The 144,179-nt window shown below is 38.9% G+C and overlaps 8 protein-coding genes and 2 long non-coding RNA genes across 17 annotated transcripts; 4 read left to right on the top strand and 6 right to left on the bottom strand.

The window, feature by feature from the left end:
• Nucleotides 1-55,227: 55,227 nt before the first annotated feature.
• On the bottom strand, nucleotides 55,228-56,005 carry LOC124186341 (peroxynitrite isomerase THAP4-like). The gene is made up of 3 exons (XM_046577972.1): nucleotides 55,782-56,005; nucleotides 55,536-55,701; nucleotides 55,228-55,435 (listed from the first exon to the last, which is right to left on the bottom strand). The coding sequence occupies exons 1-3, from the start codon at nucleotides 55,877-55,879 to the stop codon at nucleotides 55,310-55,312; spliced, it is 390 nt and encodes a 129-aa protein (XP_046433928.1). The 5' UTR covers nucleotides 55,880-56,005; the 3' UTR covers nucleotides 55,228-55,309.
• A 121-nt stretch (nucleotides 56,006-56,126) lies between these two features.
• LOC124186342 (28S ribosomal protein S36, mitochondrial) lies at nucleotides 56,127-57,570 on the bottom strand. 2 transcript variants are annotated; one of them, XM_046577973.1, is made up of 4 exons: nucleotides 57,419-57,570; nucleotides 57,241-57,295; nucleotides 56,908-57,156; nucleotides 56,127-56,317 (listed from the first exon to the last, which is right to left on the bottom strand). In XM_046577973.1, the coding sequence occupies exons 1-3, from the start codon at nucleotides 57,440-57,442 to the stop codon at nucleotides 56,909-56,911; spliced, it is 327 nt and encodes a 108-aa protein (XP_046433929.1). In that variant the 5' UTR covers nucleotides 57,443-57,570; the 3' UTR covers nucleotides 56,127-56,317; nucleotide 56,908. The 2 variants fall into 2 exon arrangements, with proteins under 2 accessions (XP_046433929.1, XP_046433931.1); XM_046577975.1 differs by having other exon boundaries at nucleotides 56,981-57,156; nucleotides 57,419-57,569.
• Nucleotides 57,571-59,629: 2,059 nt separating this feature from the next.
• Nucleotides 59,630-109,090, top strand: LOC124186318 (ABC transporter F family member 4-like). 5 transcript variants are annotated; one of them, XM_046577920.1, is made up of 9 exons: nucleotides 59,630-59,780; nucleotides 59,895-60,321; nucleotides 68,047-68,400; nucleotides 73,591-73,856; nucleotides 83,651-83,843; nucleotides 85,647-85,786; nucleotides 103,735-103,901; nucleotides 104,087-104,273; nucleotides 107,718-109,090. In XM_046577920.1, exons 2-9 carry the CDS (start codon nucleotides 60,174-60,176, stop codon nucleotides 108,135-108,137), a joined length of 1,875 nt encoding a protein of 624 aa, XP_046433876.1. In that variant the 5' UTR covers nucleotides 59,630-59,780; nucleotides 59,895-60,173; the 3' UTR covers nucleotides 108,138-109,090. The 5 variants fall into 5 exon arrangements, with proteins under 5 accessions (XP_046433876.1, XP_046433878.1, XP_046433877.1 ...); XM_046577922.1 differs by lacking the exon at nucleotides 85,647-85,786 and adding an exon at nucleotides 102,457-102,509 and having other exon boundaries at nucleotides 59,630-60,321; XM_046577921.1 differs by lacking the exon at nucleotides 85,647-85,786 and adding an exon at nucleotides 102,454-102,509 and having other exon boundaries at nucleotides 59,630-60,321.
• On the top strand, nucleotides 88,714-89,379 carry LOC124186346. The gene is made up of 3 exons (XR_006871636.1): nucleotides 88,714-89,193; nucleotides 89,231-89,256; nucleotides 89,294-89,379. It is a non-coding gene; the product is annotated as an uncharacterized LOC124186346 (long non-coding RNA).
• LOC124186332 lies at nucleotides 92,444-93,620 on the top strand. The gene is made up of 2 exons (XM_046577961.1): nucleotides 92,444-92,798; nucleotides 92,897-93,620. Exons 1-2 carry the CDS (start codon nucleotides 92,508-92,510, stop codon nucleotides 93,425-93,427), a joined length of 822 nt encoding a protein of 273 aa, XP_046433917.1. The 5' UTR covers nucleotides 92,444-92,507; the 3' UTR covers nucleotides 93,428-93,620.
• LOC124186345 lies at nucleotides 93,565-104,190 on the bottom strand. The gene is made up of 2 exons (XR_006871635.1): nucleotides 104,058-104,190; nucleotides 93,565-93,739 (listed from the first exon to the last, which is right to left on the bottom strand). It is a non-coding gene; the product is annotated as an uncharacterized LOC124186345 (long non-coding RNA).
• A 4,834-nt stretch (nucleotides 109,091-113,924) lies between the features above and the next one.
• Nucleotides 113,925-116,069, bottom strand: LOC124186173. Of its 2 annotated transcripts, none has more exons than XM_046577629.1 (3): nucleotides 115,900-116,069; nucleotides 115,045-115,256; nucleotides 113,925-114,361 (listed from the first exon to the last, which is right to left on the bottom strand). In XM_046577629.1, the coding sequence occupies exons 2-3, from the start codon at nucleotides 115,132-115,134 to the stop codon at nucleotides 114,071-114,073; spliced, it is 381 nt and encodes a 126-aa protein (XP_046433585.1). In that variant the 5' UTR covers nucleotides 115,135-115,256; nucleotides 115,900-116,069; the 3' UTR covers nucleotides 113,925-114,070. The 2 variants fall into 2 exon arrangements, with proteins under 2 accessions (XP_046433585.1, XP_046433584.1); XM_046577628.1 differs by lacking the exon at nucleotides 115,900-116,069 and adding an exon at nucleotides 115,523-115,556.
• Nucleotides 116,070-116,283: 214 nt separating this feature from the next.
• On the bottom strand, nucleotides 116,284-118,300 carry LOC124187047 (DNA ligase 1-like). The gene is made up of 3 exons (XM_046579293.1): nucleotides 117,790-118,300; nucleotides 116,975-117,400; nucleotides 116,284-116,349 (listed from the first exon to the last, which is right to left on the bottom strand). Exons 1-3 carry the CDS (start codon nucleotides 118,087-118,089, stop codon nucleotides 116,284-116,286), a joined length of 792 nt encoding a protein of 263 aa, XP_046435249.1. The 5' UTR covers nucleotides 118,090-118,300.
• A 6,431-nt stretch (nucleotides 118,301-124,731) lies between these two features.
• LOC124186172 (hemolymph lipopolysaccharide-binding protein-like) lies at nucleotides 124,732-133,289 on the top strand. 2 transcript variants are annotated; one of them, XM_046577627.1, is made up of 3 exons: nucleotides 124,732-124,914; nucleotides 125,021-125,090; nucleotides 132,666-133,289. In XM_046577627.1, the coding sequence occupies exons 1-3, from the start codon at nucleotides 124,803-124,805 to the stop codon at nucleotides 133,048-133,050; spliced, it is 567 nt and encodes a 188-aa protein (XP_046433583.1). In that variant the 5' UTR covers nucleotides 124,732-124,802; the 3' UTR covers nucleotides 133,051-133,289. The 2 variants fall into 2 exon arrangements, with proteins under 2 accessions (XP_046433583.1, XP_046433582.1); XM_046577626.1 differs by lacking the exons at nucleotides 124,732-124,914; nucleotides 125,021-125,090 and adding exons at nucleotides 132,171-132,412; nucleotides 132,525-132,594.
• Nucleotides 133,290-134,392: 1,103 nt separating this feature from the next.
• Nucleotides 134,393-144,047, bottom strand: LOC124186171 (retinol dehydrogenase 14). The gene is made up of 5 exons (XM_046577625.1): nucleotides 143,855-144,047; nucleotides 140,484-140,757; nucleotides 138,882-139,121; nucleotides 137,162-137,544; nucleotides 134,393-134,699 (listed from the first exon to the last, which is right to left on the bottom strand). The coding sequence occupies exons 2-5, from the start codon at nucleotides 140,752-140,754 to the stop codon at nucleotides 134,595-134,597; spliced, it is 999 nt and encodes a 332-aa protein (XP_046433581.1). The 5' UTR covers nucleotides 140,755-140,757; nucleotides 143,855-144,047; the 3' UTR covers nucleotides 134,393-134,594.
• Nucleotides 144,048-144,179: the final 132 nt, after the last annotated feature.

Genomic DNA, 144,179 nt, shown 5'->3' with positions numbered 1-144,179 from the left:
AAACTCTTGATGAACTCACACAAGAATTACGTAAAATGGGATTTGACATTAGTCGCAGTGGGACATATCTTCGTTTGATTCCCAGAAAATCTAATTCTGCAGAGGGACGAAGACATGTATCGACAGTCCCTGTTAAGCTCATTCGGGCTCAAACTGATCACCACAAGAGCCACTTAGATAGCAAGTTCGCTGAAACATCAATCCATTATTTAGAGAACATAGCATCCATACTAGGACCAGATCAAGTATTTTTCATATCTCAAGATGATAAAGCTCGAGTCCCTATTGGCGTAACTGCGGCAAATAAGCAAGCACCTCTTCTAATGCACATGGAATATAGAATCAAATTGCCTGATCACGATTGGGTAATCGCTGAGCGTCATAAATTAATACCATCTGTTTATGCTGGTATCAAAATCACTTCCAATATGCTAGGACAACCGCAAGCCGTTGGATATTCTGGACCAACATACATCGCTATTCGAAGTGGAAAGCATAGTTCATCTACTGTTAATACTCATGCTCAGGATTTCGAGACGCTTCTCGAACTTGAAGAGTTTCGACCATTAGCTAAAACTGACCATGGACTAGTAAAACCAGTGGTAATCATGACGGTTGATGGAGGGCCAGATGAAAATCCGCGTTATCAAAAAGTCATAGGGTTTGCTATACAACACTTTAAGCGACATGATCTCGATGCATTGTTTTTAGCTACCAATGCTCCCGGAAGAAGTGCGTATAACAGAGTAGAGCGCAGAATGGCTCCTCTTAGTCGGGAACTGGCTGGTTTAATATTGCCTCATGACCATTTTGGGTCTCATTTGGATGAACGTGGCGTTACAATTGATGAACATTTAGAAAGATCTAATTTCGAATTTGCAGGAAAAGTATTAGCTGAAGTATGGAGTTCAATGGAAATTGATGGCTATAATGTTAATGCAAAATATGTTGGGGCAGGTGAACAAGATCTTCCTGATTTTCCAGACATTAAATGGTATTCAGAACATGTGCGTGAAAGCCAATACTTGCTCCAAATTGTAAAATGTAGAAATACAGAATGCTGTCGTCCAAGAAGTGGACTATTTAGATTACTAGACAACAGGTTTCGTCCACCACCTGTAAAAGTAAAACAAACAGTTGATGACTTGGTTTTAGATGAAGGAGGGCAATTTCTTAATCTTCCAGTCAATTTAGCTCTACGCTTAAGTGCTTCACTCAAAGATTTCCTGCAAATGCCATACGATTATTTTGTCCGACGGTACAATTGAGGCTATCAAGTCGAACGTGCAAAACGTGTGGTCTTTATCATGCTTCCGTCAAGTCACTAAATCGTCACATCGAAAAGATCCATAAGAAAGTAAACACGCACACTGATAGGAAAGTTAGACCTGTAAGAGTCGCTGCTCGTCGTGCTAATGAACTGATGTGCATTATTCAAAATTTAGAGCACCATGATGTTGAATGGCTCGATGAGAATGACGTAGACATTCCAAAATCGGATGAAAGCGAGCAGACTCACAACACTGAGCAGCAATCGAAGCAATCCAATGTCATCGAAAACTTAGAATCATGGATTCGGGTTTCATGGACTGAAGACTGTTAATTTGAATTTAATATATGTACCAAAAATTTAAAATAAGTTTGTTATGTTAGTAAGATATAATATTTTTGTCCTTTACTCTATGTTGAATACCGTTTCAGTAAAATATAATCTCTATCCTAAATCTATTTTCTTATTTTTCAAATTATAATTATAACATTATAAAATTAAAAAAACAATACATTAATTGACAAATGTTTACGTAAGCATGGGGGGAGGGGGTAAGAGCTTTGCTTACTTTTGCTGACAAGGGGGATGGGGGGGTAAATAATTGCAATAAATCTGCTTACGTAATACTTGAACGGCCCCTAATCAGTTCGTGGTATAGCCAAGCGCAACGGCGTAGTTGGACAGCCAGCAACGTGAGCGTCTTCGCGCCCGCCAGATCCCGGGTGTAATCAACACCGGGATGAGGCGAGCGCGAAATCACGCGCTTCGAGGATGACCGTTGCGAGGCGAGCCTTTGTTCGAAATTGCAAAGTCAGCGAAAAGCTCGCTCGCCGCCCGACGTTCCAAGGGGTGTCGGACGAGCGAGCGAAGACAGTCCCGCTAGAGACAGCATCAAACCAACATCAATGGAATCAGGCTCCTTCAGAGCTGTCGAGTAAAGAGTTATAAGTCTTGGGTCTCCGACGATTAGAGAGAGAGCATCCCTTTAAATCTACACGCGGTCGTCCAAGCATCTCGCGTCGCGGCATCAGTCTGTGAAGTTAGAATTAAGCGCAATATGCAAAGCCACGTACTTAATCAAGCCGTGTAGCACGTAAGTGAGTGAGTGAAGGTGTAAACTTCGGCACCTTCGGGGCCGAAGCAGAATCCGCGAGAGAGAGTGCGAAAGAGCGAGAACGTGAGTAGCATAAGAACGTAGTGTAAGCTTCCTTGTCTATAACCTTGCTGCTTCTAGTTATTTCATTAAACATTTCTACTTACTTCCTTCAAAATATTGGTACAAAATAATTGAAATCCTTCAAACCATTTCCCACGGAACGCCCTGTAGAGGACGTTCGCCTCCTAACCCACGTAAAAATTAAATATAAACCTCGTTAATAACAAAGAGGGTGAAGTCGTCGCGTGCGAGACCGCTCCGCACGTGACACCGCCAACGGGGTGCACAGTGCATGAAATCGCACAGTTCCAGAACTATCTGGCACGCGAGGGATTGCTCATCACAGTGTACGAGTTGGGGAGGCTAGGTACCGGTGAAGCGGCATTTTACGACGGCACTGCCGTGGTGAGAGCAAACGGAACAGGCGATGTCAGGCACCGATTGAATCTGCTGTACTATCCGGAAGAACAGCATTATTGTCCAATTGTAATATTAACCGCGGCGACAGCAGGGGCCTTTTTCTGTCAACCCTGCAATAGGAAATTTAACAACGGGTACGAACACCGATGTTCCGTGAAGTGCCCACAGTGCCTCGCATCGCCACCGTGTAACAGCGAGTCTCGCGAAATTGAGTGTCCCGATTGCAGACGGGTGTTCCGCGGCAGCGGTTGTCTGGAGTACCACCGCAGGATCGGCTCCTTCAGTCTGCGTTCTCCGTTTGTGCAACGCTGCGTATATGCCAGAATTGCAAGCGATTCGTAAATCTTTGGCGGAGGGCACACATTTGTGAAACTCGTTTTTGCGTCACGTGCCGGTGCAACAGACCGTACAATCACTATTGCTTCATGACGCCACTGAAAGACGCGACAAGACCGAAACGTTATATCTTCATTTTTTATGATTTTGAAACGCAGCAATGCGACACGGTAGACGGTGACGCGACAAGAAACATACATGTGCCGAACTTGTGCGTAGCGCAACAAGTGTGTACGCAATGTATCCACGATCCCGATATATCAAACGGCTGTTTCGCTTGCGGGCTCGTACGTGAGTTCGTTTTTCAGGAGGGAACCGATGAAGGAGTTGGTAGACTTTGCTACTCGGCCCGTTCAGGACTTTGCCCACATCGTATGCATTGCGCACAATGCAAAAGGTTTTGACGCACAATTCATACTGTCGCATATGGTTGAGCGGGTTGGAAATCCGCCGCAGGTCATCCTAAGCGGCAGTCAGATCATTATGCTCGAAACGGGTCACACCCGATTTCTGGATTCCTTGGCATATATGCCTATGGCATTATCGGCGCGACCGAAGGCTTTCGAACTACCGACTACTTCCGTGAAAGGTATATTCTCCTACCTTTTCAATACCCCTGAAAACGTGGGTTACGTGGGAGCGCTCCCCGCAGCGAAGTTTTACTCTCCGGATAACATGAGTAGCGATGCGCGAGCAGAGTTTTACTCATGGTACATCGAGGTTGTAGCTAACGACCATCGGTTCGACTTTGACGCGGAATTGTTGTCGTACTGTCGGTCGGACGTGGATATTCTGCGACGTGCGTGCGTAGCGTTCAGGGACATATTTCTGGAGTGCGGCAGAGTGTGTCCCCTTACCTAGAGCACGACAATTGCCTCGGCTTGTTCGGTGCTGTTCCGTAAAAATTTTTTACAACCGGAGCGAATAGGTATCCTGCCACCGGGCGGCCATCGTCTTGCCGATGCCCAGTCTTGTAAGGCTCTGGAGTGGTTGGTCGTGAAAGAGCGCGAGCTGGGTATTGACATCAGGCATGCCGGAAACGGACGTGAGTTTCGGATTCCGGAGACGGGTCTAAAAGTGGACGGATACCATCTCGCGGGCGACGGTACGCGACACGTCTACGAGTTTCACGGTTGATTCTGGCACGGCTGTCGTAAATGTTTACGAATCAACCGCGATAGGCGTAGCGTCAACGGCGAGATGTTGGATAGGCGTTACGAGGAAACTCGTGCAAAGATCAGCCGTGTGCGCGAATTGGGTTACCGCCTGACGGAACAGTGGGAATGCGTGTTTGATCGGAGCTTGAGGGAGAACGAGGAGATGAGGGAGTACGTGGCAACACACCCGCTGACCGCTAGCACTGCCACGAGCGAAGCACTCAATCCACGTGATGCGTTCTACGGTGGTCGAACGGGGATCGCTTCCCGATACTAGAAGGTGAAAACAGATGCAACGGGCAACGCGTACGAGGAAATACGATACATCGATGTTTGCTCGTTGTATCCGTTCATCTGTAAGAATGGATGGTTTCCTGTTGGCCACCCGACGGTCTACGTTGGAGAGGAGTGTAAGCTCTTGACAGGGTCAAGTGGTTCCGACATCACGCGAGTTGAGGGGCTCATCAAGTGCCGAATTTTACTGCCTTGCAATCTTTATCACCCTGTTTTGCCGGTGCGCATGCATGACAAACTCATGTTTGCCTTGTGCCGCTCATGTTGTCAGAGTTTGAGCCAGGACGAGTGGAGACATGATGAGGTTACGCGAGAATTCAAGGGCCCGTGGGTATCGATCGAATTAAAAAAAGCCGTGGAAATGGGATACAAGATCAGGAGCATGCGCGAGATCTGGTCGTATACGGTGACATCGTTTGACCCGACTACTCGTCAAGGTGGGCATTTCGCCGGCTATATCGACACCTTCCTCAAGATTAAGGAAGAGGCAAGCGGCTGGCCTGCTGAATGCGAGGACGAGCCGGCTCGAATGCTCTACCTTGATGAGTACGAGCGGGCCGAGGGTATACGGGTAGATCGCGACCGTGTTGCTAAGAATCCCGGCATGCGATCAGTTCCCAAACTATGCTTAAATTGGTTTTGGGGCAAATTCGGGCAACGCGAGAATTTGGTAAAAACAAAGGTTATAAAGACGCGTCAGCAGCTGCTCGAGCTTTTGACCAACCCTGAAGTCGAGGTGTCCGGTTTGCTGCCCGTGAATGACGATGTGTTCTACGTGCGTTGGTCACACGCGCAACACAGCGTTGAACCGTCAGCGCTGGCAAACGTCGTGATTGCCTCGTACACCACTGCCCAGGCTCGGCTGAAGCTCTTCTCGTTCCTTGAGAAGCTCGATCGGCGCGTGCTCTATTACAACACCGATTCAGTATGTAGGAGTAAAGAATATTCTCTATGTTAAGTTTATATTTTAAAGTAAAGATAAGATTGTGTTTATTTTTAAGTGTCGTAAATTTAAGGATTATGTTGTGACAAAGGCTATCCAACATGCTGTTGCCAGATGAGAAAACGTGGCTAGTTGGTGAGTCTCGGTCACTAAAGTATTGTATAATTGAGATGGATACGAGTCGTGTGAGAGCGAGAGAGAGAGCCAGGTATGAAGTATGGAGTACAAAGTATAAGTAAGGGTATGAGGGTGGGGGTGAGAAAAGGCCAAGAGGCCCTGCATGTACCTAATAGCTAAGCAAAAGTCAGTCTAAGACCATCGGGACTTCTGTAAAGATGTACTTGTCACTTTGTCATAATAAAGAAATACTTTTATAAAATTCAAACCTGCCGCCACACTGCAAATCTTCTTTAGTAAAATTAATAGCATCAAACCTATTATTATCATTATACTACAAGTAATTTATACCTGAAACCTCCAGAGGCCAAATGAGTATGAACCTCCCACGGGCAACTTTCTTGGCGACCTGACGGACGAGTTGGCGTCTTACGGCCGTGGGAGTTTTATACGCGCTTTCGTCTCGGGAGGGCCAAAATTCTATGCTTTCATCATTAAACGTCCGAATGGTGAAGAGGTGGAAATTTGCAAGGTGAAAAGCATATCACTGAATCACACGACGAGCTCGAAAATCAACTTCGAGGCCATCAAGCGGATGGTGGTAGAAGCCGCTGCACCCATTCCCTTGGAGTATCGCGCCATCCGTCGAACGGAACTGCACGCAGTCGTGACGCGCTCCGAGCGCAAAACGTGTAAACCGGTGTACGTGAAAAGGCGTTGTTGCGTTACGAGTTTCGATACGGTGCCCTACGATTACCGTACTGGTGTCACATCCTCGATCTCCTCTGCCCCTACCCACTAGTTTTATCTTTTTTATTACCTCTTAATTTAATACATTTATATTTTATATTTTTATCTCTTACTTTTATTTTTTCGTCTCCGTATGCATTGCATGCATACGGCTCTCTTTATCACCTTTTTATAACTTCTGGAAATGAACACGTGCAACGGATAGATCCGTATGGGTCTATCTCAAGTGTCTGTTTGGGCAATATTGGCCCGAACATTAAAATAAGGATATCTTTATTATATACAAACATAAAACGGAAATTCCTACCCGCACGTGTGGTAAAGGCGGGATAGTTAATGATAAATTCTCATGCTACACCGTACCCGATGGGCGGGGGTAGTCTTGACGAATAGAAAAACTCAAAATTTTATCAGGCCCTCCTGATTGGTCCAGCATCCCTTAAGGATACAGGTAACCAATCAGGAAGTAGTTCAGACAAGACCACCCGAATCTTTTAAAATTCAGGTAGTCAATGAGTAGTCAATGAGTAGTCAATGAGTAGTCAATGAGTAGTCAATGGTTAGTCAAACAGTAGTCGATCAGTAGTCAGTCAGCTTTTAAGAAGAAGCCTTTCTCTCAGTTTTTTATTACAAATCCAATCACGTCAAGCGCTGAGCGAACTCCGCGTTATTTTACTCAAATACAAACTTCCTTTCTACCATAGTACATAACTAACCTCATTTTTATCGAATAAACGTATAATTGTAATTAAACCCATATCGAGTGTAAACCAGTCATTTAATACCGTATACCTCCTCGCCGAGCACGCAGAGCCGCCCCACAGAGCCCGAAAATCAACTGCTAACAACAAAGGTAAGTGACCATTTTTACATCAAAGCCAGTTTAATTAAGGGGGGAACGGTGTCAACAAATTCAAATAATATATCCGGAAAATTTAGTCTCAACTAAGCGTTATACGTATCGAGTGGTTTGGTCTTCAGCCAACCCAGCTCATAACACTGGATAATGACGAAGAACCTGGACTCCGAGCAGTTGCACACCACCGCCTCCATCTTTTCACCCTGCGGTAGTACAGACACCCGGACGGCAAGCCACGCGCGCGTTTGAGCGACAGACAGATAGACAGACAAATAAATAGACAGATAGACAGAGGACACCGTAGGGATTCTTACTCCAACCGTCTGTTATTCCAACCAGCGAGACGCCAGGCCAACCCATCAGATACTCTCTTGTCTGTGTCCCACCAAACTGTATAAAGGTTAGTACCACGCTTGAACCCTAGGCATGGAAAATTGTGAAAAAATCTCGCATTGCTCGTAAAAATTCATCTCGTAAACCGCGGCGGGGCGCGCTGTTTTCAAGCTGATATCACTGCGCGCACGCGTACGAATAAGCTCATGGCGTACGCGCCTCACGCACAATCAGCTCGACCGCGCCCGCGCCGATGAGCTCGTACCTGCGCGGTTACGCTTCCGCGTGCGTTTGAATAAGCTCATGGTCAGCGCACGAAGGGAGTGCCGCCGCCGCCGCTACCGCCGCGGCCGCGAGTAAGCTAACGTAGTAAAAGAACGTGTTTTCAATTGTTTCAATTTTTTATAGATCCCGCATCATCCCTGGATTATTCTTCTTCTTCTTCTTCTTCTTCGATGACGGACACACGTTGGAAACATCCGTTTTCGGTCATTGTAGCCGGGCCATCAGGATGCGGTGAATCAAATTTCGTCAAGAACTTGCTGCGTCATGGAACGTCAATGTGCGACACAAGATTTAGTCGTGTGATATGGTACTTTGACGAGTGGCAACCGTTGTACGGCGGGGACAAGAGTATAGAGTACCGCGAGGGGTTACCGCAACACGCCGATTACGAGGGTGACAAAAAACCGAAACTTTTGGTAATCGACGATCTGATGCGAGAGGCTTCAAACAATGTCGTCGTTGATCTTTTTACCGAGGTCTGTCATCATAAGAACCTCAGCGTTTCCAACATAACACAAAATCTCTTTTACAAGGACCACGGTCAACGAGATATTTCCCTCAACGCAAACTACATAGTCTTCTTCAAAAATCCACGGGATCGTGCCCAAATTCAACATCTTACCAGACAGGTGTATCCCGAAGATCCGAGGTTTCTTCAAGAGGCCTATCACTACGCTACCGCAGCGCCACACGGATATCTGCTTTTCGACCTGAAGCAATCCACTCCGGAGAATTGTCGTTTCCGATCAAACATCTTCCGTTCGGACGATAATCACTATGTCTACGTTCCGCGAAAGGATGTAAAGGTCACCAATGCGCACCGGGTTCCAGTCGTTCAACTGTGATGCCTCGAATACGCCGTACCGCGTCCGGTCGCAGAGCTCGTGCCGATTTCACCAAAGCAAACGCAGTAGCGCTGCACGCTCTGCAGAAATTGAACCCGTCGCAGAGATCGGCATTGCTACGCACGGCCGACAATTCGCTGGTAAAGACCATTCGTGAGTGTGCATTGAACACCTTGGAGGGTAACGTAGCACGGTCCAGAATTCGAAAAAATCGTCTGGCACGTCATAAACAGACATTACAGCGGTTGGCCAGCAACCTCTATGGTACGACAGCGAGGATGGAGTATCGGATGTATACGACGCCGACGCCGTCGGTGCTGACCGAGGTTTCATCGAACGCAAACGGATTATGAGCAATGCACGTACCGTTGATCTGATTGGAAATCTGCACTGTGACGTATTTAATCAAGACAAATTTTTACTCAACGGTGTGGAACTGCGTCTTCGACTTGTGAGATCAAGAGACAGTTTTTGCATCATAGAAGCCGAAAGTCGCCACAAGCTGCACATACTGGAAACTTCACTGCTCGTTCACCGAATGAAGATCAGCCCTGGAATCTTGCTGGCGCACGCACGGACGCTAGCCAAAGGTACGGCAAAATACCCCGTAACCAGAGTCGAGGTGAAATCTTTCACCATACACGCAGGAGTACAGGCAGAAACCCCCGATCTCTCGGCCAACTGTACATCGCACTGGTCTCTCATTAAACATGGAACTCTCTGGGTCGAAGAGCGGTTCGACGATGCCCTCAAAGAAACTGTGAATTGTCTAGTGTACGCTGAATTTGATAATCTTATTGAAGTTGATGCTGCACGTCAGGTCATTACAGATTTTTCGGGCTAAGAAAGAGAGAGAGATCACGCCCCTCCTATCACGGCCGCTTCCATGACATACCAGGTGGTGATTTCCGTTAGAGAGAGAGAGAGAGAACACTGTGACTACACCACGCCAACGTCTTCAAGGGGAGCAACAGACCGGCTGGAGACACCCGATAAACAAAAATTGAGACGGGGATTGTAACACAAGGCTGTATATAAACACCCGTAACTACGGTGCCGAGCCAGTCAGCATTCAAACTACGCCACTGCAGGTTCACTCTTCCGGCTCTCTATCCATTCAACTACATTCTTTCAAGTTCAAGTATGGATTACGTGATAGATATTCGAGGGTTTCGAAACATCTGTTACGCCCCGACGTACCGCCTTGGCGTAACTTTTTCAAAATTCCATTTCATTTCATTGCTTTAATTTCTTCAATGCACAGATATCATTTCATCAAAATCTCATATTCTAATAACGGCGAGTTCCACCCCTCCTGGCAAAAGTCACGTAGAGACCAACGATGATCCCTAGTATAAGGTTCAACTTTATTCTATTTATCTGGTACCAAGAACTGAGATAGGAGACTGCTGAATTAGCATCAGTAGCGCTCAGCCTGGAAATATCCCTCTTTTTAAATTAAAACTATAATCAATAACTAGGATAAACCACTACCTTTAGAACCACCAAATTAAAATAGATTACTTATTGGAATGTATGAATGAATGTGTGAACATTGCATGCAAATATCTTTTGTTCATATTTTCAATGTGTCACCGACGGGATTGAGAATCGTCGGAACACCGTCGAAGATTGAGAAGTAACGCTGACTATGTGGATTTGGGCACCAGGAGGTCGCCCTCGCACCTCATTGGCTAATTACCGTTGTAACCAATTACAACTGCAGCTCCTTGGACCCTCGGGCCCAAGAAGCCGCGTCTTTCGTCTGTCAAGTCGCGAATTGCGTGGACGTAAACCCGGATTAGCCCTCTCGAGCAAGAGTAGCGTTTGGAAAATCTTAATTGTACCGGCCTAAAGTCTCGCGCTAATTCGTCAAATTCGAGCATTCAGTTATTCTGTTAATTGCAAAAGACTCACTATCTTCTACATTTCCATCTTTTCTGTTCTTTACTAAATCTCATTATTTCGCGAATAGACATTTTTATGATATTCCATTTTCCTTAGTTAAAATTGAGTTCGGCCCTGATTCAAACGAATCAGGTAATCTTAAGTAAAAATAATAATAATTACACTATCGTTTTTAATAAATAATCGTTCCAATCAATTTTAACTCATCATCAAAATCAGAAAACAGACACGTTCAAACTTTCGATAACAAGATATCATTCTAAATTCACAAAGACTAAGTGACCAACGTTCAACATCATTCGATTCATCAACTCTTCCAAATTTGAGGTGAGGGCCCTGGTCCAGCATTCTACCGACGCAGACCGACACGATCCGACGGCTCTCAATCTCATCGACCGATTCACCAAAAAGCTAAGTCAATCCGAGTGTTAATCTTCGAAATTAGACGAATTCTTGTTTGACCTTGATAATCAAAAACTACATCAGTAAATTCACAACAACCAAGTCTAGAATTGGTGGCTAGCTTCACTACCCCCAATTAATTCGCACTTATTGTTTCCAAGATTCAACGAATAAGACTTAACAATTATATATATATAATCGATTTAAGATAATCTAAAAAGAGAGATACAATACAATAATCACGACCAGCTAGTTATAACCATCGTTCAGAGTAGATGTTCCTGGTACCAAATGGTACTATCCTCTAGAATAGTATAACACATGATTTTTATAAACTTGAAGACTTTATAAATTGTTATTTTCGGCTCATATATATATATTTATCACCATTGATTGTTACCAAGCATTTCAATAACCAAATCGAAATAGAATATACTTCATCTTTTACCAGTCAAATTATATTAATCATTTATTTTGAACGACCTTCTTCCTATTTTTATTATTGTAATTGCCTCAACAATTTAAACAAACCTCACAGACCTGTACAGGTCTATAGCAACACGATCCTACAAATTACCGGCTTATCGAAAGGTAGGTCTTCTCTTAGTTTTAATTATTATTCATTGTCGTTACGTGGGAGCTAGATTATTCAATTAATCATCAACTACCACCGCTCAGTACACCCTCACCCCCACGTAACACATCTATGGTAAATTTATACCAAAAGAGGTGGCAGTCGTCACCATCGATCACCGCTACTCGGCACATTGGTTAGTAGAACCGCCATATCCCTTCACGGATCTGCCGCTCAAAGAACGTGGCGTGAACAATTACGTAACGTGTTACCATCATGGCATCGAGTGGTTTGAAGGTGACATCTCGCTGCTTCAATTAGACGTTAACCTCCGAGAAATCGCACGTAACGCTCATCGAATCTTTGCCCGTGAACACGAGAAATCTAAATATATTGAAAATGGTACCGCGCATCAAGTATTCAACTTGGATGACATCGATTGCCCGGCGTTCGACAAACTGGAACGGTCTTCGGTATGGCGCTCCTTTGTCACGAGCGCCGCATATTTACTCAAAACTATAATATATTACCGATTATATCAATTATTAGTTTATATATTATTATTATCTTTAGAAACAAGGAAGCATAGTTTTAGTTAGTCTATACAAAATATTTTATTATAACCAGTTCGTGGAATAACCAAGCGCAACGGCGTAGTTGGACAGCCAGCAACGTCAGCGTCTTCGCGCCCGCCAGATCCCGGGTGTAATCAACACCGGGATGAGGCGAGCGCGAAATCACGCGCTTCGAGGATAACTGTTGCGAGGCGAGCCTTTGTTCGAAATTGTGGATTTGGCGAAAACGCCGAATTGTAAATTCAGCGGAAACTCGCTCGCCGCCCGACGTTCCAAGGGATGTCGGACGAGCGAGCGAAGTCAGTCCCCGTTAGAGACAGCTAAGAACGACATCAACGGAACCCAGGCTCCTTCAGAGCTGCTGTGTGAAGAGTATCAGACTTAGAATCACCGACGATTAGAGCGAGAACACCTCTGAATCTACAAGCGGTATTCCGGAGCATCTCGCGTCGTGGCGTCAGTCTTTGAAGCTAGCAATAAGCGCAATTGTATAAGCCACGAACTCTATAGAGCAGTGTAGCCAGTAAGTGAGTGTGTGAAGGTGTGATACTTCGGCATCATCGAGGCTGAAGCAGCAAGAGAGCGAGAGAGGGAGAACGTGAGTAGAATAAGACCAGAATACTGTAAGCTTCCTTGTTTAGAACCATTTCTGCTTTTAGTTTTGATCCATTAAACATTTCTTTACTTTGCTTCCTTCGAAATATTGGCACTTTCAATTGTAATCTTCCAAACCTTTTCCCAGGGAACGTCCTGTAGAGGACGTTCGCCTCCTAACCTGCCTAAAAATTGAATATAAACCTCTGAGAGATCTAAGAGGGTTGAACTCGTCGCGTGGGAGACCGCTCCGCACGTGACACCTTCCACGGCGTTAAGAAGGAGGAAAATTTCGCATGTGCGATGAACAACGCACTCGAACTGAAAAAATGGATCAACAATAACAATATTCTAACTAAATACGATTATACAGAAGCATTGTCAGCCAGTAAGCGCAACATCACCGGAGAGGGGAGTTCGACTAGTAATCTGCCACGCCAGGTACCAGAAAGAAATTCCTCGCTACAAGCAGTAATACCAGAGTCAGTCGCTTCACTGAAAATTTCTCCTGATCCCTCTGCGCCTACGTCAGACGGCGAAGTTACCGTTCCCTACGACATACTTACTACTGCGATTGACTCACATACCTCCTCACAATCTTCTATGAGTGGTATGATTATCTCCGATAACGAGGGCGAAGAAGAAGAAGAAGAAGACGAGGTACAAAATGGACAGGATAGAGATATGGAGCGCGATGCCGGCGATTCCGAACGGGAAGCCCGGGGTTTTTGCAGCGGATCAGATACCCCTCATCTGGACACGCCCGACAGCCTTTGTGTCAAACACGGATCATCACACACGCTCCGGTAGCCACTGGGTGGCGTTTTTCGTCAGTTCCTCGGGCCACGGTACATACTTCGACAGCTTCGGATTACCACGATTCGTCCCTTACCATAAGCGGACTTTACGAAGAAATTGCAGACGATACGACTGGAACGACAGACAGCTTCAAAGCCTCACTTCTGATGTATGTGGACAATTTTGTATTATGTTTATGCGCTTTATGGCTGCTGGTTTTTCTCTGCGGGAGTTTCTCAATATATTTACTCCTGTCCTCAAAAGAAACGATCGTATCGCAGAATTATTCCACAATCGAATAGCCCATGTCACAAAACGCAAAACTAACACCATCAATTCAAATCACATTTATCCTATAAGTTGTATTCAATGTTGTACCTCTAAGAATTGTAATGTTGCTGATTATAAGACTGGCAAATAAAAAAAAAAACCTTGCTAACATATCTTGTGTAATTATAAGAACATTGTAATCATCATTTATTCGTTATCTGTAATAACCATGTATGTATTTGCACCTGTGTTAACCGAATAAACCTGTGAGGATGAGATTTAATTTTTGTACGCAATTCATTATTGAGTTCTGTTTCCTCAGCCACCCGCCCGCATCCTCGTACATCTAAGTTTTCCTATAGTCTTACATTAAGAAAGAGAGAGAGAGAGTGATCAGGTCTATATTTCCTAAGCACACGTAAACCTTAGGATAAACACTAACGGCTGGGTAAGGTCAGTGAGGGGTGGAAGACCTGTAACCCCAAACGTCCAAGTCACAGAGTTCGCTTCATGAACGGAGGTAGCGGGGCAGGTAGGTAGGTGGCCCCAGAGTCTGCCGCACGGCCAGGGGCACCAGGGTAAGGGGAAGTAGATCGTCCCATGGTCAGAGTGCACAGGCCCAGAGGCCATCCCGTAGAGTCCGAAATCTGATTCGCGGTCAACGGTACCCGGGGTAAGGGGTCGCCACACGATATTCACCACTTGGCGAGGGGGTCGCGGGCGAAGGGCTGACGAGCTGCGGAGCTTCGAGGCGGAAAAACCGCTCCTTGGCAAGGGGTTGCGGGAAAGGGGTGGTCGCCCGGAGAAGCTTCTAGAATAAAATACCTCCTGGACGAGGGGCGGCGAGGGAAGGTGATGGCGTCTCAAAGTCACTCCTCGGCGAGGGGCGGCGGAGAAAGGGGAATGCGTCCCAAAGTCACTCCTTGGCGAGGGGTGGCGGGGGAAGGGGAAGGCGCCCCAAAGTCGCTCCCTGGCGAGGGGCTGGCGTCAGAGAGGGGTGCGAAAGGGGTTTATTGTGACGCCCCAAAGTGCCCCTATACTACTTCCCTATTATCATATCCATAAAAATTCTGGAAAAATTTTAGAATCGTAACAAAAAAAAAAAATGATTGAATGGAAAAGAGGACCGTCAGACTCCCCACCCAATTCACCGCCGCGATCGCCGACTTATAAGCGGGTGTGCAGAGAGGTGGGTTACGAAGAGGAGGAGGATGATGATGAAATGATCGATAGTGATGCCGATACGTTCATTATCGACACCAAGCCATGTATTGACAACAGTGCTGGTGATGATGATCGCGAGTTTGAGCGAAATTTGGCTGGCGAGCATCATCATTTAGAATCATCACCATCACCGACTGATGTGGAGGATGAGGAGGGGGAGGATGAGGAGGAGGAGGATGAGGGGGAAGCGGACGTGGAGGGTGTATGGAATGACGACGATATTGATGAGGGGCGGGTGGAGTTTGCTAATGATTTTGACGGTTGTGAAGATGTACACGTCAGATTCAGATTGCTTCTTGATGAGATTGATCAAATCCATCAAATGCTGGGAGACATCGATAGAGCTGACGATGATGGCTATTATTAATTAAAATTAAAAAACATTAAAATAAAATTTTAGTATCTTCCATACTTTCGTCGCATCACTCATTTTGAATGTGTGGAAACTTTTTTGAGTTGGAGATTTATCATGTATATAAATGGTGAGTGCAGCAGCATCAACTTTTCCATTTCGGTTTGCTCTTTTTACAGATTTATCATCACGAGTCAATTTCGAAAAAATGGCATCTAATTCCCATCACGAGTATGATTCAAGTGATGACGATGATGGTGACGAATGGGCAATCGTTGATTGGGGTGAGGATGAAGAGGCTGAGGAAGAGATAATTATAGGCTTTTCCGAAGCAACACGCTAGTTCTCGTTGGAGGAGCTTCGGGAACTCGTTGAAGACGCGCGAGCTGCTCGAGTGAGGCCAAACAGCCAACATTATATGTATAAATTACGGGGATATATGTATAGAAATAATTATTGAAAAACGGGCGAATGAAACTATTGTAATAATTATTCTATAAGTTCGGATGTTTTTGTAATCTGAGATTGTTCGATTCTATAAGATTGATTGATTTATTTTGTATATAAGTAAACTAAAGATTTGTATATTTCCGATTGTAGTATAAATTTCTGTGTTTTCGGTTTTGTCGTGGGTGGAGTCACTGTTTGTGGTGTAGGAAAAGGTTAATCTTTTGTTATTGGTCAGTTTCCGTCTGGGGGGTTGGTCGGATCTAGTCTATGAGCTTATATAAGGGTCGGTCCTGAGGAGTTTATCGTAAATTTGGATTTGAGTTTCGTCGAGAGAAATTTACTTATTCAAAAAAAAAGTTGAAACGTCGTAGGTGTCGATCGCGGTGGATGATCTGAAGGTGAGTTTTGGGTGTTTTAGTTTTTTGTTATTGTCGAGTTTTTCGATCTTGATTATTTGCTTGTTTTAGACCAATCTTAGATTTCGTGATTTGAACGTGAATTTGTGTTTATGTTCTAGGTTTAGTCTACGAATAATGTTTTTCGAGTACCGTGTGGTTTTAAGTTTGGTTTATCTTGATTGTTTTAGTTTATCAGCATCGAGAAAATGAAGATGCGGCGGCTGCGAAGGGCCGCGTTGCGGGCCGATCTCGCATATCTGGAGAGTTTGGCCGAAGTGCCGGGGATCGGAAATGATGACTATATTGATCATTACGGGATCAGATGGATGATGGAGGGCCGGTGGGGGCAACCCAGTCCTCACGCCGACTGGTTCCATCCAGCATGGCGTTCAGCCAGGGGACTGTGGTCGGTATACGACTGAGATTTATAAAAAAAAAATTTTCGAGAAGAAAAGGGTGTTTTTTTTTTAATAAATAAACAGTCCTTTGATTTCATCGTACTTGGTTCGTGTTCGTGTTGGAACTTACTTTTCCTCCTGGTAGTCTATAAGTTAGTTCGTAGGTTATTTTTAGGTCTTAGTTTTGAGAGAAAGCGAATTATTATGTGTAAGGTTGTTCGTCAGTTCTGTCCTGATAATTGAATTTGGTTCTAATATTCCTGATCGACTCCTGTCTTCATGGTCTTGTGGCAAGTACAAGGTAACGGTTTTATTATTTGTTTTAAATATAGTGACCTCCGTCTGAACCACTTGGTGTCGGTAGAGTTCGTTTCGAAGTTTTGTTCAGCTCTGATTTTGATGACTGTTTTGAGAGTGCATCAATATTATTTTGATTTTCTAAGATATTTGTATTACTCGTAATCTCGATTATTTGCATTTCTACGTCTGAATTTTGTTCTCGTGTTTGTCTAACTTCTCCCGATATTTTGCTCAAGTGTAGTAATAGATTTGTGAGAGAAACCCAAATTGCGCCGATGAGCCATATGCTACATCCGTAAACTGAATGTAACGCGACGAATGAATGTAAGTGAATTAACAGATAATCCGTGATCAGCTGAGATTTAACCTGTTGCTTCTCGGGCTATTGTATTTAACACGGCTGGTTTTTCTACTGGAAACATTATATTTTAGCGTAATTTTTCTAGATCTTCGTTCGAATAAATTCCGCCTGTTGCGAGGTTTTCTGGCGTAACGTATTTCCAAGATTTCTTTGTATTTGTAGACATTTCATCGGGAGCTATTGCAGGTACTAAATTAGGTGAGGTACTGTACCAAGCATTGTTGATGTTGAACATCGGTGATAAAAATATGTTACATTCGATTTGATTTCCTGATTTTACTAAGATGTGAGTTCTCGGTAGCATAAATAAACTTTCGTTGCCTCTATAAATTGGAAGTTCTTGATAGCATTCGTTAGTTTTCCTCGTTCTAACGTCCACTGGTACGCATTTCGCCACACGTACTACTTCTCCTGCGATGTAAGCGATATATCCTGGTTGTTTCATGAGATGGAATGCAAATTCTGCAGGTGCTAGTGGGGCTGTTGAGAGTGCGGTGTGTAGTACTTTATTTTATAATTCGCACTGTTGCAATATGGCGTCGTAATATAGAGCAATGATTTGATTTCTGACGTGTCTTTCAAGATACATTAGTTTAGAATTTACGTATGTAAAGATATCCATATTCCTTACTGTTATGCCGTTATTTTTCGTAAAAAAGTTTCCGGTCATTTTATCTAATATGAAAAGTTTAGGGTGTTCTGTTTTAATTAATCTATATCCGCATAAAGGATAGGTTCCGCGAACTGATAAGGCAAAAGGTATATCGTTTGTTGTTACTGAATAAATTTCTTGACCATATTTCCCAATCGTATTATCTTTAATTTTCTGAGCTGCACCTTGATATAGAACTGAATATTTTTCGAAACTACATCTGTCTGCTTGGATTATATCCCAATACGTTGTTACATCCTCGATCTCCTCTGCCCCTACCCACTAGTTTTATCTTTTTTATTACCTCTTAATTTAATACATTTATATTTTATATTTTTATCTTTTACTTTTATTTTTGCGTCTCCGTATGCATTGCATGCATACGGCTCTCTTTATCACCTTTTTATAACTTCTGGAAATGAACACGTGCAACGGATAGATCCGTATGGGTCTATCTCAAGTGTCTGTTTGGGCAATATTGGCCCGAACATTAAAATAAGGATATCTTTATTATATACAAACATAAAACGGAAATTCCTACCCGCACGTGTGGTAAAGGCGGGATAGTTAATGATAAATTCTCATGCTACACCGTACCCGATGGGCGGGGGTAGTCTTGACGAATAGAAAAACTCAAAATTTTATCAGGCCCTCCTGATTGGTCCAGCATCCCTTAAGGATACTGGTAACCAATCAGGAAGTAATTCAGACAAGACCACCCGAATCTTTTGAAAGAGAGTAGTCTAATCAGTAGTCAATGAGTAGTCAATGAGTAGTCAATGAGTAGTCAATGAGTAGTCAATGAGTAGTCAAACAGTAGTCGATCAGTAGTCAGTCAGCTTTTAAGAAGAAGTCTTTCTCTCAGTTTTTTATTACAAAATCCAATCACGTCAAGCGCTGAGCGAACCCCGCGTTATTTTACTCAAACACAAACTTCCTTTCTACCATAGTACATAACTAACCTCATTTTTATCGAATAAACGTATAATTGTAATTAAACCCATATCGAGTGTAAACCAGTCATTTAATACCGTATACCTCCTCGCCGAGCACGCAGAGCCGCCCCACAGAACCCGAAAATCAACTGCTAACAACAAAGGTAAGTGACCATTTTTACATCAAAGCCAGTTTAATTAAGGGGGGAACGGTGTCAACAAATTCAAATAATATATCCGGAAAATTTAGTCTCAACTAAGCGTTATACGTATCGAGTGGTTTGGTCTTCAGCCAACCCAGCTCATAACACTGCATCGGATGTGTTGAGCTTATATGTATACATATAGACCGATAGATCGCAAGAATTTGGGAACGGTGCGCACTGCGTTCTGCGCATATCGGAGGATAAAATGGCGTCAGAGGCAACTGGGCCCACCCTTTACCCATCCCGCCATCCCTAAATTTTTGGGTTTTATCACCCTCCCGACTCTGCAGAGAAGATGAAATTCATGTAAAAGATGACGTCAGAGGCGACGCGGTCCGCAGTCCCCCTCCCACCATCCCTAAATTTTTGGGTTTTATGAGTCGTTAAGCAGCGTGAGCCATGTGGTGGGAAAAATCGGTCAACGAAAAGCGAGTGGCGAACAGTGTTTGGTGTCAGAAAAATCTTATCTTGCCCGCTCTTCACCGGATGGTATGTGCACATGCAGTTTTGGGGTTTTACGACTCTTGATAGCGAGCAAGTCCGTGCCTGCACATCCCCAACCATATTAGCGTGGGGTATGCAACGGAAAGCTGGCGATGTGGTGGGAAAAATCGGTCAACGAAAAGCGAGTGGCGAACAGTGTTTGGTGTCAGAAAAATCTTATCTTGCCCGCTCTTCACCGGATGGTATGTGCACGTGCAGTTTTGGGGTTTTACGACTCTTGATAGCGAGCAAGTCCGTGCCTGCACATCCCCAACCATATTAGCGTGGGGTATGCAACGGAAAGCTGGCGATGTGGTGGGAAAAATCGGTCAACGAAAAGCGAGTGGCGAACAGTGTTTGGTGTCAGAAAAATCTTATCTTGCCCGCTCTTCACCGGATGGTATGTGCACATGCAGTTTTGGGGTTTTACGACTCTTGATAGCGAGCAAGTCCGAGCCTGCACATCCCCAACCATATTAGCGTGGGGTATGCAACGGAAAGCTGGCGAGCTCTTGAGAAAATTTTCTCCTAGCTTATACCGCCTCTCCCGCATCACTCTCTCGTCTCTATGTCACGTGATGCGTGCTCTACGAATGATTGGCCGGCTGGGTTTTGCTCAGTGGAGGGCGGGTGCGAATTTTGAAAAATCCTTCGTGTCAAAACAGACGTTTTTGATAAAGTGAGCTGTGAGAAAGAAAAAAAAATCGGTGTTCATTGGAAAAATCTCAAGACTTCAACGAGTTTATATTTTTTGTGAGTACTTTATAGAATACACATATATATGTATATGGTGCCACGCCAATCCTCTTACGATACTGTGATTGTTGATTTGAATTCCGTAATGATTATCGCATTTGATTAGTATGTTAACAAAAGTTTTTTTCGATTTGTTTCAACTTTTCTGTATTCCCTATCATCGTATCCATAAAAATTCTGGAAAAATTTTAGAATCATATCGAAAAAATATGAACGGACAGAAAAGGGGGCCATCAGAGTCCCCACCCCATTCACCACCACGATCGCCGACATATAAGCGGGTGTGCAGAGGGGCGGCTTATTATGAGGAGGATGATGAGGATGAATTGACTGATAGTGATGCTGATAGGCTAATTATCGACCCCGAGCGATGTATTGACGATAGTGTTGGTGATGATCATCGCGAGTTTGAACATAATTTGGCTCGCGAGCATCATCTCGAATCATCATCATCATCGAGTGATGTGGAGGATGAGGAGGAGGAGGAGGAGGAGGAGGAAGCAGAGGTGGAGGGTGTTTGGAATGGCGGTGATGATAATGACGCACGCTTTGAATTCGGTTTACTTCTGGATCAGATTGATGAAATCCGTGAAATCCTGGGAGACATAGATAGGGCTGACGATGATGGTTATTTTTCGGACGAGGATTGGTGAGTAGCACCACAATAAAATAAAATTCTAGTATCTTCCACACCTTCTCCGTATCACTCATTTTGAATAGGTGGAAACTTTTTTGAATTGGAGATTTATCATGCATATAAATGATGAGTGCAGCAGCATCAACTTTTCTATTTCGGCTTGCTCTTTTTACAGATTTTTCATCGCGAATCAATTTTGGAAAGAAAAAAAATGTCATCTCATTCGAGTGATGATAACGACGAGTGGTCGAGCATTGATTGGGGCGAGGATGAGGAGGCTGAGGAAGAGATAATTATAGGCTTTTCCGAAGCAACACGCGAGTTCTCGTTGGAGGAGCTTCGGGATCTCGTTGAGGATGCGCGAGCTGCTCGAGTGAGACCAAACAGCCAATATTATATAAATTACGGTGATACATGTATGCAAATAATTGTAGAAAAATGGGCGAATGAAACTATCGTAATAATTATAGATGTCGAAAATAGCGATGATGATGATAATGTTAACGAACAGGATAGCGATAATGATTTTATGGATTATTTCGAGGAATAAACCACGCTAAATTCATAATTATTGATTACATACATTTCACCAGTAAAAATTCATAACATTTACATTTTGTATGACGAGAATGGGTAAAAGTTATAAAGATATATATTTGTAATGTATCCTATTTCTAGATTATAATTTTATTGAATAGTAAATTTTTTTAATTCCATGTATAAGCTATGATATAATTGAGATTAATTCTATCGAATATTCTACATATAAACGCGAATATAATTGTATATAGCGTAATAAATTCTATTGTTATTTTGGTAAATATTGTCCATATTATCTATACACGCGATTGCAAGCTAAACAGTCTTTAATTAGAGGATTCGGTCCATCCACGATATCGCCATCGGGTCCTGGTGTGTAATGTATGCTACATCTGCGGAACCTTGCGACCGCGTGGTCCATTTTCATATTCTCTGGTAGTTTATCCCACGCATCATTGATGGAGTTTGATGCGAACGTGCAGATAAATTCTTTTGGTAAAAAAGCTATATCCTCGGACATCATTCCCCTTAAACCGTCCAATTCTTTGTACAGACGGAAGGATTTCTCGAGGGAGCTGGTACACTCCTTCGAATACCAACTCCTTAGTCGCTGCACATTTTCAAAGGCGCAGTTGTATGCCGGGATGTATTCAGAGTTGTCATCATACCAAATTGAGCCTGGTGCTGCTGCTTGCTGGAGGTTATTCGCTGGAGAGTATCCATGGTTCGCGTCGTGCCACGATGCCGCTTCCATATACCTCAATTTTTCCAGTGCAGGGGGTATGATATGCAAATCTTCCATATTAATAACCCTCGTTGTACCATCGACGATCTCCGTCAGCCATGCTTTCTTCTCCGCCCCTTTGACGTATACGTAACACGCATTTTCAACCATTTTTCTCACAATCTTCGTCACATCCTCGTGAGATTTGTTGCCCGCATTCCATGATATTCCGTGGTGATTGTGCGTCAACCATACATTGGTAGCTCTACATTTAAGTGGTGAGCTGCCAAATCATAGGGCGGCTTGAAAATGATGTAATCCAGACCCGACCCGTTTACATTCACGACTGCGACTTCCTTGGGTACAAACTTCATGTTATGACCGATAAAACATTGCACGTCTAGGATCATCGCCATGTTGGGGAGTGGGAATGTTGCGCTCGATTATATACTGACGGATTGTATGTGGAAGACTGACTATTTCATCTCCAGCACACCCGCTTTTACCCCCTCGTGGATGAATTTTGTGGAAGTAGACGGGGATCGCATAGTTCATTTAAGGCGCATAACTGCATGAAAATTCGAACTTGTTGAATTCTCCACCAAGGTATTTCATTTGCAGACGATTTTCTCCGGCCATGCTACACATTTCAGTCAGCTGACTGGAATCTTCTTGTAGAACTCTTGCGATTCTCGGTGGTAAGAAGACGTTGTATTCTCCATCGATTGTCGCCAGAACACGTACCCCGAATTTTGTTTTGACCAGTCCTAACCCGATGACGTCATACACTCCCCCAATTTCGAGTTCCAACATCTTCTTGGTTGGCAGATTCTCCAGGCGGCTGACGTGGTTAAGTTTTGCTAGATCCATCGCGTTTCGAGGTTATTTCACGAGCGAGAACAGTTCACAATGAGAATACGATGAGAACAGAGTGACGATCACGATAGACGTACGCTTTATATACCACCCACCCCCACTACAATTTTTCCATTGGACAAGTCTCGACACGCATATTGTGCGAGGAATTTTTATGGGGACCACTCCCCCACTATCCCAGATTGGTTTAAGTGCATTGTCGGCATCATCTGAATGAGCAATTTCCTGGAATTTTTCCAATAGATCTAGCGGATGTTTACCCTATCCGATTTATGTGCGGCTTTCCGGCGCCAAACAAGTCTCGACAGGAATTATTTTGTGTGTGTGTGTGTGTGTGTGTGCGCGCGTGTGTGTGTGTGTGTGTGTGTCAAATCTTATGGAAGTAGCCGCCGAAAATGACCGGGGGGGGGGGGGAGGGGGGTGTGAGAGCGGGTGCACCGTGAGTCGGGGGGGGGGCTAGGGGGGAGCTAGGGGGGAACTAGGGGGGAGCACCGCCATCTTTGGATTAGAACTCTCATATATACACTACTGAGCAGCCCACATTGCACCAGCTAAGCAAGCGCGTATGTTCCGCAAAATACGACCCTCACGGATTGTCACAAGACGAACTAATGAGTTACTGTGCGCAAGCGCCAACGGCTTAGAGTGGTTAGATTGTCACGAGCATGAATCGATTATGGCCAGACACTCTTGTTCCGTAGTTCCGTAGTTCTTTTCAGCGTTAGTGAAGATTCTAGAGTGGTACGCGACCGGTAGATCGTGGCCATCGTGAATTTGCGACAATACTGCACCGAGTGCAAATTCCGAGGTGTCGGTCATTAGAATAAATTGTTTAGATAGATCGGGGTATTGTAAGATCGGTTCTCGACAGAGGGCCTTGCGAAGCCTGCGAAAGCTGTGTTTCTGCTCTCGTTCCCATACGAATGATTCTCCCTTTTTGAGTAAGTCTGATAAGGGCTTGGATATGGCTGCGAAATCCGGAATAAACCGACGGTAATAACCGGCGAGTCCCAGAAATTGCCGCACGTTTTTCTGCGTCCTTGGGTGCGGGAATTTACGCACTGCCTCTAACTTCTTCGGGTCCATTTGCAACCCGTCGTGGCTAACGATATGCCCGAGATACGCGACTTCGCTACGCAAGAACTCGCATTTATCCGGTTCGAGGACGAGGGCAACCAAGGAGTGCGCGGTCTGCCGCGAAAGCCTAACGAGTTGCCCAACCTGGGTAACTTGCTATTTAAAATGGGCGGATCAGGGGAACGGGTCGGACCTCAACCCCTGTCCACTGTGTAAAACGGAGCTACCGGGAGAGGAACGGGTGGCTCACGCAGTCTCGTGCTTATCCAAGTGCGAGATAGCGATCCGGCCACCAGTACGAGTACCAGCGCCAGTACGAGAGCTACCACCAGCAAGATCAACAGCGCCCGAACCAGCACCGGCTGAGGCGGCGGTTTCGACCGTTTCGCCGAAGCTGGTGGTGACAGCACCACCTCCAACGGCGAAGGCGACAACGGCGGTGATGACCCAGGCGGTGGAGAGTCTGAGGAGCGGCACCTGTCCGACCTGCAGAAAGAGCGGAGGAAACCAGCATTGGGAGGAATGCTACTTGGAACGTTTCCTCTCGCGCCGGAGGTCGGCGAGCTCGACCTGTACACTCTGCGGCGAGAGTGTCGGAAACAGGCCGGGCCTACACGCGGGCCACTGCGTGGAAGCTTTCGGCCGTCTCCTCGTCGAGAAGAAAGCAGCTCCGAAGACAACCCGAGAAGAAAGACCTACGCCAAGGATCAACGCGCCGGTGCAGGCGACAACGTCACGGCGCCACACTCCCGCAACCAAAGACAAGTCAATACAAACCGGGCGGGACACCAAGGACAAGGGAATCCAAACGGACCACCTGGTCATCTTGGAGGGAGAAGAAGCTCCCTTCTTGATTGATTACAGGAGGTTGACCAGGGTGACGATTCCCGCCGTCCGTACGCGGATCCTGGGTCGCTGGATCACCCTGGAAAGGGAGATGATGCAACTCCTGGGACCCGTAGAAGAAGAAGAACCGGCAGAGGGGAACCTGATCCAGTGGGAGATGCCACCCACAACGCCAGGATCTCCGGCGAACCTCGCGGACGTCCTGGTGGACGAACCGGAGGTCGCCGAGGACCTGATCCAGTGGGAGACTCCACCCACAACGGCCGAGTCAACACAGACGGAAGGAGATGACAACACCAAGGCCGTCTGAGGAGACCTGAGGACCAAGCTCACGAGGGCAACACAGCTGGCGAGACGCAAGGACGACCGAGCGACGAGCCAGCAGTGTGGTGACAAGTGAGTGATAAAGCCAAACGAAAACAAAAAGAAAAGTGTTGTGTGTGTGTGTGTGCGGGTCATGAAAGAGCGTATGCGCAACACACAAACAATGTAAACACCGAATTTATGAAATGTGCGGTCAGCTGTGAGCCAACCCTCCAGTGTCCGTGTCACCGTTGGCCCGGCGCACCGAGTCGATGAGGGCATCGACACCTAAGGGGGGAGGGATGTCACGAGCGCCGCACATTTACCCAAAATTGTAACATAACAATTATCATTTTTTATTATTATTATCTTAGAGACAAGGAAGCATAGTTTTAGGTTGACCATATAAAATATCTTATTATAATCAGTTCGTGGTATAGCCAAGCGCAACGGCGTAGCTGGACAGCCAGCAACGTCAGCGTCTTCGCGCCCGCCGGATCCCGGGTGTAATCAACACCGGGATGAAGCGAGCGCGAAATCACGCGCTCCGAGGATGACCGTTGCGAGGCGAGCCTTTGTTTAAAATTGCAAACTCAGCAAAAAGCTCGCTCGCCGTCCGACGTTCCAAGGGGTGTCGGACGAGCGAGCGAAGGCAGTCCCGTTAGAGACAGCATCAAACCAACATCTACGGAATCAGGCTCCTTCAGAGCTGTCGAGTAAAGAGTTATTAGTCTTGGGTCTCCGACGATCACAGAGAGAATTCCCTGTAAATCTATCCGCGGTCATTCAAGCATCTCGCGTCGCGATATCAGTCTGTGAAGTTAGAATTAAGCGCAATAAGCAAAGCCACGAACTTAATCAAGCCGTGTAGTACGTAAGTGAGTGAGTGAAGGTGTAAGGTTCGGCACCTTCGAGGCCGAAGCCGAATCCACAAGTGAGATCGCGAAAGAGCGAGAACGTGAGTAGCGTAAGAACATACTGTAAGCTTCCTTGTCTAAATATCGCTGCTTCTAGTTATTCCATTAAATATTTCCGCTTGCTTCCATTCAAAATTGGTACATAATAATTGAAATCCTCCAAACCATTTTCCACGGAACGCCCTGTAGAGGACGTTCACCCCCGAATCCACCAAAAATTAAATAAATAAACCTCGTTAATAACAAAGAGGGTAAGTCGTCGCGTGCGAGACCGCTCCGCACGTGACAAGATCAGAACGAAGTAGAAGGAGCAGATGATTTTACTGAAAATCATATGGACATGTTGGTTCCAATAGTCTCTCTTGAGACCGCGCATGATTCTCCATGGACTGAATTAGAGTAGATATTCTTTTTTTAATCACAGTAGTTACGATTTAAGTATTCTATTGTTAAATTTTTATTACACTTATAATTAAACTCTCAGCAATATTGATTACTAGTCTTAACTAGTCGTAAATAAAAGCACGAAGCAAATTTTGTTTTCTTTTTACAATAACAATCTAACGTGTTTACGTAAGAAACCCACATTTTGAAAAATCTCACGTGAGATTGGGGGAAGGGGGAGGGGATTAAGTCAAATCTCACGACATCTCACCAAGGGGCGAGGGAGGGACAGAAAATTAAAAAAAACACCTCACGTAATTTATGGATGCCCCCTTACGGCCATAAACAACATTAAAATATCGTATTGCCTGAACCGGCAAATTCCACCCCTCCCGGCAAAAGTCACGTAGAGACCAACAATGATCCTTAGTATTAGGTTCAACTTTCTTCTATTCAACTGGTATCAAGAACGGAGATAAGGGACTGCTGAATTAGCATCAGTAGCGCTCAGCTTGGAAATATCCCTCTTTTTAAGTTAAAACTATAACCAATAAGTAGGATGAACCACTACCTTTGGAACCACCAAATTAAAATAGATTACTCATTAGGATGTATGAACGAATGTGTGAACATTGTATGTAAATATCTCTTGTTCATATTTTTAATATGTGACCGACGAGATTGAGAATCCTCGGAACACCGTCGAAGAGCGTGAACTAACGCTGACCATGTGGGCACCAGGAGGTCGCCCTCGCACCTCATTGGCTAATTACCGTTGTAACTTATTACAACTGCAGCTCCTTGGACCCTCAGGCCCAAGAAGCCGCGGTCTTTCGTCTGTCAAGTCGCGAGGTGTGTGGACGTCAACCCGTATTAGCCCTTCTTGAGCAATAGTAGCGTTCGGAAAATCTTATTTGTGACCGGCCTAAAGTCTCGCGCTAATTCGTCGGTGTTCCGACGATTCTCAATCTCGTCGGTGACATATTAAAAATATGAACAAGAGATATTTACATACAATGTTCACACATTCATTCATACATCCTAATAAGTAATTGTTGAAATATTGAGTTCGTCTACAAAAGTTTCTCTCTTTTTGAGATATTATATTTCTCATATTTAAGTTTTATTTTATTTATTTTAAAAGTTAAAATTTTCATTTTCTTGCAACATTTGGTAAACACATTGTCAACCCTGTAGCGATTGCTTTTATAAATTTTCTAGAAGTAAGGATAAGAGTACTCGAACAGAGTCATAAAAACTAGGTATAATTTTAAGCATAGTATAGACCCTTAAATATATTTTTAACAGTACAGCTACAGTAATATAGCTCCAAGGAGTTAGTTCACTCTGATCCTTCAGTTTGTCAAGACATACCTCCGATACTCTATTTTGAATAAAGTAACAATCTTCCTATAATAAATTTTTAATTATTTAATAAAATTAATCACACCAACATCCATAATCCCAACAGTAATCTATGTTAATTTGGTGGTTCCAAAGGTAGTGGTTTATCCTAGTTATTGGTTATAGTTTTAACTTAAAAAGAGGGATATTTCCAAGCTGAGCGCTACTGATGCTAATTCAGCAATCCCTTATCTCCGTTCTTGATACACGGAAAAAAAAATTCAGCTCGTGGAACTAAATATTAGATAGTTAATTGTAAACAGTTCGTCGAACTAAACGTTCTGTTATTGGAAGAGCACTGCATGGTTCGTATAACTGACTGTTAGTCAGCTGTCATAGCTGTACGTTGTTCAGCTCTCTCAGCTAAACAGCTTCGTTCGAAGAGCTAGACCAGAATTTTTCGGCTCCGCTCACAGCGCTTATTATTAAATAGTACAATTATATTGCTATTAGTATTATTTTTCATCATTATTATCATTATTTATTCAGTGTCATTTACATACTTGAATGGACTATTTAAACAATTATCTATCAACTGTATTTAAATCATACTCATGAAATTTGAAGGTTATGAAATATGTCAACGCACCAGAGCACAGCGCAACTTACAGCTCTTGGAGCAAAACCATTCAGCTGTGAGAGCTGAACAACTTGCAGCTATCAGAGCTGACTAATATATAGTTGCTGTAACTACAAGATAGACCGTAGAGTGCGTATAGTTACTGGAGCTGTAGAATACAGCTCGCCGAACAAAATTTTTTTTTCCGTGTACTAGTTGAATAGAAGAAAGTTGAACCTAATACTAAGGATCATTGTTGGTCTCTACGTGACTTTTGCCGGGAGGGGTGGAACTCGCCGGTTCAGGCAATACGATATTTTAATGTTGTTTATGGCCGTAACCGTTACAGTGTTGAAAGCTAATTGTGAGAATCACTTCCACATATTGAGGGTCATATAGATTTTGAAAAAGGTACGCCGAAGCAATGTACCGGACGTAACAACGGCAATATTAAACAAAAGTTTAAGCTTTTAGATCATAAACTGGATAATAAATTGCTTCCAAAAACTAGTGTTTTTTTGTCGGATCGCTTGTTTTTTACACAATGAATTTGGTACAAGACTTGATTTTGATCTCGATCTTTTTGAAGAAATCATTGCCAGCATGAATTCAAAAAAAATCAAGATAATACTCTAGCCTCGGAGGTAGAGACTAATCGTTGGGCAACAAGAAAAGTTCCCTTTGCAAGAATAACTTCAGATCGATTAACTGATTTTCCTGAATTAACGGAGCACGAACTCAAAATTCTATTCACAGGATCGTATCAAATGTCTCAAGCTGTATCGTATTTGGCCGAGATGATGGATGAAAACGGAACTATCACACTTCATTACGTAAAACTGACACCTAACATCATGAAACTTGAAGTAAGATCTCGACATATTAATTCCAAGACGTATCGCTGTTTTGTCGAATATCAGCCAGATAAGAACGACATCTCTGCAATAACTCGATATTGTTGTTATTGTGCAAATGGTAAGCGCACTGTCGGATGTTGCTCGCACGCTGCTGCTATCATATATTATTAATCTCATGCTCGATATTTGGCAAAAATAGTAAAACCTGCTGAGATACATAGTCGTCTTTTTGTTGATCAAAAAGTTAATGTCGTAGTAAATGAAGACAGTGATGAAGACTAATTTAGTTACTTTTTTAATTATAATTCTTTTTTTTTGTTGTATCAAAACTAAAAATAATTCTCAATAGCATAAAAAATGTATAAATATCATCTTTAAGTGTCTTTTGAATCATTTATAACCCTTGTAAATTACTTTAGGCGAGATATATTTTAATTTCCTATAATATTCTTCATGTTTATCTCTTGCAAAGAAATATTTTCGGTAAAACAAAATTTTTTACGTATTTTTTTACACAAAAAAAATATATAAATATATTTAATTGTAAGATTTCAGGGAAAAAATAAGTTTTTCATTTTTTTGATATTGTTGCACCACTTCAGAATATTCAAAAAAATTCCTGAGTATGGAGGAGTATAAAAGACATTTTCCGACAAAATTTAGTGAGTGACACCTTGCAAAAAAATTGGTTTTTCGATTAAGAATCACGATCACATTTTTTTTTCATGTCTTAGACTCCTAAGAATTAGGAAAAAAATCATCACTGATTAATTTTGAATTTTACCATAAAAATAAATATAAAATCTAAAAAACAGGTTTTTTTGAAAATCTCGAAAACCGTTTGGGTTAAAGAGCCAAAAATTTAGGTGAATTATTTTTATTCGACACTGTGGCGGACACCCGCCACCAGCAAGCTGGCGAAAAACCCTCAAAATATTTCCGTTTCTCCATGTATATCTTTTTCTATAGTTCTTTACAACTAACGTTCGAGTGTTCAGGCCTCGCCTCGCTAGCCGAGGGCTAAGGCTTTTACCGCACCGGAAATTTCCCTACATGTGGAATTTATGGCGCGAGGCGACCCTTGGCCTCGACTCGGGGGCCAGCCTGCACTTTTTCTCATCTGTAACCAGTCTTCGCCACGCTCTTGGCACATACGTACCTATCAACTCGTTTCGCTTTTTTCCCTGCCTTCCGCATTGTCTATTACGCCATCCGAACTGTGTAACCCGATTTTTCAAGCAATAAACAACTTGTAAACCATATTCTCTGGCGTCATACAGTAACTAACCTCCCGACAGCACCACAGACACCAAATCGATCCTCCAAGTGCGAGTCATAAAAGCCGCTGAGGCATATTTCCCATATTAACCCGACTATACCCTTTGATTTTGTTTAAGAACTAAGCCAGGGCCGGAACTTTTGTCTATTTTGCCACACTGTACGTCTTTGCGGACGATTCCGGTGAAACGAGGGCCGCGCAACGGAGGGGAGGCTACGAACGCCAGCTCTTGCCAGAGAGCATACCTGAGGCATCCGTTTTTCGGACCGCCAAAAAGGAGGCTTCTCGTGACCCAGGCATGATCACTAGCAGGGGGATGATGGCCAATTTTGGCCTTCGCTTTAGTGACCACGTCAGGCATCGCCTACGCCGTCGCAGGCTAAGGGTTTTCCCTCGCATCTGGAATTTTATGGCAGCATGCCACCCGGATGCGGTCCGGACGATACCTGCGTTTTTTGCAGATAGTCCTGAAATAGCAGTCAGGCACCATATTCCTTTTCTCACTCTGTACGCTGCATTGCCTTTCTAATAAATATATTTTCTTATTATTGTAAATTCGCGAGATATTAATTCACCTTCACCTTGTCCACCTCAGCTCAAATTGTAGTTTTTACTATTTTATTTTGATTGTACGATCTGCAGAGTTTTACAATCAATCAATGAATTTTTCTGAACACCGGGGATCGAGAATTCCATCTGTTGATTCTAAAAATTATAGCTCTTTCTTGTACTTTGGAATCGATCGTGTTTTCAACCTTTATTGTACCTTTGGGGCGCGATTCGCTCCGACTATTCTTCGGTAAAAGATTAATAACTTTCTTTCAATATTAGGAAAAGGAATCCATCGAATTAAAATAATAACGAAATATGCTAATTTCCTGTACGCACCTCAAAATAATTCAATACGATACACACCGCGTGGATTCCATCCCAGCATTAAAACTGTTCCTACGTTAATAGCTACACCATAAGATGTGGAAAATGTTTCTTGAACCCTTCAAAATGAGGAATCACAAAAAACCTTGTCGATTTTCTATGAAGCAGCACATGAAAAACTGTTAATGTACAAACAGTTTCAATGCTAGGGTGACGTCAACCCCGAATGTATCGTATTAAATTATTTTGAGGTCTGTACAGCAAAGCTTTATAATCTCGTCACTTTTTTTTTAACTATATACAAATACAAGGCTCTCGTTACCAATTATACATTAAATTCATCCATTCTCGATATTTGTTCAAAATTTTACCACCCAATTACCAACATCAATATCGCAAACTCGAGCTACAATAAGAATGATTATACAATAACTCGTCTTTATTGGAAGTCATATGATCCGCCTGATGAAAATATTATCAACGTATATAAATCGTCGTTAATTAAATTCATCCCAGATTAGTAAGGATTGAAATTACTTATAGTGACAACATTCAGGTAGAAAAACAAAAGTAACATTTAACAATGTGATTGACACTAACCTTTAATCCATGCGCAATAACTGCTAGTGTTGATTCATGGCACGATGAGCATCTATCCCTCTCGAAATTTTGTGCAAGCGAAAATGCTATTTACAGTCACTGTCCTTTTCCGAATCTGTGAAGACTGGGTCATTACACCAATTAACAGACGACTGTTAATCAAAATAATTTAGAATAATTGCAAATAATTGCTATGTGGTATTTTTTTTTTCACAAATATCTAAATTTTTCAGCGTCAAAAATCTAAGTCATCGATATTTTACTGTAGTATTGGCGTCACTTATTTGAAATGTAAGAAATAGAATTTGCACACTAATTCACACTCTGAGGACATTTGTACGTCCATCGAAAATATAATTATGAGCAATAATTATTGCGCTGTGTTAATTTATAAAATTGGTTTTAGCGTAAAGCATTCATGCTTGGTACGGAAAAAAATATAATATATGAGACCCTTGACTGAAATTCACTTTGTACAATGACATATTCAAATAATTATCGCTAAAGTCAAGTTAAATACAAGGAAACAACTCATTTAAACTTAAGATCGTCACTAAAACGCAATCAAACGAAAAGCGCATTTTGCTTGTCTTCGAAACCGTCCGCCTGCGACCACGTAGAGTTAACGACTGAATTTTCAAACCTCTTCAAAACTAACACCAGCTGCAGACCGAGATCGAGATTTGCAGGGTGGGAGCAACGCTGCAGTTTAAGTCAGGAAAGGAGGGGGGGAAAGCCCCAAGACACGGCACGTCATTGCTGAGGCCCAATGCCGGCTTAAGGAGGTATTGTCGAAACTTCAGAGTCAAAGTAGTGTTTGGATTTTCTGCTAAATTTTTATTTTTAAATAGTGACTAAAAAAATTATTATAATTTTTTATTACTAATTTACTTGTGTTTTGAACACTTTAATTGTTAGGAAAAAAAATTTTCACCAGAAAAGACGCATGATTTTAGCAGTTATATGGCGAAGAAGGTTAGGTGGCAACATCGCGTAGCGGAAGAATGCGTGTGTCGTGTGTCAGAGTTGTATGGGTGCGTGCGATATAAACATGGCAACAACGAACAGTCCCGATATAGGGACCGTGCACTAAATATAGAGGCAGCACTTTAGCCGAAAGTAGCGCGCCCTGGTGTTTAACAAAAGCAAAAACGGGCAAAAATGTCAATATAGTTAATGTATATATATGGACTAATGTTAATTAAAAATGGAAAAAATTATTAAATACGGTTTTCAACCAATTAATAATACTAATATTCGAGGTCAAAACGACTTCAATGGTAAAAAACTCTATGAATCAGGTCATGTATCTAATGTCGTGGAAAAAAGACTTCTAAATAACGTTGTGACAGTAACCGGTGAGGTTCTTTCTGCGGTGTATAAAACTAAAAATTATAATGTCAAAATAACGGTATGTATTTATATGTCTTAATTTTTTTTTTAACTTTGAAATGAAATTAATAAATGTTAATCAGTAAATTATTTTATTTTAGTTAGATAACGAGCGCAATATTAGTCGTGCTGTGTGTACCTGCAAAGCTGGATTGTCTGGTAAATGTAAGCACATGTGATGCTGTGATTTATTATGTCAATTCAGCTGATACAGCGGATTCTAAGACTAGTCATGGTCAAGAATGGGGTAAGCCCTCTCGTCGACAGCTTTTGGATTACGATAAAGGAATAAGAATGAGCAAATTGTTCCCTCCACCGCCTTACTGTGTCAAAAATCCAAACATAGTGCCATGTAAGTTGGAAACTCTAGTCTTTCCGAATGATTTGGCTGGGACACCTCTTGCAACAATGATAAATATTGACCGAAGAAATGAAAATGAAATTATAGCAGCTGAATCATTGGTAGCTTTAGTTAAAATAAATGAACAACGTAAGTGCGAAATAGAAATTGAAAAAACGCTGTCGGAAATACTTCAGCTGCAGTCTGTAAACCAACTTTATTCACAAGAGAATATTATAACAAGTGATATTTATGATTTTTATATAAGTGAAGTGTGTCGTGATAAAACAAAAATAATAAACATTTGCATGCAAACGATTTTACAGTCAAAGACGGATGAGTGGTACAAGCAACGTATACTACGAATAACAGCAAGTAATGGCCACAAATTAAAAGGGGACCGTTTTGATACTGATAAAGCTATTAGAGAGTTAATTACACCTAGTAAAATGGAGACAGCAACCATGGCTTATGGTAAAAAAATGGAAAAGACAGCTTTGAATGAATATAAAAAACTCCTAAGTCCAGATTGCAAAATTGTTCAAGTCGGCCTTGTGATTAATATTCATCAACCTTGGTTGAGCTGTTCTCCTGACGCTATTTTAGAATATGGTCCTGATATTTGGCAAAAGCGATTGATAGAAATAAAGTGTCCTTACACGTGCAAAAAGATACCAATTTACGACGTGACAGCAAGAAAGTGTAACGTGCATTATTTGAAGTTAGATGGAAATGGAATTCATTTGAGTGAAACTCATTCCATTTATACGCAAGTCCACCTGCAAATGTATGTAACAAATATCGCTTTCTGCGATTTATTTGTTTACTCACCTCTGGGCTGTGTTCTCATAACAATTGCTCGCAATAATTTGTTCTTGAGTAAATTAGTTCCTAAACTAGAGCAATTTTATTTTGTTAATTATCTTCCAAGATTATTTATTGATTATAAAAAGTAAACAATTACAGATATCTTTTAAAAGTTATTTAAGAATAACTGTCAACTTATAAATTTTTTAAGAATGTTCTGTTAGTTTTCCTTTTTTTAATAGCTAAATATAAAAAATAATTTATAATTTATAATACACTTCTCGCAAAAATTAAGGGAACAACAAAATTTTCGAAATTTTTAGGTGATTTTCAACAGGCTGTATTTCAGTGGAAAATGGTCGTACAAGAAATAAAAAAAAAAAGCTTTTGAAGCTTGAAGACTCTAGTTTTTGAATTTTTTGGTTAAAAATTTTTCGAAGCACTATTAGCCATGCAATCCTTGGATAAAGCACGAAGAAAAAATTTTCAAAATTTTTTACATTTTTTTTTTCGCTCTACGGGCATGGAAAAATTTTTCCGAGCTAAACCATGCATAGGTCGCATAGCTCGTTTATTCAGCTTCGAGATGCTTTTTTTTTAAACCTCGATACGACCATTTGTCTTCGAGATATCGAATCTTGAATGCCAAAGGATCCTTTTTCACTCAACTGCCGATATCTCTGGAACTACTGGTCGCACAGCGAGCCGCAGGGCAGTTTCTTTTTCTGCAGAAAATTTCCTACAAAAATCTGTCAAGGTTGATGTCAAAAAAAATTTTTTTCTACCTGTAGCGTTAACGTGAAAAAAGAGCAAAAAAATGCCATTTTGCCTTTTTTTGGATAATCGACTGTATCTTCGTCAATATTGGGGGGAAAGCTTAGGTTGGAAGAAAATTTTACAGCCTAATGTACCCCAAAGGTCCCCCTTAATCGGTAGATCGATCGGTTCAGCGGTTTTCCTGGACCGATTGATTGAAATTTTGAAAAAATTAAGAGAACAAGGTCCCTTAAGAAACAAAAACCTTGTTCCCTTAATTTTTTCAAAATTTCAATCAATCGGTCCAGGAAAACCGCTGAACCGATCGATCTACCGATTAAGGGGGACCTTTGGGGTACATTAGGCTGTAAAATTTTCTTCCAACCTAAGCTTTCCCCCCAATATTGACGAAGATACAGTCGATTATCCAAAAAAAGGCAAAATGGCATTTTTTTGCTCTTTTTTCACGTTAACGCTACAGGTAGAAAAAAATTTTTTTTGACATCAACCTTGACAGATTTTTGTAGGAAATTTTCTGCAGAAAAAGAAACTGCCCTGCGGCTCGCTGTGCGACCAGTAGTTCCAGAGATATCGGCAGTTGAGTGAAAAAGGATCCTTTGGCATTCAAGATTCGATATCTCGAAGACAAATGGTCGTATCGAGGTTTAAAAAAAAAGCATCTCGAAGCTGAATAAACGAGCTATGCGACCTATGCATGGTTTAGCTCGGAAAAATTTTTCCATGCCCGTAGAGCGAAAAAAAAAATGTAAAAAATTTTGAAAATTTTTTCTTTGTGCTTTATCCAAGGATTGCATGGCTAATAGTGCTTCGAAAAATTTTTAACCAAAAAATTCAAAAACTAGAGTCTTCAAGCTTCAAAAGCTTTTTTTTTTTATTTCTTGTACGACCATTTTCCACTGAAATACAGCCTGTTGAAAATCACCTAAAAATTTCGAAAATTTTGTTGTTCCCTTAATTTTTGCGAGAAGTGTATATGTCGGCGCACGATATTCTGGACGCGCTTTCTCGCGCTGTGATGTTTATTAATATTGAAGAACATTTGGTGTATATTTAGTCTAAGCGTATTTGTTAGTATTTAGATTACTCATAGACCCTTAGCCTGATGAGTGGCGTAAAGGGGGGTGCGGAGCAAAGATTCTGAGAGGCAGAGCCTTTTGTCGAACGTAGCCACAGCCCTAGAAGATGTTGGTTTTAAGTGGGAGTTGCATTGGAATAGAGCTAGAAATCGGTAAAGCAACGCAGATGCATATTGAGAGAATTCTAGAGGCAGGGTGAATTCGTTGTCGCCTTTCCTAGTACGCGATAGTTAATTGTTAGTGGAATAGAAACAGACTATATTGGAGATAGAGACATTGTTAGTGATTCAAGACTGCTATTTACGTTATTACTATTACTGATTAGATTGATTAAATTAAGTGTAAACAAGGCTCCAGCAAGAGTAACCAGGGACGCCTCTGAGCCACGTTCCCCGACCTATGTATATATACTGTAACCAATATCTTTGTGTGTGAGTGAGGGTTAATTGATAATGTGAGATTGGTTACCCTACAGCGCAGTTACTAACCTGAATAATTAGATATTGAAAGATAATAAAAGAGAAAGATATGATTGTTGGGCGCCAGACGGACATGCGTCAGAAAATAGATAATTAGAAAAAAAGATACAGATAAAGACAAGACCAGGTTCTACGACGGTTTTGCACAGCTTGCTCAGTATAGACAAGATAATGGTAGAGGGGAGGGGTTGAATCCAATAGATAAAATAAGAAACAGGTGAAGCAGAAATAGTATCGAATATATTGGTCAAGAAGCGATAAATCTTAATAAGAAGCAAACAACTGAAGAGATTAAGATACAATTAAGATAGGTGAGATAATTAATTTACAGCCCGAGAAAAGTTAAGCGAGAGATTTAACAAGTAACAGAACGTTTTCAGAATAAACGAGAGATATGCGTAGGCTCACGATACTATGATTCGAGATATTAATTAACACGGTTTTATAATGAACAGGCAGAACAGAGAAAGATATACGGTACTTAAATTAAGCATTGATCAAGCAAGCCATAAAATATGGGAGGCGATTATAAGAAACATGCGAAATACAGAAATTGTCATAGTTATCACATTACCAGAATTATCAGAGATATAACAGAGGTAGGGAATTATTAATTACGAGGTAAATTCAAAGAAACAGGTCAAGTAGAGAGTTATTATAAAATATAGAAACTAACAGATAATACGTAGTCTCTAGTTTGCGGTAAGTGCGAGAAGAAGGAGATATAATATTCGGTACGGTAAAATTAATACGCAACATACGTCAAACCAAAGAGACTACGGACAACTACGATCAGCGGTATTAGCGAAGAAAATAATGAACAAGATGTTATTCGATACGGCGGAATACTCCAAAGTCAAAAGAACGACGAGCGAGACCGCGCGGCGAGGTAAGATCGCTCACGCGGTACACTCACTAAGATAAATTAATCAAAGATAATAGGTAAAGAAACATGTATGAACTAATCAGAGAAAGTATAACGAAATAGTAATGCTCAATAGCTAAGGTAAGAATTGATAATTTAACAGAACACTCTGCTATACAGCGATATTAGATATTTAGGTATTCTAGCAGAGAGAGATAATAAAATAAAGCAATAGTCACTAACAATGCGTAAGTAAGAGTCAACCAGTCGCGAAGTTACTTGCAATAAGAAATAGAAAGTGATAAGATAAGAAATAGTAGAGAATAAGGTACGAGCCCAGGTGGCTCACGCAGACGAACTGCAAGAGAGAGAGAGAGAGAGAGAGAGATAAAGATACGATATATTGCAAGTAATTTCGTGGCTTCACAAAATATAAGGAACCTCACTTACGTGAAAAGAAGATATAACAGGTACTAGAGAATGCGATACGATAGCGGTACGAAGAACTTTGATAGCGATAGCAGGAACACGTCTGTTATTATTGAAAACTGAAGGTAGAGTGTCGAGACGAGCGATGATCCTGATTTTCGTCGTGCTGCTGTCACGTGATTCTTCCTCAAATTTGCGTTATTCTAATTGGGCCAGCAGGTTGCGTAGGTCTGGTCTACAGGTAGGCGGCGATAATCCCTCGCCGCTTGCTTTTCTTCTTCCTCGCTGACAGGTATTGAGGTATCGGGACGTCGGAAGGTGGTCGGAGATGTTTACCCTCAGCTGTGCTGTATCGTTGGTGAGAGGGGAGGTCGTACCGCTCATGTGTTGCGATATTGAGGTGTGCGATAATATTGCGTCACCGATCTCTTGGACTTGCGACCGATTGTACTTCACTCCTTGCTTTACTGGTACTCCCCGTTGTAGCTGTTTCGTTGGCGGGGCATCCCGGCCCTCGCTCATCGAAGCCCTCATGCCGGAACGATCTGGTGGGGATGGCCCTCGACCCGGATCCCCACACTATATCCACCAGATCCACGTGGTCAGCATAGTCTAACCTATTCCACGCCACAGCCCTTCGATAGGACGGTTCATTAAGAGAAAACCGTCCTCTATTTGATAGACAACGACTTAGTAGATGTCGTGGTCGGTTCAGCTCCAGGCTGATAAGTATCGTCGACGGGAGGCTTTGTTGTGTTTTTGACGCACAGCCCTGTACGCCGTCTGGCGATGCATCCGAGTGGTAGAAGCATTGATTCGTGGTTCGGCTCCTGGCCGATAAATCTTAAATAGTTGGAGGTACTATTTATGCATCACGCACGACCTTCTTCACAACTTAGATAGGCATCCATCGGGAGTGGTTTCAGCGGTATTCGTTCATCTGTAGTCGGTGGTGGTCGGTGTTGAGCTGGTACGTGACCCCTGTCAGGCAGTGTCCTGGTATCTTGAAGCGGAAGTCTCGTAGATGGTTCTCGTAGAGCGTTACAAAATTAGAAAATAGAACAGAATTAGCTTAATGAAGAGAATTTCACTTAAAGATAACTAGTCGTTCGTTTTGGAGTATTGGCCTCAGACGTGCTTTCGTTATTTTTAGCGATATTCCGTACGTAGGGAAGTGCGATAATTAAACCATGTGACGGGGTACGAAATACCACTTCACAATACATATCGAGATTCTAGAGTAAAAAAAATGAAGCCACCCAAATTAATTTTTTTTTTTACCGGAACCTCGACAGAATTTGTGTCGCTTCATTTTTTTTACCCTAGAACTTCGATCCGTGCCACTCTGGCGATTTTTTGGCGATATTTTCACACATATTGGAAGACTCTGTAATTTTTTCAGCAAAAAAAAGGGTCCTTTTTGAATAAAAAAAATAATTTCTTCCTTTTTTGGTAAAAAATCAGCGTTACCAGAATGTAAAAATTTTTTTCAAAAATTTCTCTCGAAAGCTAACAAGAAACTACAACTTTTATGCAGAGTCATTGTTTTCAGTTACTTCAAGTTTCCGAAATATATTCATTTGAAAAAAAAAACGGCAAATTCTCAAATAATGAATGAAAAAATCTGAAAAAATTCACATAGAGTAACTTTTAGTAGTACTTTGATATAACCAATTATGGGGCAGATCTGAGATGGTCGAAAAAAAGTGGCCGAGTTGACCGAGAATCCCTCATACATCATTTCTTGTGGATAACGAATAGTTTGATACCATAGTCGTTGATGTATGCATTCAATACTTTGTGAAATGGGTGAAGTGAGCCACCAGATGACTTGGACCACACCTATGTGAAGTTGGCACCCCATTTTGGAAAAAATGAATTTTTTTTTCAGAGATCTGGAATCTTTTCAAATAGTTCTAGAGTTCCTGAGAAATTTCAAAAATAGTTCCGGTCAATAAGGGTTCAAAAACTGAATTTCAAAAAATGGAATGCCAACTTCACGGGGAACCTCATTTTCGGAAAAACGATTTGTTTTTTCGAGTTCTGAATAGTACTCGAATAGTTCTACAGTCTGAGGAGTTGTAGGAACGATTAGTAGAATGAATGACGAAGGGTATTACGATCAACAGTAACAAAACATCAATAGGTGATTTATTAGAAATGGAATGTCAAACGGTAACAGAATTATTGGAAATGAAAAGTAAACTCATTCTTCCAATAACGCTCGTGCTGGACAGCGGTGTGTTTATAATCCGAACAGTGCTATTAGTGCGGTTCCAGTCAAGCTACGAGTATTGCACGTTCAACGAGAAATGAGGGAAATAGAAGTAAACAAACGGGACAACGAGCTTACGCTCGTCGCTCCAAACCTTGTATCCCATCGAGGAATTCTCTGACTACAGAGAATTAAATAATCCTACCACTCAAAACATGACGTCTCTACAAAACCGTACCTACGCCAAAGCAACTAAAACCGAATCTTTTCCGATCAAAAAACAAGCTGTCATTGTCGATGCTCTCGACGGAATACTGCTGAAAGAGTATATACTAGCAATTGCTGACAAAATTATTCCACAAAAAATAAGATTCGCATCTCGAATATCCAATAATCGAATATGTGTGTATGTATGGCGAGTAAAGCCATAGCTGATGATCTAGGAGATACACACAAGACAATAACAGTACAAAACAATGAGCTCGTTATCAGACCTCTCATCGCGCGAAATAAACGTATCGTACTATCCAACGTTCCCCCAATTATACTACACTGCGAAATAATAAGTAAATCAAAATCTTTCAACGTAGAAATCGCTTCCCCCATCACGTTTCTCCGAGCTGGACTGAACGAACAACAGTTTGCTCATATCATGAGTTTTCGACGTCAAGTCTACATTCATCCAGAAGACACAACAAAAATCCCAGACTCGTTTCAAATCAACTTCGACGAGACAAACTATTGGATATACGTCACAGCTAACAGTCCCGGATGCTACTATTGTAAAAACGAAAGAAACATCGCCAAAAACTGCCTCCGCCAGAAACGAAACAACTGAAGCCGAAGCGATACTGCCTCTAACAACACCTGAACCTGAACATATCCCAGCTGCCTCAACAGGAGGAGAAAGCATAGCAACGATCCTAGACACTAGTCACGAGACATCTAGTCAACAAAAGCGCCCTCGATCATCCGGATCAGACTCTCCTATGCATATGCAACCATCTCCAATCGCCACGGACCTTTTTAATCCCCTTCCCCCCTCCAACAGCCCCAAAAAAAAAACCGAAAAAATCCCAAAACGACTTCATCTCACCCATGAGACAAGAAACAAGCTACCCACTCCTCACCGTCGAGACAGAAATCAAGGAACACCCAGAGAAATACCCCCTCAGTTATCTTCAATTGAAAAACCTTCTGGAAAAAGCACACGGAAAACGAAGCCTAAAGGACGTCGTATCGGAAGTTAAAATTACAAACGGCGATCTAATTGAGATGATGAAAGCGCTTTATATGATTCTCCCTGACCGCGGCTCAAAAACGAGGTTCACAAAAACTATTAAAAAACTCCAAAGAGACGACTGGGCGCTCTCTCAAGGACCAGTCCAGCTAGCAGATCAGGAACAAAGTCTTCTCAAATATAGTGAATACTCAAATGAGAGCTCTATGGAACTCTCTGAAATAAATTAATCACCTCATGCACCTCCTGGAATGGAACCTAAACGGTTTTGACACACGAAGGGAAAGTCTTCAAGTGTCAATGAAAAAACAGGCCCCTGATCTTATGTATTTACAAGAAACAAACTTTAAATCTGACCACTGCGCAAAACTAAAAGGTTACAACTATTATTACAAAAACCACCTCGATGCAATTCATGCTAGTGGGGGTGTCGCAGTTTATTCTCGCGCAAATATTCCATCAGTCGAAACCCTAATTATCTCTTCCTTAGAGGTAGTGGCAATATCGGTGAGTTTACCAAAAAAAATAACAATATGCAATGTGTATCTACCAAATAGCTACTCTCTGAACTTGAACGACCTTGAAGATCTAGCCCGACAGCTACCTAAACCCTTCATAATAGTGGGGGACTTTAACGGCCACAATCCCCTATGGGACTCAACAAAAACCGACGGCAGAGGTATAACCTTGGAACGATGGCTAAACGAACTAGATCTCGTCCTTCTGAATAAAGACGCCCCAACACACTTTAACTATGCCTCAGGAACATTTAGTTCTATCGATCTCGGTATATCCAGCTCGAATCTCGCCCAGTCGCTAGAATGGTTTGTAGAAGACGAACTAAATGACAGTGACGACTTCCCAATACACGTCAACCTCCTACGCCCAGACAAAAACGAACCAATCAAAGTTCCACCAACAAAATGGAAATTCGGAAAGGCCAACTGGGATATGTACAAAACATCAATCGATCACGTGCTTACAGAAATTTCAATACAAGAGTTGTGGTCAAATACACAAAACATTGACATTATTCTCGAGACATTCACGAAGATAATCAGCAGAGCCGCGGATCTGCCCATCCCTGCAACACCGACCAAACGCAAAAATAATACCACAGTTCCGTGGTGGAATGACGATTGTAAAATCACCATCCAAACTGCTAAACGCGCATACAATATGTTCAAAAGACACAAAACAAATGAGGCAAAAATCGAATACAAAAAAACCAGAGCACAGGCTCGGCGCACTCTGAAGATAAGTGAGAAGGAAGCCTGGGTGAAGTATGTAAACTCTCTAAATACACACACCCCTACTGACCAGATATGGAAAGCGATCAAAAATATTAACATGTATACTAAGTTATGTGCAGGAGCAGCGGAATAAATACATTCTAGGTATGATAGAAAATAGTACAAGTATATTCTTTCGTGATAGGTACAGTGTCGTTACATAGATAGACGGGGGCGAGCGTGCCGGAGGAGAGACGCTCGAGAACTGGCACTCGGTGCGCAACACGAATGACAAAGCGAAGAGAGGAGAATCAGTGCTCCTCTCACATTCACACATACACACCTCACACACATTTACAAACAGTGAGTGCTACTGAACATATTTCAATAAAAAATACCCAAGGCCAGGAGCACGGTAAACCAACTCCCTTTCTCGCCGACGATGCCGGAAACACTCGCCAAAAAACTGTTGACATCGCAAACCTATTAGCAGACACCTTTGCGGCAAACTCTAGTAACAAGAACTATACTCCAGAATTTAAGAAGTATAAAAACATAAATGACCCAAGAATAAGCGAAAGGATACAAAACGTCACCACTACAAATATACATACAGAAGCCAACGATCCTATAAATTCTCTGAACAGCTGGAAGAATTCATGGTGGCGGTAAATTCGTGCAAAAGCTCGAGCCTTGGTCCCGACAGATTACCAAGTATTTTAATAAAGAATCTTCCAAAAAAAGGACAAACTGCCCTCCTTGAAATATACAACATATACAACATGGTTAAAAACATTCCCGGCTGCGTGGAGAATGGCAATCATTATACCGATTCCTAAATCTGGAAAGGATCGTACAAAAGCAGCCAATTACAGACCAATTGCACTGACATGCAATATCTGTAAAATTCTGGAGAAAATAATAAACAGACGCCTAAAATGGTCACTTGAGAACAAAAACTGGTTCTCCCCGCTGCAAAGTGGCTTTAGACAATTCAAATCTACCACAGACCACCCAGTTCAACTCGAATCATACATTTCTGACTCATCTGCAAAAAAACTACACACTACAGCAATCTCGATGGACATTGAACAAGCTTTTGAAATGGTCTGGCGGTTTAGAGCACTCGACATCCTCATGAACCTCGGATACACTGGACATACTATCGCGTACATAAGCAACTTCCTACTAGGAAGAAAGATTACGGTAAGATTTGACAACTAACTATCTAAGACAATAGAAATTGAAAACGGGGTCCCTCAAGGTTCTGTGATCAGCGTCACGCTTTTTCTCATAGCTATCAACGACATTGTTAACAATATAAAACCACCAACAAAATGTCTCATATTTGCCGATGATCTGACAGTGTATTGCTCTGGTCAAGATACCAAAACCACCCAAGGGCTGCTACAAGAGTCACTAGACAACCTCTCCACGTGGGAAAATAAATCGGGTTTCAAAGTTTCTGAAAAGAAAACCGTATTCACCTTATTTTCGAGATCTCCAACCGAACGCAACCTAACACCGATACTTACACTAAACAACTCTCGCTTACAACGATGCTCCTCAATAAAAATTCTCGGAATCATCTACAACGACACCCTAACCTGGGTAACACACATTAAGAACCTTAAAGCCCGGTGCCTAAAAAAAATTAAGGGAGACTTTGCCCTTGGAGTGCCATGTGTCAGGTGTTTACATTTTATTTTTTTTAAAGGAAACGAGTAAAGCTTTTTGAGTGCAGTTTTTTCTTGCTTTTATTCATGATATACAGAACGTAACAAAAATTTTTTTTTTGAAAAAAAAACCAAAATGGCGGCCGTGGCAGCTCCGCGAAAACTAGTCAACAAGTAAACGGCTGCCATCACTGCCCCCTCTTTGTTGATCTGAAACCCAAATTCCAAGCATATTATCAATGTGTGACCCTCTGGTCATATAATGACGGATGGGTTTTTAGTTTAGTACAAATTTCGGAAAATGGCGGCAATTAAAAGCAAAAAATCGAATTTTCGCGTTATTTTTCGCATAAAAAGATAAATAATAAATGCAAATATGTATCTATCGAAAAAACGATCCGTCATTCCGTGAAGAGATATTTTCTGAGTGTGCTCTCCAAATTTCAGGTCGATATGTTAATTACAGCGGTCAGGAGAATGGCAGCCAATTTTAAAAACGTGTTTCTGATAAATAATAAAAAAGTTCTGAACAAATGAACTGGTAAAAAAGATTATAACAACAATAGTATAAAAAAGATTATAATAACAATAGTATACGCATGAAGTTGGCGGTGGAGTGAGATTCCGAAAACAAAACAAAAAGCATCTAGCAAACAAAACTTCCTGTGACAGCTGTCATCGGCTGTTTATGACAGTCTTTGACAAATATTTTTATAGGTATCTGTTTCTGACACGCAAAAAATAAACGTGCAAACGAGAATTATCAAGATGATTCCCGACGGGAATTGTCTTTTTCGCGCGCTGGCGTATTGTGTATACGGCACTCGAGATCGACACGCAGAGGTGAGACTGAGTATCGTTTCAAATATATCATACTGGCAAACATGTCAGAGGAGGTAATGAAACAGAACTCGAGGAGAGTTATATCAGAGAAGAAATAGGTTTTTTTGGATCCTGTAAATCCTTGATCCGGTTAATCACTAAGTAAGGGCCTTCCCAGTTTCTTTGTAGTTTCGGACACCGTCCTTTCTGTCTTCGAGGTTGAAAGAGCCAGACAGAATCTCCGGGATTAAATTTTATATCCCTGGCTCGAATATCATAACGAGTTTTTAATTTGTCTGAAGCCATAGAAATTCTACTTATAGCAAAGCTATGAATTTTTTCTACTATGGGGAAAATAATAACTATAGCAAAATAAGTTGCCAAATGCAATTGGAGATGCATGGCATCGGGGGTTTTGTACATGTGAGTGGATTCGTTTACGAAAACAATCTGAGCAGACCTGCATAGGATGCCAATAGCAATTTCGGGTTGATCGGAAACAACCGATCAACAGTTGCAGACCTGTGATTAATTCAGCATAAATAAATTCACCTGTCTAACAGACACTGTATAAGGAAATAGTGAGGCGCGCAGGGGCGAAGCCCCAAGTAATTACTAAAATAATCAGTTCATTCGAATTTGTATCTTGATTTGAGTTGGAAAAATTGAGGCTAAAAAAATCTGCGACTGCATTATTTTTTCCTGGACAATGTTTGGTAGTAACTGAATATTATTGTAATAAGAGATTCCATCATAATAAACGAGAGTTATAATGTGAGATTGACATAAGAAAAGTTAAAGGTTCGTGATCAGTGTATACGAAAAAATGAGTTCCATAAATGTAGGTCCTGAATTTGATTATGGCATATACTAGCGCTAATAATTCAATTTCAGTTGTTGTATAGTTACTTTCACATTTGCTTAACCCTCGGCTAGCTGTGGATATTATCCATTGGCCATTATCTTTATCATACTGATACAAAATACCGCTAATTTCTAAATTACTGGCCTCAGTTTGAATATAAAAAGGTTGGTCAGTCATATAGTCATTTAGAAATACAGATTTTATAAAATTTCGATTAGCATCATCTAGAGCTTTTTGGCGAATGGATGTCCAATTCAAATAATTTTTTTCACTGAGTAATTCCCTAAGCGGATTTATTAATTGAGCATGATTGAAACTAAATTTTCTATAATAATTACAAATTCCTAAAAACTTCTGTAAATTTTTTCGATTTGTTGGTTTTTTTGAAATTCAGTATGCCATTCATCTTTTCAGGATCCGGACGGGTTCCTTCTTTATTAATTATGATTCCCAGAAATTTTACCTGTTCGTGGCAAAACATAGATTTTTCAAAGTTTAAGCGAAAATTATAATAAATTAACCTTTTGAAGACCAACGACAAATGGTTTAAATGATCATCAAACGTTTGTGATATTATCATTAAATCATCCACGTATGGAGTTGACAAACAATTCATATAATCACCTCACGCCATGTTTAAAACACGAATGAAACAGCTACTTGCTCTTTTTAATCCAAAAGGTATGTGACAAAAGTGACGAAGCGATGTTTTGTGTAAGAAAGAGATACATGGTCTAGATTTTTTTGTCGAAAGGAATTTGCTAATAACCATTTGTCAGGTCAGTAGTGCTCATGTATTTCACACCATCATACTTCTGCAAAATTTTGTCAATCCGTGGAGGTGACTCGTTATCGAATTCAATAAATTTATAACTGTCTTGCGTCTAAACAAACGCGAATTTTATTATTTATTTTTATTATTATTCTCAGCGGACTTACATATGGACTTTGAGATCTTTCTATAATACGTTTTTTCAACATATTTTGAATTTCTTTATCTACGTCACTTCGATATTTTAAAGGTGTCGGATATGATTTACGTATAAACGGCTTGTCCGTGTTCAATTTAATCTTATAAGTATATAAATTCGTACATCCTATTGATTTTGAGAAAACTTTACGATGTTCAAATAGTACATTGAGTAAAGCAGATTTTTGATTTTCATCTATGGTCGTAAGCTCACGCACAGATGATTGAGCTTCCATATTTATATCCAATCTTTGAATAATCTCCAATCTTATTTTACTCCGTTTCACTACAAGAAATATTATTTACACGACACGAGATATTATTAATATTTTTATCACAAGTAATAATTTCATATTCAGTGTTACAATTTGTCAATGAATTTTCAGTCATCATATTACAATCATTATTATCATTTGTCAATGAACTTTCATTTTCATCGTTACTTTCAATCATTTCAACATTTTCTTCTAACACGTTATTCAAATTATTCTCTACTTCAATCAATGCTACATCAATCTTTCGTAAACTTTCCATTATTTTCAGCTCTTCGCTTACACCAGACCCAAACTAACGACACATATGCTGAATCCAGCCATCTATCTCTGATACCAATCTTTTGTTTTCTATAACTGATATCCACGTCGTTTTTAATAAGCCAATCCGTACCTAAAATAATATCAACATTCATACGAGGCAAAGCTAAAAAAATTGTTTCTATATCTAAATCCAGTATACGTAGATTGAGAAATATTAGTTTTACTATATTAATTATTTTTTTTCAATAGTATTATTATATTATATTTTTAGATGGTAGTTCATACACATTGAATTTGTTTTTAAATTGCAAATATAAATCCTGTGTCTACAAATGCGAAAACCATTTTTTCGTATATTTTGCACCTAATTAACGGACTGTAAACTTGTTTATTACATTTAGTTTCTGAAGCACGTTTCTCTCCTTGCAAAATATTTATATCTAGATCCGGTACAAAATCCACGAAATCCGAGCCCGATGACAGATCATTAATCATCGAGTCGGTTAAATTTTGTATTTGCTGCGATGTTTGTTGATTACGATTATTGTCGCCTGTTTGCTGAGTTGAAAAACCAGGCGGTGGAACGTAAATACTGGACATTGTGAATTTGAACCCATTGTTTTGATTATTTCTATTATAATACTGTCGGCTGTTTTTGTCTTGTTTTCGATTATACCTAACGTCCATCTGCTGACCATTATAAGATTGTTGACAATTACCTGGTTAATATTTTATTTCCCTAATTCTTTTTCGTCATTAAGTAAATCTAAATCAGATAAAGCTTGCAATATAGAATCGGATTCTTTGACTACAGCTAATTTTGTTCCAACACCCATTGGCATTTGACTAATAATAAGCGAATTTATTTCTCATTCTCCAGCATGCTTCACAATAATTTTAGCTTCGGTAGATTTGTTCAGAAAATATGTTCGCAAGGAACCATCTTGATAACCGTATCTACTATTATATTATTCCACTTTCTACTAAGTTTTATTTGCTGATCGACCGAGTAAATTTACTGTTTAAATTGTTCTTCAAAGGCATTAAAATTTCGAAATGTACTTTGTGAATTTTCAAATCATGCTTTCGCACGTTCTTTAGCTGCTGTTCCAACAACTGATAATTTTAAGTCATCTGGTACAAATTTAAGTCTAAAATAATCTTTCAAGTTACGTAAAAAATCAAATGGGTTATCATCTTTTTCTTCTTGAAAAATCGGTATACCGACTTCCATCGAAAAAGTGTTACTCAATAGTTGTATCGGTCTGGTGTCACTCGTCACATTACTTGCGTGTTGTCCAGTTAAATTACTTTCCACGTGGAGCGGCAATACTCGTATTTTTTTTTTGCATCTCCTCCAATTGTTGTTTAAAAACTTGTGTGTCCTCCTGCTTTTCTGAACCCCGCATTTTTGATTTTGTATGAAAGACTTTCGGTGTACTGACTTTTCGTACCGATGTACTGGTTTTGTTTGTTACTTAAGATTTCGATCTGGTGAACATCAAATTACATTAATATCTCTGAAATTACCTAGGCATATTCTACTATTATTTAGATACAGTATATCTGTCAAGTTAAAAGTTATTATTGTTATTCTTTGTTTTCTATATAGAAAAATACAGAAACAAATATGCGTAACAATTTACTAGTTGGATTCTATTTTTTTCGGGCGCCAATTGTGACGGAATGCCCTTCTTCCATTACAATACAAATAAATAAATTAAAATAATAAATAATTTTGTATATCTCCTTCACCACATCTCCGTGTCGATGTTTATTAGAAGAACGCTAAAAAAGGAAACAGAACGTATAACCAGCTGATAAAATCGTTTGAACTCTTATTTCCTATCGTGTATTTGGTAAAGTCGTGATTGTTTGTATAATATGTGTAAAAGTAATATAAATGTATGTATAATGTAAACTTATTACTAGCGATCCGAGTATGATTGAGCCTCGTGTTTGTCCAGTTTCGTCCGTTAATTCACTCGATTGCCCTTATTGCCTTTTCGTAGTTTCCATTATTATTTATATATTTGCCTTTTTTGGTGTGTAATTTAGGTGATTGTTCAACTTTAATAATTCAGTGAATCTTCAATAAACAATTAGATTTTCGAAAAGCTCACTCCATTTTGAGATATATATATATATATTTTATGTTTTGACCGTGTTACCGGTTCAGTTGCCGTCGAGGGAGTGAGAGCGAGAAATGGTGAGGATGGAACTCATGAGCCTAGCACGGAGGTCAAGCCTTTACGTTGATGACATTCAAATTCTGTTGTGATTTAGGCGGGCTTATTCGACTGCTACAAACTTCACGTAGGTCAATATGAAGTCAAGATATAAATTCATAGGGATCCGAACGCATACATCGACGACCATGGTGCCAAACTATGCGTGAATTACAAAAATTCATACATGCATATAATCCAACATTATAAACTATAAAATTATAAGATATTTGAATACATAAGCAGTATTGATATATGTGTGAAAAAAGTGCTTGTTTTGGATTCGTACTATGTATTCATGATATTATCTTGGAAGGCTATCGCGGAGACCTATTTTCAGCGTTAAATTAAAATTATAAATAATGGAGATAGAGTTCCGGGAGCCGGAAGTTTTTTATTGGAAATTTCCTCCTCTTCAATAATCTGTTTTTGAAATTTCTGTAATATGAATATTCTATGAAATATTTGTGAAAAACTAAATGCCTTTTTTTTCATCTTTAATTGTTCATAACTTTTGCAATTTTTTATGCGCTAATACACTCTCTTGGCACATTTTTCTAGGCGTCATTCCGAATCCAATGAGCTATCGTACATAATTTTAAGAGCAGTATCTCTATTTTAGACCATTTTGAACTTGTGGACTAAAATACATGATAGATTGAATTCCGGTTGATACGGCGATGCGTGTCTCCACGACTATCCACGACTCGTCCTAAACTGTCCTCCATAATTTTTACCATCACAAAATTCTCTGCATGCACAAGCAAAACACTCTTGATCGTGTCTCGCTTGTTGTCTCGTCTTGTTACGTCTTCGATTACTTATACATATTTATTAACCGTATGTGGCGGACACCCGCCACCGGCAAGCCGGCGAAAAACCATAAAAGTATTTCCGTTTCTCCATTTGTATCTTTTTCCATAGATCTTTACAACTAACCTTCGAGTGTCCAGGCCTCGCCTCGCTAGCCGAGGGCTAAGGGTTTGACCGCGCCGGAAATTTCCCTACATGTGGCATTTATGGCGCGACGCGACCCTTGGCCTCAACTCGGGGGCGAGCCTGCACTTTTTCTTCATCTCTACCCCAGTCTTCGCCACGCTCTTGGCATTTAATTATTTATAAAACTACGTAGTTGTAACAGAAACTGTTGTAAGAAGAAACATTGTAATAGTGAATCTGTCTCGAAAAACACCTTTCATCTTGTTTTCACCCGAACCGTGATAATATGTCTTTGTAACATATATATTATTAATAATAAATTATTGTTAATAGGCAATTGTGATTGAATTCATGAAGTTATCTTATGTATTGGTTATACATTTTTTAAATGTTTTTTAAGTGTTAATTTTAAATAAAAAATGGTCCCCGGGCGCGTCAGTGATGTGTGTTCATATATAGGCTGCAAAAATCGACGTGATGTTACAAAACTCTTTCGGTTTCCAACGATTGACGTTCATCGTCGTGATAAATGGATCCAGCATTGCGGTATGTATTGTGACGTGGTATTTCGTACCCCGTCACATGGTTTAATCATCGCACTTCCCTACGTACGAATATCGCTAAAAATAACGAAAGCACGTCTGAGACCAATACTCCAAAACGAACGACTAGTTATCTTTAAGTGAAACTCTCTTTATTAAGCTAATTTTAATCTGTTTTCTAATTTTGTAACGCTCTACGAGAACCATCTACGAGACTTCCGCTTCAAGATACGAGGACACTGCCTGACAGGGGTCATGTACCAGCTCAACATTTAATTTTTATTTTTTATCTTTTAAGATCATTATATTTAGTTTATAAGGTCGGGCGGCCAATGAGGATGGTCGACACCCTTACGCCTACAATATTGATCTAATCTGAAAATGAACCTATAAACTAAATATAATGATCTTGAAAAATGAAAAATAAAAATCAAAATTTTTTTCAATAGAATTAAATAGTTAATAAACAATGTAGGAAAAGAAAAAAAAAATTTCCCCTTCCTTCGTAAAAAAAAAAATGTTCGAAAATCGAGGCCCCACCGTATATGTAAAGCCTTAACTTTTATTCTGTACATCTGCAAATTATAATTTGTTTATTTCTGAAGTTTCGGTACAACTTTCATTAAGATCAGCAGTGCTTACTTTTCTATGTTTTTACAGGCAACTCTGATTTATTAAAAAGGAGTTTAACATCGCTCGTCAAGTCTGGCGTTTGTGCATCACATTTCGCGGAGGATGATTTCGTGACGCCTGATCGTTTAAAAAGCACAGCTGTTCCTGTCGATCATAACACGTCGGCCCTGAATAACTCTTCGGAAATCATGCAGCACGATCAGTCTGGAGTAAATGATTTCGCGGTTGAATTGCATTCATTTGCCGAAGAACCCATGGAACACGATCAACCTCGCATGACTGAAGCTGCGATGGATAATCTCCTGAAGAGGGTAAAGTTGCTGGAAAAGGAAAATCATGACTTTCGGAAAAAATTGCGCTCCTTAAAAAAGAAGTTCATAAATATCAACGAACGTGAGAATCGAGTAAAGACAAAAGCTCACACGTTCACTAGAAAAAGTACACGTGAAATAGTTTTGTCACTTTCAGACTATTAAGATTAATTGAATAAGTATCACATGTAGAGTATTGCATTCGTTTACGAAGCAAGATCCTCTTGCTTCTTCTCTCCGTGTGCTTGTCTCAGTCAAATTTGACAAAACGCAAGTTAATAAATAGTCCTCCGAAAAATTTTCAAGTATAAATTTTCCACCACTTTCTTTTAAAGCAAAGCGTATTACTTATTCTGCTGTGCGATAATTGTGGTGTCCAGTATGAGATGGATAATGCAAGCCACCTCAACTCTTCAATAATATCAGAGCACTTTTTGGATCTGATTCATTGCCAGACAGCGTATCGACACACGTTTCACACAACAGGGTCTTACTCAGATGTTTGACAACAAAACCAGCAATAAACACAATGATCCTATCAAAAAATTCAGATACAGTTCGTATGTTGGATAAATTGGAATGATCATCAAGAACCCTAGAAATCTCATTCAGATTCAGGATTGCATCACTACCAATTAACCGAGCAGTTGACGTAGAAGAATTTATCATATCTTCTGGTTTTAACGCAGATGTAACATATAATATGGATATATTCTCTAGCAGTATACAATTTCCTGAGTCTGTGTCACGAATTTCAGAATATATGAGGAGTTTCTTGAAAATTACTTCAAATTGTCGGACTGTGGGATCATCATTTTGATCGCCATGTGAATGAACACAGCCAAAAAAACAACTCTACATGGTCCTAACTCAATTTGTAGGTTGGTATGTGCGTCAGTACTTTTGTGGTTTCACAAAGTTCGTGGAAAATACCCTTAAAGCTTTGAACGCAGATCAAAAATCCAAGGAACTCCATTTTGTGCTGTGTATTCAGAATACTACGGCCAGCGTCACCTTCCTTTAAACCTTAATATACCTATAATCTCTACATTTGTCAAGCTTTGTTATAATTTTAGCTTTATTCTCTGAATGGATTGGCTTTTTCAAACCTCCATGTGTAAAATTTTTTAAATTGAATATATCAAAAAGATCATTGAATATTTTAAGAAATTCTGCAGTGGCCGCAGAGTTTTCGAAATAATCCAGCTGTAAGTTCATTCTACAGAATTCAATCTTGTTTGCAAGCGATTTGCTTTGTACTTGTGTGGCAAACTTCACTTTCATTTTCTGTTCTTTAAAATCAGTGTGGAGTGATCGTAAGTTGTTACCTAACAATAAGAGAAGGCCTTCTTCTTCCTGTATGTCATGGATTTTTTTGAATCAATCCCATAAAATCAATACGCCATTTCCATTCATAATTACAAGTTTTGCATCTCAGTGAGTTTCGTATTGATCATGTGACAAGGATCTGGTATAACGTATACGTTTTCTGATGTCATAGGATGCACAAACGATGATTGCAGAGCACTTGGGTCATCAAAATTACAGCAGAGTTGTTTTGCTCTTGAAATGTTGGCAGAAGCTCCATCCAATGTTACCGATATCACTGTTACACCACATTCTTGCAGCATGGTTAAGCAGTGACCGACAAGAGTGACTTTTTGCTTTGCGTTTATGCCGGCAGTTAAGAAAAACCCAACTAGTATTTTCCAAGAACAGTTTACACATACGAACAATGACACCAATCTTTGCCAACAGGTGATGTATCATTAGCTATGTTACCACCCATATCCTCATACCCACTAAACTTTGTTCCATCGTACTCGATGTGCTGGCGTATTGCCATTTCATGAAATACCAGAGATCCCATTAATAAATATCAACTCTGCTGGCACGTTCCTTGATAGTGATAAAAGATTGAGTATTAAAACCAGACTCTCCGTTTACTGATTCATACCAGTTGGATAATGTTTGAGGGTGCGGCAAACACGATTCAAATTTTTAACGAATATAATTGTATGTGCGTGGTGAGTAATAGTGCAGTGTCAAAGCAAATAATCGTAACTCAGGTGAAAACTTCTTGGGTACTACAGCATGCATAGACTTCATCGTTGCTCGTTTGAATAAATCTTTGGTTGACCTACCGAGATTTGTTAAAATATCTAGCTCTCCATCGGTGAATTATTAACGTTTCTATAAACTCGCCAACACGTTCTGCAATGTTGCAATTCGTTTGTCTTCCTACTGAGTCGCTCGTTTTAAAAGTTTTATCAGTCTCTCATATGATTTCTTCTGATTTTTCATAATACCACGTAAGCGCATCTTTGTTGGAGAATTAGCAATGAACGATTTTGATACCCACGTAGCTTTATCAGCAGACCTAGGTTGTGGCTGTGTTTGTGAAGATGCATCTTTCCTGTCACTTAAATCATTTGGACCTGAAAAGATCACAATTCTGAGATCGTGATGTTGTGCCAAAAATCATATACATCTAGACAATTGGGTGGCACGTAAATGAAAATGATAATTTATGGTCAGTAATTTTCTGTTTTTTTCTTGTCGATACTTCAATCTCATGTACTGTAAAAGTTTCATTTCCTCTGGAGTGCTTACATTCAATTGTTTCTTCAAACGTATCCTTTTCTAGTTTCAGTTTCAGTTTTTCAGTTTTCCAAAGTGCTTAATTTTTGTTTTTTCTTTGGCAACCATATTGACAACCACATTGTCAACCACATCATTGTCAAATGCAGCAGCATTAGAAACGTCTTGAACATTGTGTATCTAAAGCATTAAGAAAAAATATAATTTACATTCCCTCCAACGCTAAAAATCCTTGAATACTCATATGAGAACTACATATACATAAAATTATTGAACTCACGGATGGAACAGCGAAATCTTTTAGCCTTATTTTGCATACTAAAGTACGATCAAATGAATCACTTGAAAAGTGACACGAACATAAATATGGATATTTGTGTAAAGATGCCTCTGTCAACCTCATTCGATTGATCCATATCTTTCGTTCATCGATCTTCTTTAGAAAACTCAAATGTATATACAAATGAAACATAATAGAAGACATCTACTAGGACCATCGCTTCTTCAATTTTTACAGATGACTTACCGATGGCATGAAATCTTGGTTCGTTTTTCAATCTCTAATTGAGCCTTGCTTTTTGCACTGGATTTATGCGTGCAACGTATTGCCGCACAGTGAGGCATCACTTTCAATTTAAATTAAAATATTTATTGCAAGCAAAACCCAGGGACCTACTAAACTTAGCTACTAAAGACACTGAATCAGGCACTAGTTGTGTAAACAAACAGTACATACAGGTACCATATCTATATTCATCAGATTTTACTTCATTTTAATTAACGTTGAAACATTTAGCACCTATTTCAGGCCGTAGAGTACAACTTCACAAAATGCAAGCAAAGTAAAATTTCATTAATTAAAAAACATAAATTCTATAAGAGAAGTTTTATTTCTACTTTAATGTCAAGCAATTGCGACCTTACATATATGTACAAGAGTTTAATAATTTACATTGTTAAATACGGAAACCTGTAAAATTCCGATTATATACTATGAGACGATTTGTTGTGAATTCGAAAGCTTTTGGTGCACCTGGAATATTATTATTCGGGTCCACCACGCTGAAACAAATCAAAACGATTATTTATTCGATAAAAGAATGAAAGGTGTCATGAGTATAATTCAAAGGCCCTATTCATCAATCGCATGTAGAAATTGTGTCAACACATTATGCTTAAGCAGAGTAACAAATTTTGACAGGCTGATTTATGTATTGGAGTTTGAAAAAATGGCAGTTTCTATTTTCCTTGCAACAAATACAGATAAGTCATAAGCTAGACGTAAATTTTTGAAAATCGTATCGACGAAAAGCAAATTAGGCTCTCGTTAATAGGATCCCTGACCCCCATCTAATATGGCAAATCGTATTTTACAATTCTTTTTTTTCAACTGATGAAATCTCTTCAAACTTTGGGAAACAATAAAGTTTACGATTGTGCTTGAGGGATGGCTAAGCAAAATTCACAAAAAAATTACAGAAACTCTCAAGTATTTGGAGCTAGATTTTACTGAACGTGAGGTTATGTTACGCTACTACAGCTGAATCAGATATTTCTTGTATTTTATCATTCGAACTTATCTTAGCTATTCCACAAACAAAATAAGATTTCATCACTTAGTAAAAATAATTGTAAAACATGATTTACCATACCTCATGGAGGCCTGATATCCCCGTAACAAATAAAACTTAGCATGGAATAGAATCGGAATTTCAATCCACCCACGTTGATACATTCGATTTCTTTAATATCCAGTGGACGCCTCTGATATCTCGCCGGTAGTTGGAAATCTTCAATAACTGGTCTGGTCACAACTCCGGGCCCCGACGCCCTGCTTGTCGTTTTCAGTGGCGACGATGCTGGACCAGTTGACTGATTAGTCGCGATTACGTCTCTCACAGCTAACCGAAAATATCATTATAAAATTTTACTTTTACTCAAAATAAAAATATACGTATTGCTATTACATCGTGTATATGATTCACCTCTTTCAATATCACCCTTACGAAATTTAATCATAGGTATGTGAGCCTGCACGACCTGCAATTGAATTTGATGCTATATTGATATAAATGCTTTATAAGATATTTTTACCCGGTTACACTAAAATTACTAAATTGAGTTATTTTATCATCCAACGAAATAATCAACCAGTGCACATACTCTCCATCCTTTATTAGCCATCATAGTCTTTTATCGAAGTTATTAATTTCAGCTACAAAGAATGTACGGAAAATTTCACTTTCGTCATAGATTCAGAGTTGCCAGATGACTCAATGAACTCAATCAGCTTCCCCCAAGTCTGCCAACATTTTCCCCCACATTGGCAATAACATATCCCCAGATTTCCCCCAAGATTTTTCCCTAATAAAATGGCGGGTACGGATGTCATATTAGCCAGAATTTTCACACCGTTTTCCTGAATCCTTTTTTCCCAACCTTCTGCATACCATGCATACTATTTCATTTTACAAAATTTTGATTGCACATGTGCAGTCATCTGTTTTCCTTATGGATTTAGTGGATAAGCCTTAGAGCATATACTACTTACTGGAGGCGTGAGGCTGGGTGGTGGCTTAGTATGGACAGAAAAGTGAGAGAGAGGGAGATAGGTATATCGCTCTCAGCCAATCAACTGCAGAGTGAGAGAAACGGAGTATCTCAAGTGTATATTTTGTTCTCTCATTACTTCGGCTGCAGTTTTTGCGAGGTTGACGCCGTTGACGGCATGGGTAGCTTACCTTCGGTAGTATATGCTCTAAGGAAACACCAGTATCGTTGTTGGCCGCTCTCAAGGATCATATTTCATTTAGAAAGTAATCTGGACGGACTGTATGTTGGCGATTAATTTTGCGTGGATACAAACTGTTTTTTAAGAAGCGTTAAATTCTCGCGGGTGGTGGCTTTTCAGCGCATGCGGCACCTGGACTCGAATTATCGGTGAACTTTAGTAAAATAATTACAGCATTCAGCGCGAGTCGGACCACCTCTTATTCCTGCCCCGTGTCTATGGTACATTTTACTTTACACGATCAGTTGATAAGCTCGTCGTAGACACGGTCCTACCACGGAGTAGTAGAAAGGAGACAACACTCGAGCAGCACTTGGCTCAAAAGCTGGCCCAGTTTTTGGGGCAACGTAAGAAGAATTGTGAAGGTGCGATTTTTAGCGCCTCTTGCGGTGTAAGCCCGTATAGAGCACTCATTCCCTTCCCCTTTTCCTCGGATTTAATGTCAGTTGAGATTTGAAAAGCAATCACTCGGTTTTTACTGTTTTTTAGTCACTTCAGATGCGTACTTTACGAATTTACGGAGATGTTTGTAAAACGGAGGCTTATAGGTTACGATTGCCACCCATTTTTTTACATTTTATAGTGAAAATTTCACTTTTCCGTAAGAGGCGCTCAAATCGCATTTAGACAATTCCTCTTACGTTACCTCAAAACTGGGGACAATACGTGGCGCTAGTAGACTTCTGACACGCTCACTGCCCTCGCTGATCGCGCGTAAGCTCGGTAACTACTAGCGCCACTAGTGGTGGAAATTGGCGGTAGAATCGAGGGACATTTTGCGAACCACTTTTAGCAGCGTGTGTCAGGGGCACGAAGTATAGATACAAGGAGTCTGAACGTAATGTTGAACGAATGGTCGTAATTTAGGGGACAGATTTTTTTGCCGGTAGAGTGCGCCACTTTTTAAGAAGTACTCGTTTAAATTCTTACGCGGGAAGTCTTGTTGCTATTGACACCTCTCTGGAAAAAAATATTCTGAGAAATGTGGAATTAAATACAAAGTTTTAGGATTTACATTTAACTTTGCTCCGACCGGCGAGTTGGGGTGATCGTGCTAACTCTCTATTGTCGACCGACGGTAGAGCCATCTTACGGATTTACGAGTCGCGGACAGTTTTGCTTCAAGCGGCCCATAAGCCGTACGCTTCTATGTGACTCGATCTTCGTTGATGCAGGTCTTGAAACTCATCGAAATTTGCGTGGTAAGGGAAATACGCTTACGTTGCAGTTTTTGTTTTTCGACGCTGCCGCTAGGTCGCACTGTCGTAAGGTAATGTTCGCAAACACAACCTCTAAATTTCCCAAATTTTCCAAATGTACGTAAAAATGTTTTCAAGTACATCACTTAATACTCACCTCGAGAATTTCAGAAACAATATAATTTGATGGAGAATCCCTATTGATACTGCCCTGCAATTTATCTATCTTTTTCCCAAACAACCTTACTCTACCGCCCCGCCTCTAGCGGCCCCAACGAAAATTAATTGCTATTTCTTAAGCGTTCAGCCCCCATCACTAGAGTTTTCAGACCTGTATGTAAGACCGTGGTCGTAGATATAGTTTAGCCCCGCCCACTCTATGGTACCGAATCGATTTGAAACGTAACATGAATGGGATTATTCGATGCGTTTTGTAGAACAATTCGTGATTTTTTCACCAAACTGTGCTATATCAAATCGCAAAATTCTTCAACCAAACCTTTGAATGCAACGTATCGAACCATTTTTCTCTAGAGTAAATTGAACAAAAATAGAGTTAAATAAGTTAAACTTCAACTCGAAATTGATGAATAGACTTTAGCTTTTCCTGTCGCATGCTTATTTCAAGGCCTGATCAGTGTTTACACAGTTTCAGCAGGTACAGCCCTAGGGCTCCGCCAAAAATAGCAGATGACAGTGTGCTCCTCGGTTGTGCTTGACCCGGTGTTGCTGCCAAAGCTTGGCGTTTGCGACTTGCTGCGTTTTATCGACGAATGTGTGCCACACATAGACAGAATAGACGCAACTAGTTGAAACGAAGATTGAAAAAAAGAAATTTGAACCTACTACGAACGACTAATTGAAGATTAAAAAATACGATAATTTCGGTAATTAAGGTTAAGGAAGATAAAGAAAACGAAAAAAAGAAATGGCAGAAACCTCGGAATTCGGACCGAGAAAAACGATTTTCATTCTCGCAATTGTTGCTGGATGTTTTGCAGTTCTTTGGCCAAGGATTTTTTATCCTATGATCACTTCTTCTGTTATCTCACACCCAGCACCTTCCGACGGATCCGGTGAGTTCCATTTTCAAGACATGTATTAGTTTTTATTGTTGCTCCAAGCCAATATTTATTTCAAACAACAGCTCGCAATAAAAAACAGCCCTCGTTTTTTTGATTATGATCTGTTTTTCATCGATAAGGTGCTAAAACATCTTGGTTTCCAAATAATTATAAATATTGTTATATGTATTTTCAATTTTCATTTAAATGATATTATGTATACGATAAAAAATTAACATGTACATTGTACATGTATCTTTTGGTTTTAACAAAAACACCGAATTGTGAAACATCATTATTGATATCGTTGGTATTTCCAAGACTGAATGATGATGTTGACTTTATTAAACATTGAGTTGCAATTAAGTGTTTTTGTTGCATTAAAATTAATTGATCTTCAGACGGTTCTAATGTTGTGAAATAACGACTTCTCCTAAAACTGGCTTGTTAGATTATAACGTTACGAAGTGCAAGCTGATAGGACCCTAGAAGCAGTAACAGTAAAAGTCAGTGTAATGTAAGGGTGGCGATGAATTTTGGATTTGACCAATATCAGAAAGATTTCAGTATAAAAAATCCAGGGAAATTTGGCACAAAGGTATATAACAATAATACCAGTAACTTGAACCACAGCTCAGCCTCTTGGAAAATAATGTTTCAACAACATACAATATTCATAATTTTTGAAAATTCTCAAATAAGATCAAAAATATTATTAAATGTGTACAAGGTTTTGATCAATCAAGCTTGAACTAATACGGTTCCGATAATATAGGCATAATGCCATGTTGAAGTTATTTATAATTTTATAATTTTGTACTCACAACTCGAAAACTGGGTTGCATTTACTTTTCAGTTTTGGAGGTAACTTGCATCGTTGATGATACTTGATTGATTGGAACTTGTGGTTTATAATATTAAATTGTAATATCCAAAGAAAAATTGAAATCTTTGGATTCCTGAATATTAATTCCGTTAGTACATTCCACAACTTATACTTCAGGCCAGTTTCATAATCGACGGATGAAAATTTACTTATAATTGGAAAATCTGAAGAAGTCAGAAAATTCCATATGTCTGATTTTATGGTTACTCTGTAAAAGTTGAGCTGTCTATTTTTATATGAAATCATCGTTATAAAAATAGAAATAGAGGTTTTCACGGACAACTATACATGTAGCTTGTCAACACAGACAAATCTGAATTTTGATTATAGTGTAGGTATTAGCGTGCTTCCATGTCTCAAAGGTTCCGATATGCATTAAACGACGCTGACCATTTGATCCAATTTAGCATACATAGCTCTGAACACCTGATCAGGTTATATCATTTCTGAAACAACAAAACTTGCACCAGAAAGTTAATTATGTGGTTAAAATTAGATTGCATGTGTGGAACTCTTTGAGACACGCAGGGTATAGACGAATACTTGATTCTGATTAAAATGGAAAAGAAAAATGAACGTATTTTCCTTTATATCCAAATTTTTTTGCTGCTGTTGCTAATGATAAACTTGATTAGTAAATATTGCCTACAGAGCTGGTAATGAGTTTATTATTCCTTATGTTCTTGATCATTTGTTGGATTCTTTACAGATACATTTTTTGGAAAGTTTTTTGTCCATGTAGCAATAGAGGAGAGGCAGAATAAGTAATGTAATGATCTCTGAATGTCATTTCATTTTATTGGCATTTCAGCTGGGGCGTCAACGGTAGAGCGTAACAAAAATTTTCAATTGTAAAGTTTATGCTCCCTATATACACTGAGAAGTTTTATTCTGGAATCCTGAAAATCCGCCCGAAATTTTTTGTCATGTAGCCACCATTTTAAGGTTCCTAGAAAACCGTTAAATTTCAAGTCTTCAGCGATTTAGGTTCGTATACTAAATGCAACTCTGTGATCATGTACGTTTATCATGTAATATATAATATGAGTTCGGTCATTATGGGATTATAAAACGTTAAGTTAATATATTGATATTTAGGTCATGTACGTTTATGATATTATATAATGTAACTTATTGTATGGATTATTCCGCCAATTATGAGTATACCACTAGGTTCGAAAAATCCAATTTGGTTGCAATTCTCGTATGTCATCATGTGTACTGAGATATGAAGATTTTCCAAATTTTAGACCTCGAGGCTCTACCGTTTACGGGAAATACGTTGATGGATTTTTTAATTTTTTGGTCGCATGTTTTACTTCGATTTTTCAGCACCTTTTGTCATAGGAAAAAAAATACAGACCACTATGTTTTTTTTGTAAAAAAAATGGGTGCGTGTACTTATGTACGCGCGTGAGAAGTTATACTTCTTTGGCATCATTAAAAAATACACAACATGTCAAAATCTTCTGTCACAGAATGATAAAGAAAAGAAGTATGTAATAAAAAACAATAAAACAAATAACGGATATCTTACATTATATTTAAATAATCTATTAAATTTTTGTCACGAACTTTTTATTAAATGTTCTATTAAATTTATTTCTCTATTTTGTAAATATTAAAAAACCAATAATAAATATTCAACATTGATAATTTAATAATATTTAGTATTAATTATATTAAATGATGATATTTTAATTTATATCAATAAATAATACATACGGATAACTAACCTCAATTATATTGGAGCACTTGAAAAAGTATTTTAGCACAATTTTTTCACTAATATTCACAAATAGTAAATAATATTAATCCAAATATTCAATTTAAATCACTCCTGAATATATTTTATTGCCACATATATAATTCGCACTTGTATGAAAATAAAACACGTGTTGTGACTGTAAAAATTAAAACCATGTGGATAAATATTATAAATAAATATGAAAACAGTGATCAGAGGCGACAAGCGTACCAACATTAGCTTCTTTTCGAGACTTAATGAATTCGGTTGAGTGGGCAACTTCATCCTGTTAATTTTGTGTTACAGTGATGCGCGCGCATGAATTCGGTTGAGTGGGCAACTTCATCCTGTTAATTTTGTGTTACAGTTTTGTTACAGTGATGCGCGCGCATCCTGAAATTTCACTCTCATCAGTTTTTCATAACGCGCCTAAAGAAGTATAACTTCAAAAAGTTTGATCTTTCCAAATTTTTAATCCATTTGTGGGTAGATCGTTAGCACCATTCTTAAAAAATTCACTTTTTCGAAACAAAACTGTCTTGTTCAAAGTTCTGCAAAAAAAAAAATATATGTTTTGATTAGAAATCCATCAAAAAGCTGGGAATTTTTACGTAAGGAGCCTAGATTTTCAGAGTGGGAAGACCTCGGAATAGGGTCTGTGCTTAATTTGCGTGAAACTTTTACACAACGTCGGATTGAACCAGCCGTACCGGAGGTGATACCTTAATATTGGGGAAAATTTCATTTGTGTCATTACTAATTACAATAAATTAATTGATAATTTTCATAGTTTTTCACTCACTGATGCTCGTTTTTCTCAATTACAATAAATCGATTTTGTGTTTGGCGTTCTTGTAAGTTTTACAAGTTTTACTCAAATGAAAGCCACACGGAAAAAAAAATTCAGCTCGTGGAACTAAATATTAGATAGTTACTTGTAAACAGTTCGTCGAACTAAACGTTCTGTTATTGGAAGAGCATTGCATAGTTCGTATAACTGACTGTTAGTCAGCTGTCATAGCTGTACGTTGTTCAGCTCTCTCAGCTAAACAGCTTCGTTCGAAGAGCTAGACCAGAATTTTTCGGCTCCGCTCACAGCGCTTATTATTAAATAGTACAATTATATTGCTATTGGTATTATTTTTCATCATTATTATCATTATTCATTCAGTGTCATTTACATATTTGAATGGACTATTTAAACAATTATCTATCAACTGTATTTAAATCATACTCATGAAATTTGAAGGTTATGAAATATGTCAACGCACCAGAGCACAGCGCAACTTACAGCTCTTAGAGCAAAACCATTCAGCTGTGAGAGCTGAACAACTTGCAGCTATCAGAGCTGACTAATATATAGTTGCTGTAACTACAAGATGGACCGTAGAGTGCGTATAGTTACTGGAGCTGTAGAATACAGCTCGCCGAAAAGAATTTTTTTTTCCGTGCAGACCTAATTCCATAATCATCCCACTCTGAAAATCTAGGGTAAATAAATGATTTTTGGGTCTCTTTTATTACAATTTTTTTTTTTTTTTTTTTTTTTTTAACCACATACTAAGAAATTTTATTGAACAATTAATTCTTTATAACAAAAAACAATATTAACAACTTGTTATAAAAATTTTTTAACTTTCCAAAATAAAAATTTTTTTTTCCCGTGTTATTTAAATGGAAAATAAAGAAATGGATAGAGGCAAACCTCACTACTGATATTAAGAGCTCATATTGGCGCCAAAATTTTTATTTTTCGGTATACTATCAGTTTTTGGACACCATAAGAAAAAAAAAGTCGTCTTTTTTTGAAACACCCTAGTGCAAAAATACCCGCAGCTTTTCACTGGAATTATCTAAATATTTTTTTTGTTTACGGGACCTTGAAGAAAACATTTTTTTCGAAAAAAGCGTTTTTTGGCTGTTGCTGACTATCTATCCAAAAATTGATTCTAAATTTTGAAAAATCAAAGTTTTTTGCATAAAAAATATCGTGGTCCATATTTTTTTGCCTACGACAAGAGGTACTCAAAATTCAATATGAAACATACGATCGAAGAAAAGTCAAAAATTCATCAACTCAATCTCTTAAATGATAGGGCCAAAACGTCTGAAATTTGGAAGATTTTCATATCTCACATGATGACATACCGAAATTGCAGCCAAATCGAATTTTTTGGACCTGGCGGTGTGCTCATAATTGGTGGAATCAACGATATGTTATTACATGGTGGTCACTTGTCCGGGAAAATGGGGAAGTCAGGGAAATATGAAATTCGAAAAATGGTTAGGGGAAGCAAGGAGAAGTCAGGGAATTTTTCAATCAGCGAGGAAATCTTGTGGGCGTGTGGAAAAAGAGATGGCTTTTCTCAAAAAAAAAGCAAAATTCCTAGAAATTTTTGTATCAATGTACTCGGTTTCAGCATGATCATTAAATAGATTACAAAGTTATTTTTAAGCACCGTTCGATTCCGAGCTTCACTTCTTAGTCGAATTGGTGCTATTAGTTCGGGAAAAATTGGAAATTGGTCAGGGAAACACGGAGAATTTGTTTGACTATTTTCAGTAGTCAGCGTGATTATTATATATAATATCGCGTGTGATGTAATAAAAGGAGAATCTAAGCCGATAGATGACAGAATTTTATTTACTGTATGACCGAAAATCGCCGAAGAGTGTTCCAATTTAATGGTCATCTAAGAACCTAAAGACATGGTCCTATGAAAATATATCATATTGAAGTTGGTAACGTTATCGTAACGATTTATCCTGAGGAAAAACCGTTATTTCGTGATTTTGGAATTTTCTGAAATTCAGTAAACTGTAATAAAACAAAACACACTCGTATTTCCATATCTAATTCTCTTCAAAATTTAAAAATTAAGAAAATAATGATTTTCTCCTCAATGTTTCGTTATGATAACGTTACTAATTTCAACCTCATGAATATATTCTTTTGGATGCATTTCCAGGATTTCAGAATACAAATTCTTCGCGTATGGGAAAGACTGTAATTTCGAAAACGAAATTTATTGTTGATCGTATTTTTTGCTGATTTTTTTTGCTTCGCTTCAATTACCAGTCATCCTCAGAACTGTAATGTTGAATATACACTTATTGTTAGTAGGGATATGCCAAATACTCTCTCTACAAATCGCAAAATTACAGGAAATTTGATTTTCATCTTATGTGTACATTTGAGTTACATTTTGTAATTTTTTCATCGTTTTCGTAAGAGAAATAAAAGTTTTTTAGCATTAGAAACATCACATCAGCAGTTAAGACTGTACCTGTTGTAGTTCATTGCGTGAAGTTTAAAGTTAATCGCTTATTCAGCTGGTATTCAGTAAAGTACTCAGTAGCTCCCACGTATAGGTATAAAAGTGACAGAGACGAAGGTAATCTAGTGATACGATCGATCGGTCATCGATTACTCACAAGCGGTAAAATTTTAACGTTCCTAAAGCTAGCTCTGCACTTATACAAAAAAATTTGAGAATAATTATGAATTAAAGGGCTATTTACAGTGACTGACAAAAAAAGAGACCGCTTTTCAATTTTTCAATATAACATAGACTTTTTTTTTTTTGACGATGCCTAATATTTGGTATGGCCACCTTTAGCTTTGATAACGGCTGGGAGTCATCTAGGCACACTTTCGACGAGATTCTACAGATAGTGGTCATCCAATTCCTCCCAAGTTTTGTTAAGGGCCGTAAAATAATTTTCCTTGTTTGTTACACCAGTTTTGTTGATTTTTGCGTCCAAAATCGACCACAAATTTTCAATTGGGTTGAGATCGGGTGATTGCGCTGGCCAATCAAGCACTTTTATTTTGTTTGATTTCATAAACAGCTGTGTTTTCTTCGCTGTATGCTTCGGATCATGGTCTTGTTGAAAGATGAAATTCTCTTCCAATGCGATCCGAACCAACGACGGTTATAACCTGTTGCGATGAGACAAAAAAGGTTACTATTAGCAACCATAGAACTTCCTTCTGCCATAAAGCACGCAGCCATAACTGAGCGACTCCATATTCCGGGCCCTTTATGGGTCATAGTGAGCAGCGTTATGGCTAACAATTTTAACAACACTACTACTCGCAACGGCGAGGTGTAAAGATGGCTACAGTCTTGTCGCAGCCCCAACAGCGATACTATAAAGACGCTCCACTGTATAGAAACTAGGTTGGGACCAGCCCCCTGACACACGGTGTAAAAGTGGTTCGGAAAATGTCCCTCGATTCTGCCGCCAATTTCCACCACTAGTGGTGCTAGTAGTTACCTGACGAGCTTGCGCGCGGTCAGTGAGGGCAGCGAGCGTGTCAGAAGTCTACTACTTGCGCCACGTAGAGGAACTAAAAAACGGGGGACAAGGCGCGTACAATTTTTTAGTATACGAGCAGTGGTGAGTGTCAGGGGGCTGGTTGGGAGATGGTCGATGACCAGTACCTGACGGTGTGAAAAAAATCGCGGCTAGGTCGATCAACCTATGCAGTATCACGGTTCTAAAAGAAAGTTTATGGGGGAGACTGGGGCTAAAACTGTAACAGTGTAGTCATCTCCTTAAGTATAAGAGACATGATTGCAAGGTGAAAACAACCAGTAGTATGCCATTCACTTCATCACCCTCTTCTCTCTTCTACTTGTGCAGATACCGTGACTATTTGAGGAAATGAAACAGTCCGAAGTCAGGTACGCGCGGCTCATGTAGCGCGCACTCTGTCGTCCGTAAATTCGGGTATGCTCGACAAGAGAGCGCGGAGAGCGCGCGCTTCATGGGCCGCCGTGCTTAGCTTTGGACTGTTTTAGCTCCTCAAATAGTCACGATGGCTAGATAAATATCTTATGAAAAATCTTCGGTAATAATAAATCCATCTTGTTGAATTGAGTATTTTTGTCTTATGTCTTGCGATTCACTTTTCAGATATTTTACAGAAAAATAAAATACTACCTTACCGTAATTCCTGTTTGAAAAAAATTTGCTACCAGCATTGTGAATACGTAATTGATATAATAAAAATATGACATTCAATAAAAATTAAAAATAAGAAATGAACAGAAACGGAAAATATCATTCAATATTCATTAGAGATTTTAATTGACAGCGTGCTGTGATGTAATATTTGAGAGCGATGTTAACGTGGTCGACATCATGCAAGAAATGTGCCAAAACATCGTAACACATCACCAGGTCGATCCCCGAGTCCGAGATGCCTTGAGGACCACCAAACTGACGCCTCAGAGTATCAGTTTATGCCACGAAGAGGTGCTTGCAAGATGTGGTATAGACTTGTCTTCTTTCTTAGCAGAAAGAGAAAGACTTGGAAAATCTTACAAGCAAGTATTGGAAGAGATAAGGTCTTTCAACAGTTCTCTCTGCTTAAAACTGAATTTCGGAGTACCTTTATCGCAGCTGGGAACGCCGCATCTTATAAGATATCACATACTGATGCCCCATAGTAAGACAGGAAATATTCATTGAGCAAACATAACCTAACGAATGACAAAAAGCTAACGCCCTTATCAGGGTGTTTATAAAATAAATCGATTTCTTTGCTCATACCCCTGAAAACTAGAGCTTTGAGAGAACAAAACATCCTCGCACTGACCGAGCTTTATAGCTTAATGAGAAGCTGCCGCTTATTGAACATTTTTCATTATAGAAACCAATTAACGTCTATGACGAACTGTTTGGAATGAAAAAATTTGGAGATCATGAAGATTATATTTAAAGTTAAAGACAAAATTATCATTCAACAAATAAATTTGTCTATTGAACAGTTCCGATTGTTGATTAAAAAAATGGTGAACAATCATTTAAATCGCAAAATCATTATTATAAGTAAAATCGATCTGAATTTAATTGATATATGGAAGACAATGGTGTCGAAAAATCAAATACAAAATTAAAGATAATTTTTTTTTTATAAACAATTAAAATTGTGCAATGCAATTGTGGTCTTGAAATTTTTTCGTCCCTCAAAGTTGGTCGTAGACGTGAATTGGCTGTTATAATTGGAAATGTCCAATGAGTAGTAGCTTCCCATTAAGCTATAGAGCTTGGCCGGCGCGAGGATGTTTTTTTCTAATAAAACTCAAGTTTTGAGGCGTAGAAGCTAAAAAAATCAATATTTATTTTTATCACACCCTAGGCTTTATACTAAATTATTTTCTAGATTCCCCGCTTGACTAATGTAAACTAACTCGATGAAATTACGTGTCTCGTTATTTGTCAGCGTTTGTGAGTTTCGAGTGTAATTTTATGAACTTGTCAGTATCTTTGAAGAATACGTGCGTGTCACACTGAGAAAAGAGATTATTTACTGTTAACAAACGTATATTTGAATATGGGGAAATAAATGTTCCGTTATTATTATCAAATTTTAACTGAATCAAATATGATTTGTTAACTATTAACAAATTTTTATCGAGCATTATTTGGCTCGACTCAAATTTGATAATAATAACGAAACATTTATTTCAACATAGCCAAACATACGTTTTTTAACAGTCAATGAACTATTTTCTCAGTGCATTCAAAAAAATCTGTTCGCTTGAGAAATGGAAGTTTCATGAAATTTTTGCATCTGATATTTTAGTGGTTTAGGCATGTCCTTCCTTCTTTTATTTCAAGTAACGTTGAAGATGATATTACAGGTCGAAAAAAGGTACTGTGTGACGTCACCCATGCTAAAGTATATCTATGCCGGGAGAATTCCGCGAAGGCGAATGATCTACGAAGCATCGAGTTCTCCGATTAATTTACCATTTTAATGAAACAGTTTGCGAAACAATTTGCCATAATATAATCATGTTGCAATTTATTAGATTCTATGCTGTATTGCTATCGCAGTTTTTAGCAATCTTCGAATACCCGCGTAATTTGAGAGTACATTTTACGAAGCTCAACTTTTGACAGCGCAAGCTAACATCTAACAGAGTTCGTGTCAGCTGCAACAGCAAAAATGAGATGTAACTTCGGTTGCCTATCTGCCGGCGCATCGTCGCTTGTATACTTTCCTTGCGGGAATCCTTTTGATATATTCTACATCGAAAACTGTGAAATTCAGTTGCATATAACTTTTGCAATTATCATTTTAAGCGAAAATGAAAAAATATGGCCGAATTATTTTGAAATACTTACCGTTTTGCCCATATAAGAGGTAGAATTTCTTTTCCGAGACGTCCCTTTTCGGCTATTGTTGATGTAACGGTGTATGGAGTGTATAGAAAGAGGGATATTTTAGGGTTATAAGAAGTGAGCCGATTTAGGCTGCAAATAGTAGTGGCGCTGTTAAACGTAAGTTGCCGAACTCACTATAGTTTATGATATAATAAGTACGACTGTGTACTTAACACATTCAATTTCATCACTCAATGTAGTATCAATCAGCGCCATGTCAGTTATTTTATGTATCCTTATTTGCATCCAGAGTTTAACCACATTTTGAACGCAACATCCATTGGAGAGTGCCCTCCTTTTATACGCTTCATATAGCGGTGATGAACCGTAGAAACGGTTGCGCCAGTTTCCAAGGATGCTCCTGAGTTTGACCAGGGTTAAGTTTAGGAAAAGGAGCAGAGTATAGATATATAAGTTCTCGGTACTCCTTACTGTGAAAGTACGGTGAGTTTAATTCAGCTTTTAATGAGTATCTCTGTGAACAAAAAAGAAAAGAAAGACTACGTACTCACATCTAGGGATTCACGACCGACTACTATGAAATACTATATAATGTAATGTGCTGAATATATGCCGTGAATATCTGATAAAAGGACCCGTTCCGAGTCATGCAATGCGGCTACTCCAACACACATGCAAATTTTATGTGAGCCGAGTGAAGGGGTAAAGTACTGCCAACTTGCCAAAAATGACGGCCCGCTCGGAGATCTTGAATCCCACAGGTCTCATAGTAACCGATGGCGTAAGTGATGCACAGAGAAGTTAGAATTAATTTCGGGGACGAGTGCCGGTGTCCTATGCTACGCCTCGACGCAGAGTGAATTACTGAAATCGTGAATACCTCACGATAGATAATTACGATTTGATTATAAAACGTGGTTAGAACAATCTAACTTAGATACGATTTTGCCAATAAGTGGAAATTGTTATTACGGAATAATTCAATTTAGTGAACAGTATAACGGTAGAACAAATCAGAACAGCATGTGAGTGAAACAAAGTTTGATGATATGAATTTTATTACAAATAAATTAGAAACAGGATTCCGCAAAATCCGTTTAAGGGTAATTTACTCAACATTCTGATTATTCAATCAATTTCATATTAAATTTTCACCATTTGAAACCTGGAACTACGTACGTTTATTAATTGAGGTACACAGAGGACGAGAAATATGACACTCAAAATATAAATTTAGATTTGTGGCATGATGGAACACAATATTTTTGGCTCACGGGTTTGTGGAACACATGCAGTATGGCGCACTGCATTTTGGTATACGAGAAATACTTATAAGACGCAGATTTATCGCACCTAAGAGTTATGGCACAGCAACTTATCTCAAGGAATTGTTCGAAAAATTGAGCAGGAATAAAAAATGATGAAGGTTAGACATTGGTGTAGTTGACATGAAATTTCCTCAAAGTAACTTAGAAATTGACCGATAGAGAAAAAAAATTCAAGCACTAATCAATCCGCGATATGTATATTATACATAAATGCGTGTAATGTTTATTCAATCGCTTTTCTTCAATTGTATGGTGAATTAAATGAACGCAACTATCTTATTTCAGATTTTTCTTTATTCAACATAGAGATTGTGATTATACGCTGTTGTGCTATAACTCCTGTACGCCAAAAGGCTGTGTGCATTGCTCGTGTACCATAATCCCTGCGCGTTATAATGCCACGTGTTATAATTCTCTTGTGTCAAAAATCTTATGTTCCATTAAGTCACGAGTCTGAATTTTTATTTTGCAGCTATCTTTTCCGTGTACCACTGCTCTGTATACCATTGAGCAGTGTTCCATAATTTTGTGTGCCATGTCAAGTCCAGCGTACAAAATTTTTTGCTGCGTCGCTAGATTAAACGTACGGGCATGCTCATACAGACGTTGCGCTTTCGATTGATGTGAACCACGGTCTCACATACAGGTCTGGGAACTCGGGCATTTTTAAGTCGTGGAGAGTGTTATAGTAGTGTAACCGAACTGTAAGTTCCTCGTTTGTTCACTAGCTGCGCTGTCATACTAGGGTATTGTAGGTATAGATATATAGGTATCTAAGCAGCAAACTTGATTACCTTATCCCAAGTTTACACTACCTAAATGGCTTACCCCAAGGCTGCACTACTTACCTGGCTTACCCCAAGGTTGCACTGCTCCAAGTGGCGGAAACGAGCACTACGTTTTTGCCACATTATTTGAGTCAGTCACTCCCCACCGTACGAGTTTCCAGACCTGTATGTAAGACCCTGGGGTGAACGTAGCGTCTGTCAGCGACCGTAGTACAGTATTGCGTCATGCGTTACTACAGTATATTATAGAATAAAGAAAAAAGGTATACCTCGGGTTTTTTCCTTCAGAGTGCAATTATACACAATACTCTGAGGGATGTCCATTGCACTAATGTTTTGAAGAAAAAGATAGTGCAGTAAAATAAATATTCTAACACAATTTTTAAAAAAATGAATTTTTTTATTCTTGCGATATTATTGAATTATTTTCACTTTTTGAAAATTTCCTACGATAAAAACAATGGTGTGCAAGGGAAACCAATTTGACATTGTTTCTTGCAAGAACAAATAGGGAACCCGTTATCCCCATGTCATGGATAATAAAGAACAACAAGCTAAAATTGTTGGCTGGCTGCCGTGTGTCTTGTGTGTTATTAACTTTTTACTTCTAAAAAATTCTTGAAAAACCATATTAATGTCCACAAGTACTGTAAGCAAATTTTTTTTTTTTTTTTTTTTGTAACACCTGCATGGGAAGTTCCGATTTCCTACCATTTACAAAACTGATAGGTAATCTTTTCTTCCGCACGCTAATCTGAGCAGATCAGGCTTAAGTATCGTTATCGGACGTGATGAGTTGTAAGTACGAACGCGTCCGCTGTATGTCAGCAACATGTCTACGTTCAGAATATTACGTTTACAATCTTCTGGAGTCGAACTTCCCATTATAGCTGTTACAAAAAATATTATACGATACGCGCACTCCTACATGACCCTCGCACTTACCTACGTGAAGTTAGCCCAAAGTTTGGAACAATGTTCAGTACAACGAGAACAACCTAGAACAATCGAAAAAAGTTGGATTCTCAAAAAGTGGCGGGCTAGTCAAAAATTCTTTTTCCCTTTTGGTAGGCCCGCCGTTGAACTTACGACTTCACCGTTTTGGAACATCGTTTAGAACAACTAGAACAAACCGGAACAACAAAAAAAAGTTCGATTTTTCAAAAGTGGGGGGCTCGGTTAAAAAACGGGTTTTAGCATTTTTCAATTGGGTTGCACGAGTTATCAATATCAAGTTTTGGAAGAGTGTAAAACAAACTTAGAACAATCTGGAATAATTTCCGAAAATTCTGATTTCTCAAAATGGGGGGCTAACTTCACGTAGGTCTCGCCGTGTACTTGTATCGTAATTTACTAGTTTCACATGAATAATCGAAATATCTTCTTCAGGCATTATAAAACAAGAACGACGAACGCCCCCACATGCCGGTGGGCTTCACCCGGCAATGCGAGAACGTGGAAGAGCTATTCCTTCTTCACATATTGTTCCGAAGATAACTGATCGACCTGATCACATTGCTGTACCAAAAATGAGACCACCAATGGGTGGTGCTGGACACGTTGTACCACCACCAAAAGGAAATGGCACGATGGGAATTATTATGCCACTTTACACTCTTGGCATCGTTTTGTTCTTTCTGTACACAATCGTCAAGGTATATTATCAAGTTTGAACTGCTGATATGATATTGTAATAGATACATACACATGGGAATTTAATCGAATCGAGGCTACCAGTGTCGCTTTTTACCATGTATTAAACCTGCAGAGCAGACGGCATGGATGGCCTTGAATCGGCCAGAATTCCTCTCGGGAGGTTTACAACCCCAAATTGCAACCAGCTTTGTTAGATATGCCACGAACAGGTAGGCTCCGATTCGAGAAGGGTGACCACAACAAATAAGGGTCCCTGAAGTATTCCTGCGTGCAAGATGTACACTTGGAGACAATGAATCTGAGACGGCTTAATTTCTACACTAGACAGTTATGTTGGCAACACAGAAAAACCTACAGCGCCATAGTCGGCCGAGCGCGAAACAAACTCAATCTTAATAAACGTAACATAACCCATGACCGTCGAATCTAACCTTAAAATACCGCGGGGATAATGGCTTGCTCGATTGAGACCTCAACAACGGTCATGGATTATGTTATGTTCATTGAGATTGAGTTTGTTTCGCGCTCGGCCGACTATGGCGTTGTAGGTTTCTCTGTGTTGCCAACATAACTGTCTAGTGTAAAGAATTAGCCGTCTCAGATTCGTTGTCCCCAAGTGTATACACACAACACTTCCGTTGTCTATCTGCCGGCGAGACATCTCTCGCTTTCTAAACACCCCCCCACCCCACCTCCATATCGTGAAGCGTTCACCGCATATGTGCAGGCTGGTAACGTTCGGAGCAGTTCACAGTTTTCGCCATTCGAAACTTCCACCCGTATCAAATCGTTACTCGTCGCAATTCCGGTTCAGAACAATTTTTATTGATGGTTTACGATTATTGTGGCTCCGATGAATACGAGCGGCCCCTTTGTGACTTTTATCTAATTTTTTTGATCCCTCGATTTGTCGCATAAGTGTCGCATAATTCGAAACGCTTTGATGATCGCTAATCATTGCCATTGACTTACTTACATACGCGAATATCGAATTGTTACAGTACTATAGTATATACTAATTCGGATTAGCGGCAGTTCGGATAATACAATACTAATTTTGGATCTTAAATGGTAGAGAATATTATTGAAAACGTAACACAGTAGTGAATAAATTTTGATGCTATTTTTCCATGTATAATGTGTCACTTTAATACATAGTCATATCATTCTAACTCCGTTTACGTGTAGAGTAAATTCAAATATTGTTAATTTCAATGTAAGGCTATGAATTTATTTTCTTCGACGTCTTTTTTTTCTAACAGCGTATGCATGTATTCCAAATTTTCAGCACTTTTTTTGGATAACAGAAGTAGCCATGGTTTCGATAAAGACTATTCACAAATTCCATAAGCACGTTGTAAACAGGCGAAAGAGTCGGAAGGAGATAGATAGATAGATAGATAAATAAATAAAAGACAACCACAAACATGCTATGTCCTTTATGAAAAGTCTAATCAAGAATAGAAATAGGAATAGGAATAAAGCCGCTTTCTAAATCGAGCTGGAAAAGACGCTAAAGCAGGCTACGGAAGCGAACGGGAATAAGACAACGAAAGTCGCGCCACAGATAGACGAGAAGCAATTATTAGATAAATAGAAAAGGTGAGCGTCGCAACTACAACTGCAAGCCAAGTCCAGAGGGAGAACGATTCAACGAGAAGCCAAGCCCAGTTTAATCTCAAGGAGACGAAAACCTCACTGTACTGTTGGGGCGAAACGACTGGGAGATAGCCAAGAAGCAGAGGAGAAAGAAGAGGGAAGAAGAAGAGACCAAGAGACAAGAAGCGGACCAGGACCCCAAAAGGCACCTCCCAGAAGGAAATTACCGAGACTGAGATGAGAGGCTGTCCTCATACAAAGACCGAACGAAAGCAAAGTGTCCTACGTGAATATGCTTAAAGCAGTGAAGCAGGAATCAGGCATGGAAGAAGTGGGATCCAAAGTATGCAAGATCAGAAAAACTAGGGATGGAAACGTCCTCATAGAGCTATTGAAAGGCTCGAAACTAAAAACGGTCAGCGGAGCAATACGCACGGCGGTACATGACAAACTAACCGTGAGGCTGCTAGTCCCGACAGTTACAATAGAGCTTAGAGATCTTCAAGACGATATAGTGGAAGAAAATGTCAAACAGGTACTGGTCGCAGCCCTCTAAGAGGCCATACCAGATCTAATAGAGGTGAAAGCACTCAGAACAGGCCCGAAAGACACTCGGGCCGCACTTGTGTCAACGCCAAGAGCCATGGCAACTGCAAAAGTGCTAAATCCAGGCAAAGTCAGAGTTGGCTGGGTTAACGCAACCGCGCGAGAAAATAAAATGATCATTAGATGCTACAAGTGCCTGGAATATGGACACAGAGCCCCAGAGTGCTCAAAAAATGTTCAAAAGAAGTTGTGCTTCAGATGTGGAGAACCAGGGCACTTAGCTGCAGTGTGCCAACAGCTGTACAAGTGCTTGACTTGCGAAGCGGTAGGCAAACCCTGTGGCCATAGGTCAGGGGATTATACCCCGCCCTTCGAATAGCTAGAGGGAAGCTGAACCGAAAAAACGGTAATAGCTGATCTCCCTAGCATCAGCATTACGCAGATAAACCTCAACCGGTCTCGGGAAGCAGTTGGCTATATTCAACTGCTACTTCTCTCCTAACGTGACGGACGTGTTGGTGAAACTGGACCTGACTGCGTTGGAGGAGCACATCCGAATGTGAAGGGCCCACTTGTCGTGGCGGGTGACTTCAACGCCACAACAATGGCATGGATCGGAGGCCCGCGAGATCAAAGAGGTGACATAGTGGAGGAAATGATGGCTACCTATAACCTTGCAGCGGCGAATGATGTACGCGTGCACACTTTGAGGAGGGGAGGCAGTAGATCGGTCTTAGACTTGACATTCGTATCCCCAATAGTAGAGACATCTTATCTTAGGAAGTACTGGACGAAGAGACACTCAGCGATCACCGCTATATATTGGCGAGACTCCGAAGAAACCAAAACCAACAGAGGAAATATAAATCGAGAGTAGGATGGTCCCTTAAAAAGATGAACTGCAAAAAATTCCTGCAAAAGCTCAGTGCAACTAAACAAGAAGGTTCTGCTACTGCATAAGAAGCAGCTGAAGCACCCATGACGAACATAGAGGATGGATGCGATGCATCAATGCCACGCAGGCCGTCGACATACCACAGGAAACCAGCATGCTGGTGGAACGAAGAACTGGCGGAACTGAGAAAAGAGTGCAACAGAAGTCGAAAGAGGTCACAGAGGGAAAGAAAAGAGCAGGCCAAATGCGGTGGAGGAACAAGAAGCTTACAAAGAAGCCAGAATACTCCTGATAAGCAATACGAATGAGCGAAAGTGAGAACTGGAAAAGCCTCACTGAGTTGATCAATCGAGACCCTTGGGGCTTACCTTACAATATTGTAATGGGTAGACTCCGGAGATCGCAAGGATCAATCGTACCAGAAGATGAAATAAGCCTTCGTAGAAGCGTGGAAGTGCTGTTCCCGACGGGAGAACCTCGAAATGGCTTTCCAGTTAAAGAAAAAATGGAAGCAATTGATTTGTTCAGTCTTCAGGATTTATAAGTCGCAGTGAGCAGATTATCCTCTGGGAAAAGTCCTGGACTGGACGGGATTCCCAACAAGGTGGTACATTTGCTGGTGAACGAGAATCCTCAGATACTACTGAGCCTCTTCAATAAATGTTTAGTCGAAGGAGTTTTCCCCATTAGATGGAAGAGGCAAAAATTGGTCTTAATACCCAGGGGCAAAGAGAGTACAGCGGCTGATCCCTCGTCTTTCAGACCACTGGGAATGATTGACTCAATGGGCAAACTATTTGAGAGGCTCATCCTCGATAGGATGGAGAAAGTGTGTGAAGAGGAAAGAAACGTAGGAATCTCCGAGGCGTAGTTCAGCTTCCGCAAGAGACTGTCGACGAACCATGCATTAAAGAAGGTAGAAGAGAAAGTATCAGAGGCCTTATATAAACTACCTAATCGGGGAGGATACTGCGCTATAATAGAGCTGGACGTCAAAAATGCGTTCAACTCGGCTAGCTGGGAGCGCATTTACCAGGCTCTGACACAAGAGAAGAAGATGCCCAAATACCTACGTAGGATTATGAGCAGCTATCTAAACTATAGAAAGCTTGTAATAGTTGCCGAGAAAGGCAGGATTAATATTGACTTGTCAGCAAGAGTACGGCAAGGATCGATAAAGGGCCCATTCCTATGGATTTGCATGTACGATGGATTACTGAGGCTGAAGCTTCCGCATGGTGCATCGTTGGTTGGGTTAGCTGACGACCTGGGTCTAGTCGTGGTGGAAGAAGCAGCAGAGTTGGTAGAAACAGTTGCCAACGAAGCTTCGGAGCTGATAACTGAATAGCTGACCAGCAGGTTCTTGCAGCTGACGGTGCGTAAATGCGAGGCGATTCTGGTTACACGGCGAAGGAAGTACAAGGTACCCCAATTCCGAATCAACGGAGAAGTAGTCCCTCTCAAGAACGAGATAAAGTACTTGGGAGTGTGGCTTGATGGGAAATGCTCATTTAAGCACCATGTCAAGCAAGCCGCAACGGAGGCGTCAATAATATGCATATCACTGTTGCGGCTCATGCCAAACGTGGGAGGACCATGGCCGGCACGCAGACAACTGTTGTCTACTGTGGTCCAGTCGATCCACCTATACGGGTCATCTATCTAGGCAGATCGGATTCCAGCGTACCTAGCGAATAAACATATGTGCTCAGTACAGCGGAAGATGAATCTGCGCATCATCAGCGGATGGCGTTTGATGTCAAGAGATGCGGCCAGCGTACTGTCAGAGGTTCCGTCATTTAGGCTGTTAGCTCTGGAAAGGAAAGAAATATGGCACGAACAGGAAGATTACCGGCGAAGACACGGTCATTTGACCGAGCAAGCGAGAAGCTGCATACGAGAACGAACAAGGGAAAACCTCTACGTGAGATAGCAAGAAGAATGGGACTCTTCGAAAAATGGAAAATGAACGTACTCAATGATACCGAAGATCAAGGAATAGGCACTCCGCAATCATGAGGCGATGGAACACCGATTCACGCAGGCAATCAGCGGCCATGGGTGTTTTGGAATATATTTGACCAAGAGAGGGCATATGCCTAGCAGCAATTGCCGATTATGTAGAGAAGAGAAGGATGACGCGGAACACACTTTGTTTGCGTGCCTAGCACACGAACAGAACAGGAGAGAAGTTGCGCGAGACGTGGGAATGCTACTGTCAAAAGACAACATAATAGCGGTCATGCTTACGTCACAAGAGAAATGGAACCAAATAGCAACCTAAATAAGAAAGGTAATCAAGACTAAAGAAGAACGGGAGAGAGAAACGAGAAGAAGCGACTGAAGATACCACAAGACTGATACGCTAAGTTATATAGCAACCGAAGAGGGATTCTACGGGATCGGAACAGGGCCAACCGAAGTAATACTGGAAAGGAGTGCCGGTGGGTGCTAGATATTGTAAGGAGGATTTCGGATTGCGGTTTTACACTCGTACAACTGTAAAACGAAAGGGTTTTTAGTCAGCAGGCCACGCTGGAGACTCTGGCACACGGTGGCATCAGGGTTGAGATGGTTTCGACGATCTCATCAACAATGCTCACTACGGTCTATGAAAGATTTTTTACCCCACGCCTCCATAAAAAAAAAAGATAGATAAACAGATAAATAAATAGATAGATATATGTATTTATGTCTATGACAATATTAGACAATGTAGCCACAGAGCATTACAAATTCAAATTAAATAAAAATTACTCTGTGACTAAAAGAGATAGACAGCACCATATAGTGCAGTATTTGACAGTAAATTAAACTAGAGTAGCCTACACCTAACATCCAATGCCTGACACGCGAAATTGAGAAAAAGAAAAGAGAAAGAGAGAGCTTAAGACCGAGTGTCCTCAGTATCCAGCAGATGGATAGAAACACCATTCTTGAACGGAGTAAGTGAAGGCGTGGCCTTAAGTGGAGGCGGAAGAGAGTCCCAAAGACGTAGTCCAGCAACCGCGAATGAATTAACGTACGCAGTTGTGCGAGAGAATGAGGCTATAAAACCACTTCTGGGGGTCCGCGAGGAGCGATCGCCGGAAGAATCATAACCCGGTTGACGAAGAGCTCACGCAGGTAACCAGATCGTCCTGAACACGGTACGATAAAGAGCTGAGATCGGAGTAGGAGAGAAAAAAAGCTGGAGTTTAGCGTCGAGACTAACGGATAAATCAGCAAACACCGCGCAGCAGTAATCGCAGATCGGAAAGATCAAGGTCAGTACCATCAGTTTGCGCAAGTTCTTGGAGAGCAGACATCGAGGCATACAGTAGGCCAAAGGTCCAGCTGAAGTTTGGATCTGTAAGGTCCACAACCAAAAATCATCGTATGCGTTTTCGCAGCATTTAGACGGAGAGCAGAGGATCTGGACCATTCCAAGACAGCATGAACATCCTCATTGAAGTAGGCGTCGGCATCCGCAATCTTCACCGATGGGAACTGGTAACAGACCTGCAGATCGTCTGCAGATCGCATAGACTAGATGGTCGCAGTTTTTCAGGAACACGGAAATATCGTTAATTAAGATGGAAAACAATAGTGGTTCCAAAACTGAACCATGTAGAATACCAAGAACAAGATTCTCCCAAGAGGAAAAAAGACCATCTGGGGACGCGACTTGCTGCGACTAATGCAGATCGGAAAGCTTTCTGAGTAGAACTGCTTGCGGGATCATGTCGAAGACGTTAGAGAAGTCGAAGGCGGCAGGAGGGGGGGGGGGATGAATAGATGCGTATATTCGCCCTGAGACAAGTTCCCTCAGGCGGCATACAAAAAGCACGTACAATCAAAACATGTGCATTATAGGCATAAAATACAATAAAACCAACAACAAATTAACATACATCAAAATTAAGGTTGAAAAAGAATGACTACAGGAGGAGATAAAAATAGATAAAAGTAAATAGACCGAAAGTGAGTAAAAAATAAAGATAAAATAATGAATAATATAAAGAAGTAATGACGGAGAGATGCGTTCATCGGCTTTGGGACGAGTCCCCTCAGGCGGCATATGATACATAGTACGGGCATAAAAAATTTTTAGGGAAATAAAATGAAAATAAAAATATACTTCAGAAACAGTATAAATACAACATAAATTATGCCGCAATCTACAGGCAAGGTAAAATAAAGATAAGATGTATTGCGGTATAGAAAATGAAATCAGATCTGGTTAGCATTAAACTTAGCGGAAGCAATGAATTGAAAAAGTAATTATAATAAAAATAAAATGACTAAATAAATTGAATGTATTTAGTAAGTGAAGAAAACATATTAAATATGAAAATAGAAACAAAAGTAAAAATGTTAATATAAATGAAAATAAAAATGAAAATGAAATTATAGATACTGCCTTAGGCAATATAGAATACACAGCATAAGCATAAAAAATTCAAAGAAAATAATAAAAGCAAGAATATACAAAACAAAAACGGTTTACGAAGATATACAGGGTATACTAGACAAAAAGTAATTCGTAGTTACAAGTACGTAAACGCAGAAGAAGCAATGGTATATTGTGTAAGAAGAAGGAAAACTCGGTATTCTCCAGCCAAGCGTACGTTTTCAATATGAGTCGTAGGTGAGCACGCATACGAGCTGAAGGCGCGTAATGCTTATGCGATCTAAAGAAGACGCCTCCTTGTTGCACACGATTCTTTATACATATAACAAGAGTATGTTTAAGCAATGGCGACTGACAAGCTAAAGCTTTTGTAAGCTGAAAATAATCGATGCATCGATTAATCGAGTCCAAAAAAATCGAAAGAATTAAATCAATTCATACATTATTTCGTATTTTTTTGGAACGGTGCATATGAAATAAAAATTTCGTAAATTTCAGTTCGTAGCTTAGTGCGTTGGGGGAGGGAGATGGGCGGGAGGGGGGTCATTTTCTACAAAAAGTACTTGTGTAATATTTGAAAAGCCCCGATGGAGTATTCCAATAACAGAGGTTCAGATAATTGAGGTTCCACTGTAGTTGGTCTGCCCATTTTACTTGCAATTGACATCATTTGAACCCCTATTTGTTATTTTATAGTCTTTTACTAATGAAGCTTATACGATGCGCGTGGTCTGGTATTTCAGTCATGATTTTAGGTTAAGGTGGTTTAGGTGCTTAGTTATCCTCGGTTAACTCCTCCTTCTCTAAAAAGAACTATAAAGCTTTGATTATATTTTAATCCAATTATTTATACCTATGTGCAAACAATTCTTTACAACAGCATATTTAGAATTGTTTTTGTTTTTTATTTTTTATTTAATGGATCAGTTCTACATTTACGAAAGGGTCCCAATAAGAAAATAATATCCTCTTCAGCCGAGGAGAGTTTTTGGACCAGCTCATGCGATCTTGGATTAAATTTAAGTATGCAGTTTTTCACAAAATTTATGCGCCATATCGTTTTGATTACCGTTTATCGATGTTAGCTACTTAGCGATCGGGGTGCTCAGACTGCACCACTTTTTGTCCAATTTGGCGTCTTGGCGCAACGAATCTTACATTGGTGACTGCAAATGAGGCGAGGATCACAGGGAGACGTAGCTCAAAAACACTCTGACCAGTGGGAAGCTCCTTCGTGAACCCATTCATACCACGTTATACTTGTTATTTCGCCGCCGATCGCTGTTCTCTTCAACTTCCTGCCACATTGACGATATTCCCGAAGTATCGGCATGAGATTGCGATCCATAGTCTCTGAAAGCACCACATTGAAAGGCCGTTAAAATCATTACTGTTTAGGGCCTGTCTAGGAATGCCATATTTGTAGAGTGCTAATAATTTGTCGATATTTACTAATATATAATACACTAAGGGCTTTGGCCCTGCGCGCTTCGCGTGTCATCCCGGTTGGCGTTTCGCGCTTCATAAATTCTCATTGTCAATGAGAAACATCAGTTTGCACTAAAACCGTTAAAAGCAAATCCAAGTCGATATCGTGTCAGCTTTAAGAGATATCGTCAACCAGTAATAACACGTTTCACCTCTTTTCATCCCCTTCGGAGTCGAATTTAGAAAAATTCTTTCTCGGTAGAACTCTCCAAATTCCATAGTTCTAGGTTCAGGGATTTGGGCTGGGCGTATAGAAATTACGTTCTGGTTACGTGAGCTTTGTCGTCTTCTCCCCCAGGCTGGCCACCCAATGAGCCTAAGCAATGCAAATTTGTTTTAGGACTTCAAATAATTCATGGAGTGAACTTACCGCTGTCAACTAAGTTACGTTGTAAACTGTTTTGTATTACTCGTCTGAACGTGGAAATGGCAGTTGGCCAATTTTTTTTTTTGTTTTTGTGGGCGATCTTGTCCCACAGGCCCCTGGCACTCAACTAGATTCTCGTATAGCAGGACGTTCCGTTAATATCCCTCATCTCTATGTGGCACTGGTGCACACCTGTCACGATGCGCGCGTCCCTATTAGTCATATAAAGGTTAGAAACAACGCAGAGAGTAGAGCTGTGTGGGGCAGGGGGCATAGAGGGTAGAGCAGGTGACTATTAGTGCCGCGTAGTGGCGGGGTCACTAATGGGAACATGGTAAAACCAGGAGTGCCTGGGGTCTGGTGATGTTCCACCATCTGCTTTGCCGAAATCTCTAGCATCTTCTATATCGATATAAGTACAACGCTAAAAGCTCTTATTTTACTTATTTTCGTTCGAAACAGAACAGCTTAAGTTGTAGTAGTATAAGATACTAAATTCTTACAGGTGCTACGAAAAAACGCTGACAGCGACGTACCGAACGATTACCCGGTGGGTACAGCTGAGACGGAATTCAGAAAAATGGTATTTAGTCCAGAAACTTTAACAAGTGCTGTCACAGGAACCTTGTATAGACAAAAAAAAGAGAGATCTCCTTCACTGCCTAGACCTGCTCCAACATTAGAAGAATTGAAGGCTCGTAAGTATCGGTTCTTTTACAGATTTTTCACGTTAGACTATAAAAATTCTGCCATTTCAATTGGAACATGTACAATTTTTCTCGAAAGTATTTTCACAAACTATTTTCTCTCAGCGCAAAAACAACGCTGTGAGGTTTTAATTATAATATAGCGAACAATATTTTCGGTTTCATTCTTCTCGTTACGATCATGTTTCTTACTGTGCTCAGGAAAACAAATCTAAAAACTGGTTTTTCTCTGAAAAATATGAAACTCGACTGTAATTTATCTTTGAAAAGGAATTAAAAAATCTGTATTCAGACGCTTATTATATCATTCTGGAGGCAGACTTTGCATTTGCTTTGAATGTCGCCATAACCTGAAGATATTTTGTCAATTCAGTTAGAAATGATGAAAAAACACACTTTAAGTAGACTTTAAGAAAATTAAGCCCGGGAATTAAATACGCTAGCAAATTTGATCAAAGCTCAAAATAAATGCGGCAATATGAGGAAAGGACAGTGATATAGTCCAAGAGCTGATTACAAATTTAGAGAAGGTGTTTTGCCCACGTTAAAATAATAAAAATACAACACTATTACTATGGGTGCATCTGGAATGGTTAGTCAGTTATAGTCAGTTCATAGTTAGTTATATACATTATACAGCTACTAGAACAATAAATAAAAAAATTTCTACTTGCCCAAAAGATATTTTTTGGGTTTATTTTTTTTTAAATCTAATGGGTTGCACGATGGCGAAATAACCGCAAGACCTCTACTAGACCCACCATTCCAGATGCACCCATAGTAATAGTGTTGTATTTTTATTATTTTAACGTGGGCAAAACACCTTCTCTAAATTTGTCATCAGCTCTTGGACTAATAGTTTTGGATAATGTTTGAACTTCAATAATATCTTCGCTCGATGCATAAAAAAGGCGGGTAAAATGTTATTGATATTAACAATAGTATATTCGGATAGTAATAATAATAATAATAAGAAGAATAATAGTGTTATTGTGAAGTCATATGTGAATGAAGTGGAATTAATTATGATGTTCCTGTTCAGATGACATTGCAAATTATTAACTAGTGATTTTTGCAATCTTTCGTTACACTCACGTTACCAACCAAAACTCATACATTCCTTCATCTTACATCAAGTTATGTAATATATTGTTTACATTTTGGTCGAAACTTCCGAATGTTGCTCGCTGCGATCTGAATTTTTTTCTCTAAACAGAGTCTTATTGGTTGCTAAACATGAATGTGATTAATGCACTATAGTTCAGCTGAAGCCGACGTAGGCTATTCTTTTTTACTCCAGGGTAAAGTGTTCAGCAACTGATATACCTACGAGCTTGCAGTGTTTCCTGTCATATCAAAATACAAAATATATGATACCATTTTAACAGAATATTTTTCATCTAAATTTTGAGCTTTGGTTGAGATTATCAGTTCAAGAATTGCTCAGTCTCATAATCTGTTTAATGTTTTCGAAAAACTTTATTTTGTCGTCCTACGATAATCTAATCGTATCCCATGTACAATAATTGTTGTTTGGGAACCGAGAACAAAATTCATTCTCATAGAATAGGTGAACTTACGCAAAATCCAAATGACTAAAAAGGTTTCATGTAATTCAATCATAAACTATTCGATCACGCGTTGTTAAGAACATCGATTATGGTTTGTGAACATAATTTATTGCGGATTCGTGGAATACATACGTGTGTGTATTATCACGTGAGTTTTTTCAAACCGAGTATAAAAATGTCTGTAAGAATGAATTTACTACTGTTTCGCATGCTGGGACACTAGAAGCAGCAGGAGACATAGAGATAGATCAGCTCAGGCAACGGCTGGTCGAAACAGAGGCAGCGATGGAACGAATTGTCGCTCAGATGGGCAATTTATCGCGTTCTGTAACGCATAGTCCGAGCCCACAGCCCGAGGCAAAGGTTGACTAATGAGTTTTATTGAAAACAGTTCACATTTTCAGTTTCATGTAGATTTTAGAAACATGCACGCTGCTGTGATCTGAATGTGATTTGAGCTTGTGTGTTCGTTTTCCAAGTTTTATCCCACAGCAGAGACATTCTTTGTCCACTGGTTCACGCATCAAAACCGTCGGCAAAGTTTTGATCTCTACTTACATGTCTTTTAGTGTAGACTAGAGGGAAGTTTCAATTTCTTTCTCCTGTATATCATCCAAAATTTACGAGGATCATGCCAGATGCGAATATTTAACAATAGAATTTACAGTAAATCAATACGTTCCACAGCCCCTAATATATCCATATTTCACCATGGACAAGCCTCTTATTGTAGTCTTAACATCAAGCCCGTTAGCCTTTCTTGAGCTTTTTCAATCACAAAAAGTCTAACCAACATTTATGAGAAACCCATCACGTGTAACTACTTTGTAAAATTAAATCACACTCGAAGTATTTTTAGCAAGTTCAATTTTTGTCAAACATGGTCGTTTCAAATTTCCCAACAGTTTTCTAATTCACTGCAAACGTAAACGGTGTCATTTTTAACAAGTCATTTAGGATATCTCGAAAACTAAGCGTTCGTGCCACACGAAAAGGTTTTGGATGAAAGCTGTTCACTCACTTGTTCATTTTGAAGGGGGAAATGTATTAGAGAATTCGATGTGATTGTAGGTCGCATCACTTTCAAGAAATTTGAATGGCTGCCACTAAACAAAAAAAAAAAATTGTAATGTTCATTCTTGAATCAGTATGCAATCTTCTACAAACAGCTTCCCCTCACGGAAAAACCTATCAATTTGGGGGTGAATTCGTACCCTCAATTTTTTTCTTATTGGAATTTAGCATTACCTATGAATTAGGGGTACAAAGTGACACCCAAGTTGAGCGTTTTTTCTGTGAGGGTCAAGTCATATGAAATCGTGCAGGTTAAGTGGCGTGCAAAAGTTTCGGGTCAAACTAATTTTCACCAATAGTTTTTATATAAATAGAGATGAAAAAAAATCATGTATTCCGTATAAACTTAATTAAGTATGTATTCGAAATACATAACTAGTTAATTTTTACAATGAAAGAATATAAGTATGTAATGGAATATATAAAATTCCATGCATCAAAAGTTTCGGGCCAAGCAATTGAAACTATGATTAGCTTGTGTATGATTACGTTTCTGACTTCAAATTTCTATAATAGTAGGAGCTCGAATTTGTTTACACTTGTATGTCAGTACTGTGAAGTCAAGATGCCAAAGCGCACGCATTTACATATTCGTGAAACTGTTATAAAATTACACCAAGAAAACAAAGTTTCTCGTGATATAGCTTCAATATTATCGATTGGAAAAACGACTGTTAATAATATTATTGAAAAGTGGAAAAAAAAACAAACACTTTGGTACACAAACAAGTACCTGAAAAACCCATAAAAACGAATCGTTGCGTTGATAAAGTTATTAAAAAAAAAGGCAGTCGTGGATCCAACGGAGTATGCTGCAATTATAACACGTGAATTACGTGACGAAAACTTGCCGGATGTTAGCCGCAGTACTGTTTCACGTAGATTGAACGAAGTTGGACTTTTTGGATGCGTCGGAGTTAAGAAACCGTTGATTAGTGCAAAGAATAAAAAGGCGAGATTAGAATTTGCTAAGGAACAGGATAATTGGACAGTCGAAGATTGGAAGAAAGTGTTTTTTTCAGACGAAATAAAAATTAATCTTTTTGGAAATGACGGAAAGAGGTATGTTCGACGACCAAAAAATGCCAGATATGATTCTAGGTGACAAATACCGACTGTAAAACATGGAGGAGGTAATATCATGAAGTGGGGAGTTTTCTCATATAAAGGCGTCGGCCCTTTAGTAAAAATAGAAGACACTATGGATAAAGTCGTGTATAAAAACATCTTAGAAAATCATATGCTTCCCTACGCGCGTTAAAATATGCCGCGAGGATGGATTTTCCAACAAGACAATGACCCCAAACATCGATCTGGACTTGTTCAAGATTTTTTCAAGGCAAAAAAAAATTCGTGTTCTCGAGTGGCCAAGTCAATCTCCTGATTTAAATCCTATTGAACATTTAAGGGGACAGCTAAAAGTAAAAGTAGGAGCTATCAATTGTTCAAATAAAAACGATTTGTGGGAAAAAGTTCAAGAGGAATCGCGAAAAATTGATCACAAAGATTAAGACGTTAATAAAAACGATGCCTCGGCGATGTGCCTCTGTGATAGCTTTAAAGGGCATGTCAACAAAATATTAGTATAATTTGACTTTATGACGTGTTGGAAATAATTTTGGATTTTATTTTTATAGTTTACTTTTCATAAGTTTGTTTGGCCCGAAACTTTTGATCACATAAATTTCATATTTTTTGTTATAATTTAATATTATTTTGTTGAAAACAATTGTAAGTTGTTCGGTTCGACAGTATAACTGATTCAGTTTAAATAACAATACTCAGTTTTTTTTTCATCCTCATCCATACAACAATTGTTAACGAGAAATAGATTGGCCCGAAACTTTTGCACGCCACTGTAAATAAAGTTGAAAAGTTAAAAATCGAGTGGAACATGGCAGGACGAATTTTTTGTATTGCGTTGAAATCGCTAACGCAATGAGCAAGTCAGTGTGATTAATGAGTGAGGCAGCACGAATCAGGACTGAAAGAGGATGGCCCGACAGTTGTGATCGAGTCTGAAGCGGCGTCCTTTTTTGACAGTGTAGGGTTCGGTCCCACGTGTCACCCCCTGCCATCGTTCACCGTAGTGGACCCACGTTTTCGCGTAATCGATCAAAATAATTTCTTGTGACGAGTTTGAGGCTCAAAAATAACACATCATAAGAACGAGCGTGATAGCCTAGCGGTTAAGGTGTTCTAGTCCAGTCAAATTGTCGCTCAAAATGGGTTAAATAAACATTAAATTATGTAGTTTAGGGATTGTTAGGGATCGATAGGGGGGTGCATTCTGAACATAAATTTCAATTTGCGGGGTTCTCCGAAGGTCAGCTGGGCTCGGTTAACGGACCAAAATGTGTCTATGAGAGTAAAGGATATGTTGTAAAGAGAAGTATAACAACTGACATAAGATAAGACAATTAATGCAATTGGAAGAGTAAGAGTGGTATTATCACGCAGCGTGAGTAGGTCGGTATTGGAAGAATCTATGAAGTAAAGAAATAGTATTAGTTCGTTGTTGGTTGAGGAGGTTCGTCTAGGGATGTAGACACAAGTTGGTTATTTTCCAATGTGAGTAGACAATATCCAGGCTGTAAGGAAACAGTACACATAATGCGTTTTATGAATGTAATCGAACGAGTCGACTAGAGAAAAGAGCGCGAACTAGGCGCTGCGGACAAGATTGCACGAACGAGGTGCGTGAAAGGATCTCAAGAAGGTTGCACGAACTAGGTGCCTCGAATGAGTGCACGAACTAGGTGCTTGAAAGGATCTCAGGAAGTTTGCACGAACTAGGTGCTTGAAAGGATCTCAGGAAGGTTGCACGAACTAGGCGCCTTGGATGAGTGCACTAACTAGGTGCTTGAAAGGATCTCAGGAAGGCTGCACGAATGAGGTGCCTTAGATAAATGCACGAACTAGGTGCTTGAAAGGATCTCAGGAAGGTTGCACGAACTAGGCGCCTTGAATGAGTGCACTAACTAGGTGCTTGAAAGGATCTCAGGAAGGTTACATGAACTAGGTGCCTTGGATGAGTGCACTAACTAGGTGCTTGAAAGGATCTCAGGAAGGCTGCACGAATGAGGTGCCTTAGATAAATGCACGAACTAGGTGCTTGAAAGGATCTCAGGAAGGTTGCACGAACTAGGTGCCTTGGATGAGTGCACTAACTAGGTGCTTGAAAGGATCTCAGGAAGGCTGCACGAATGAGGTGCCTTAGATAAATGCACGAACTAGGTGCTTGAAAGGATCTCAGGAAGGTTGCACGAACTAGGTGCCTTGGATGAGTGCACTAACTAGGTGCTTGAAAGGATCTCAGGAAGGCTGCACGAATGAGGTGCCTTAGATAAATGCACGAACTAGGTGCTTGAAAGGATCTCAGGAAGGTTGCACGAACGAGGCGCCTTGGATGAGTGCACGAACTAGGTGCTTGAAAGGATCTCAGGAAGGTTGCACGAACTAGGCGCCTTGGATGAGTGCACTAACTAGGTGCTTGAAAGGATCTCAGGAAGGCTGCACGAATGAGGTGCCTTAGATAAATGCACGAACTAGGTGCTTGAAAGGATCTCAGGAAGGTTGCACGAACTAGGCGCCTTGAATGAGTGCACTAACTAGGTGCTTGAAAGGATCTCAGGAAGGTTACATGAACTAGGTGCCTTGGATGAGTGCACTAACTAGGTGCTTGAAAGGATCTCAGGAAGGCTGCACGAATGAGGTGCCTTAGATAAATGCACGAACTAGGTGCTTGAAAGGATCTCAGGAAGGTTGCACGAACTAGGTGCCTTGGATGAGTGCACTAACTAGGTGCTTGAAAGGATCTCAGGAAGGCTGCACGAATGAGGTGCCTTAGATAAATGCACGAACTAGGTGCTTGAAAGGATCTCAGGAAGGTTGCACGAACGAGGCGCCTTGGATGAGTGCACGAACTAGGTGCTTGAAAGGATCTCAGGAAGGTTGCACGAACTAGGCGCCTTGAATGAGTGCACTAACTAGGTGCTTGAAAGGATCTCAGGAAGGTTACACGAACTAGGTGCCTTGGATGAGTGCACTAACTAGGTGCTTGAAAGGATCTCAGGAAGGCTGCACGAATGAGGTGCCTTAGATAAATGCACGAACTAGGTGCTTGAAAGGATCTCAGGAAGGTTGCACGAACGAGGCGCCTTGGATGAGTGCACTAACTAGGTGCTTGAAAGGATCTCAGGAAGGTTGCACGAACTAGGTGCCTTGGATGAGTGCACTAACTAGGTGCTTGAAAGGATCTCAGGAAGGTTGCACAAACTAGGTGCTTGAAAGGATCTCAGGAAGGTTGCAAAAACTAGGTGCTTGAAAGGATCTCAGGAAGGTTGCACGAACTAGGTGCTTGAAAGGATCTCAGGAAGGTTGCACGAACTAGGTGCTTGAAAGGATCTCAGGAAGGTTGCACAAACTATGTGCTTGAAAGGATCTCAGGAAGGTTGCACGAACTAGACGCCTTGAATGAGTGCACGAACTAGGTGCTTGAAAGGATCTCAGAAAGGTTGCACGAACTAGGTGCCTTGGATGAGTGCACTAACTAGGTGCTTGAAAGGATCTCAGGAAGGCTGCACGAATGAGGTGCCTTAGATAAATGCACGAACTGGGTGCTTGAACTGGGTGTGCAAACAAACAAACCAATGCATGAACTCGGTGAGGTAAAGTAACAGAGCATATTCAGTATCAACCTGTGATTCAACCAAGGTATGGGTAAATCTCAACGCTGAACAAGCTCGGCTGTGGTCAGACTAGAACTGGCCGCCGCTCCGCGGTGGCGCTTATATGTGAGGTGATTGGTCGTATCATGGAGCGTTCAGCAGTCGTTCGGTGACGTCACAATTCTGTAACGACAGACAGATTCTGTTCCCTTGCCGGATTATACTCTTAGGTGCTCATTCAATCATTGTAGGCGAAAGTGAATCCGATAGCGTAAATTTATTCATACAGAAAATTATTAGTTTAGTCGTAACAAAAGAAAACATGTAATTGTAAGGTTACTCAAACATAATTTAAAAAATATTGATGTTAAAAAAAAGGTTCGTATAAAAAAGTTAGCAAATTTAATTTAGAAGAGAAAAGGTCTTTACAATTTTTTGCCTAACATTAACCGTTCTCGAAATATCGAATTAAACGCGTTTTTAGCGTTTTTCCCAGCTGACCTTCGGAGAACCCCGTAAATTGAAATTTATACTCAGAATGCACCCCCCTATCGATCCCTAACAATCCCCAAACTACATAATTTCATGTTTATTCACTTCACAATATGACTAGACTATTCGGCTAGTACGCTGCTGGTTGTAGGTTCAAGTCCTGTTACAGCAATTTTTTTTTTTCAATTTAAATACCTGTAAACATTATTTTTATTTACTTACTTTAATATAAACTCAACTTTTTCTTATATTTCGTTTGGAATTTTTGCCAGCCTGATTTTAATCACGTTCGAAAAATTTTGTGTATCCAAATTTTTTTCTTCTATTCATCATCTAGGTTGAAGTCATTGCTTGTTTTTTCTATTATAAAAATATATGGTCTTTGTATAAATTAATTTTCTTTTATAATTTGATATTTTTTTCTGTATTAATACTTTTACTTGAATGTAATGTCATTTCAATCTCATTTAATAGTAATGTAAATTCAATTTCATTTTCCTATAACACCTTTCCTTGAAATTTCCATCCGTGTTATTATAATCGGCATAAATATTCGAAAATTGTCGTTGAAATATCGTGGGTCGTTTCCACGAAACGTAAGCGGCCCCATAGAGCAGATATATCGGATTTCGGGTCGGGTCGATCCTCTGTTTCGTCGAAGCGGGAGTTCTCCTTATCTCTTTTCTCTCGAACAGAAAGAGATAGAGATATTTCAAAGGGTGAGTTATTTTTGAGTGGTGGGGAGACAACCCGTTGGACGAGTTGCCGTCACCGTTCACAAATCAGTTCGTTTTCGTCTTTCGTTCACCGAGCCTATTTGAGTTTCAAGAGTTTTTATTTCAACGAAAATGTGTGACAACAAAGATCCATTAACCAGTGGAAGTGTTGAGAAGGGAGAGGAGCAATTCAATGACGAAAAAAGAGGTATTTTTACAAATGCCTTACGTCATGCATTCTCAATTTATGAAAGCAGATCTCTCATTTCCGAGAATCCTCCTGCGTCAGCAAACGCTGACGCCATAGCGATCGGCGAGTGTATCGCGAACGAAACGATTCGAATTTTACAAGAGTACGTTATCGTTCACGATGAAGATCTCATATCGTATCATGAGCCTAATAAAGATAAAGCATATAAAGCAGTACGTATAATCATAATAAAATTCATGTAATTTTTGTAAAAGTTTTTTTCTGACAGTAGGCGATATTTATATCCACATCAAAACTCCGTTTATTACAGTGTACTTTCGACAAGGATGAAATAGATCCCTTCTTTAATCTTGCGGATTACCAAGCGACTTTACAGGATTATGTTCCGTTAGACTACAAAAAAGAAGCCGTTACTTACGCCAAGATCCATCCTAATTATTCATTACAAGTCCTTCAAGCAAGTGGTTTTTCACGGCTAGAGACAAAAGATGATTTGAAAGAATGGGCTGACGACATCGAAAAAGGAGGAACCAGGTTGGATAAATTATTACAGATTGACTCCAAGACAATCAAAAAGTTTGAGGAATCTCGATCGATCTATGAGCAAGTGACAACGCGGACACTCCAGCTATGGGCGACGGCTATCGCTTTTCCGTTATTATCGGAAAATTTTTCTTTCGTTGCGAGTACGAAGTGGGTGAAGTATTTTAAAAGGAAACATGGAATTCGCCAGAGGAAAATCACGAAATTTCTCAGTAAAAATGAGGTGGCAACCTTTGAAGAAACCGTAAAAGCAGCAGGGCGACTTCAGACACAAGTGACTTCGGTAATAGGAAATTGAATCCCAAAATTTATTGTACATACCGATCAAACGGGATGTACATATAAGTCAATGTATAATCGCTCATTGGAATTTAAGAGGGTCCTCGTTTTGACGCCCTGATTTTTGAGCATATTTTGGGATTTTTTTGTAAAGACCAATGAAGAGATAGAACTTTGAACTTTTTATCATTTATTTATACATATTTCAAGAGTATACAGTTAAATTTTTAGCTAAAAATATTCAGTAGAATTAAAGTTATAGTGGTCTGAAGACACCCGCCTCGAAAAAATGAACGCCCACTTCCTCCATTATATCAGCTGATTGGCTTATCTGAAACAAAAAAACCAGGTGGGGTTTTAATCTGCATACTTAAATACATCGAGTGGACTACGATAAAAAAAAATTTTGAAAATTGGATTTTTGACAGACTTCGGAACAAAAAAGTCCGAATTTCATGTATTTTTTGTCAACTTTTTGATATAAAAAAAAATTGAAATTTTCAAAATTTCGGGATGATAATAGTCCACTCGATGCGTCCAGATATACTGAGTAGACCCTATAAATTTGAAGTAAATTGGTCAAGCCGTTTTTGAGATATGATGGAGGAAAGTTTGAAAAACATGGTTTTGAGAAAAACGCGTTTCAAATTTCAAGTATATTGAAGAATGAAGAAGGTTTAGTCGAAATCCGGTCAGGTATATAAATTTTTTAATTGTTGAGCAAACGAACATGTTCGCGTTTGCGACGTTTCGGCCGGGCTTCGCCGACCATCATCAGGCTATAATAATTACAAAATGTTTCAGAAGACATTCTAATTAGAACAGAGACTATGTTAGTAAGAATAGTTACTGTTTTTTAGCTTACTTATACACTATATATTGTCACATGGTGAAATGACATTTTTTGAGTTAAGTGTGCAATTTGCGGTTAGCAAAAATAGTATAAATATAGGTCTCATAAGTGAAATTTGACAATTAAAAAGGGTAATGAATGCGAAAGAATTGAAATAAGAAGAGATCAAACAAAATATAGACGGATTACTCACAAAATTTGACGACCTGTGCCTGCTAAGGTGTTGTTAGTTCGGCATTCTGGACGGAAGTGAAAATTAGCGAATATCGATCAAAAATCTATGGTAATGAGGTGCGATATTGATCTATGCTAGAACAAAATGGATTTGAAGCTGATACAACGTAATAATGGCGCCAAATTTGAAAACTAGAGTATGTTAGAGTATAGATGACTGAGATGTTGAATCTATTATAGAATCTTGGTGATCGGTCAATTAAGTAACAGTATTTTTAGTTAACGTTTCGACCCGGATATGGGCCCTCCTCAGAACGAATTATTTATTTAACTGTCAAGAAAAAAATTCGTGACACCATGACTTTAAAAAAAAACAACCCTAACATTATGTTTTTAAAAGCTGACAAAGGCAATACGTCGGTTGCTATGCATAGAGACTCTTATAACAACAAAATGAGGCAGCAGCTTTCTGACACCAACACTTACAGAATTGCTAAATATGATCTGTGTAACTCCCTACAAACTAGGGTGAATAAACTCACGTTCAATTGGTTTACCTCCAAACTAATAAACAAAAACCTACATAGAAGCATTTCTACTTACAACAGTGTCCCTCCACGCGCATATGGGCTATCTAAAATTCACAAAGAGGAAGTCCCATTAAGAATTATCGTCTCATTTGTCAATAGCCCGACCTATGCCTTAGCCAAGACAATTGATTCATGGCTCACCACTAATATCACACCTCCCACCTCTAGAGTTAAAGATAGTTTTTCCTTAGTTGACATGATAAAAACATCGATTATCCCATACAACTATACTTTAATATCGCTAGATGTAATATCACTCTTTACCAACGTTCCGACAGATCTCGCATTGCGCGCAATAAACTACCGTTGGGCTTCTCTTGAAAATATGATCCCAATTCCCCTTATTGAACTAGATAAAGCTTTAAAAATATGTTTTGATTCCGCAATATTCAAATTTAACAACGATACGTATGCACAACAATTCGGGTTGCCCATGGGATCTCCTCTCTCCCCAATCTTGTCAGACCTTGGCATGGAAGACTTGGAAACGTCTTGCATTAACAATCTTGATTTTGATTTACCGTTCTATTTTCGATATGTTGATGATATTCTTACTGCTGTTCCTAAAGAAAAAATAGATCACACTCTTAATATTTTTGACCGATATCATCCACGATTACAATTTACTATCGAAACAGAAGAAAATAACGCCATCAATTTCTTAGATGTATTGCCGATACACAACAACAATAATATCGAAACAGATTGGTTCCACAAAAAAACCTGGTCACAAACATATCTGAATTTTAATTCTCACCATCCAATGTCCTACAAAATAGGCACCATCATTAACCTAGTTGACCGAGCCATCAAACTTTCTAGTACAGAGTTCCAGGAAAAAAACCTGTCGCTCATATACAATATACTAAGATGGAATGATTATCCTCATGGCCTATTACACACACACATAAATAAGAGGCGCACCTACATCAACAACTTACCTGACAATAATATTGACTCTGCTCCCGCAGACGATAACAATAGACCTGCTATTACACATATCCCCATCCCATATGTATCTGGTCTCTTTGAGTCTCTGAACCGCCTATTCGCCAAACATAATGTCAAGTTTGTTGGAAAAAATTCAAAAGATTTACAACTAGTTTTTGATACGGGAAAAGATAAGATCCCCATTGGCAAACGATCCAATGTTGTGTATAAAATACCTTGCGATGATTGCAACCAAGTTTATATAGGTCAAACTGGCCGCCACCTTAACACCAGAATCAGGGAACACCAACGCAATGTACATGAGATTGAAGAACGTTACACGGCTCTAACAAAACATAGTATCGATAAACAACATACTTTTAATTACGACAATACAAACATCCTTTGTGAAGAACACAATTATTATAAAAGACTATTACTTGAAATGTGCAACATTGTAGGTCACACCAATTCCGTTAATCTTAGACAAGATGTTGAACATTTAAGTAATATTTACAAACCTCTAATCTCCGCCCACACAACAAATATTGTTTAACCTTAACTAGATACAAAAAAATTTTTTGTCCCCATAACACAGTTCTTTCTACATAATTTTTTTCACAAAATATTTATTGTTTTTCTGTATAATTGTTTATATTAGGTTGACCTTCACTCTGGATCATATTTGTTTCTCCCATCAGTCGTTATTCACCTGTTGACCCAATCGGTTCAACCAACAATAATTTTTGGTTAGACATGTGGAACATAGTCATAAAGAGCCTACCTCCACTTCCCGGACACTTGCAAATTAATTTTAAAAAGACCTTCTTTAAAAACCTTTTAACACAATGACATACTGACTGTGAAGAAACATAGTTCTTTAATCTTTTTAATTAATGACTTCCAACTATTAACTCCTACATGTAAAATAACTAGAAGATTGACATTGACTACCGTCACTCAAAGAACATTGTCTCCACTAATTGTAAATTGTGAATTCGACTACATCTTAGTCCACTTACTTATAAAAAAAGGTAAATAACACTTAAAGCCATTCTTTTTTCAATTAATCAAAACGTTCTTACTAACCAATAATATACATATAATAGCCCTAAGAGTATTACATCTACAATATTTAATGTCTGATTACTTCTAGTATTATTATTTATAAAAAAATTTTTTGTTGTTCTTGACAGTTAAATAAATAATTCGTTCTGAGGAGGGCCCATATCCGGGTAGAAACGTTAACTAAAAATACGTTTACTTAATTCACCGATCACCAAGATTCTATAATAGATTATATACGAGGTCGAGAATTCTTATTCATCCGAGATGTTGAATATCTGTGCGCCTGTTAACAGTGTTACTTTTGTTCTTAAAAATATGAATCATTTCCTTAATATTACGTTTATACCAATTAGGTTCTGTAGCTAAAGTTATGAAGTTATTAAAATCAAAATGATGTCCAAGACTCAAGGTGTGTTCTGCTAGAGCGCATCTATCAGTTTCATGGCATTTAATATTTGAACGATGGCCAGAAATTCTATTTTTTAAATGTTGTGACGTCTGTCCAATATAACTTTTGCTACAGTCTAGACATGGTATTTTATAAACACAATTGATTTTATCTAAATTAGGAGTTACAGATTTTAAGTGAGAAAAAAGATCTTTGGTAGTATTATTAACTCTAAACGTAATTTCGATGTCCTCAATTTACAAAACTTTTTTAATTTGGCTAGATAGATTTTCAATATAGGGTATAGAGATGGTGTTCTTAAATTTGTCATTATCATTAGCTTGATTGTTAGATTCTATATTCCAATCAATAGAATTATAGATTTTTTCAACTCTATACTTTTTTATATCATTGATGAATTTTAAAGAGTAGCCATTTGAAATAAGAGTTGTTTCAACGAGTTTTAAATTTTTTTTTGAGAAATTGAGGGTTTGAAATTTTAAGACAACGATCGAACAAAGCTATGGCGATAAATTTTTTATTTTGTTGCTGGTTGACTCGTCGAGTCAAGTCGATAACACATTGTACGATGAAGTGTTTGTTAATAGCGTTGGCAAAGCGAGTTGCACAATGAAAGTGATTCCGCCAAAATGCATTCCACTACGTCAACCATGCGACGTATATTTTTATCGACATGTAAAAAATATTGTTAAAAAACTGCAATTCGCACCGGATTTATTCAAAGATAAACGTGAACTTTCGAAACGTGAGGATGTAATAAAAATTCATTCAATCGTTCACTGGATTTTAAGCGCACCACCATTTAAAGATATGATATTGTATGCTTGGTATGGATCGACGTGTGGAGAAACCGATTTTTAATAATGTTAATGATGTGTGTTTTCCTTTAACTTTGTTTAAAAAAATGTACATGTGGTACGGTGGCGTTTTTATTCTGTTCGTGGTGCGAAAATAATCTGTGTTTTACATGTCTGTGCGATGATTACCACCAAAAAATATGTACATCCAATAATACAAAATAATTTTGTCTGCTATCCTCTCCCATCCATTGCAGATATAATATTTCGTTTTTTATACATGCATAGAGAAAGCGGTAGTTTTTAACTATTTCAATATTACTCTATGCAAATAAACATTTTACAAAATGTTAATCTTGTAACGAAAAATAAATGAATCACTTTCCCACATAATGTGAATATAATGTTTTGTATTTTCATTTAATCGACACGGCGATAATTTTTTACTTTTCTTATATTAACAATGGTAAAAGTGAATAAAAACAATAGAATAAATGAGCTATGACGTCAAACTAGCTGAAGAATGAAAGAAAAAAAATTTGGATACACAAAATTTTTCAAACGTGATTAAAATCAGGCGGGCAACAATTCCAAACGAAATATAAAAAAACGTTGGGCTTATATTGAAGTAAGTAAATAAAAGTAACGTTTACAGGCATTTCGATTAAAAAAAAAAAAAGAAAAAAAGTTGCTGTACCAGGACTTGAACCCTACAACCAGCAAGCGTACTAGCCGAAAAACTTGATGTCGTACGACGCAGTATTTTTGGGGGTCAAACTCGTCACAGGAAATTATTTTGATCGATTACTGGAAAACGCGGGCCCATTAGGGTGAACGGTGGCAGGGGATAACACTTGGGACCGAACACTACACTGTCAAGAAAGGACGCTCCAGACTCGATCACAACTGTCGGGCCATACCTTTTCAGTCAAAGGGAATAAGAAGGAGTCAGGCAGAGGTAGTCAAAAAAGCGTGAGACAGAGTCGAGCGCTCAACTTTCGTTAATCGTGGATTTTACTGTTTTAGTAAAATAAATTGTACAATCTCGTACAAGTAATTGTTATTCTTTAGCAGGTTAGGACTCTGGTAGTGGATTGGGTCACTTTTAGTCTTTCAAAGAAAAATCTATTGTTGGTGAGAGTTGAAGAAATGTAGTTAGGCATTTATTTTTAAAGACTGTAGAAATAAGATGTCTTTCTTTAACATACCTGAAATAATAGTAGTGTTTCGAATATGTCGAGAGAAAAAAAGGGAAAAAGTTGCATAGAATAACAATTTTGTGCTCAAGTGAATGCTCAATCATGAGAGACATCTTTTAATAGAAAGAGTTTTTCAAAAATTGATTTTATACTTGCGAAGTTAAACACATGTATAACTAGCAAAATCGAATATTATTAGATTACTTTTCCCATCATGTTGGATCCGATATTTTGGATTGCGCAAATCTGACCTCAGATTTGTGGTCAGCCACCCAACGAACATGTTTCTCGGAAACGATATGGGCTAGATATCTATAAATTTGAAGATTTTCATATATCTATGTACAGTAAGACATAACCGAATTCCAGTCAGTTCAGAATTTTCACTCTAAAAAGCTGTCCGAAAGTTCATGGAGCAGCCCATATACACACACTATGAGTATACCTAGGCATGAACGATGCGTGCATCTTATTCAAGCATCCGAAGTTATGGCTCATGTTCACGTAATTCGACACATAATATTTGACATTATGGATGGCCGTGGCGGGATATGGTGCTCAACCAGAAATGAGAGCTATAACTCCGATAGCTTAAATAAGGCGCACGTGTCGTTCCGCGTTTAACAGTACTCACGGTACGTAAATTTATATAGTGATTATAAAGTGTTCTTCCTCTAGAGCACAACTGTAAGAATGTCCGTAAGTGTGTTTACATTTTGGAATCTTACGCTCTAAGGCTCCGGTAAAGCATCGCTAGATACCACGTTCGATTCCTGGCTCCGTCGTTAATTTTTCGAATTTACTAGTTTTTCAAATTTATATCTTCAACAATGAAAAGGCCTCGTGATTAATGTTAATATTGATAATGCATATCCGCATTTCAATTATTAGACGGTCATTGACTGTCTTACGGGCTTCGCATCAGAAGCGTAAGATTCCAAAATGTAAACACACTTACAGACATTCTTACAGTTGTGCTCTAGAGGAAGAACACTTTATATTCACACATACAACAGCACAAGAAAACAATTTTGAACTAACTGGTGATGAGAGGAATTAACGACATCAGAGTCAGGGCGGCTAGGTGGTCTAGTGGAGTAAGGCTCCGGTAAAGCATCGCTAGATACCAGGTTCGATTCCTGGCTCCGTCGTTAATTTTTCGAATTTACCAGTATTTCAAATTTATATCTTCAATTATATAGTGATTGCCGGAATACATTGTTATTACGAATTGGCGGTATGTTGCTCAAATTGAAATTATGAGGTGTTTTTAACGTGTACTACAAACAATTGTTAGTTTGTCGGTAATATTAAGTGATTGACTGAATGAGCTAATGAGGGAGTTGGATCTTGAATGTGAATTCGAATTGTACTGAGCTTTGGACTGAACTGGTCTGGGGAAGTGACTGAATATGAATAATTAATGACTGACGAATGACCACTTGTTTGGTACTCTGTACCTACTTTATTTTTGTAGCCATCATGTCAGGAAACCCATGTCGGAAAAACTGATTATAATTCATTCCAAAATTAGGTGGTGTTTAGGTGTTAATTAGATGCTCGATTCTAAAATCGGGGGCTGCATTCTTTAATCGGGAAAGATCGATTTATCCGTTGAGCTGCCAACTTAACGTTCCGCTGGCAGACCACCTTGAAAAATTTGTCCAACAACGTCTTCGGGGAGAATCGACCCATATAGGAATTAGGCACTAATTAAGTGCTATTTATGTATTCAATAAAAAATTTTGGTACTTTACTTGTGACGCGGTAAAAATCGATTTTTTTATTTTCTTGGCAGACACCTCGAAAAACTCGTTCAACAACATCGTCGGGAAAAATTCGCTACGAATATGGTAAACATACCTACGCATGTGTTTCGTACGATATTTTTTGACATAGTCTGCGTAAAATAATTCGATTTTAAGTACTGTTTTGCGGGTGTAGAATGCAATTTTATGCATACTATGTCCAAAACGTTTATTATGACTTGCAGCTACGTGACTAAATTCCGACGCTTCGAAATTCGCATCTTTATAACGTAGTATTTGAAGTATTGCTATTGCGGCAAACGTGACTCCTTACTTGGCGGTTAAAATTTTAGCTCGTAATAAGTCAGAAACCACTTTTCACTGGTCCGTAAAAAATACATATCTCATGAAACATAGTCTAGTTTCACTGGTTTCAAGTTCATCGAAATCGGACACCCCAGAGGCATGACCTCCCTTTGCTAGCTACTGCGCCTCTACGCTCTATCCCAATATGTCTTCGGGATGTTTGTATACATTTTTCGAACATTTTAAACTCTACAAATTTTCGAAAGTCTACATGGAATGTGATTTATTGTGGCCATTTATGAAACAAATTTATATTTACTGTTAAGCGGTTAAATTCGAGACTTTCAATCGACTATGTAATGGTCTTGCCCTATTCGATACTTGCGATGAATTTACCTTACACACGTATACATATATATGGCTGTCTATGTTAATCCGATTTATTTCCAAACTTCGTCACCTTTAATTTTTTTCATCGAATACATTCTTTTTTTTCAGATTTTTAGAGTCAACCATTATTATGGCGAAACTAGTAAATAAATTGTGCAATTTTTTTTCAAACCGTTATATCTCGCTATTTATTGAAAACTAAAATTCAACGTCATGTTATGGAAGTGTATCGAATCTATAGAATATGGAAATTCCAATTTTTGGCTACCCCGTGGCACATCAATAAAGGTGCTGCAGGACAAGTAGCCTCTGTTTAGGTAATAGCAGAATATGTACGGTAAAAATTATGGGTTCGAAAAACAATTGTGATTTAATTCGGAGCGGAGATTTATATTACTTATGAATGTTTCATTCTATATGAATTTTGGAACACTCCTGCTAATTTTAGCGAGAGTGGTACTATTCATTACACATGAAAAATATCACTTATCGATTCTTCGCATAGACTTTTTTTCTTTTTTTTTTAGATAAAATGCAACCGTTACAGATCTTACAATTAGTACACAATTTTATGTTTTAAGTAGTTGATGCGGCTCCAAAATCCAATGGTCTGGCAGGGGCCGGTTTCATTTCCAAGGTATATTCCTTGCGTCCAATATGTTTTAACATTTATAACAAGTATGTGTTTACTTTGAATTTTCTGTGTCCATCGGGCTTTCATGTAAACTAATACACGTCTCCCTTCTGATAGCACTAATTCCGTGGCAGTTTACATATGTTGTTGTAGTATTGTTAGACTAGATGATTCATTTACGTATAATTTAACTGCTGTATGATATAAACTGTTCACGAATTTTACCATCAAAAAAGAAAGTTACGGATTATTTTTTTTTGTTTTTGTGGTCAGCTTGTACCTTGTAATTGGTAGATCAAACCAACACACCGTACAAGTAATTGCTTTTATATATTTTTAGTGTTCTATAAGGAACAGAAATAATTCCAATGTCCCTATATGTATGTTATTGGACCAAATTCTTTTGTTCTAGTGTGTATTTAAATACCTTTAGAAGAAATAAATAGGTCAGTGATTGTAGAACAATGTAATTTTCTATGTGCTATGCTGGCCTTTCGCCCATCAATAACTCGGCAGAGTGGTTCTTAAGATTTACCATTTTGTACATGGTTCCGTCAATGGTGCATGCGTTCACGTATTTTTCACTTGGAGAGTACTGCACCATCTATTGAGTGGATCAAAAGTGGGGATAACGAGAGAGAGAGAGAAAAGTGGCATAGTCTATGACAGACAGCCTTATCTTAGTTGATCCTCGTACTTATACTTACAACAAAACCTGTCAGTTCGGGTTAAAAAATGATTTTTGAAAAATTAAAAATGTATAACTCTATATGGCTCTGAGTGATGATTGAAACTTTCAATTTCTATTTAACATTTTGCTTAACATTTAATTCTGATTAGTGTTTCCTGATTTTAACGTACTATCCTGTGTGAGCATTGATTTACTAAAAATACAGTCCTTTTTCTGAAGAAAATACCTTCACATTCTTCAGTACGTCAGCACTGCAGTAAAAGGGAACGATTTGGCACCATTCACTTGCTCAGCAATATTTAAATCCAGTTTGTACAATGTTTCAAAACATTTGATCACGTATGTAAAACCTACTATGGTGGTTTTTAATGTTGTGAAGTTAAAATTAAAATGTATTACAAGTTTTCATATCTTGTAGATCCTTTCATGCAACAAATTCTTCACGGATTTTATTAAACTCGAATTTCAACAGTGTCTTAACGTTAATTGCCAGTTGTATGTGTTTTAAAATAACAAAAAATTCTCTTATAATTACAGGAAACCTTGGTATACTCCCAACTTGAAATAAATAGTGATAAAGAAATAGAAAATATCGATGATTCCTCACCGACGGTCAAAGTTGTGGGAATGGAAATGACCGCTAGTTGCAAAGATGGGCAGAAATGGAGTCGACCTAGTACCCCGGTGGTATCAGCAGTTCAGAGGTAATCTCTTGATTAAAAACGCAATATGTTGTATAAGTCGAAGCTGATTTAAGAATATGCTTTACTCGTTATCAATGTAGTCGCAGATATCTCCAAATACCTAATTCTACGTCGAAATCAAGTATATAGTATATATTGTTAACCATAATTTTTCACCTCTTGTGTCTTATTACTCTCGTTTTAAGCCACTCGGAACAGGACAAGATACCCCCGAAGCCGATTTATCTTGAAGGAGCATTACCATCACAGTGTGAGCTTCTAGTAACAGATTCTGAGACGCAAGCTGAAGAATCCAACGTGGACGTACAAGCGCCCATAGTCCTTTCTGGCAAAATGACTCTTTCTCTCATCAGTCTCGATCAGATATCATCTGTAAGAAAGTATTACAATTACTAACACAACTTAATTGATACTGCGAAGCGCTATTTTATTTCCTGATACTTTTTATTTCATTTCAATCTTTAGATCCATATAGCTCCCGAGTTAGTATATGATGGTTTCCGACCACTTCTTAGTGTTGATGTGTACGTGTCAGTTACCGGCTGCGATGGTACTGAAGTGCTAATTACCGACCCAAGTGTAATTGTAATTTCGGTTACCGACCGCAATGGTAGTCGCAATTGTAACCGAAGTGCTCGTTATCGACGGCAGCGCCATCTATTGCGAAATGATCGATAATCAATACCAACCGTAATTACTACTGCTATTGATGTTCATATCGGTAATTAGCACTTCAATTACAATTGTGATCGGTAACTGCAATTGCGATTATCATTGCGGTTAGTAATTGCAATTATAGTTGCAAATGGCTCGGTAAATGATTGCGGTCAGAAATTAGCACTTTAGTTACTATGGCGTTCGATAATTCACACGTACACACTGACACTGAAGTGTTCCGAAACCATCGTATACTAACTACTCTTCTGTATTAATTTTTAAGCTGAGAGGTTGTAGGTGATAAATAGTACATTGAATACTAAAATTTGTATCTTAGTGTCCGGTATGCCATTATCTTTCAATCTATATCAACCGTAGATATGTTATGTCGTTGTGAGAAATCACTGTCTTCCTGCGTCAACTGTTTTCGTTGTTAGACAATTTATTTATATATCTATGCACAGAAATCTGTATTCTAGCAGTAATGAAAACTAACGGTTTGTATAAAGATGTTTATGCCTATTCAAACAATTCAACTAAAACAACCAGTTGATCTCCAACACTTTTCAATCCAAACTTTGACCCCAGAGGACAATTCGTTTCTCAGTCTTTTCACTGAAAACTATTCGTTCTGTTACTGGTCCAGTCGGAATGTTTATTCCTTCTATTCAGGCATGGCGTATAATTATAAATTCGGCAATTTTTCTATAAGGTAATTGGCTGTCTGTGAAGACAACCTAAAGTTTTCGATCAATGTTAGATCTGGGTTTGGACCTAAAAATCGATACAAAGACTGAAATTTCTCCAATTTGGCGATATTTTGTGAAATATGCGTTTTGAAAGAAAAATAGTTTCAAAGAAAAGTTATGCGTCTTAGCTAATAGAATTTTGTACCAAATTTGTAAGAGACAAATTTGAAAATGACTTGGAATTCATTCGTAACGCCTTTATTTTGGAATATGTGGTCATTGTAGCTACTTCCGTGGCGTTTTCGAGATAAAACAGTAGTTGATTTGTCAAGTAATGAGAAACGCTAATTTTTTTTTATTCCATTGGATTAGTGAGAAAAAAATACACAAGTCTGAAGAGAAGAAAAAATTTCTATGACAAGTTGTAACGGAGACATTACATTTGTTAGTTTGACGACGTGGCACCGGTCTCAAATTTTAATTTCGGAACTTTCATTTATCTATATCTTCACATTCTGTGTTTTGTTCATTCGGAATGCAGATTGCTCTGAAAATACCTTTTTGGATAATCGAGCGTTGGCTTAAATCCAATTTCGGGAAAACAGTTATTCGACTGGGTGATTTATCGAGAATCTCAATTTCGGTACACTAATCAGTCGTTCTTTCAAAATTCATAAAATCGAAAATTACGGGTTCTCAACCAATCGAGGTTTTGATCTTTCGGGATTTTGACCCCCACCCAATAACATCATGTACATTTTACGAAAAGTTGAGTAACTAAATAATAAACTAGGCGTAAAGAAAGTGATAATGTGACGAAGCAATTCTATATGTGAATGCCCATGTGTTTGTCTAAATGATATTTTTAACAATACAATCCGACGTCTCGATATGGACACCAAAGTACTCGAAGGGAAGAGTTTTTCCGCGGATTCGAGTACCCCCACCATACGCTCGACTCGCTCACTAACTCTCTTTTGTTTTCTTGTAGACTGGGCATTTTTATTGAAAGGTTTGAGGTAAAGAATTATATAGAGCTTTGAGGTTGAGTCACAGTGGGGGAAGTGCGCGAGCCAGAAACTGGGGAAGCATTCTTATTGAGAAACCGGACTGTACCTGTAAATGTAAAAAAAAAAATAGATTTATTGAAATGAATAATAGCACACGATTTAATCGGTTTAATTCCATTTTGAGATTTATATTATTTATAAATTTAAGACTTGCTAGAAAAAAAAAAATTAAACGAATAAACTAAATAATTGACCATATTCAAACTGTACATTTTGTTTTGTTATGTGCGTTATATTATTTTATATTATGTAGTGGATTAGTTCGTTGCACCAAGATCAATTCGAATAGAGCTGTAATCAATTCTTTTTTGATTTAGCAGCAGTGAAAACCAAGTTTTACTAATTTATTAGTGATGAACGCATTGCATCAGAAACTTCAGGACCAAAGATCCCTCGACAACCCGTGCACACAGAATTTTTTTGTTGCAGAGCTCTTTGAATTCGTTGAGTAATGTTGTCGGATCGAAGTTGACATGGTTCTCTGAGGTCTGCATGAAAAATACTTTACTTGTTTTGTTTAGCAACATGTAATGTTCCTTCTAGATTGAGGTATGCATGTTCTACATTGCTCCTCGGTATGATGAAATAGTTCAAACTTATAGGTAATTACAATTCTCCGACATAACAAATCTTAAAATATTTCCTGTATTCATCTCAAAATATTAGTTGGACCATTATAAAGCCCAAATGATGACTTTAAAAATTAAAATTGTCCAGTCAGAGTTACGAATGACGTGCACTTGCAATTGTAACGTGGAAGAATTCCATTTTCCAAATCAATAACCGAAAATGGTTCTGCTTCTAATGCGTCAAGGCGATCCTCCATCAACGGCACAGTGAAATTATCTCTCACCATTGAATCATTAAGTCCACAATAGTCTGTACAGATTCGGTAACCTACATTCTTTTTATAAACCGGATCCACCAGACTGGAAAACCACGCCTCCTAATTTAGTACTACTTTTCATTTTGGTACAAATGCGGTAGATAATGGTGGAAAAATGTCAGTTGCAAAATTTGGAACACGTTTTCTTCGGAACTTCTTTGAAATTCATGAACGTGCCCATTCACCAAAAACATACGGAACTATTAGGACAGATCGGTGGTCAATTTCTCTAACCATAAAACACCAGTATTGTTGCAAGAGCGAGGAAAAGAACTCTCGGTCCACAGCAAACACTTCGACTGGTTTAATTCGACGAAATTTCAACACATAATTTGTTAGGAATGACGACCAAAAACCCCACATCTACCTTGATTTGATTTATTTTTATCAGTCTTTAATTGAATAAAATCAGTCATTTGAAGTCTGTGACCTTTCTTTTTAGCCTGTGTGCAGACTCATACACATAATTTTCACTATATCTAAGGTAAATCAAAATAATAATCATCACTTATAGAATCCTGGGAGTGATGATCAAGTCAAAGAGAATGGGGTCGACGCCACAACCTGTGAGAACGACAAACAAGATGGAAAAGAGGGAGAAATTGGAGGAGCTGGAGAAGCTAAGGTCACGGCTAATAATATACAAGTAAATGGCATTGAAGGGGTTAGGGGTAAGGCGATAACAAGGGAAGAAGTTGAAGAAGCAAAGGAAGTGGATGAATATGAAGAATACAGAGCGGAAGAAGAGGATAGTGAGGGAGAAGACGAGGATGAGGAACAGGAAGTGGAAGTAGAGGAAGAGGAAGTGGAAGTAGAGGAAGATGAGGTGGAGGAAGAAGAGGTGGAAGAAGAGGAGGTGGAAGAGGAAGAGGAGGAAGACGAGGACGTGGAAGAACAGGATGGGGTGAAGAAAAACGAAAAAATGAGAAAATGATGAGAAACATAAAATATTACTCAAATAAGTCAAATATTTAGTAATTCCGAGCAATTTAACGTCCCAAGTCGATACGTTAAACCTGTGAATGGTCGTGGAGATGAATAAGAATTTTTTTATAAGATATGGTAGGTGGTTAGAGAAATGAAGATTAAAACAAATGCGTCTGAAACTTTATCTGCAAACTCGGTACGAATTAGTAATTAGACCAATATGGCCTGTTGGAATAGATCGCTAAATTTAATGTTTTAATGATGAAGCGATAGCCGTAATAAATTTCCAACGTCTGTAAATTTCTAGGTGTTTTGTTTATTCGAATTACCTTATAAATAATTATGTATCGACATCTTCATCATTTTGATACATACTCGTATATAATTTCCTGCGACAAGCGACCTATTAGGTACTGCGATAGAAGGGATTACGAACTTTGGCAGGTCACAGGATTAAGACTCCACGTATTTGCTCATATTTCGTAATCTAGGCAAGTAGAATCGTACAAAGAACGAAATTGAGTATGTTACCGCAATGCCAGGAACGTCACGAATTTCACAATCGAGGTGACAATAAACAGCTGAGCACTTGAAGTACAGTTTTAGTCTGTCAATCCTCCGGTCAGATTGAATGCAGTCACCTTGAATATAAGTTTTATCCTGTGTTGAAAGTTAATATCACAAATGAGATTGGCTAACAGCTACATGGTGAGTGATATCGGTGGAAAGTGCATTGTTAGATCGTTGGCCTGTGCAGGTAAAGTATTGAAGGGTTCAACAATTGTGATTCTGAACAGCATGATTGCAAAACTTCCATGCTTGAGGTTATTAATCTGTTGGTTGATTCGATCTAGTTGATGTTACGCACATGTCACTGCTCGATTTTTGGTTCTACGTAAACTTACGTTACTTGTCTATCGTATATCTTCTTATGTGCAAAATAAATGCTATATACGAGAATATACTCTTGTCCATTAAAATATTATACTCTAGGTGCACCCTTGTTCACAGTGCTAGTTTATCGAATACCTAGTGGAGGTGGAAGTTACATTGACTAGAGATGATTCTAGTTTAGTTAAGTCCTAAAACCGTTCCTTACGTGTACAAAAACAAAATTTTCTAGGTACGTTATCGGTGGTTTACGATACACCTCCTGTACTAGTCCCACAAGAAGTCAAGGAATCTTGCAGTTCACACCCACATAGTTTCGCATGTGGTAGAAGGGCTAACAATAAATAATCTGGAAGATTGCTTGGTATCTCGGAGACCTCCGTAAAGCTGGCTCTCCCACTTGCTCCTCAAAAACTTGAAAAAATCACAGATTAAAGAGCTGTTTATGAGCTCTGCAGTACCTTAAACTGCAATTTTTGAGCCCGCTTCTGTTACGACAAAATCAATTTTGAAAAATGGGGGGGGAGCAACTTACCGGAAAGCAAGCCCCCCTGAAGTGAGGAAAAAATTTGAAAATTGTTTTAAATATGAGAGAATTAGGAGCTAATTGGAGCTCCTGATATACGTTGGAAACAATCTTGTAAAAACTACCCCTACAGATATATCTACGCCCAATTGCAATACGAGAAAAGAAAAAAATTTCAAAATGATAAGTACTGGCATGCTACGTGGTTTAAAAGTTTTAAATACCAACGATGACAATTTTAGGTTTTCAAGCCTTAGTGAAAAATAAAAGAAAAACCATCCTTAGAATTCATCACAGCGGATTCTTTTTTATGGCAAAATATTCAGCGGCTTAAGAGCTGATATGATATGCATCATTTCATTTTTGAGCTACTCCCCCCTGATCACCCCCTGCTCCGAATCGTTTTCGATCACCAGAGAACTACCCTCAAAATTCATCGCAGCGGATTCTTTTTATGGCAAAATGGTCAGCGATTTGAGACCTAAAAGGATATACACATTTGAGTTTTGATTTACCCCCTCAGTCCCCCTCCATGGTTCAATTAGTCACCTACGAATACAAACCTACTCTGAAAATTGATCGCAGTGATAAGGTTCCCACGATTCCGAGTTGGCAGTAGATCCAGGAGGAAAAGTTTAATCATTTTTTAAAAACTGGTATTGTGGCATTACGTATTGGATTTGAAGAATCCGTTTGGATTTTTTGGTTCAGTTCAACTGACAACTTGGAATCGTGAGTATCACGAAACACGTCACCGAGCGAAATGTTTGACTTTATTGTCAATAACAATCCATCTTATTAATTGATTATAATTAAAAAAATATGTAAAAATGACGCTCGACCTACACACTTTTAGATTTAAAATAACCCAATCGAATTGAATAATTGGTTGTCGAGATGCAAGATCCCGAAATTCATCTACTTTTTGAGCCGTCAACTCGCATATTATACCACCTTAAACACTAACCAAAACTAATGATAATGAAAGAAACAGTAGTAAAGAGAGTAATAGTAACTTATAACAATAATAAGGAACAACTACAAGAAACAGTAATAACTCTAACAAAAATAAACATAACGAAAAACAAAACAGCAACCAGAATAGTAACTAGAAGCATGAACGATGACGAGAAAAAAAAACATTCTTTCGCATCGTAAATTTCTTCTATGGAGTTCAGAAACTGTAGTTTTCATCACCTTAAAAATGATAATAATGAAATTGTAAAACCATTACAGCAAATTGTGTTATATTACTGTCTTGTAAACCTCCGTTAGAAATAATTAATCAGAATGGCACGAACTCCAATCGAATTGAATGATTGGTCGTCAAGGTATAAGTTCTCAAAATTCACCCATCTCTTCAGCAGTCGACTCGTATCTTAGTAAAGTCATTTGGTGCTCAAAAAGGGGGTTACCTAGAAAGTTTTCAGGGACTTTTGAAAATTGGTATTTTTATATAGATTTCGACGTGCTCTTTTCGAATTTTCGCTTTGCCACCTCGTATCTTTGCCGCTCGCGCCGCCACATTGGAAGAATGGCGTCCAATAACAGTTTTTTGCCGCTTGAAGCAAACATTTAAAGGACAGAAATATGTAGGGAATACTCCTTTCTCTCTCTGACGATGTTTGCGGGGGGGATCGAGGCGGTAGAGGAGAATGAGGAGAAATTATCCGCCTATATCTATAGCTGTTCCACTTCCACTGCTCCGTTATCTCCCACCATGACGCCGATTGAAAAGAGAGAGTAGTTCCCGGTATATCTCTGTCCTTTATATGTAATTGTCAGTGCCTCTTATAGGAGCGCCCAGTCCATCTTTATAATAGGAATATAAATCTTTTACGATGAAAATAGTTATGTGATACATGAACTACCTGCAGGACCAATCATAGGCCGAGGAACCAGGGGCCCGTCAGCTGCCGGCAAGTGTGGATAAATCATCTCTCTCGCACTTGTAACTACAAGTGAGACTTTCTTGTCGCACTTATTTAAAATCTTTATTAACGTCAGGGGGTTGTTAAAAACCGTTCAAGTCGTCTGGCAATTGACATGTACTTTTTAAATTGTTTATTGAATATGCCATAAAAATTTTATGATGCCTAAAATATATTTTTTGGGTACTAGGGGCTTCGCCCCTGCGCGCTTCGCGCGCCAACCCCATCTCGGCGCTACGCGCCTCGGGCACTCGGCGCTGCGCGCCTCGTTGTTCGGCGCTTCGCGTCTCACTATTTCATTACGCATTGTCTAGTAGACAGGCGAATTCCTTCATGTTGATTTGATGACAGGTCTGCACTTGCTGTCCACTTCAATTCCTTCTGTGCTTACTTTTCTTTTTTTCATCAATCTAAGCTTCCATTCGTTGGTTGAAAATTGGTGTGCCTTCTCTATTGATATCTATCTATCTCCTTGACTTGCTGAATTATTTTTGCTACCGCTCTGCCCGTTATTCTCCAAAATCACCTTCTTTACATTATTTTTTTCTCTATATTTATGTTGCTGTTCACTCCGTAAAACACCTCTTTCTCTTGTGGTCAACATCGATCATGGTCGTCCTCTTGCCTGGTTATAGGAATATTTGTTTATTATTATTCTCTGGCTTATTTGGTTCTTCGTACTTAAAATTTTATTTTCCTTTTTCCTTTGTGATACTTCTGACCATCCACCATCTTCATCGCCTTGTCTGCTGCTTGAAACTCCTCCTTTCTCCATTGTCATCGTAAATCCTGGCTGTCCTTTTGACTGTTTGGTGATATATTTAGATTTAATAGAGAGACTATAATTTGCTTGTTACGTTTGATACTTATTACTCACTATCTGAATTTTATTTTGGTTCTGCAAGACATCAAAGTGTCCACTGTCTCCGTCGCCGGTGAAGAGTAGCGAGAATTGTGTTCCATTTTGTGATCCGATCCGGTGTGGATGAATTTGTTCTTCGCGATACACGATTAAACATATCTTAAAAATATCCGCAGCTGCATATATTGCATTTTTATTCATATGTGATTTGTAATCACCAGGTCACCTAATCACAGCACTGTTTGACTCATTACCTGTAATAAAACCCGCAAATGTAGACCAATTATCCACTATATTTGAAACGATACTCAGTCTCACCTCTGCGTGTCGATCTTGTGTGCCGTATACACAATACGCCAACGCGCGAAAAAGACAATTCCTGTCGGGAATCATCTTGATAATTTTCGTTTGCATGTTCATTTTTTGCGCGTCAGAAAAAGATACCTATAAAGATATTTGTCATTGACTGTCATAAACAGCCGATGACAGCTGTCAAAGGGTTTGCTAGATGCTTTTTGTTTTGTTTTCGGGATCTCACCCCACCGCCAACTTCATGCGTATACTATTGTTATTATAATCTTTTTTTACTATTGTTATTATAATCTTTTTTTACTATTGTTATTATAATCTTTTTCTACGTTCATTTGTTTGAAACTTTTTTATTAGATAGAGAGATATTAATTAAATAAATTGGGGGGGGGCGGGTCAGGTCATACTTTAAAACTCAAAAACTGGTCTCGGTTTGTTATTTATATATTATACAGCTACTAAAACAATAGATGAAAAAATTTCTACTTGCCCAAAAGAAATTTTTTGGGTTTATTTTTTTTCAAATCTAATGGGTTACACGATGGCGAAATAACCGCAAGACCTCTACTAGACCCACCATTCCAGATGCACCCATAGTAATAGTGTTATATTTTTATTATTTTAACGTGGGCAAAACACCTTCTCTAAATTTGTCATCAGCTCTTGGACTATAGGATTTTAGCATTTTTGCGCGACACTGACGCCCGCGGGCGTCAAGATCCCCGAGCGGACGTTATTTTAGTAAGTTGGCAGTATTTGGCTGTCTCACTCGTCTCACGTGAATGTTGTGCGTGAGTTGGCGCATGTGCACTGCGTGGTTCGGAGGAGGTTCTTCCATCAGAGACTCGAGTATAATCTCCATCCCACTTACGTTGAAGTATTCGCGAACCTTGATACTTAAATATGAGCAAAACATGCGGGTGACAATTAAGAATTTATACCAAAAATTCTTATTTATATGAGAAATCCGAGTGTTTTATGCATATTGCTAGAAAATACCAAATGATTTCAATAGAAAAACTCCAACAAATTACCTAATGCGAGAACTTCAAATCCTCCGTAGAATACGATTTCAACAAAATTTTGAAAACTTTCTGTAAGATTTCATCATCTACTCATCTTGTGCACAATAAATCATACAGATTCTTAATATGATTATGCGATTTTTATTAAACTTTTCCTTATTTAAATAATGCTGCTTATTTTGATCTAATTGCATAGTCAAATCAAATTCAAATTTACGTTATGATATGTTTCAGTCTAAACACTAGAATGATTCAGCTATGTTGTTTGGTACACATCAGTCACTGAAAAGCTCAGATTCTACAAAGTTTTCTGTAACACCATGAGTTATAATTTTCACATGGCTCTGATCCTTGACAGCATATTTCGTTCTACATTTCTTTATCTCGAACATTTTTTCACTTCTTTTCGTCATTCTCCTGCTTCACTTGATCACTTTTCTCCTGTCGTTTCTGCCTCCGCTTCTCCAGCCTTGCCTTCTTCGCTTTTTCAGCAACCCTTCTGGCCTTAGCTTGCTTTTTAGCACCAGCGGGATCAATGCAAGGATCAATACTTGGATACAACGGTACAGACTCATATTTTTTCATAGTATTCTCCAACTCATTTGCCTGCCCCTTATCCTTATTGTCTTTATCCTTACACTCGCCCATTTTGTATGGTTTTACCTTCGGCAGTCGCTTACCGAATTTCTGTAATACATACGACAGTGGAAGTATAGATAATTTAGCGTCAAAATATGGAAATCATTACACATAAACTGCATAATAATTATAAAAAGTGCAAAAAAGTATTCAACTGTTAGGGTTCGCAGTTTTGATGAATTGATTGATTGACGTAAGGTTAAATAACGCGGGGAAAATGGAAAAAATTATTTTTCACAAAGCAAATAATAAGTAACAAATAGTCATCGAAAAAATAACAAATAAAAGATGAGAGATACTAGATAAAAAATAACAAAAAGAAATACCCATTTAGCCAGATAATGAAGTACTATAATGACAAGTTCAAATGCTAAAAAAAGGAACCCAAAATAACACATAATAAAATATTCAAGTAGATCACGAATGGTAAAATATAAATAACGAGCAATAAATTGACAAGTAAAAATATAATCGGATAACAGATACCAAATAATGAGAAAAAACTTGAAATACAATTAACAACATAGTGTGAATGATGAAGATAAGCAAATAACTAATAAAAAATAGCTGAAGAGCTTGATCATAAATAACAAATAACGAATATTCATACAGCGAAATACGTAATACAAATACCAGAATCCAAAAAATGGATGACAAATTAAAAATATGAAATAATAATAGCACAATTAAAAATATGAAATTAAGTACAAGTGACTTCTAAATATACTTACCGGCTGGGGAAATATCGGAGCACCAAAGGCGTTCTTCTTGCGTGGTGGTGGTCGTTCAACAGGATCAGCAGGATGATTCGGTTGTGCCATTTCGGATACCCGTGCAGAAGCTGATGCCGAGAGGGCACTCTTTTTAACGCCAAAGGCGTCGTTTCTGCACGCCGTACTGACATGAATATGAGGCTTTGCTATTTCCTCTGTACGCTCGGATGCTGATGCAATATGAAACGAGAATCATGGAATCCTGTTATTTACATCAGGATGATGAGTTAGTGCAAAAACGATGTTGCCTGCGAACAAAATTTTTACTTTCCAACAAAATCAATTTGTAGACGTATTTTTTGGAATTTTTTTGATGGGAAATGATGGTTCGTTGTAAATTTCAAAACAATTCAATTAAGTGCATCGAGATTGAAAAAGTATAAGATTCAATTAATTCTAATTATATACACACCAAATTGAGAGTGTTGTCAAATACCATTGAATGAGCTTACCATTAACAATAGAAAATCCCCTTGTCATCATTTGATGTTGCATAATCAGCATAATAATGCAGCATAAACTACGTTAAAACGATAATTCGTTCGATTACAGTAATTGAACAATCGCTTAGCAATATTTACAAAATGATTTTACTGTGTTGATCTAAATTCGTAATCGCAACAGAATCTTTTGGATTGTGGCACTAAACGTTGGCGTAGAAAATACTAAAATATTTATATTTCGTGTACGAAACATCATTATGCCTATAACTTGAATGTAAATTATACATTTCTTTGTACGGATGTTCTACTAACTCCTGAGTCACTATAAAGAACCACCTTGATCTATGTTAGAGTAGCGGAACTACCGTACCTCAAAACCTGGCAATCCAGAGGGATCCATCTGTATAATAGCTCCTTAGATAGCTATTTCATTTTTTACTTTATAAACATGATTACGAATGCGGCCATGGAATCAAAAATTGAGCTAATGAAGATTAGATTAGACGTTAGATTCGACGGTCATGGGTTATGTTATGTCTATTCAGATTAAGTTTGTTTCGCGCTCGGCCGACTGTGTCGCTGTAGGTTTATCTGCGTTGCCAACATAACTGTGTAGTGTAAAAAATAAGCCGTCTCAGATTCATTGTCCCCAAGTGTACAACGTCACTAACACGTACGAACATATTGTATCCTTATGATCCATTTATTATGTATTATCAATAAATATGAATAAGTAATTACTGATGGTCATGATTTATTGCAGACCAGAAACAGCGTCCGATTGTCGCTTCTGGTTATACCCACTGTGCGATACGGTCGCCTGCGCGTAAAATTAAAAACAACTATTGCCCTTGCGTTCCTGTTTACCAAATACGTTTTTACGCCCGTTTTCGTGATTGCCTTTCTTTATTTTTTTCGACTTCCCCCTCTAACGTGAGAGAAAGACGAGTGGCTCGCATAACGATCCTGACAAAAAGTTACAGGAGAAGACGTTGAAGGAGGCCAATAATATCTCTTGCTAGTCCCGATTTTGATGCTATTCCCCAAAATAGACGAAGACAGATTGCAGCAATAGGGTGGTCCTTAAAAAGGTCATTATTGAATTTCGACCGGGTCACCCTCCAAATTGGTTTCAAATAATTCAAAAATAATTCCAACATTTTTTCAATTTTTTTATTTCAACCTTAATCCGTGCCCACAAGAAGTTGGATTTCCCTATTTAAACCTTCAAGGGCACATTAAATTTACCGAACGGATTTAGACAAAATTTGATATATGGGGGTTTTCGAGGTCGCTGATCATGAATATGAACTCAAAATTATGAAATTAATAAATGACCTTTTGAAGAATCACCCTGTTACAGCATACTAACCATAAAATTTACTCACAGTAAGACAATTTCGGTTTTGAAAAATAAACATTTTTCTGAGTGCACACGATGTTACCACACTCATTACACTCGTACCTTTGGCATTGAGAGCTGCCTTCGACACTGATCCGTAATTATCTTTGCAGGGTCCTGGTTCTGTTCGCCATTTTTTACGCTCCTTGGATTTCCTCTCTTCTTCTTTCTTCTGCTTCTCTTCCTTTTTCTCCTTCTCTTGGTCCTCTTCGTCAGGCTTTTCCTCGGTGACTTTTTCCCCATTCGCCTTTTCACCTTTTTTGCTTTCCTTCTTTTTCATTCCTTTTTTCCCCTTCTCCTTTTTCTTCCGCTCCTTTTCCTCTTCCTGCTTCCGCTGTTCTTCTAGGACCTTTTTTCCTCTGTCATCACTTGCTTCGATCATTTTCTTCATCTTCTGAGCTTCCTGGTCTCGGCGATCTTTCAGGAAACGGTAGGAGGGCAGAGCCAAAGTCGATACCCATTCTGTTATCTGATTGTAAAAACAATTTCTACAAATGAAATATCTTTAAATATCTCCAACGGGACTTGTCGATAACCCTTTCGTGGATATTAAAACATAGCAAACACTACTTGAAAGTAAATCCTATATCCTCATTTCCAAATTTTCCAAGCAAGCTGAGACCAGTTTTAAATATTGACTTTTGATTTGATTCTTTTCTTCTAAAAAATTGATTTCATTCCAATATATCTGAAAATTGATTGGATAAAAGTGTAAACAATATAATACATAATATTCAAATTCGCAATTTGTTCTCAACTGATCAGCTGTGATCATAGACAGAAACTGCAAATAGATGCAGAACGTACAAATTATTGATGGAGGTTAATTAGAATCGTCAAAATGGCAGTACAAAATACTTTGTATGTAAGAGCGCTTTTCTTGATGCCAGTGGGCGTGAAAAGCCTGGCGAATTCCTCTTCGTTCAAAGAGTTCGGACAGTCTCGCCCCTTCTTGGCCAGGGACATCGTCTTCTCCCTCTTCGTGGTCTTGTGCTTCAATGCCTTCTTCGATATTGCAAGGTCGCGACAGCTCTCCGTCTTGTGGACATGGGGCACAGCCATTTCAATGATCCTGGGAGTGGCCTTGTAGTTCAAGGCCGCCTTCGTTATTGGGTTCGGCATTTCCTTCCCCGGGTCTTCGTCCTTCCACACGAACATTGCGAGCTCCTTGATACGCTTCGAGGGCTTCGCCTTCAACGCCGCCTTCGAAACGCTCAGATCCAGGCGACACAGTAGTCCCGGATCAGACTTCGGAGCTGGCTGCGATATCACGAGCAATCGCTTCTTCAACTGGCTCAAGGGCTTCGCGACTCGTACCTGCGAATAATTATGCAAGGCGAATCACGGCCAAGCATCGGTTTCCAGAAGAATTTCAAACACTTCTCCTTCCACAATTCAATTGATAATATTTTGAACCTAGTACTAACGACCGGTTCTGGTTCGGGAACTTTTTTCGGCAAAGCATTCACCTTCGCCCATCCATCAAACTTTGCCCAGTCCGCCGCTGTCTTCAGCCATCCTTTCAAGTTCAACCTGTGCCTTCTCTGCTTTCTTAAAATCAAATGTTACTGGGAAGAAGAATATTCCTGGAAATCTCAATTAAGAGTCCCTCAATGCACCAGGTATACTACGAATAGACTGTTGAAAAACTAGGAGAATACTGGAAATATTATACATATATCTCAACAACCAACTATTCAATTTGAATCGAGTTTATTTCATTCAAAAGTATATAGATCGAGGTTACTTCACACGGAAACATTGTTATCGATAATATCGGCAACCATTTCACCGGTGATCTTTCGCGTTGCCCATGGTATTTCAAAAATGGTTTATACGATTGAATTCAATTTTGCAAACAATCTTCTTAGATTATTTATTCTCTTTGTCGTGACCCAGAGTTTCATTCTTATTACCATATAGTGACCATTTAAAATTGAAACTCGACTTTTCATCCAAAATCTATAACTTTCTCATATATTGTTCCCAAATTTAAAGGAAATCAGTAGTAATTAGTACCGCAAAACATGATATAATTTTTTTTTAAATGCACATCAAGCTTGATCTGAATATTTTTAAATGAATCAAACTACAATCGAACTGAATAATTGGTGGTCGAGGTATGCATTCTTAAAAATCAGCGAGTTTTTCGAATTCAACAATGACTCTACGATGTAAATCGAACGAGGAATTTTATATTGCAAAAATTTGCGGGATAAGAATCAGTTAAGTATTTACAGAAATAGGTCAATACTATTCTGAACGACTTTCTCCGGACTAAGATTTGGAAAAATTTCTTCAAAGTGGAAAACAAAGTGGGAGAAAGTCAATAAGCGATTACTCACTTCTGTCTGTCTTTTCCCTTGCCTTTCGCAGGCTTAGGCTTCACCGAATTACCAGGCTTAGGTGGCATCGTTTAGAACAGTTTATTGCAGGTATGCACCATCAGAATAAGTGTTCGCATAAAGTAGTAAAATTTTGTTCGAATTTCGTAGTTATAATTTGCGTGATGATTTCATGTATGAGAATTTTTGTTCATCATCTTCAGAGTTATGAGGAATTTGAGTTTATTTCATTTTCAAATGAGTATTCTATGCTTGCTCTTCAAATTTTATATCTTCGTTAAACCCATAACCGCAGTTATGAGCTACAGGTAATCGTAGTTGATACTTCGATGTTTTGCTTCATCATTTCTGTTTATCAGGTTATAATTTTACTTTTAATTTTCGTTGGAAAATGTATCTGAAATTTTGTATTAAGTCTTGATAATGTTTAACCGATTTGAAATTTACCGAAAGCTTGTGTTATGAATTTAGCTTTGTCTTAATTTAGAATTTGAAACTCATGTCTGAAGGTTTCATCAATTTTGTTACCATAGACCGTTCTTTTGTTTCGTTATCGAATAATATCGAAATATGTATACTTCATTTTTGACTAAAAAGTTAGAGACTCGGCTACAACCATGAAGTTGGTTCACTCGTTGTCAATTCTCCCGAAAATACACAAGGTGCTTCTTCGTTATTCATAACGCCACTCTGACTTTGGAATAAGTCTCCTAATAATACTTGTCATAAAAGTCAGCTTTCTTCCTCATTTTTGTTACTTATTGTTGTTGGTAAATGTTTTCAACAGCATCTGCGTAGAAATCATGCGTAACCTAAACTAAGATGAGGGCTGAAAAGATTATCATTCACCCCCTAAGAAAATGACCCACCAAATTCTTACTATAACTGATTAAAGCAGAATTTATTACTTAGCATTTTCAAGGCGCAGACAGATCAGGAGAGATTTTCAGTGAAGCGACTGACTCTGGTATTACTGCTTGTAGCGAGGAATTTCTTTTTGGTACCTGGCGTGGCAGATTACTAGTCGAACTCCCCTCTCCAGTGATGTTGCGCTTACTGGCTGACAATGCTTCTGTATAATCGTATTTAGTTAGAATATTGTTATTGTTGATCCATTTTTTCAGTTTGAGTGCGTTGTTCATCGCACATGCGAAATTTTCCTCCTTCTTAACGCCGTGGAAGGTGTCACGTGCGGAGCGGTCTCCCACGCGACGAGTTCAACCCTCTTAGATCTCTCAGAGGTTTATATTCAATTTTTAGGCAGGTTAGGAGGCGAACGTCCTCTACAGGACGTTCCCTGGGAAAAGGTTTGGAAGATTACAATTGAAAGTGCCAATATTTCGAAGGAAGCAAAGTAAAGAAATGTTTAATGGATCAAAACTAAAAGCAGAAATGGTTCTAAACAAGGAAGCTTACAGTATTCTGGTCTTATTCTACTCACGTTCTCCCTCTCTCGCTCTCTTGCTGCTTCAGCCTCGATGATGCTGAAGTATCACACCTTCACACACTCACTTACTGGCTACACTGCTCTATAGAGTTCGTGGCTTATACAATTGCGCTTATTGCTAGCTTCAAAGACTGACGCCACGACGCGAGATGCTCCGGAATACCGCTTGTAGATTCAGAGGTGTTCTCGCTCTAATCGTCGGTGATTCTAAGTCTGATACTCTTCACACAGCAGCTCTGAAGGAGCCTGGGTTCCGTTGATGTCGTTCTTAGCTGTCTCTAACGGGGACTGACTTCGCTCGCTCGTCCGACATCCCTTGGAACGTCGGGCGGCGAGCGAGTTTCCGCTGAATTTACAATTCGGCGTTTTCGCCAAATCCACAATTTCGAACAAAGGCTCGCCTCGCAACAGTTATCCTCGAAGCGCGTGATTTCGCGCTCGCCTCATCCCGGTGTTGATTACACCCGGGATCTGGCGGGCGCGACGACGCTGACGTTGCTGGCTGTCCAACTACGCCGTTGCGCTTGGTTATTCCACGAACTGGTTATAATAAAATATTTTGTATAGACTAACTAAAACTATGCTTCCTTGTTTCTAAAGATAATAATAATATATAAACTAATAATTGATATAATCGGTAATATATTATAGTTTTGAGTAAATATGCGGCGCTCGTGACAAAGGAGCGCCATACCGAAGACCGTTCCAGTTTGTCGAACGCCGGGCAATCGATGTCATCCAAGTTGAATACTTGATGCGCGGTACCATTTTCAATATATTTAGATTTCTCGTGTTCACGGGCAAAGATTCGATGAGCGTTACGTGCGATTTCTCGGAGGTTAACGTCTAATTGAAGCAGCGAGATGTCACCTTCAAACCACTCGATGCCATGATGGTAACACGTTACGTAATTGTTCACTCCACGTTCTTTGAGCGGCAGATCCGTGAAGGGATATGGCGGTTCTACTAACCAATGTGCCGAGTAGCGGTGATCGATGGTGACGATTGCCACCTCTTGTGGTATAAATTTACCATAGATGTGTTACGTGGGGGTGAGGGTGTACTGAGCGGTGGTAGTTGATGATTAATTGAATAATCTAGCTCCCACGTAACGACAATGAATAATAATTAAAACTAAGAGAAGACCTACCTTTCGATAAGCCGGTAATTTGTAGGATCGTGTTGCTATAGACCTGTACAGGTCTGTGAGGTTTGTTTAAATTGTTGAGGCAATTACAATAATAAAAATAGGAAGAAGGTCGTTCAAAATAAATGATTAATATAATTTGACTGGTAAAAGATGAAGTATATTCTATTTCGATTTGGTTATTGAAATGCTTGGTAACAATCAATGGTGATAAATATATATATATGAGCCGAAAATAACAATTTATAAAGTCTTCAAGTTTATAAAAATCATGTGTTATACTATTCTAGAGGATAGTACCATTTGGTACCAGGAACATCTACTCTGAACGATGGTTATAACTAGCTGGTCGTGATTATTGTATTGTATCTCTCTTTTTAGATTATCTTAAATCGATTATATATATATAATTGTTAAGTCTTATTCGTTGAATCTTGGAAACAATAAGTGCGAATTAATTGGGGGTAGTGAAGCTAGCCACCAATTCTAGACTTGGTTGTTGTGAATTTACTGATGTAGTTTTTGATTATCAAGGTCAAACAAGAATTCGTCTAATTTCGAAGATTAACACTCGGATTGACTTAGCTTTTTGGTGAATCGGTCGATGAGATTGAGAGCCGTCGGATCGTGTCGGTCTGCGTCGGTAGAATGCTGGACCAGGGCCCTCACCTCAAATTTGGAAGAGTTGATGAATCGAATGATGTTGAACGTTGGTCACTTAGTCTTTGTGAATTTAGAATGATATCTTGTTATCGAAAGTTTGAACGTGTCTGTTTTCTGATTTTGATGATGAATTAAAATTGATTGGAACGATTATTTATTAAAAACGATAGTGTAATTATTATTATTTTTACTTAAGATTACCTGATTCGTTTGAATCAGGGCCGAACTCAATTTTAACTAAGGAAAATGGAATATCATAAAAATGTCTATTCGCGAAATAATGAGATTTAGTAAAGAACAGAAAAGATGGAAATGTAGAAGATAGTGAGTCTTTTGCAATTAACAGAATAACTGAATGCTCGAATTTGACGAATTAGCGCGAGACTTTAGGCCGGTCACAATTAAGATTTTCCAAACGCTACTCTTGCTCGAGAGGGCTAATCCGGGTTTACGTCCACGCACTTCGCGACTTGACAGACGAAAGACGCGGCTTCTTGGGCCCGAGGGTCCAAGGAGCTGCAGTTGTAATTGGTTACAACGGTAATTAGCCAATGAGGTGCGAGGGCGACCTCCTGGTGCCCAAATCCATATAGTCAGCGTTACTTCTCAATCTTCGACGGTGTTCCGACGATTCTCAATCCCGTCGGTGACACATTGAAAATATGAACAAAAGATATTTGCATGCAATGTTCACACATTCATTCATACATTCCAATAAGTAATCTATTTTAATTTGGTGGTTCTAAAGGTAGTGGTTTATCCTAGTTATTGATTATAGTTTTAATTTAAAAAGAGGGATATTTCCAGGCTGAGCGCTACTGATGCTAATTCAGCAGTCTCCTATCTCAGTTCTTGGTACCAGATAAATAGAATAAAGTTGAACCTTATACTAGGGATCATCGTTGGTCTCTACGTGACTTTTGCCAGGAGGGGTGGAACTCGCCGTTATTAGAATATGAGATTTTGATGAAATGATATCTGTGCATTGAAGAAATTAAAGCAATGAAATGAAATGGAATTTTGAAAAAGTTACGCCAAGGCGGTACGTCGGGGCGTAACAGATGTTTCGAAACCCTTGAATATCTATCACGTAATCCATACTTGAACTTAAAAGAATGTAGTTGAATGGATAGAGAGCCGGAAGAGTGAACCTGCAGTGGCGTAGTTTGAATGCTGACTGGCTCGGCACCGTAGTTACGGGTGTTTATATACAGCCTTGTGTTACAATCCCCGTCTCAATTTTTGTTTATCGGGTGTCTCCAGCCGGTCTGTTGCTCCCCTTGAAACAACAAGCAAATAAATAGTAATAACCATGTATGTATTTGCACCTGTGTTAACCGAATAAACCTGCGAGGATGAGATTTGATTTTTCTACGCAATCCACCATTGAGTTCTGTTTCCTCACCCACCCGCCCTGATCCTCGTACATCTAAGTATGCCTATAGTCTTGCATTAAGAAAGAGAGAGAGAGAGAGAGAGAGTGACCAGCTCTATATTTTCCAAGCACACGTAAACCTTAGGATAAACACTGACGGTTGGGTAAGGTCAGTGACACGAGCACCCGACACAGAGAGCAGGGGTGGAAGACCTGTAACCCCAAACGTCCAAGTCACAGAGTTCGCTTCGTGAACGGAGGTAGCGGGGCCAGATGGGTAGGTGGCCCCAGAGTCGGCCGCACGGCCAAGGGCACCAGGGTAAGGGGAAGGAGATCGTCCCATGGTCAGGGTGCACAAGCCCAGAGGCCATCCCGTAGAGTCTGGAATCTGATTCTCGGTCAACGGTACCCGGGGTAAGGGGTCGTCACACGATATTCACCACTTGGCGAAGGGGTCGCGGGCGAAGGGCTGACGAGCCGCGGAGCTTCGAGGCGGAAAAACCGCTCCTTGGCAAGGGGTTGCGGGAAAGGGGTGGTCGTCCGGAGAAGATGCTAAAATAAAATACCTCCTGGACGAGGGGCTGCGGGGAAAGGGGAAGGTGCCCCAAAATTTGCTCCTTGGCGAGGGGCGGCGGGGGAAGGGGAAGGCGCCCCAAAGTCACTCCTAGGCGAAGGGCTGGCGCCAGAGAGGGGTGCGAGGGGGGTTTGTTGTGACGCCCCAAAGTGCCCCTATACTACTAACGCAGGTGATCAGAGTGAAACGATAAGCTAACGACTTGCGAGTTCGGTATAGAGGCAGCATCGTACTCGCCCTGTATCCGCAGGTTTTCCTGGTCGCGAGGATTGAACAAGTTGTTGAGGCTGCAGCGGAAATAACGCATCCACACGTCAGCCATGGCGTTCAGAATAATCGCGATTCAAACGCTGCTGTGCTTGGTATCTTATAATCTGGCGGAAAAATTATCTGCGCAGCCCATCGTCCTCGTGCTCGCTCGTACAGCAACCGGTGAGTATTTCCTGAACAAGTTCATAGTGTGATTCTTGTACGCGATGCGGAAAGGGCGTATTCCCATTATATCTATGATAACGGCCTTCCGATTTCACCGTTCCAAGAGCAACTGGAAACGAAGATCCGACCTGCCTTCTTCGAAATCCACCGGTTGTCAGAAGAGACGACTACACGTGAGTGTCACCGTCGACGCATGGTCGAAGAGAGTTCGAACTTTGATGAAATTTGGTGTCATGTGATGCAGGTACTTTCCGGGCATCGGTAGCTACAAGCTGCACTCGAAAGCAGTTTCGTGGAACCAAGCTCGATTCATCTGCGTAAGGCAGCACATGCAAGGATTCGTACGGCATTTTTGGAGAAGCTGCTGAAAACTTTCGTCGGTAGGAAAGTTAATTCCGGCGAGTCAGTTTGCGGATAACGAAATATCTTGTCCAAAGTCGAATAATATATGCCCTCGACTACGTGGCACAGCGATAAGGTGAATGGGCCAGGAATGCACGAGCTTCCTCGATTCGGACGTCGAAAAAAAATCTATCCAATTCTTTGGTTATAATAATACTAATATTATCGTCTTTTCAGTCCCGGCAATTCCGTTATTGCAGCGATAAATCGATCAATTAATCCAACTATTTCACAAAGCCACTGTTTAGAATCGGTGCAGCAACTGCTTCTCGAACATCTTAGTGGAATCGGAAGGTGAAACTTTTCTTTTCCGTAAAAAATGAAGTAACTACGAAGTTCGATGCTTATGGTTTTACTTTCTTCTCCAGACTTATGATGAGAATTGGCAGATTTTTTTCGATTTGCTTTACCTCTTCCGAGGTTTCGGTTTCTTTTCCTCTTTATCACGGCAAGTTGCCACAGCCACGGTACATTTTCCTGTAGGCAGAGAAATCGCGTCCTTTATCCATCGCAACAAGCGGACGAATAACTGAGCAATTAATTAGTCTTCCCAGTTCATTACGTAGCGGCTGTAGTAAATTATGAAGACACGAGTCTCGATTAGCCCGTCTGGCTTGCGCAGATAGCTCTCGTTCTACTGACCGCACGCTTAACTCAGTGGAGTCGCAGAACGATCAGGTTCGAATACCACCGATTACATGCCAACACAATTATGAATTAATTAAAGCACCTGCCCAGGTACAATCAAATGCGTCGTTGAGCTCATCCAGAGCTTATTAGTATCCCTTAAATGAACAACGTATTACGCAACGCGTGCAGAAGCTAACGATAAACAATTTATGGGCTGCTTGAATGATTCCAGTTGAAATCGTCAAATTGATTCAATCGCAAAATTTCTTGTTGGAGTTATTCCAACTTTAGGAATAATAACAATATAGTGATGCGTAAAAATGAAATTGGCGTTGGGAAAGATCGATTTCTAGTGATTTTCAAATATGTATATGCTCTAAAATTTTTTCATAACAAATAATTTAAGCTTACTAGTAGTATGAAACAATTAATCATTTGGTGATGGTAAAAGTGTACTATAAGTGACGCGCAATTAACTGTGGAGAAAAAGATTATTCAAGGAAACGACGGAATTAATTGCAAGCTAATTCATGCATGAACAGCGGAACATAAATGCCTTCGCCCCAACGTGCGACGCGTGCTTGCGGCTTTCTTTGTCACGATTTTATGTCCGGACGTTTAGATATAAATGCATTCTTCGTTTAATGTTATTATGGAATGAATTTACCGGATGGTAATTACTATGGACACGCATTCTCTATGGTTATTATAACTTTTACCAGGAATCATATTTTTTTAACGTAAGACAAATCACATCCATAATCAGTTTCACTTATCGCGGACCTGACTTCGTGTTATTTCTGTTTCAGTCGTGAAATTGCAGCCATCATCGAATTACGTAGTATGAATTATTGGAATATTCGTATTGTTAGGAAAGGAATGAAAATGAAGAATTCGCAAGTCTATTGCTGATAAATAAACTCGTACGTCGTACATATTTTCCTGGTTAGTAAGTTTTCCTGTTTGCGTCTGAATGCAAGATAGTAACGAGGATCATATCTAAGAGGTTACCAGCAGTTATGGCACTAAGAACGTTTGCATTTCTTCTTGTTTTGCGCAAGCCATATCAAAATGATACTTACGTGTAGATGAAGAAAAAAATAAAAAACAATCCTCGTTATCTTGGCGTTGATTCAATATTCACATTTTCAAAGTTGCCACTTGGGTCTCGAATTATTTCTTACGCATTCACTTATGGTTTAATCGCGCTGCAGTTTTCGATTTATGGTACACATTGATTACTGATCAGCGAGTAAATTTTACGAAACAGTTAAATGCGGTTTTGCAGCGCTGTCGAAGGCAGTAGCGGTATTGAGAAACTGGAAGTTTAATTAGTTTGTTGTTTCGGAAGATTGACCACATGCGTACATTGACTCGTATCTACATTATTTATCGTGTCGTCTCCAGAACCAAATGACCCAAGACTCTGATCGTTTTTTCCGATTCAATGTCACTGTTTCTACATCAAGTAAAGGTCCAAACTTCTTTCTTCCAACGCTGTGCGAAATTTTGGCGAAAACATTTTCCATTTTTTCGCAACGGACCTCGAAGAACAAGTGATTTTATTCAAAAAGATTTGCAAAACCAGTCTCTTTTATTCGAGTTCAAAGGTCAAAAATTTTGTTTACAACCACACGACTTGTTCACGATAAGACGTACAGGTTTCGCGGCATTTCGATGACTCTTTGAACAGAAGTCCCGATTCGGTTTCGAATCTTGTTCCACATACGTACCAAAAAATTTTTGCGTTGATAAAGTTTACGCACCGTGGAAATTTAACGTCGTTTGACTGTTTTTCTTGAATTAATCACTTAAAAAGGTCCCGAATTGATTTCAAGTATTGATCCGTTGATGCAGTTTTCAATTAATCACAGGTAACGATTTTTATGACTGAGGATTGCGCGGCGTTGAAAAATACTCGAAAATTCTGACTAACGCTAGAATATTTCTGTAAGACCAGTTGTCGAAATTATTAGATTGCGGATTAGGGGAAAATGACGCGTGAATCTTATGAGTGATAAGAAGAATCTTTACATGTTTCATAAGTTATATACAACCTCGTGTTCGCAGTAATACATATACTTAATAAAAATTGTTAGAAACGTGGGTAATTCGTATTTAAGAAACGAGAATAGATAACGGATGCGTTATGCTCTTATCGCGTACAGTTGGTCACATGAAAACGACATGTTAAAAAGAAGAAGCTCAAAATAATTAGAAGGAAAAAAGGAATGAACCAGAACTTTACGTAAGTGACTCTTATCAGCTCGAGAGTCAGAATAATGTGGATCAAGGGAAAAAATATTCCTGAAAGACGCGGGTTTGGGAGGTAAAGTAACTCGGGCTAAAAAAATACTTAAGGAACATTAACTTTAACATGCGAGTTTATTATCACACTATTGTACAATTTTTCATATTCGCAGAATGTCTTATTCTTCCAATTCAATCTACGATAAATCATAACTTAATTAGTTGATGTAATTCAGACCTGAGTATCGGTGTCTCGTGTGAAAATAAGATACTTATTATGCGAATGAAAATGTATTGTATTTTATGAAACCATAGAATATCATATTGTTATGTAAAAAATAAGGAAAAAAAAAATAATTAGGTAGACACAAATTCATTATAATTATGCCGTAAATTATCTCTAGAACGTCGAAGGTATTACATCGTTCCATATTTGTGCTGTGTCCAAATGACTGTACTTCCTGTACTCGTTGACCACTTTTTAAATCAACTTTGACTCAAGTTGAGACTATCACGAAAGTTCAAGTTTCCGATGAGAAACGATAGTCTTCGTCTGTTTGTGAGATTGCTTGACACGAACTTGAACCCAGGCTTTGACGTGCAAAGATTGCAAAAATCACAATTTAACAATAAAAAGTCGTGTGACTAACATTTAGAAATAAGGGAAGGTTTGATTGGCATTTTAGCTGTGACATTGTGTGTGCTTGGACAACGTGACCTGAAACCTGAAGAAATCGACTTCTATCGGAAAATAACAAAGCAGATTGTTACCAGACTGTTGAAATTCTCGAAATTTGTCGTTAATATTGATGAGAGTTGACGTTGCAGTTGAAAATATACCTTTAGAACTAACACATTTTGTCGGGAAATGAATTTCAAGAAGCGATTTCTGACTAATTTCAATTTCAGGAATGTAGTAAGGACATTAAGAAGGATTGTGAAAAAGTAACACGGGATTAAATTTAAGAGGGTTTCACCGTTTAATGCTGCAAACTTTTGATCGTTTAATTATGCTGATATAGTACCTCGGAAAATCAATTCCAGTATGATTGAGAGTCGTCAGAGTTTTAATCCATTTACAAAAAATTCAGGGGAGTTAGCCTTACTTTCTCACGATTTTGTGAGCGAATAACTTTACATCAAAGGATCAATTTGTACCACCTTGACGAATTGAAACCCCAGGGAAGTGAAAGACAGATCAAGAATAACGACGACTGACAGTTAAAACAATGCAAAGAAAATGAGGTAAACGTTGATTTTTTATTTATTTTTATCCAGGTTACATACAGTAGAGACAATGAGACGACACAATATCATATATCGTATCCTGCAGATATGTGCCGCACCTGTACGCAAGCCAAAACAAAGGCTATATCTTATAAATAAGGATATAACTATCCGATACAGTATTTTTGCTATTTTACGTCCACATATGATAATTGAATTTCTTTCGCAGTGTAGAATTATATTTTGAAATTCCTCTTTGTCTTTCACTATAATTGAATTTGTCAACTTGTATAATTATTCCATACTAAAACCTGATCACTTGATGTAGGATTAAGGCGCAATGAATGACTAAAACTTTCAGCTATGAATTTGTATTCTGTCTTCCCCACCTTCTTGAAAACCGTTCACAACTTTCATGTACTATGGCCATCAGTTTTGATTTATTGTTCAACAGACGATCCTTGCTTTTTTGCGTCGTTTCTTCCTATAAATTTTCCCTCCATTGATCGAATTCAATGACGATTAAAGGACTGATTATACCGTCGAACATATGAGTGAGACATCTACAAATGCGAAGAACGAACAGCTCGGAAAATAGTCAGAAAATTTCGACGTTTTTCAGCGATGAATCTTGATCGGTCGCTCGCAGCGTGTTGACTGCAAGCAATCTAATTCTCTCGCAAAATTACGTTGGATTAGTGCACAAAAGAATTTATTCCAGCACTTTTCGAAATCGCGAAAATTTTCGCCGAAAATGCAACGGGGTTTGGATTGGTTAAATGGTTTTTTATTATTATTATTAGGGTTATCCTTACTTTTTTCTTCATTTTCTGGCCAAAAACTGATGGTCTCGGATTCGATTTGTATGACCCTTTCCTGACCAATTGGACCCCCAGGAACTCAGGAAACGCGGCGATCAGACCGTAGGACCGACAGCAGAGAGAATACGATGAAAAGAGCAACAGCTAAATAATGGCAAAAACACAGGTTCTCGTTTTTGGGCTGTATCTTTTGGTCCGTTGATCGCAGCTTATTGGGACTGCGCCCAATCGATTTCTCTCGCAAAATTACGTTGGAATACTGCATGAAAGAATGTTTCGCAGCATTTCCCAAAGACGATGAAATTTTCGTCAAAAATTCAAGGCGGCTCGTGTGATTCAATTTAGTTTATTATCGATCCTCTTATGTTCATGATTACATTCTAATGCATGTCTGAGCAATGTACGGAGACAATAAATCTATTTTTCTTGAACATTGTTACCCGTCTCAGTTTTTACGTATTTATTCACGAATAAATACACTTAAATCCAAAGCCGTAATATACTCTCACATGTATAGTACTTTGTTCTTTTTACATAAGTTTGGAAACTCATCGGTAGGCCATGCAGTACTCAGCAGTCCATTCGCGCATTATTGTTTCGTGTTGTCCATCCTCCGTTTTGACTTCTAGTTCCGATCAGCTTTATTCTAGGTTCGTGATAATGTCGAAGTATTTTCTTCCACGGTCCAAGATCTATTGTTTCACGTGTTTTCCAAACTTCAGTATTGACTGTTTTCTTACCTCCTTAGCTAGTTTGTTTTAGACTTGTCTGCCCATGTAGTCAGCTTGACGTTTTCCTGCTGCGAGTGTGTTTTCAAGTTTGTTACACCTTTATCGATCTTTAGCCTCGTGTAATGCACGTGTACGATCATGTATGCTTCGTCCGGTAAATTTGATTCATGTATTTTCATTGCCGCAGCCTTTACGTACATTTGTCGAATTTCTAACAATCCGTGTCCTCAAAGAGATTTTCTGTAGAATACATTTTATCCTTCGAGAATGCGATCCGCAGGATGAGATTCTGAGTCTTATCTAGGAGTTCTATTTCTTAGAGTAGTATTTTTGGATTTTTTTCAGGATTTTGTTCTATTTTGTAATCGATTGACTCGTATGAGACAGATTATTCCGATGTTGTCCAACATTGTTATGAACATTAATAAATGCGATTGCTAATAATAGTAATACAATGTTTAATTGATTTACAAACGCATTCAGTAACGAAATTCAGTAAATTTCCAGAACCTGTCTGTAAATTGACGGTGCAAATGTCACAAATTGAAAATTTTATCACTAATTTCAAAATTTACATAGTAGTTCTCTGGGCTTTGCTGAAATCTGATATACTGTTAAGGATTTCGCATAAAGTTTACACCTGCAAATGTTACGTAGATCCACAAGAAAATCCCACAATTTCCGAACACTGTTGAAAACTTTTATAAGTACAGTACATTTAACATACTATCAAGTAATTTCCGAATCATAGTTATGGGTTAATTGAAATTATGGATATTAAATCCTTTCGTCACAATAAATTTTTCATTCTAACAGACCATTCGTATCTCTTTGTAAATGTCTCACGTAAATTCGGTAGTACGTTTAGTAAATTCCAAATGCCGTACAGTAAATGTGCATTAAATTTATATATATAATACATTAACTAGATAAATTTAATAAATTCAAAATAGGTATTTGTGTTTCGCCAGCCAATTTAAGGAAATATACGAGAATTGATTGCATATTTAATCAGAGTGCTTGGTATTTCCCTTCAAAACAACAGATTTTTTCCTTAACCAGGTTTTTGTCTGTAAAAATAAATGTCTGAGAAACTTTGTCAATAAGATTTATCGCTGGTCAGAATGAAAGGATAACCTTTGAGTTACTCAAAGCGAGTTGCGTATAAAAACGAACAGAGTGTCTGGGGATGCTGGAAATCGCATCAAGCGAACAGTCGTTCCTCATTCATAGCTGCAGAAACTCGGCAGTTTTTTCTCCATTCGCGAGGATTGAACAAGTCGTTGAGCCTGCAACGGAAATAGTACATCCACACGTCAGCCATGGCGGTCAGAATAATCGCGATTCAAACGCTACTATTCTTCGTAACTTACACTCTGGCGGGACAATCATCCTTGAAGCCCATGATCATCGTGCTGGCTCGTACAGCAGCCGCAGGAGGTGAGTATCTCCCGAACATGTTCACAGTGTGATTCTCGCACGCGGTGCAAAAAGCGCGTATTCGCATTATATCTGTGATAACGGCCTTCCGATGTCTCGTTTCCAGGAGCAACTGGAAACGCAAATCCGACCTGCCTTCTTCCAAATCCACCGGTTGTCAGAAGAGACGACTACACGTGAGTGTCACCGTCGATGGTTGGTCAAAGAGAGTTTGAACTTTGATGAAATTTGGTGTCATGTGATGCAGGTACTTTCCGGGCATCGGTGGCTACAAGCTGCACTCGAAAGCAGTTTCGTGGAACCAAGCTCGAAAAACCTGCGAAGAGGAAGGCGGGCACCTGGCCATCATCAATTCTTTGGCCGAGAGGGATGCAGTGGTGACGGTGCTCAAAGCAATGAAACCAAATCCGCAATATGTCAATCTCGGCTTCCACGACCTTTACGAGGAGGGCCACTACGTCACTATCCACGGGCAAAATCTGACCAGGGCTGGGTTCAACGAATGGGCGAACGGAGAACCCAATAATGATTATGGCTCTGAAAATTGTGGATCTTTGCACTTCAGTGGCGGGCTCAACGACCACAAATGCAATGAGCCACATTCTTTCATATGCGAGCTACCAATCCATTGAAAGTGGTTGGAAAACCGTTAAGCAGATTGCAAGAAACGTCAACGAAGCAAAATAGATAATCAAGTCAGAATGTTGAAACAACAACTCATGTTAATATACAATATAAGTCTTGAAAGTGTAATGAAAAATTAAAACTTCTTACGCGGTATAATTTGTTGCAATTGCCCACTATGTGCTTCCCTTAATACCACGCAAAGTGAGCACATTATTTCGAATAAAGTTAGAAGGTCTCGATGACAGTTTTACTGTACAGTTATTTAGGTAGGTGTGTGCATATAAATACTATTTCCGACACGCATGCGTATTATGCATACGTAATATATACCGGGACAATCTCTTGAAACTATACATGGTTATTACAGATAACGAATAAATGATAATTACAATGTTCTTATAATTACACAAGATATGTTAGCAAGGTTTTTTTATTTACCAGCCTTATAATCAGCAACATTACAATTCTTAGAGGTACAACATTAAAGACAACTTATAGGATAAATGTGATTTGAATTGATGGTGTTAGTTTTGCGTTTTGTGACATGGGCTATTCGGTTGTGGAATAATTCTGCGATACGATCGTTTCTTTCGAGGTCAGGAGCAAATATATTGAGAAACTCCCGCAGAGAAAAACCAGCAGCCATAAAGTGCATAAACGTAATACAAAATTGTCCACATACATCAGAAGTGAGGCTTTGAAGCTGTCTGTCGTTCCAGTCGTATCGTCTGCAATTTCTTCGTAAAGTCCGCTTATGGTGAGGGACGAATGGTAGTAATCCGAAGCTGTCGAAGTATGTACCGTGGCCCGAGGAACTGACGAAAAACCCCACCCAGTGGCTACCGGAGCGTGTGTGATGATCCGTGTTTGACACAAAGCTGTCGGGCGTGTCCAGATGAGGGGTATCTGATCCGCTGCAAAAACCCCGGTCTTCCCGTTCGGAATCGCCGGCATCGCGCTCCATATCTGTAGACTGTCCATTTTGTACCTCGTCTTCTTCTCCTTCTTCTTCTTCTTCGCCCTCGTTATCGGAGATAATCATACCACTCGTAGAAGATTGTGAGGAGGTATGTGAGTCAATAGCAGTAGTAAGTATGTCGTAGGGAACGGTAACTTCGCCGTCTGACGTAAGATTTATTTTCAACATTCCACTTTTCTATGTGTACGCACTTCATAGAAAGCAAACTATAGATTACATATTTGTGAAAAAAATTGAACTTGGATCCACATTGGAGACTACTCAAGTATACGATAGATAGGTATAATGGATAAAGAGCGCATGTTACACTTATAATCAATTGTTAAATTGGCCAGATAAAAGCTGTTTTCCATCAATAATGAAAATTTAAAAAACAAATATCATGTGCATTTATTATAATTACATTATATATCAATTGAAGCCGCAAACAACAATCGTTAAATTACAAAACAATAAAAAATGTCGTAGTCATTCTCCGACCAACAGTTACTATTTATAATTATAATTATCTCTGCCGATTGTGTGCACACGTATAGCTCATCTGCAGTTACATAATTCAGTTCTTTTTCTTCATATCTTTGGATCATTGGCTTCCAATTTCACAAATCCCTCACTAAGTTCCCACAGCTTTTTCCCCTTAGCCGCATCCTGTACGCCTTGAGACAGTCCATGTTCCTAAAAAAATGAGGTTAAAATTTGTCAAAATAATTGGGAACAGTTCTCTGATGTGTGCAAAAGTGCACGGGGCAGTTCGATGATAAATTACCCAATCTTACCAACCGAACCCAGTCTTTTTTACATTACATACACCTATTTACCGAATTCAAAACTACCTTACCGACTACAGTAGCATCGCACTAGTGTGCAAAACTACGGAAAGGGAGAATTTGAGTTTAAATACGTTAAGGCGACTTACGTCGTTCAGACAACCAACACGTACACTTGGTTTTGGTAGTTTTCCGATCAGGAATCGTTTGTAAATCATTTATAAACGTTTGTGAGTGATTACTTTAATTGTAAGTACTAAAATAGAAATTAGCATGTAGTTAGCCAACAAATTTATTTTCAATACTTTTTTTTTCAATCAGTGAGGCGTGTAATAAGAATGAAATCGATTGAAAGTAACGAATTCATCAATTCCTAGGTCTGTCACTCTCTAATTATTTAATGAGAAAATTATTACATTTATGGAATTCGCGGCGCAAACCTCACACACGTACGACGCTTGCGCCAGGAATATTAATTTGCTTCTAACAATCCATCAATTATGGAGTTATAAAACTAAATATTCATTAAGTCTTTATTTACAAACGATTTCCTTTTCATTGCATATCATTTCTCACTATCGCTATTTAGTGGAAAAGAATTTTAAAATAATGCCGTCATCATTTTTATTTGTGATGCTTGTAAGTATTTATGCTTGTGAGTAACTCCAGAAATATGACGCAGGAATGTCAGATTAATAGCGAGATATGTGAATTAAATTCTTTCAATCAAAAAACTAGTGCTCAAACTTTAAACATGTTTTTCTCAAAACTGTTTCAAACACGTTTTTCGAAACGGTGTACATGATATCTCAACAACCTGTACAGTTTTTTGGTTGCAGAACTGTATAATTTTCTTGAAAATTTTTTTTTACTTTCGAACATCAATATTTTGTCTTATGTTTAACAATACATTATCTATAGATAATGTGTAATCAATATTTTGTCTTGTGTTTAACAATACACTCCGATAAATCCAACGATACTATTACTAATTTTGGCCAGCGCCAAAAGAGAACGTATGTACACTTGGGGACAATGAATCTGAGATGGCTAATCCTTTACACTAGACAGTCATGTTGGCAGCACAGAGAAACCTACAGCGCCATAGTCGGCCGAGCGATAAACAAGCTCAATTTCAATGAACATACCATAACCGATGACTGTCGAATCTAACCTTAGAATACATGTCAATCTAACAAGTCATCATCGCCGCGGTATTCTAAGCATAGACTTATAAAGACTATGATTCTAAGCCTAGATTCGACGACGGTGATGGGTTATGTTATGTTTATTGAGATTGAGTTTGTTTCACGCTCGGCCGATTATGGCGCTGTAGGTTTTTCTGTGTTGCCAACATAACTGTCTAGTGTAAAAAAAAATGAGAGCTGTCATGGGACAGCCGGTACGAACGAAGTTCCTTACGCTACAAAGAGACGCTATACTGATGCCGCTTGTTTTCTTTCCGAGCGCTGTGTGAGAGAGAGAGAGAGAAAGTGGGAAAGCTATGAGAAAGAAAGAGAGGCAAAGTATAGACGTACGCTGTGAGAGAGCGCGCTGCGGCCCAAAGTATAGTTGTACGCTGTAGGAGAGAGAAAGAGGGGCGAAGTATAGTCGTGCGCTGTGAGTGAGAGAGACCGCTGCTGCCGTCTCCCACCCCAAGCGCTGAGACAGAGAGAGAGAGCGCGCGCACACGCTGGAATAGAGAGAGAGAGAGAGAGGGAGATCGCGCGCACTATAGCAAACGAGCACTATAGCCAAAAAGTGTCGGTTTTTTGGTGTCGTTTTTTTCCGCCTAGCCCCTACGGTGAACGAGCGATAAGGAACTTCGTTCCAAAATTAGTCGTCTCAGATTCGTTGTCCCCAAGTATACCCTCAAGACGGTTGCAGATCCATAATGATATTTACTAGCCCATGCCTCCCTTACCCGGCACAAACTAAGCGCTTATGGGAACATACGCGCTTGGGTTTGGTTATAATCATTATTACCGATGATCATGTTACCTTACCGGCGGTAAGAGTGAGTCTTACCTTCATCGGTAAGACTAAGACTCAATCGGTAAGAGTTGGTAAGGTTGTTTCTCCACCATCAATAAGTCAGAATGTACTGACTCGGTGAATGGAAAGTTTTACATCATTTTTGCCACGCAATTAATCAACCCAGCAAATTTTAATGTCTAATCTGGCAATGAATTCTTCACAGTACACGAATTAACTGTTTGCAAATTTCTAGTATAAAGAAAGCAGTCAGTCGACTTCTGAAACTTAGTGGACTTTCTCAACATGGCAGAAATTAAGCAGACCTAATCCTCATATCGATAATTGGATGCTAGTGATATGTCTAAATCTTAATTATTTTGAAAAGAAACTTACGTGACAATCCATGAAGTATTTTCCGGTGACACCAATGACCTCATCCGATACGGCGAGGTAGACGCTGGTCTGAGCACCCTGTTCAGGGGTCTTGAAGAATCCCTTGATAATGAGGTACAGTCCCCAGGACAACGGTACTGGAACGTTTCTCCATATCCCGCTGTCAATCATCCCGGGGTGAAGGCAGTTGGCCGTAACTCCGGAACCCTGAAGACGCCGCGCAAGCTCCTGAGTGAAGACAATATTCGCATACTTCGACACGTAGTACAAGTATCCTGGGAACGTGGATGTCGGGTTCATGTTGTTTAGGTTCAAACTGGACAGTCGGTACAGCTCAGAGGCCACGACAACTATGCGGCTGGGCGCCGACCTTTTCAGAAGATCTGAAAAATTTTCACTCTTAAAAATTTGTGAAGTAAACAGTCCATTTGAATCCATTTCGTTCGTTTCTTTATTTAATATAGGAAGAAAAAGGGCGAGTTTCCTCGGTCGGTAAAGGTAGGAATACCACACGACCTAATTACAACTGCTGAGTGCTGACTGACGTGAGTTGAATTTCATTAAAAAATCCTTCTGCACAATAAAAATCAATTGAATATAGCAAATATAAATAAAGAAAGTTAGTCAGTTATGTATAAGTTCAAAAGCGTCCCCATTTTTAAAATTTTAAAATTGGATTGTTAGGCATTGCTCGGTTCATTTCAGAACGAATCATCTAGAAATTGTTTAAAATAAATTTTAATGACATTAATATATTTTTCACTTAAGCTTAAGTTTAATAATCATGATCTTTAATGCTTTATGCAACGTTTCTGTGGCTAACTGAAAAGCTACGGCAAAAGCTACATCTCTTATTCATTCAAATCAGTTATGAAAATTAAATGAACGGACGATACCTTTTTGACATTGAAAAACAAATTTTAAAAATAATATTTTTCGCGGCACTTTCCATCACTTTGCAAACCAATCCAATTACTAAAAGTACCATCAAGAATAATTAGAATCTTTTGTCGTTAATATTCTCTTTGAATTCACAAAATCGTTCTTTTATTGTTCATGAAATTCTTATTGCGTTATTTTATTCATTTTATAGCAATTCATATAAAATTTACTGTAAACGTCATATGAACTGTGTCAGGGACCTTCGAGCTTGGTCAATTTTTTTCGAGAGAAACATACTGTCGAAGTAAACGGGACATGGCAATTTTTAACGCCCATCATTTGATTGTAAGGTTTTGCAAATTTCGCATTTTATAATTTAGCCGTTTTCAAGATCATCACAGGACTTTTTCGGTACAGACAGAATGCCCGGCATTTTTCTAAAAACTTATATTGCTGACATTAGAGATCCAAAAATGTAAAGATTTACTTAAATTAAAAAAGTTCAATTCGACCAATACCAATACCGTTCTTATGTCACCATAGTTGTTCAAACGTAAAATTTATACATCTAAATACAATTACTATGAAACTGGTAATAATCGGGTTTTAATCAGTTTCAATTCGTAGGTTTTGAAATTTTGCCCAACTGGAAAATAAACGTAAAGTATACAACTGTTTTAAATCAAAGTCTCAAATTTCAACTCAGTTACGGTTTTTCCAACCACAGTCTTCTTTGATTTTATCATGTTCTATCGCTTTTAGTGTATCACAAATCGGAAGACGTATGAAATTGCGGCATTTTCAATTGATTTGGACAAGTCTGGACAAGATTTCCTACCGATCAGAAGATGGGTGAGAAGGAATGGCCCGTAATGGTTCGTGGCCATCGTCATCTCGAGACCATCATCGGTGACCTTCTTCCTGAATGTCTCCGCCGTTCCGGCGTTGTGAAGGAGAACGTCGAGTCTCGATTCTTCCCGGTTAATCTGCTGGGCAAATTCCCTGACTGACTTCAGTGAAGAGAGGTCCAATTTTCTCACCACGATGTTGTTGTTTCCCGTAGACTTTACCAACTCATCTGCCGATGAAAAACAAATTTGTAATCATGATTATGTGGTCACGTTTTTCTCTTCTCTTTATCGAGTTGAAAATGAAATTTTTATGTGATAAGGTGACAGTAGTGGAATAAATACACCTCAATTTTCAAAACCAGATAATGGTTATTTATTCTTTGTTTCATTAACGACTCATGAGCCGTACCGTCTGAATCAAAACTTGCAAGAGAAAAGAACTTACAAAGAATATCCCGGAATGTTATTTGTGCGAATAATTGTCAACACGAATAAAACAACATTCTACTTTGTAATGAAAATGATTCTGAGCGAATTTAAATAATACAAGCTAATTAGTATTAAGAATTTGAGAAGAGGTTTTGTAATTAAAAAATTCAGAATAATTAACCTCTGCTGGTTTTATCCGGTTTTAATGTTCACGGTGTGTTTTGCTCGCTGACCAAATTCCCAAAAACTGTATGAAAATCATCTCTATGATCTTATATTAGAGCGTAGTTATAATGTACAAATGTAGTTGTTAACGAACATCTGTTGCACCGTACTTACAGAGCTCTTGTTTTACCCACTCTAGAAATAACCGATTGTAAAATCATTTTCAGGTGATTTCCAGAAATCTACAGTGAACAAGAAAAAAAGGAAAAACGTACGAATCGCATTAAAAAAGTCTGAGTTCAATTATTTTGCACACTGTATAATAATAATTTTATTTCTCAAATTCTTTATATCTTAGATTTTGTTACGAGAATTTTGTCAAAATTGTTTTATTGGTGTGCATAATATATTATGCATAATGATTGGCACCCATAACATTGTTAGAAATTATTTAAACCTATGCGTACATTTGTCGTTGCATGGGATTCATTTGAAATTTTTCTATAAATGTGCTTTTGGGGTCGCTGATTACGAATCTGAACTCGAAATTCTAAAATTCAAAATGGCGGATCCAATATGGCAGATTAACAAAAACAACCAGAACAATTTTGAAAACCTTCCCTAAAACTTTTTGGTATGTATTAAGTTTGGGTGAAAATTGACATTCGGATTTTCATGATAGATTAACGGAAAATACTTTTTTTCCTGAAAAAGTATGAGTTTCAAACATTTGTTTACGTGTGTTATTTTTGCATTAAATAGATAAATAAATTTTGTATCTTTTTGAAACTTAGAAGTATTTCAGGGGCCATGTGGAACCAAAAAAACTCGGAAGTTGTTACCAAAAAAGTAGTTTAATAAATAAAAAGCTGCAAAAAAAAAGGTAGGACGCTGAGCGTGAATTAAAGGGTTTAACGGTTTTCTCTGTCTTTCTAACTTTCAATTCAGACGGTAAAGCGCATTCAACCTTAATTTTGTCTCTTGTTTTAACAAACCTTTGAGGACGTTGGCGCTGTCGAGGTTGCGGCAAGCCATAATGATCTTCGCGCCTCGCTTGGCAAGATCTTTTGCGGTCTCCTTACCAATACCGGAAGTGCACCCCGTGATGATAACGACTTTGCCGTCCATCTTTGCCTTACTTTTACAAATGCCTAACGTGTAGCAGGCGAAAAGTCGAAGTCCAATCACCAACAGAACGGCTCCAATAATTATAGTTCCGATAATCACGCAGCAAAAAAGAGGGCAAGCACCAATCCCCAGTAACATTATCTGCAGAAATTACATGGTTAAAAAATCGCTGATCATTATTCACATTAACAAAATTTAGCCAGACTTCAAACACAAGTTTTTGTTCCTTTGGTAATCGAATATTGAGCAATAAACAGAGCGGGGCATTTGAAATGTGACTGAGCAATGGTACTCAAACTATCATTGATACTCAAAAAAGTTTCAGATGAAAGTTAAATTGTTCGAGAAGGCCGTCATACTGGACCATCTTATTTCTTTTTCGGTGGAGGCGCTGAAGCTACGTCAAGGTCAACGCCACTTATTTAAACAATGGAACAATGTATTTTGTTTTCTACGACATTATTACCGACTTTCAGGCAAATTCAGTAATCTACAACACAAGGTCATTCTACGCACGCGAATTATGAAAATAGTCGAAAAATCGAATCGCATCAAAATAATTATTTTCAAAGGATTTACTAGCCTTGCTTTGTGTCTACCCGCAGAAAATGCTCGAAGTGATGACCCTCGACTTTATTTACATTTCGACTGTAGATCACTGAATTTGCTTCAAATTCGGTAATAATGTCGTAGAAAACAAAATACGTTGTTCCGTTTAAAAAAGTGGCGCTGACCTTGACGTAGCTTCAGCGCCTCTACCGACAAAAAAATAAGATGGTCGAGTATGACGGCCTTCTCGAACAACGTAACTTTCATCTGTAACTTTTTTGAGTACCATCAATAGTTTGAGTACTATTGCTCTGTCACACTTTAAATGCCGCACCCTGTATAGTTGTGACTTTAATTGATGATAGCAATGAGTACTTGACGTAATCCGAGCCTAGATTGTCTAGCTTAATTACGTGCATACATTACAAGACTTTTTGCAAGATTGCGAAAAGTAAAAAATTGCAGTGAAATAAAACGGTATGATAAAGAAAAGTAAAAGAGTCAAGCTTCACCTTCCGTTATCAAAATTACAATCGTAATATGCATGTTGTTACAAGTAAGCAAAGATTCGTTTTTGCCACGTACCTATGTAACAATTATTTATCCTTGAATTGAAACACGTTTGCGCACAAACAATTTTTTTCTGTGTTCCTCGAGTAGCATGTAATTATATATAAATATGCTGTTATACACGCTTAGTAGTTGATATTGTGTAAGCATGAAATTCTGTTACAATTGAATGTGAAGTAGTCGATTTCAAGGTAGAATAAACCAGTTTTCGTTCAAATTTATATTCATAAACTTGTAATTTTCGAAACTTTATAGACTGGCTTATAAATTCCGTGGAAACCGGTCGGAAAACCTACGTTCAATGCTATTTAACAGATTCAAGTTGCGTGAGTACGAATATAAATCACTATACGGTCGCCAGTTCATTTATCTATGCCTATAATATAGTAAACCAGAGTAAACACAACCACCAGTCAAATTAGGAATGTATATGTATATGTATAGGGAAACAAATGGACCTACTTCCTATAGAACTGCCCGATACTCGAATTTAAGAGGGGGGCGGGGGGGGGGGGGGGGGGGGGGGCAGCTTGGACGGTCTGTAATTAAACCTACTTTTAGAAGTTTTTTTCAAAGGAAATGAAAACGCTTAGAGCAGCTTGAGGTCGAGAGCTTTATTATTAGTAGCGTCAATAATATTTCAGAATTTTTTCATTGAAATTAGTAACAAAATAACAGCATGGAGCATATAAGTAGCAAACGACTACGAACTCGAGGGCTTTAGCGGTGGAGCATCTCCTGACATCACTATCCAGCTAGTAACAAATGTTGTAAAAAAAATTTGATCTGGACACCTTTTCAGATTCGACCTCGGTACCTAAACGTTGAGAAAAAAAATTTTTTTCTGATATATATATGATTATGAACAAAAAATGTAATTTTTCGAACATAGAATTGCTAGCAAAAAAATTAATAAAAAAAATTCATTTTGATGATTGAAATTCAAAAATCAGGTCACGAGGTCGAATCGATAAACATGTTTTAAAAATTGCGTCACAATTTCAAGTCGATCAGATAAAATTTTATCGAGGATTCCACGCCATCGGATTGAAAACGTGGTCGTTCATTACTCACATGCCCCATACCACCATTTCGTTATTAATTTCAATGAAAAAGTTGTAAAATGTTTTTGAATTTATGAATAATAAAGCCCTCAAACTAAAGTTGCTTCGCGTATTTTCATTTTCATGAAAAAAACTTTCAAAAATAGGTTGATTTTAGTCTGCCCAAGCTTGACCCCCCCCCCCCCCCCCTCGGCCCCCCACCTAACGGATGGTTCAATATACGGTACTTTACTATGTACATACATTTCTGTTTTTTTTTTTGCTATTACAATTTATAATTAACGGGCAAATCAAATGTATTTATACGCAGCCATATACATGAATTACTCAATTTATTAAATAAAATCTGTAAACTATAGGCACAAAAAAAATTAATAAATAAAAATCTTCAATCATCAAGTATGGAGATAAGTATGATTATCAAGCATTCCGGTTTTCCAACAAATAAAACAACAAAAAAAAACAATGTGAGTCCCTGTCAACGATCAAGATGGTTTGAAATTACCTTTTTTTGTCAAATCACACTTTTATCCAATTTGTAATGTATGTATAAATATATATTCACGGATAACAGTTTTTTTTTCCAGCTTAATCGTAATTCTAAATCGGAGTGAGGAATGCTTTCGAACATTCGTTTTAGTATACACCTAATAAATGAACGTAAATCGTGAAAAAGATAAGAAATAAAAAAAAAATTCATATTAGTTAGTCGATGGCGTTTCGACATCTGAGCAGTAGTTAAGACTTATTACAATACTCGGTGCATGCTTTCTTTTCTACACATTTAGAATCGAATTTCGCAACTTAATTAGTAGTTGAAGAATGAATTCCAAAATGGCGGTGGGAAAATGTAGTCTTATACCTGGAAGATTAGTTCAGACTGTAATACGCCTAAAATGAATGGACTACGTGTACGTATCAAATAAAAAAAAATGCGTAGATAAGGCATATATTTTAATAATAAAAAGAAAGGTTTGATTTGAAAAATTGTAAACACGTTCAAATGAAAAACAGGCAATTCGTAACTATTTGTAACGAAATGACAAAGTACTCACTCAACCTGCGATATTCGATGTTGTTATCCAAGGTCGCATTCGTTGGACGTGGTTCTTTACGGTTCTTTTCCGTACGGTATTCACAGAGCAACTGAAAACTGAGCAGCGGTACAATTCAAACCTGTTGAAATCCCTACTCTTGACCGCGGTACTTCTTCAGCACTGATCATCACGCATGCCTGAGTGTAGGATATGCACAGTCACGGCTGCCTGCACGACTCGAAAGTTTCAAATCGATCTCACCGGTACGACAATGCCGGTAACTTGCGTGAGTGAGCGATGCTTAACCCTTTGAAGCATACATTTCACCTTGCAGTCAAATTCC

The sequence above is a fragment of the Neodiprion fabricii genome, chromosome 7 (assembly GCF_021155785.1).
Source record: "Neodiprion fabricii isolate iyNeoFabr1 chromosome 7, iyNeoFabr1.1, whole genome shotgun sequence".
Lineage (NCBI taxonomy): Eukaryota > Metazoa > Arthropoda > Insecta > Hymenoptera > Diprionidae > Neodiprion > Neodiprion fabricii.
The sequence above is the reverse complement of the archived record's forward strand: the minus strand, read 5'-3'. Positions and strand labels throughout refer to the sequence as shown.

Excerpts from the sequence above, each read along its gene's own strand:
- LOC124186173 (XM_046577628.1), bottom strand. Across the intron at positions 114,362-115,044 it reads CTCCGATATTTCCCCAGCCG|AAATTCGGTAAGCGACTGCC; the intron begins GTAAGTATATTT and ends TATGTATTACAG.
- LOC124186171 (XM_046577625.1), bottom strand. The coding sequence starts at position 140,754 with ATGTTACTGGGGATTGGTGCTTGCCCTCTTTTTTGCTGCGTGATTATC. Across the intron at positions 139,122-140,483 it reads CAGCGCCAACGTCCTCAAAG|ATGAGTTGGTAAAGTCTACG; the intron begins GTTTGTTAAAAC and ends TTTCATCGGCAG. Across the intron at positions 137,545-138,881 it reads TCTCACCCATCTTCTGATCG|ATCTTCTGAAAAGGTCGGCG; the intron begins GTAGGAAATCTT and ends AAAATTTTTCAG.
- LOC124186341 (XM_046577972.1), bottom strand. The coding sequence starts at position 55,879 with ATGCCTCACTGTGCGGCAATACGTTGCACGCATAAATCCAGTGCAAAA. Across the intron at positions 55,702-55,781 it reads ACCAAGATTTCATGCCATCG|TTTTCTAAAGAAGATCGATG; the intron begins GTAAGTCATCTG and ends TATACATTTGAG. Across the intron at positions 55,436-55,535 it reads AAGATTTCGCTGTTCCATCC|ATACACAATGTTCAAGACGT; the intron begins GTGAGTTCAATA and ends TTAATGCTTTAG.
- LOC124186332 (XM_046577961.1), top strand. The coding sequence starts at position 92,508 with ATGTGTGACAACAAAGATCCATTAACCAGTGGAAGTGTTGAGAAGGGA. Across the intron at positions 92,799-92,896 it reads AAGATAAAGCATATAAAGCA|TGTACTTTCGACAAGGATGA; the intron begins GTACGTATAATC and ends CGTTTATTACAG.
- LOC124187047 (XM_046579293.1), bottom strand. The coding sequence starts at position 118,089 with ATGTTCGTGTGGAAGGACGAAGACCCGGGGAAGGAAATGCCGAACCCA. Across the intron at positions 117,401-117,789 it reads AAAGCGCTCTTACATACAAA|ATAACAGAATGGGTATCGAC; the intron begins GTATTTTGTACT and ends TTTTACAATCAG. Across the intron at positions 116,350-116,974 it reads GTACGAGTGTAATGAGTGTG|GCGACCGTATCGCACAGTGG; the intron begins GTAACATCGTGT and ends TTTTACGCGCAG.
- LOC124186172 (XM_046577627.1), top strand. The coding sequence starts at position 124,803 with ATGGCGTTCAGAATAATCGCGATTCAAACGCTGCTGTGCTTGGTATCT. Across the intron at positions 124,915-125,020 it reads GCTCGCTCGTACAGCAACCG|GAGCAACTGGAAACGAAGAT; the intron begins GTGAGTATTTCC and ends TCACCGTTCCAA. Across the intron at positions 125,091-132,665 it reads GTCAGAAGAGACGACTACAC|GTACTTTCCGGGCATCGGTG; the intron begins GTGAGTGTCACC and ends CATGTGATGCAG.
- LOC124186342 (XM_046577973.1), bottom strand. The coding sequence starts at position 57,442 with ATGATGGCTAATAAAGGATGGAGA. Across the intron at positions 57,296-57,418 it reads TGGCTAATAAAGGATGGAGA|GTCGTGCAGGCTCACATACC; the intron begins GTATGTGCACTG and ends ATTCAATTGCAG. Across the intron at positions 57,157-57,240 it reads TAAGGGTGATATTGAAAGAG|CTGTGAGAGACGTAATCGCG; the intron begins GTGAATCATATA and ends ATTTTCGGTTAG.
- LOC124186318 (XM_046577920.1), top strand. The coding sequence starts at position 60,174 with ATGGCAGAAACCTCGGAATTCGGACCGAGAAAAACGATTTTCATTCTC. Across the intron at positions 73,857-83,650 it reads TTCTGTACACAATCGTCAAG|GTGCTACGAAAAAACGCTGA; the intron begins GTATATTATCAA and ends AAATTCTTACAG. Across the intron at positions 85,787-103,734 it reads GCCCACAGCCCGAGGCAAAG|GAAACCTTGGTATACTCCCA; the intron begins GTTGACTAATGA and ends TTATAATTACAG.